Below are 139,140 nucleotides of genomic sequence, written 5' to 3'. Positions count from 1 at the left end.
CTGTGGGATGGAAATAACTTTTACATACAAAGAAATTACATATGGAAGTAGGCCAAGCCAAGTAATCAAACAAACAGTACAAAGGCATGGTAATGTCAAGGACAGCAAGTGAACTGAAAATATACTGTGAGTGTGTGGCTGATGGAATACAGGTGAATTCACTCAGTAGCTGTGAGGAGTGTTCTGAGGAGTGAAGTCCATGGTACCCATGTTTGTAGGTCATGGTGCATGTTTTAAAATGGATCGTGTTGTGGAGCTTGTGGGTTGTCTTGTCCAATATCCAATATCCAAAAATAGAAATCCATCTCAAATAGCCAGATTCCTACAGTACAAGCACTGTTGGACTGTCTGGAACAATTCCTGATCCAACTCACCAATTAATTACCAGAGACCAGTTTTCCAAAAGTAATGCAAAATTAAGACTGTCCTTCTGGCACAGAATGTTCAACGATTGAAGTTTATTCTTCCATTTAACAATGATTTTGCACAGTGATTTGTTTTGGAAACTCAACCAAGGATAGCATGAGTATTGCAGCAGTGAAATCAACAAATTCAGCCTTTCAAGCCTGAAGTAACTCTAGACATAACATTCTAGATGCTTCTTAAAGGAATAATGTGTTTCGGGTTTATTCTGAACAGAATTCATAGTATAATTATAAATGGTGGTGTGCCACCATCTGAGTAGGTGTAGTAGGAGTAATGCATGTGTGGGTTGTGTGAGTTCGGATGCAATGTGCTCTTTTATTTTTTTCAATGAGGCACAGCCCCTGAAAATGCCTCAGTACAAGCTTGTCACTATACACTTTCACTCAATCAGGCTCTTGTGTGGTGCCATTTGTAGCAATTATCAGAAGTAAGCTAATGGCACTGTTTTTGTTCCAGTCTTACACGATGGCTTACAACATTCAGCTCTTCCAAACAAGCTCTTCAGATCTTAAATAAAATTCAAATAAGAAACCATAACTATACAGCCTTTTTAATGAGTGGCAGTATCAGTGTTTGCAGCGGGTGCTGTCACGGTGGGGAGGATACAGTACGAAAATGAGATTGAGAGTAAAATTGTGATGGGCCCATAATAAGAGTTCTATTCAAACATTGGTAATGTCACAAAATGCTGAGCAGAATAAGAAAAAAGGCAGTGGAACCCAAACATGGCACAATTTCACTGGAGACAAACTGCTTCAGAGCTGTAATGATCTACTAACTCTGCCTTTCAAGTGCACACTCTGCTGTGTTCAATGCTAAAAACATTACTAGTTCATATTTTGTAGAACCTTGTTTTTTGCCTTTCTGTACACAAAACACAACACACACACACACACACACACACACACACACTACAGTACTGTAGCTTTCATGTTTTCATGACCCTCTCTCGAGGGAGAGGATGATTGTTTTACTGCTGAATGTGCTTAACAAATCTGAGCCAATGAGTCACCCATACTTTTATCCTCAGACCCACAGGCCACATAAAAGTGATTACAGCCTTTCATTTGCATTTGACAAACACAGCATATTATGATACACTGACTACAGACAAATTTGGGACATACTGTACTCCCAGTTTTTTCATCACTTGCCCATCTTTGGAATCCCATTTTCTCAAGCTTGAATTGTTTATACAAATTTCACAAGCAGACAGTTTGACAGTTTGAGATACAAAAAAAAAAGAGTGAGGTTTTTTAATGAGAAATGAGAGACTGTCTTGAAAGCCTTTTCTTCTCATTAGAAAAGGGATGTTAACAGAAGAGGGGATTTCCTACCCATCCACTAGATAATCATTCACTCTTTGACAATTCACTGACTGAGAATCTCTCTTTAAGGACACAGTGCCACCATGTGGCTGGGTTACATTTGTCCTTGTAATAAATGTCACAGTTATTTGAACAACAATTAATTAATCAAGGCATGTCAATTTTAAACGTCCAGTCCAACTAATCACTAAAAATGATTAATACTAATTCAGGTACATTTCCTTTATTATCATTAATAAAGAAAAAAATACATGCTGTAAATATTTTTCGTCAAACTAAAATCAGATCATCAATAGGCTCAATAGGCGGTCTGTTAGGAGACTTTGAATTAGTTTTAAACATCATAACAGAGGTTTATGGTTGTTAAGTTCATGGCAAAAGGCTCTTTGATTACATTTATCATATGCTATTGAAAGATAGATAAGTTGAGGTATTCTTGAAAATCAGAGGCTGTAAGCTGGTACAAGACTAAATAGCTAGTTTTAGGAGTGTCTAAAGACCTTAGTCTTACTGAATTACTTAAACTAGCACTTACATATTTTCCTTTCCTGCTATTTTCCTCTCAACAGAGTTTTTAGACTGATGGACCGATGGTCTAAAAACTGACCCATAAAAGTTATTTAATGTAAGCAACATATTCCAACAATTTACCACAAGTAAGTACAGTATTCTACATATAGTAAGGAAATAGTTTAATAATGTAACTTGTCATTCAAATCATTTCAAATCTGAGACTCCAACTCACAGAATCCTCAGCCTACTTCATCCCTTTAAATAACTTCTCATTGCTACTGCACCAGTGCGTCTATGATCATTCCAGTTATTAATTATCTGTCTCTCTTGATGAGTGTTTGAACTGTAGCCTACTTAATTTTTACTAATTTATTCTTGTTTAGTTTGTACCTCTTTGCAGATTGCCTGGCCATTTGCCTGCCACATGTTTAGGAATATTGCCTAAACCTTTGTTTACTTCATTGGTTTTAACCACACCATAAAACCTGCATTTGTTTTCCTGCTGCACGACAGAAGACTTCACCGAAAATACACTGTAGATGTAACAAACTTCAACAAATTCCACAAAACCCTTTCTCCTCAAGGCCATGTAGCTGTATAACAGTATTACATTCGGAGACACTAAAAAGTGTCCAGCTAGCTACAAAAACAGACATATACCAGCAACCTTCTGACAACATCCATGTAACGTAACTGGCTTCTCATAAACTAAACTGGCAAGTATGATGATTCTTTCAAGCGCCAAAGTTCCTCACTATAATGAACACTCTATTCTTCTTCACAAGAGATCAAGTTTGAAAAAGAAAGTTCTCCAGCTGATCTCAGTGCTCAGTGAAAGGCACTTGAAGGGCTACTGAGGTCTAGTTGAACAATGTTCACACTGTGCAGTCATATGACTGTTTCACTACATGTTCCATCTTCCTGCCAATGACAAATTAACTGGTGAGCTCTTCATGTTCCTAAAACAAAGTTCAAGGTCTACATTTGAATATGCCCTAGAATTTTGAGCTGAGAGCAGATGCAACAAGCCCACACTCATCACTGCATTCCATCAAGGGCTAAAAAGGGATGTGATTACAGAGTTGGTTTGCTACGACTGTGAGTTGTAACTAGATGCACTCATTGGTTTGGCCATTTGCCTAGACAAACTTCTGGATAAAGGGTGAACTGGGTCTTCATTTTGTCCTTCCCACCACTGAGAAAGAGTCATTAAGTCTCAAATCACACCAAATTAACTGTCAAAAAATGTTATCTGGAGCAAGGTCTCTGCTGCTAACTGTGGAGAGACAACCCACTGCATCACAGTGTCTATTTCATCCAGACTGTTGATGGTCGAACATTCAGACACCTATCCTTTTTCAACCAACACTGGAGAGGCCAGAAACTTCAAAGAGTCCATGGAATGCCCTAACAACTCCATTTTGTGTCACGACCCAAGAATCATGGACTGAATGCCAAATCACAGCCTGCTCCCCTCACTGTCATGTGAACTGTCTGTCTCATGACCGTGTGTGTGTACGGAGAAACCACCCACTAAATTATGAATGAATTGAATGCTAAGTTAAAGGAGGTGCCTGATTATGCCTGAACGCTATGCTGTGTTAAAGGTTGTGTAGTATACACCCTATGTTCACACAGACCCTATGAGTCTGATCGACCTAAAAGTCCCTATTGTGGACCTTTTCATCACCATCAATAACCTCAGAGACCACAAATGTCTAGATGAATTCTGATGATCTTTCCTGATTATAGAAATGGCTCAAATTTAATGTAAAATAACAGTTATTCTCACATTTGTTTACTGTATGTCCACACAGTAAAAGCAAAAGGTTTCTGGAAGATATCTTGTAAGATCTTTAGATTTTCTCACCGACAGGAGCATTAAAAGTGGCTCCAGAATCTGAATTGAAAGAGGAATGTTAACAAGAACCTCCTAAAACCCTATAATAATGCAGTCTCCAGGATTCTTCATAGTTAAATTTTGAGTCTAGTTTCTCCATTTATTCTGTTATGGTCTTAAAACACTTACTTGGCTTTGCTATATTTTTTTGTATGGTAATGAAGTCTTTAGATTTTGATATTAGACTAGGCACTCTATCACTTCTTCAATCCAGCCTTAGTCCATATTGATTTATGTATTGTTTGAATTATTTCAAATAATAAATCAGATAAAGTACATTGTATAATTCCACCTTCAGATGTTTGGATTTCTTGTAAGTCACTCTGGATCAATGCTTCTAGCAAATAAATAAAAACAAATTTCATATTTATAAGCAATTCAGTTTTACATATAAAATACTTTCCACATTGTGCATGTATGAGTCTATATCTGTATCTCTGAGTATGAGTGTCTATGTCTGTTTTCCTTTTTCCAACATCTCCTGCAATAATTGAACTTTGAGGATTGACACACACACACACACACACACACACACACACACACACACACACACACACACACATGCATCCTTGAGGACTCTCTGACATGTTGTACCTGACATAAAAATTACCACAGCCTCAGACCACACCAACAGCATTTACCAAACCTGTACATTTGCCAAAATAGATTCATTCAGTTCTTATCTAGTAATGCAGTTGTTTTCTGAAACATGCCTTCTGTCAAGGCTTTATGTTGATTAACTTTAATAGGCACTAATGCTACCACTTACCCATGAGCTAATAGGAGTACTTTGAATTCAAAAGGAAAACACTCTCAGTGAATTTATACTGTGTCCACTGATGCCTGATCTGTAATAAGCAGCTTTCACTGTGTAGTGATGACCTCCAGAGCACCATGGCCCTCTTTTCTCTAATGCACCAAGTGCAATATTACACCAATTTACTCCATTTATCCAGAGAAAAAAACAATACAGCAGGTAGAGGTGAAATATACCGTAAAGACAAAAAATACTAGGTAACTTCCTCAATACCAAAAACAAGAGTCAATTTTAGTTCCAATTCTTTCTGCAGTATTTTTGTGGAAAATTTCCCTACAGTCCTTTCTTATATTATTTTACTCAGACTGCACCCGAGCTAAAGAGCTGCCTACAATCAAACACACCCCCCAGGAAGGGAAACACTAATTATGCCCAAATAGAAATTGAAGTAAAATCCCCCAGAAAGGCAGCATTCAAGGATGCTTATTCCATGCATAATTAAACTCAGGCCTGGAGATCGTTATCACGTTAACATAAAAGGAGCAGCTCGTTACGGAGCAGACAATTAGACCCCTGGGAGGAGTGTAGCATACACCAGACAGGGTTAATGCATTCAGATTCACCACGTACCATTAGGTACTACCTAGGGATGAAGGATGTTGGAAACCAAGACAGAATCCCCTCAAAATGCATAATGAGTAAATCTATATCCCCATGCAGAAAGATAACAACATTGTTACCGCAGGAGATTCTCTTTAAGTTTAAGTGAAGGTTTTAATCTTAGCTTAGAAAAGTTAGTTCTTCAAGCTAACCAATCTGAAAAACTTTACATTTATGGCATTTGGCAGATGCCCTTATCCAGAGCGACGTACAAAAGTGCTTTTAAGTCTCTGTCGATGAATACATTAACACTGGTTCAATAGGTTACAGACTTAGGATACCATCAACCTAAAACTCTGTTCAGTTTTTTTTTTCTTCTTCTTCTATCATACACATAAAAAAAACAAGAGAAAAGTGCTAGTTCAACTGTTTCAGGAAGTGGTAGGTCTTTAGCCATCGTTTGAAAATAGCCAGTGACTGAGCTGTTTGGACATCCAGGGAAAGTTTATTCCACCACCTCGGTGCCAGAACAGAAAAGAGTACTGCTGTACACTTACCTCTTACCCTGAGAGATGGTGAGACCAGTCGAGCAGTGCTGGTATATCTGAGGGAGCAAGGTGCAGTGTGAGGAGTGATAAGAGCTTTTAGGTAAGAGGGAGCTGGTCCATTTTTGGCTTTAAAGGCAAGCATCAGTGTTTTGAATCTGATGCGTGCAGCTACCAGTGGAGGGACTTCATAAGGTTAATAGTGTCAGTCATAACCACTTCTGCCTTTTAATCACTTTAATAGTTCTTCTGAAAATAGTCATGATTCACATATTAGCAAATATTCACCCTGATGTTTGAGAGAGAACTGTGTTAATTTAACTGTGTTAAAAATTGAGTAGAGATGTGGCAAAACAAATATCTGAGGATATATCACAGTATTTCTATGTCTATTTAACGTAAACAGAAAAGCACACAACATTGAGAATGTCAAAAAATGAAATAATTATGTATTCTTGCATTATAAATATCTATAAGTTAACTGTATGTACTGTATTTTATAATCTGTAGATTATTGTGGATTTGTGTTAACCTGGAAAATGGTTTCATTGTTAATGAAGTGGAGCACTTGTTCAAGCGAGTATTAGTATCTAGTTTGTCATGTTATCAATCGTTGCCTCTGCAAATGCATTTGTTTGCACATTTTCCTCGCTCCGGATTAAAGTGTCATCCTAAATCAGTTTAAACGTATTGTTAAATGCTTGTATAATTACTCTGTATTTACAGTATATTGCAGTATATAGCATTTCCTTCTCTCTTATGAGGTACTGTTCTGATACAAGCAGTTCAGACTAAGATAGTTCTGAATATTTTCTTATCTATTTATGAGACAGCGAGGCTCATGGTGGAGGTATTTTTGGACTGATGATGCTGATACATTACTGACACTCTGCATCTCCCAAAACTGGCATGCTACTGCTTCTCTCTTCATATGCCCCAAGAACACCATCCTGCTCTGTTCCCCGATTCTTTTATAGAGCTTATTTGCATTTTATCTCCTGCATTTGAGCACTGCGCATATGGAGTTTATTTGAGAGATTGTGTGTGTGTGTGTGTGTGTGTGTGTGTGTGTGTAGATTGTCAGCATCCATCTTCATTCCTGTCAAATTTTGTACGATCAAAGCAGGTCCCTCTATCTCACTGCAGCAAAAGTCTGCAAACTGGCACAGCAAGACAGGCAACCTATTTTCCTTCCACTGGGTTGTGCAAGCAGTTGCAGCTGAATATAGTTACTGTGTGTTCCTGCAAGCAACAATATCATGCATGCATGTGGAGAGTGATATAAATGGTTTTACATTATGCTCCAACAGAATACACTTCCTGGGCTTTGAGAGAGTGGCCTTGGTTAAGGATCTGTGTACAGTAGAGATCATATTATATTAAAGCCATTACTGACTGTCTCTTTAATCATTTGTGAGATTTATATTGGTTTGTATTTGAATGTACACGTATACACTTTTTATTTTAAAATGCATGCATAGTAGTTTTAATTAACTATCACATATTTAATCTGTTTGTTTTACTCTCTCTTTTACAGTATGTACATCCTGTGAAACATAACACGGATATAGTACTAATTATAGTACCCTCCAGGCATAAAGCAGAATATAGTGTTGGACCCTGGTTTTATTCCTTAGGGTAAAATTGACTTTCAAAGGCTTTTCCACACCCTTTACAACATGAAACAATCATCTATTTGTGTTCATTTTGGCCACAGCTTTTGAAAAAGAATACATAGTAAACCTTGTAGCATTTTCAGCCACAGACTAACCTATGGGAAAAGAGTCTATCCCTGCGGATACAGCATAGTAGCATACCGGGCACTTGTATAATAAAATCATGTCAGTGCTGCAGAGTAGGGTGTAAATAACAGTTTTCCCCAGCCACCTACACACTCCTAACTCCCACGCAGCAATGGTACAGGCAAAGACACTGCAGCCTTGCTCAACTCCAGAAAATACTGCATACAGATTTCACTGAATATAGCAGGCCTGTTGTTTTACACTTTCTGGGACTTTCTAACACTTATGAGATCACTTATTTGCAAGCTATTATCTAATAATAATAATAATAATAATAATAATAATAATAATAATAATTATATATATATATATATATATATATATATATATATATATATATATATATATATATATATATATATATATATATATATAAACAAAAACAACAACAATAATAACAGCAAATATTTACTGACATTTGGCTAACAAATCAATTCGCACCCAAAATTCATAGCCAATATCTGGGTGTGGGTATGAATATATATATATATATGTGTGTGTGTGTGTGTGTGTGTGTGTGTGTGTGTGTGTGTGTGTGTGTAAACCCTGAGCCTTTCATGAACAGATTTACATAAGTGCGTGTATGCACCCAGGATGCTGTATATAAATAAACTGAAATGTGAAATTTATCAACTGGCTGCTGTAGGATCTTAACAGGTCTCGAAACGAGTGTTTGCTTATAAGCAGGCATACATTGAAGGTACCTGTTTAGCATGTAGATTCAAAAATCTAAATTATAGATATTAAGGTTTTTAATTTTTCTCAGGTAGATCCAGATGCAATAAACTAGTTATTTTTTATATTTCTCAATTAAAATTTTTTAATCACAAACCATTTACAGTTAATTATTTCTTAATTTACTAGTATCCATTGAATTAGGTAAAGAAATATTAAAATTTATGGTGTTCAAATAAATTTGACCAGTAATGTACAGGGTGTTTATAGCTACCTTTTATGTCTCTATCTAGACAAGGCCAAGCTGTTAAATTATGTATTGAATATCTGGTTTTGTTGATGCACTGAATCTCAGCCTGGAAATCATCGGAAAAGGCAAATATTGTATTCACTGTGTGCTTCTCAACTCAAGGCAAAACGAAAGACTAATCTGGATAAAGGACTTAAAGACTGATGTTGATATCTCATGATGTCGAGATCATGTTGATATCAGTGATAGTGGAAAATGTTAAACTTTGGGTTAAAATTCACAGCAATGATGTAGCATGTGCGAATGTTTGTATATAAACATAATGAAGGTTATTGAAATGCAGTTTGTCATATATGATTCAAATGAATAAAAGTCATTAGAACAGAGCATTTGTGTTCACTCCATTTAGTTTACAGGTACAAATTTACTTCTAATTTACTTTCAGCTCAGAAATACTATGGGGGTTTTAGCTTTGCTACTTTCTCAAGAAAGGAATCAGCCAGTGTTAGCAATGTTTAGGACGCCATTAGTGAGAGTGCCTTGGTGCTTGCAGTTCTTTTTGGACCTTCAGAGACAGCTCTGATCCCAGCAGGAGGCATGACCGGCTAACGGAATCGCAACAGGGAGCCTGATTGGATGCTCTGATCTCTATGGGAAGCTTGATTGGTTGCTGGGGGCAGTTAATTATGGGCCTAATTTACTGTTTCACTCACTGATGCCCTTTGCCCAGCTCTTGATGTGATATATCACCTTGGTTTATGCTTAGTAATGAAATGTGGAAGGCACATTTATTATAAGTGTAGGACATTGAAATGTGAATTGCATGGCAGTGCATACTTTATTATAATGAAGTTAAATATAAGCTTTGTCCTAAAGAATTAGCATGCATATGTAAAAAAAAAAATCGTGGTATAATTAGTAGACAGCACCATCTAGTGGTCTGACAGGGAACTTGTGTGACGTGTACTGAATTTTAGTATATATTTAAGGGGCAAGGAGCAGCAGCCTTTTGTGAAAAGATCCTTTTGCATATAATGATACATTACACAATTCCCAGACTGTGTATTTATATATTTATAATCTCACCCTGTACTGTCACATGAATGAGGATGGGTTCCCCTTTGAGTCTGGCTCCTCTCAAGGTTTCTCCCTCTTCCATCTAAGTGAGTTTTTCCTCGCCACAGTCACCTCAGTCACCTCAGGCTTGCTCATTAGGGATAAATACAAACACGATTACATATAAGTCTAATATTAATTGTTGTGTTATATTGATTTATGTATAATATTATATTGAATATTATGTTTCTTGTGTTCTGTAAAGCTGCTTTGAGACAATGTTCATTGTTAAAAGCACTATATAACACTACCACAACAGGCCAAGCTAGTCAAGTGGCAGACCATCTTTACAAACTGGTAGGTTATTTTCCATTTTGACTACATACATATTTGACTACAATTATCACTATATGTGTACTTTATTACTATTGTGTTATTTCTGACTTGTATAATATGCAGTATTAATTGCAATAATTTACACCTGTATTGGCAAAGATGCATGTCTACATTATGCTAAATCTAATGATGTAGACACAAAATCCTTATTCAAGCTTTTATATAACATTGGCCTGAAAATAAAGAGGGAGATGTATATCTGATGCCCAGAGAGAAGGAGAATGTGTGAAAAATAGAAAAACATTTAGATCAAGAGAAAGAGAGCTCCAGACATAAAGAATAGCAGTCAACAACATCCAGGAAGAAAAAATAAAGGATCTCAGGAATGGGCAAGAGAAGATGTTTCTCTTTTCTTAATAAGAAGATACATAAGGTAATTCCTTTTAATCATTTTTAATATTTATAGATATTATAAGATACACTTTAATGACAATGGAGAAACTCCATCAGTATTTCTTTTTAATGTTGTTATACCAATCATCATTCATAACTCATAAAAGAACAAATCACTCTAAATATCAACAGTATATCTCTGTATACCTGTCATATAGAAATCATCTTATAATAATAATTCATACATATTTATATCTATAGGGTCACAGCCCATTAATATACTGAAGCCTATTCCAGGGAACTTGTGGCACAAGGTGTGGGACTCCCTGGTTATGGTACCAACCCATTGCAGGATACATTCACAAAGACAACCCGCAAAAATGATTTTCATACTGCTATTAATTTATAGATGCTAATCAGCCAACAATTCATGTCTTTGGACTGGTACCAGAGTACCTGGAGGAAACCATCAAAGCATATGGCAAAGCCTTAACCATGCTAACCACCGAGCCCCACAAATAATATTATTACAAAATCTTATAACCATGTAAGATGACTCCTCAGTGTGTCAACCTTGTTACCTCCCTGATGTTGACTGAGTAGTTAGTACTCTTATGGCACATCATTTAATTAACAGAAATGGATTTTTTATCATTTTATGTTTACATTTAATGCTGTGGAACATCTACAAGACAAGACTGTTATCACATACACTATCAACTAGCAACAGCATGCCATGAAGACCGTCCCAAGGTGGAAAATGTCACAAACTTCCTGTTACAAAATTCTGACACAGATCTTTTTCAGTAAATGTTCAGAACAGCACAACATCACAATTTCACTACACAAATATTTTTCTTTTGAAATATTCTGATTATATCTTGGCACACTCTGCCCTGGGCTGACTGTGATACTATTTGTGTATGACCTCATCTTGTGCTCAGGCTTCTTCTCTGAGTAAACCCGAAAATTCTAACATCTTTGTAATAATTTATTAGTATTATATTACACGGACTGCCCACCGAAGTCCTTTTCAATGAGCTGTCACCATAAAATGTGTGATTTGCTTTACATCCAGTCCCTGTTTCTGTCAGATCAGATTTGAGCAGCACTCTGGTATCGTTCTACCTATGTGTACTGTATTTGAATGCATTAATGTATTTACCCCTTGCCTACATGTAAGTAAGTATATGCCTAAGACATGGTATGGAAAAAAAATCATTATCTTTAAACTCTTGAAGGAAAAAAATGGCTCAAGTGTACATTACTTCTGTACATGTTCTAGAATTTTAAAGGCTTTTCACAGTTAGTTGTTGGGCTTTACAAAAGGTTCCTCTAAAGGTGTCCCTCTGAAGAACACTTTATGGTAGTGCTCAGAGTACAGGCAGTGTACTGTGTAAATCATGATAGCGTTAGAATAAGTGGCAAGATATGTAATCAACAATAAATAAATAAAAATTTTGGGAACATTGTGTGTTCTTGTATCTTTAACAATGAAGGGAAAAATGCTTTTCTGTCTATTACCTCTCTTCCTTCAGAGGCTACTTAACATAAATCTTATCTACTCTTTCTTTTCTTCTTCTCTCTCTCTTTATGCCACTTTCTTTCTTTGCATGCCAACTGTTTAACCTAATTTCTCTTATTCATTTAATTCCAATTTTTGTGGAGATGGACAATTTCCTGTGTTACTCAATAAACAGGCATCTTCTTTTGGACAGACAGGACTAATGTTCCAAGACAGGATGTTAAAAGATATACGTGTGTGTGTGTGTGTGTGTGTGTGTGTGTGTGTGTGTGTGTGTGTGTGTGTGTGTGTGTGTGTGTGTCTTTCTGAAGTCACATGCGCATACGATATGGGAAATACCATACATGTAGTGCCTGTTTAAGTGTATATTTAAATGAAACACATTATTAAATGCTGGTCTACAAACTGTTGGAGACTATGTGTGCATATGAGGTCACAGGATGTTAACAGTCATAAGAGCTAAGCAGATAAAAGTCACATGCACTCAGTATTTGCTGGAACTCATGTGTTCTTCCTGAACTGAAATGTGGGAAACCTGCACAAAGCTGCTTTGTTTGGTGTATGACCTAGCCTTAGATGTTTATAGCTGCACTAGATTTATACAAAGTACCTTCTTATAATAGCATAGTAATAGTTATGACATCACATGGCATGAATTGTGTATTATACAATTCACAATGTGTCTATATTAAACTCTGCTAAAACCAAAATGTAGAACAACGTGGACTTGGAGATAGTTGTAATGATTAAAAATAACAGTAATGTAACAGGGACATGTCTGTTACAGCACCAAGATCTCTTATTGACATATGTGTGGTGTGCAGTCTCACTGGCAGGTGGCAGTATAATCTTAGAATACAGACTACAGTCTTGTAAATTTATGTCATTGTTTACTGCTTAGAAGCAAATCATTGATTGACCCTGCTTGATCCTGTAATAAGATGCATGCCAGGATTTTTCTGACCTAAGTTTAAACACAAGACGTTGAATTTCAGTGGCCACTAAAACACTACTGAAATTGTTTTTAGACAGTATGTTAGATAACATTATGTAAGGAATACAACACTATAGAAAAATATTGAAAAAATAATGGCGCGTAGTGTGGTGTGGCCCAAAGTGAGTTACTGTGACTAACCTGAAGTTTTTTTTTTATAGAAACGCATGTGTTTATTTCTCTTTTGCCATATCAGGTTGGCACCAATAATATTTAGTACTGTTTATACCTTTATGCTTGCATTTAATGTTGTGGAACATCTATGAGCAGTTCCTGTAATCACTTACATTCTAATATTTACTTCACGCACATCTTATTTTCTCTCTTTCAAAAATGAATATCAATAAACTTAAAAAAAAAAAACAAAAAAAACACACACAGCTTGTTGTATTACAAAAACAATTTAAAAAGTCTTTAAAAAAAAAAAAAAAAAGAAAGTGTAAAGTTCTTTGTCCTCAAGGGTGTCTTTTGGAAGAAAAAAAATGTAGTATACAGAAATTAGTAGGAAATCTAGAAATATATAAGATTACATATAGATTATAAAATGTATGTTTAGTTTATTGTAACCTTATAATAGGAAATACTAACAGAGCTGACAGTATTCAAGATGTTTTAATTGTAGGTTTGTAGGTTTGAATCTCTGTTTTTCAAATATGGATACTTTTATAATTTTTACTGTGAACTCGGACATAAAGGTTTGAATCATCTGGCACAGAGACCAGAATAACAAGGCGATTCATAACAGGGTTAGTAAAGAAAGAGATACAAATAAACATATCTTTAGGTACACATGCAAGCTGAATGGGGCAAGGGGTTGATTTGGTACCACTTAAATATTGTCTCAACACCCCCCACCCCCCAACACACACACACACACACACACACACACACACACACACACACACACACACACAATATTTCTTTTTTTCTATAATCTTGTGTTTCTATCTGGTCTTGACAAGCTGCAGTGTAATTACCAATGATTACCAGTGATTTTGTGTTTTAGCATGCCCTAGACATTTAACTCATGGCTTGAAGCTGTGGTCTTAATTTTTGTGGTCATGGTGAGCTGTAAAGTTTGTATTCATGTGTTCATGCAGCTATATTCTGTGGGGTCTTTTGGTATGCTCAAAAAGTTATGGAATGTAAGTTACAATCACTACAGGGATAATGTACTTTAGATTTGGGCAACATTTACGCAGGTGTCCATTACATGTCCATGCTTATTAAAGGCTTGTATATTATAAAGTATATAATTTGATATGATTTACTGTTTCTTCCAGCTGTAAAACTGCTATTGGAATGTTCTGCCTTAAAGCATTTTTGATAAGAAATGTAAAAAGGTAAAAAAAAAGGTAAAAAAAAATAAATTTCCACATTTACACAATCAAATCACATATACATCAACTGTAGAAAGGTGTTCAGAAAGACAAGCAAACATGCAACAAAAAAAAAAAAGAAAAGAAAGAATGAAACACGGCAACAGCAACACACAATGCTGTTATAATCATGATTGGATCCACGAAGATTATATCTGGGTGTGACTATGTTGGAAATACACAGTCGCCTATTAACTTAATAACAAAAAAAATTAAAATGATACAAAATCCAAGTTCAATGTGACTCATTTATATTGACTTTATACAGACAGTAGTCTGTAGTTTTTATTTTATGTGCCAGTGTACAATAAGAGCAAAAACAGTTCGGATTTTAATGGTCCATATGCTGTATCATGTCACCAACTTGACGTTAACACCTTTATAAAACACTTTCACAGCAATGACAAGCTGAAAATGGAATTTATTTTATTAATAACTTTTTTTATGATTTCTAAAGCACGTTCTGTCTCTTGACGCATCTTTTCCACGTTATTTTTTTTCATTTTTAGATGGCAAAAATCCTCTAATACACCCTCCCCTTTTGCTCCACCGTGTGATTGACAGATGGGCTTGTTAATGATTATTCCATGTTGCTGTGGTGCACCTTTGTTAGGTGCAGGCAGTCTGCGACGGGAACGTGCCGGAGGAATAAGGCCCGTCAGTTCTCTTCGAGCTAATCCTCGGAGAGAAGAGAGTTCCGCTTCACTGTACTCTTTCCCCTCCTTTCTTCCCTTCAGCACCTAAGGTGGCATGAGCGAACACATCCTACCAGCTGCCCATGCTTGCACGACTTTAGATATGTCAGACACCTCCCTTTTCTCTTCCTCAACATACAAAAGCATGGGCAGGCTCCTTCCATTCTGTCCTCATGTTCTGTCCTATCCCTAACCTATCCCTGTTTTTTCTGCAGTGTGGAAATGCTTATTCATCAAAAAACTTATTCACACCCCATGACCCCTGCCCCTTCCTTGGGATGCACTTCTATTACATTGCTCATACAAATTCCTGACAATTCTGCGTTGATGATTCTTCTTCTGTCTCCTCAACTCCTTCTTTTTGACACTCTGTTTCATCCTGTCACTCCTCAACAAGCCATAGCAAGGTCAGGGGTCAGCAGTTCACTCCTTGTAAGGAAGTAAAACAAAGAGAAAGAAGGAAGATGTTACAAATCAATTGAGACATCACATACAAAGCCATCACTTCATGCGTCCATGTATTATAACGCAGAAATATGATGAGACGTGTACTGATACAGCAAGGACCAATCATGATCATACGCAGGCACTGTTTTTCATTGCAAACTATTAGCATCAGATTTCATAGGTTAATATCTAAAATAGTAAAATTTGCTAAATATTCCAATATGTCCTTAGGTTATGACAAATAACACCATCTAGTTTTTTAATTAGTTGTAACAATAAATTCAGTGTGTTTTTCATTATGGAGAAAAGTAGCTTGAGGTTCTTTTGCTTAGCTCAATGCAAGTGTATGCATGCTCCTTAGAAACTAAAAGCAGTTGACTTTGATTAAGGACGATCCCTCCTTTACAAAGTCATTCCTTTTGGGATTATCATTGCTGTAGCTCGATTGTATAAAGAATGTTAGGCAGGCATGGGCAGGCAGTCTGACCCCTTACTGACTTGTGGGCACACACAGGTGTGACGGCAAATAGGAAACCTCCCCAGGCTTGAACAAAAGATTTCAATTCTATCCCCAGGGTACAAAACATTCAGGCATTATTCGGAAGACGGTCATAGATAAGTCTAAATAGATTCTCTAAATCGAATATAAGACATGTTCTCTAAATCGAATTATACCACATTGCTGTTGAATTCTGATTGGTCAGAACCTGTTAATTAATTTTCTATAACACAGTTTTAATACAGAAATTTGATAATAATTATTACTGTGGATAGTTTTATATTAATGCATTCATTTAAATAGTTTATTATTTCTATAGTAAATAGTAACAACTCATTTACAGAGCTGTATAGGGCGGACAATCTAAATACAGTAATCTTCGAGTAATAAATGTGTTTAAAGATGAAAAATAATCTTTGTTATGTTTTTAGTAAGGAGACGTTTGTTTCTGTTTGTTTAACATTTATGGAAGGAGTCTTTAGTGTTTACTAAATGTTTTCTGTCACTGAAAAGTCCTGTCTGTGGGACAGGTCTTTTTCTTTTTCCAGTTTCTTAGTAACATGATAAGTTGCAGTATTTGTGCTCTGATGGAAAAAAAAGAGAGCTGCTGTGGAGAGAATTTTTAAAGCTGCTATATTGTGATAGAAGGGACAAACTTATGTCTCATTGACATTCTACTATATATATAGTTTTTGTGTTGGGCTGCTATCACATCGTATAACAGCACAACTTGTTGCGTTTTATTACTTATATGCATTTTTTTTTTTATAAAAAATGTATATTGAATAAACAACATATATTAAAATGTGCGGCCCATTGTCCTTGCCCTGCTACATGTTACTTTCCTAGAACATAATATTGCAAACAATACAACAATGAAGAATGCTAGCCAATGACAGAATTATTTGATTTCTAAAGGATGACAGCAGCCATTTTTCTAGAACATAAGCAACATTGCCATGGGAAACGATCAAACATGTTGAGTGTTTTTTAATACCCTGCTCTTTGTTGACACTTCCTTCTGGCCACCCAGCCCTAGCATTGGGCTGTGTTTGCCTAGAGCGCCACCCTTATCAGGGATGGCGTACCGTGCTGGCAGCTGACAGCAGGGGCATGTACAGTTGAGATCAGATAATGGTATCCCTGTTTAAATAAAGCACGGACGGCTGTAAAGTGGGCTCAGAGGAAGGCTGCATTCTGCTTCCATCACAATGGAGTCATTCTTTAGGCCTGGGGGCAGAATAATATTGCCCTTCTGAAGCGGGTGGCACAGGAAGAGAGAGAGCTCCAGAGGGAGTTATCCAAAACCCCTGGCCTTTATTTATGGCCATTCAAGCAGTGGCATACTGTATGCACCCATGGGAGATCTCGGGAATCACAGCCTGACCAAATGGCCTGACTTGTAGAAAAGACCTTGGCCACATTGTGCTTTTATCAAGGCCTTGTGACTGCGGCCATCCAGACTGGTGGATTGTTGCAGTATTGGCATCTAAAGAAGGTTTCTGTGCCGCTATACCAAAGGAATTATTCCTGGGAATTATTGAAAAAACAATAGAGGTGTTGGAATTTGTAGAGCAAATAACAGATTGGTGTGTGATCACAAGATTTTGCAAAGGTTTTTGTTAAAGGAGAACATCAACACAGAGCAGAAAAATAGTCATCATAGATCACCCTTTTAGCTTTTTTTCTTGAGTTCTTCATAAGTCTCAACTGTCAACTTGGCAAAATGGCACGGTTTCCTCTTTAGTACTGAGAGACTGGGATTTACTGTAAATTCCTGGAATGACTGACCAAACATCAGGGTTTTTTTTAATGACTTGTTGCTTTATAAGTATTATTCCTCAAAACCAAAAGAACAACTGAAAATGAACATAATTCACTATGAATAAAAAAAAAAAACAATGTTTCCAGATGAATTCAATTCAAAAGACTGTGGCATCCACAATGGTCCCATTTGAGATATGTATAGCATGACAAGCTAATTTGTGTTTATCAATTTTATATACACATATATGTATGTATGTATACACGTATACACATGTGTGTGTGTTTTTTTAATTCCATTTTTAGCCTATATAGATATTTCATAAAGCTCAAGGGGATGCTTCTCTCTCTGAGCTAAAGGCGAAAATGAAAGCAGAAAGATCAACTAAGGTGTGAACCTCTTCTTTCACACTACTAATGAATCTAACTCCTTAGTGATTAACAGTAGATCTGTTACCTAGATTATCCCTGTGTCTTTAAAAACTTGTTTGATTAATGAACATGACAATCTAAAACTGCTTTGGTCCCCAGGTAGAGAAGAAACAACTGGCAGGTGGAAGAGGATGAGGCCTGTCCTAGATGGAGCCCAAGAGTAGAATCTCAAACTGTTGTCTTAAAGCGGCCGTGTCCAATCTTATCCGGAAAGGGCCGGTGTGGGTGCAGGTTTTCATTCAAACTAAGCAGAAGCCACACCAGAGTCTACTAAAAGCCAAGAACAACTGATTAAACAGGTGGAATCAGGTGTGGCTTATGTTTGGTTTGGAATGAAAACCTGCACCCACACCGGTCCTTTGTGGGTAAGACTGGACACCGTTGTCTTAAGGTGACCTCTTTGGCAAGATTCACTGCAAGCTGATGACAATTGTGCAGCACCTGTGCTGACTTTGTGCATGTAGAACTCTTCATCTGCAGTCGATCACATGACTGTGGTAGAGTGTGTCATTAACATACCACCGCCTTGACAAAAGCAGTAATTACTATTCCTAGGCTGCAGTTAATGAGACCAGCTGCAAGTGAGGCCCCTGTGTCATTGTCCCCAATCCCCTTCATATACAGCACTATTCACCAACCCTTTATATGATTACATTTCTACAAAACTCTCTCAACCCCCCACCCTCCCCTCAAACCTAACTTGGGCACATAATGGACTCTGGAACTGGAGACAGGTCTCACATGACTCTGTCATTCCTCTACGCTTGAACAGTTGGTTTAGCATGTCACATAGCCTACTATACACTACGCTTCTATTGCAGGTCCTCTTTTCCTCTCTCATCTTCCTCCACCTCCTCCTCCTCCTCCATCTCCTCCTCATTATACCTCTTCCCACCCTGTATGCATGCTGCACCCTCCATGGAGGAGCTCAGCTTTTAGAGATTGGGTTACGTGTCATTAACAGTGTCTCTGTAGACCCATTCAAGCAAGTAATTAGCAGGGGAACGTGCATTCCCATGGAGATGCAGGACACAAGCCACCAGTCAACACACATACACACTTTAACGTATGAAGCCTACCATCCATTTATGCCCTGACCTAACTGTGCCAGCAGTTTGAGTGACCATGGCTGCATATCTATGTAGGGTCACGTGCAGAAAAAAACAAAATAAGACTTTCAATGCAGTCAAAATAGTGGCTCGCTATAGCAGAAAGAAAGGGCAGCTGTCTCATAGTAAACTTAGAGTGAGATCAAAGTTCAATGGGATTGTTAGCTCAGGGGATCTTTAATCCCATTGACTTCGGTCACTTCTGTCTCTCTTTCACCAAAAATATCATGTATGCCCTTATGAGCCTGCACTTGCAATAATCTTTTCTTGGTTTCTAACTGCACTCTATCTAATTTCTATTTTGTTCTTGGTGAATTGAATGGGAGTCAGTACCTTGAGACAGAACAGGCCCTGGGTGGAGTAGTAACCATTCTTGTTCCCAATAAAGAGGCGAAAGTAAGAATTTCTACCCTTGTCTAGGTAACACATCCGCGACTGGGAGAACAATAATAGCTCTGCCTGAAAATGTGAGGAGGAAAAAATAACAGCAGAGGTTTCCATTACAAAGGCCTTGGATGGACAACAGGCCTGCTGCTTTGAAGGCCTATTCACAAGAGGTGAGTTCCACATGGATCAGGTTGCCATTATTTAGGCCCTACCTGGAAACAGAGGAGGGATCGGACCTCATTTGATGTGACAGGCAATCGCACTTCTTATCCACAACCCACACCTGCCTGCATCGTATAATATAGATAGGATCAATTTAAACTTAATTCTTTGAAAACTTGTTTACTATAGCCTACATAACTACAAATGAAATATTTATTTCTCTGTGCCAAGCTGATGCCAACATAATGCTGGTGTATGGGATCAAAAGTCAACATTGTCCCATAGGGTACTGTAATATTTGAAATACTTGGTAGATTGACAATAGTTATAAAGTGCTCTAATAAATGTTGCATTTCTTGCATATATATACTTACTGAAAATGTTTCACTGAGAGTCACCAGCATTGCACTTAACATCTGCAAACTTGTAAATTTGAGGTCAATCCGTCTTTCTTGAATCATTGCCGCTATAAAACTCAGCTTTATGCAAACACTGCATGGAGACAGTTAAGTGTCTGAAAGTTGTATGATATTTTTTGACCTCATTTGCTCACATCTTGACATGGCGACTGGCTGACGAGACCTTGGTTTTCTAAGGATGTCATGTCAAGTTGGACACTATGTGAGCGCTAACAGAAACACAGCAGGCACCTCAGCTAAGTGCATTCCCAGAGGCCTGCTTTCTCTTATCCATGGACGTGGCCAAATCCCTGCTTGACCCTGACTGATAAGCTCATGGTGAGTAAACTACTATGAGAGACAGGGAAAAAGACAGGACTACAAAAAATCTGAGAAGACAGGGGAATGTCTTATTGACCCTGGGATGTGGAAAGACCTTCTATGGTCTGGCTTGCATTGTAGCACCGTGGAGGCTAATATGGAATGACAGGATGGGTAGATGGACAATATCGCCTTGGGGTGCTCACATGAGTCCAAGCTTAGCATTCTGCTGGGATCCCATAACTAAAATAATGTTTAAGATAAGATTTGGGAGGTCTTATGAGGAGGCCTGCAGATAATTGGCCACCAGATCTCATGGCTATTTTTCATTCACCCATAAATATGGGAGACCAAGGACAATCTCTGACTCAGCCTTTGATCCAAAAGAGTCAGTATAATGTCAGAAAGATTACACATGCATAGTAAGGGGTAGTGTACAAGGTAGTGTAACACAGTGAATGAGTTTGCATTAAACACAAACATTTGCACAGTCATTTAATTTAGAGTCAATATACCAGCAGGTATTTGGGCAGTAAAAGATAGAGAAGGATTGAGTACCATGGGCATCACAACAAGCTGTTACACTGTAAGTTGGATCACTGTATTAATACTTGATATGGGTTTCCCTAAAGATAGTAGCCAGTAGTCAGGAGTCAGGTGTGATACCCTCTTGATTACTAATTACTAAACAATAATCAACAGTTCTAAATGCAGTACACTGGTGTCAGAGGGTTGACCTGTCCATGTTGCTAGACATGCTACAACACACATATTTTGGGTCCTCCTGCTTTATTTCTTATTTTTCCTTGACCTCTGTGAGTACAACCTGGACCACTCTTTATGTCCAGAACTATTCAGCCTTCAAGGTCAGTGTTCCCCTCCCATAGTGCTTATCGGAGCGTACAGTCTGGGCTAATCGGGCCAATATCAATTGACCGGGTGGAGAAGAAAAGCCAGTGTTCCCTTCCAGATGCACATTGTTTCATTCTGTAATGTTTATTTAGATGTAAATCAGTGGGCAAAAGTGTTACATCCTGCTTGTGTATGGAGGGTGGGAGTCTCAGCCCCAAAAGGAAACTGGTCAAAGAAGATTGTGGCCTAGGGAATGTTTTGGGCAGAATGCTATACTGCAGTCTGAGTGACATCATCTCTTTTCCCCCAAGGCTGGGCATCCTGGCAGCGCCAAGCCTTCCCCTCCACTCAACACCTCTATATGTCCTCAGTTCATGCTGCTGAATGTTGAGACTGGTGTAATTAGTATAATTATAGGCAAACCCAAAAACCCATATTGCGTGTGCCACGCAATATTATGTCAGCTCTAATATGTGTGGAAAGTGGCACACCCAAGGGTCCCTACCAAGTTAATTTCCTTCCTTAACAAGCCATTTTCATTCAGTGATCGTCAAAAAATCTCATTTGGATTAAATGAGTTCTTGCTTGCAGCTGAGAGAATCGTGTTGGAGGATGGGTGGATCAGTTTTTGTGGGAAAGAAAGTCTTCAGACTTAAAACTGGGAGCTGGCCATTATTAAGTGAACAGGATAGGGAGTGTAATGTTTAGACCTGAAGTATTATACTCTGTTTGTTTTAAAGTGTACTGATTTAAAGAATGATATCCTAAAACAGCACTTAACATGGTCAAAAATATAGCACACAAATTTAGTCAATAAAAGAGAATTTTACGACCCATTTGGTAAAAAAGATATGGGTATAAATACAGTAGGCACAACAAATCAATGCAGTCACGAGGAACAGCACAGAATCCATGTGCTGTTGCATTGAGGTACTAGGTGGATAGATATTCACTTGCCAATTTATTAGGAACTACTGTACACATGCACATTCATATAGTTAACTAATCAGCCAGTCATGAGGCAGCAGTGCAATAAAATCATGCAGATACAAGAGCTTCAGTTAATGTTCACATAAAACAACAGAATGAAAAAAATTGATCTCTGTGACTTTAACAGTGGCATGGTTGTTGATACCAGACGGGCTGCTTTAAGTATTTCAGAAACTGCAGGTTTTCTCAAACAGAAATGACAATTCAAAGGACAATTCAAAAACAAACATTGCATGAGCAACAGCTCTATGGGAGAACATTCACTGCCGATAAGAGAGGTCATAGGAAAATGGTTAGAATGGTTTGACCAGTCTCTCTCATAAACAAGGTGTTTCAGCCCACAGACACTCTGCTCGCAGGATGTGATTTGTTTTTTTTTTTTCACCATTCTGTGTAAATGCTAGAGAGTGTTGTATGTGAAAATGACAACAGAGTGGAAATCAACTATCTGCAAATGATGGATGGAAAAGATTTCTTAGGAAGCGTGAAACATCATCATCATCCTACCCTTTTATATTAGAGCTGTAGAGCTCATATGCTGGGGTTTCATACAATTCCACCTTCAGGCTAAAAAGTGTACCAAATGCATCATTAATTTCATTTTGATTTCTACCTTGAATGTTCTCTGGCAGAAACTGGGCCAGTTAAACCTATTTTCAGCTCTTCCTTGAAGGGACAAGAAGATGAAGTGTCTTGGTGTGGCATAACAGCTAAATTCATTTCTACATACATAATCCATAGTGTGCTGCACTTCAGAGGAAGACTGCTTTTAACATGTAGAAACCAAAACATGTGTTTGGTCAGGCAATGTTCAGAGACACTGAGCAGGAATAAGGGAGAAAACTTAAAAGGTGAATGAATTAGAGACTCCTCAGAACGCAGACTAAGAATGGCTAAGCTTCTTCAGCTGGTTTTGATGTAGTGTAGGGCATATGGCCAGATAAGAATCCTGGATTCACCGTGACAGCTTATCTCTACTCTTTTAGGAAAGCCAGAGCTGCCTAAACAAACTAAATACATTACATTCACCATCATACTTTATATTTTGTATTTTTTAGGCTGATGATAGACAAATGTATAAATCAAAATAAGGATAATTTATAATAAGAATATAATTTATTATGTATTTCATGAGTCTGAAGAAATACCATTTCTATCCCAATAAACAGTGGATTTATGGAGTCTATAAAAAACAGAAATTCTAACAAACATAAAAGTGTCAGTAACAAAAAATTTAACACAAGAATTTTGTTGGCCAAGTTTCATAATGACAACTTGTGACTTTGCTCAAAAATAAAACTTAAACTGTAATTATTATACAGCTGGCATCGGAAAAATAATTTTGATTAATCTGCTTTCTTTGCATGATTTTTCTTGACATCTTGTTTTCATCTGACTGCTGTAGCCATGTTCCATAAACAGCTAATAAAGCATGTATAGTATCTCGCTGGTGAAATGGATCAATAGAGCTATAAAACAATACAAAACAGTAGAGGTACAATAGAACACCATAAAGCCATAATCAACAAAAAAAATAGGACTCCACACTGACATCAAGGTAAAACTAATTAGGAAGCTGCTTGGTGACCGTCTTGCAGTTTGGAAAATCTGGAATTAAATTTCCAAATTAGGTTGGCAATTTGGATGAAGGATAGGTGAAGGATGGATGGATGAAGGCTGGATGGCTGGATGGATGGATGATGGATGGGCGAAGGATGAAGGATGGTTGGATGGATGGATGGATGGATGGATGGATGGATGGATGGATGGATAGCTGAAGGATGAATGATAGATACAGTATGTGGAAGGATGGATGCATGGACAGATGGATGAACAGATGGATGGACAGATGGATGGGTGGATGGATGAATGGATGGATGGATGGATGGGCAGATGGATGGATGGATGTGTATATGAATGGAAACCCTGATTGTCAACACAGAACACGTGGATAAATTGAAGAGCTGCAGGTTCACCACCTTCTCATCTTCTCCTTTAAAGACCCTGATCTTCACTCTGATCCTCACCATCAAGGTAAAACTAATCAGGACGCTGCTAGGGGACCGTCTTGTAGTTTGGAAAATCTGGAATTCAATTCACAAATTAGGTTGGCAATTTGGATGAAGGATGGATGAAGGATGGGCGAAAGATGGATGGATGAAGGATGGGTGAAGGATGGATGGATGAAGGATGGGTGAGGGATGGATGGATAAATGATGGATAGCTGAAGGATGGATGAATGATGGATGCATGGACAGATGGATGAACAGATGGATGGACAGATGGGTGGATGGATGGATGGGTGGATATTAAATTGCCAAATTATGTTGTAGACAGGTAGACAGGTAGGCTTTAACAGTGTTAGTTAAGGAGTCTTAAGAATATTCTAAACAAAACTCAAACAGGCTCGAAATCCATTTGCATGTTTGGATTTGTTTTCACATAAATCACATTATACTCAACTCTTTACTAATCAGTACCAAGGTTCGCCAGCACTGACATGTAAAGATTATGTGACTAAGAAATAAGATAGGTTAGAAAAAATTGTGAGCATGCATTAACATCAATCAGAGGGTTTGTGTGATCTTGTTATGTGACACCTAAAAGAAGTGTATTAATGTTGGCGGGAAAGAGGGCGGGGCGCTGAAGGCACGAGCCGCCAAATTTACCTCAGGTCGCGTTAAGAGGCGGGAAAAAACCTGCTTCGCTTTTTTCAACTCATTTTACTGAACCGATGAAAGAAAAGTTTACAATTACACCGTTTTTTTTGTTCGGTTTGCAAATCTTCGGTCTCAGCGTCGAACCCTTTTACACCGTAAAAGCTTCCATGAGCACGACACACGCTAAAGCAAATAACAGCGTTGTTATTATTATGATGTACTTCACAGGCTTCCGTAGATGTTACATTTAGCCAGAGTAGCTTGTGCTGCGGTTTGTGCTGTCAGGACGTTTGCGTGTGTGTGTATGTGTGTATGTATGTGTGTGTATGTATGTGTGTGTGAATCATGGAGCAGATTAATAATATTCAGGTGGTTCCTTGCACCAGCTCGAATTATCTGAAACCTTTCACGGTGCATTATAACCAGGTGAGTCGGAAATAAAGCATCTGTCAGACTCCACTCATTTTCCTGCTAACAGCTCAGCCTCACATTCTCATGTCACTGCTGTTTTATGTGGGGGGAAAAAAACGTGTCTTTATGCTTCACAGTCATATTTAGTCTAACTCGGGTCAGGGGTTTGATTTTGTGCGGTGTCTGTGTGGTAAATACGTGGCTGGAGATAAAAACCCTTGAGCTTTAGCTTGGTTAGCAGCGTGCTAACCAGCTCCAGGGGAATCCCTTTCTCTCTTGTTCTGTAATATTCATGCTAGCTAGTTAGCATCTATATTCCTCAAAGCACAGAATGATCAGAACACGACTGTATAATCAAATAATCATCATAATGCATAATGTGTTTGTTTTGTTTTTAAAACCAAGACGTGTTTATTACTGAACTTTTACTCCAAAACATTGTAGTTTTGATATATCAGAATCAGAATCAGAAACAGGTTTATTGGACGAGTGTGTTTACACACAAGGAATTCGGTTCCAGCTGTTTGTGACTCTCAAAAGTACAGACATAATTAGCTTGGGTTATACAATACAATACAGATTATACAAGACAATACAGACATAACACTATACTATACATTTAGCTTGGGTTATACAAGACAATACAAATTATACAATACAGACATACATAATACTATACATTAAGCTTGGGTTATACAATACAATACAGATTATACAATACAATACAGACATAACACTATACTATACATTAAGCTTGGGTTATACAAGACAATACAAATTATACAATACAGACATACATAATACTATACATTAAGCTTGGGTTATACAAGACAAAACAATACAGATTATACAAGACAATACAGACATAACACTATACTATACATTAAGCTTGGGTTATACAAGACAATACAAATTATACAATACAGACATACATAATACTATACATTAAGCTTCGGTTATACAATACAATACAGATTATACAAGACAATACAGACATAACACTATACTATACATTAAGCTTGGGTTATACAAGACAATACAGACATAACACTATACTATACATTTAGCTTGTATTATACAAGACAATACAAATTATACAATACAGACATACATAATACTATACATTAAGCTTGGGTTATACAAGACAAAACAATACAGATTATACAAGACAATACAGACATAACGCTATACTATACATTTAGCTTGGGTTATACAAGACAATACAGATTATACAATACAGACATACATAACACTATACTATACATTTAGCTTGGACTATACAAGACAAGATAATACAGATTACACATGACAATACAGACGATGTGAGACAATATAGACAGTACGAGTATTAAATATGAATATAGAATATATGACCAATCAGTAATGTACATAAAGTTTGAGAAGTGCATGGTAGTGCAGATAACAGTATTGTGCTTTTTGTACAATATACAGCAGCAGTGTTTTTATTTTGAATGCTTGTTTTTAAGGTTTCTGTTAAACCCATTTAATTCAAGTGATGAGACATTTAAGCTTATATTAGATAAATAATATCTATTGCAGCAATGGAAACTTTGGTGGTGGTTGATCTTGATCTCTACTGCTCTGAATTTTACAAAAGGAAAGAAAAATGCACACAGAAATCTATACACATGCTCCAGGTGTTGTGGACACGATAAATCTAAAAATAGCATGAGAAAAATTAATTAAATGATTCAAACACTACTCTTATACAGATAAAATTTTGTAAATCCAAAGCCCATATGTTTGTTTGTCCCAAAAGAAGTTCCCAAAGATGTTTGCTATTACAAACTAGACCTTATTTTACAAATAACCTGTCATCTAAACATGAATACATTACTGTGATCACATTTATTCCTGCTACTTAGTTCTATGGGATGTCAGAGCTGTTGTAAACTTTTCAGCAAATTCATCAACGTTTCCTGGTATAACATCGCTTTTCCTCCTGTTGTCCTGAAATGCATTAAGTGCTTGGTTTTTGTGGGGCACCTGTACTCGCTTCCTCAATGTGATTGTGTTGTACACCATCTGTGCTTGGCACTATGTGCATTTTTTACCATGTAGTAATCCTTCCTCTATAGTTGAAGCGGCAATCCCCAGGTCTAGGCCTATTGTTCTTAGTCAGCCGCATCCGGTGCTCTGGGCCAGCGCTGATGGAATTCATGGCGCAATCACACTCCGTGCTCATGAGACTCTCACTCATTTTAGTAATGCAGAGTTGATGAGGTGATGCATGTTGTGTAGGCAAATCATTTTCTGGAAGGCCAAAATATCAGACTGATGTCATTTAGTATGATGTTGGGTAATCTGATAATGATATGATGAGCGTACTTTCAAAAATGGTAAGCTTGTGAAAGATTGAAGATGAGGAAGTTTAAAGTATAGTGATGTGTAAATATGTTTCTCAATAAGAGTTTTGAAAGTGCATGTTAAACTTTGACTTGGCCACATGACAGAGTAAAAAGCCATTTTAACAATGAAAATAAGACCTTGGTCATTTAGAATTAGAAAAGGTCATTTCATTGACCTTCTTTTCTCTAGTTAGTAGCAGTTGCTTTAGTTTAGTAGATTTAGTAGTTCTATAGGACATTCAAATTTGTCCATGAAGTCGGTAATTTTAGCTACAGTATAAAAGTTCAGAGTGGAATGTTGTTCTTAATATTATATATGGAGGTGAGACAGCTAGCCTTGCTGTCTCATAGCTACAGGGTACCCAGTTTGATCCTGAGCTCAAATCATGTGTGGAGTTTGTATATTCTTTCTGTCCACATGGGTGTCCACCTCCAATTTCCTCCCAGGTCTGTAGGCCTGATTTGAGTGTGTGAATGTGTTCACAGTACCCAGAAACCTACAGGAGCGTCATCCATGCCGCGTTCCCACCTCACGCCCAGTGTTTCAGGGATAGGCTTAAGATTCGTTGTGACCTTGATTAGAACCAAGTGCTTATATATACATTTTATACTTGATAAGTGCTATGACTTTGGTGATGATGTAGGCATGAGTGGCACCCTCAAAACCCATTAGATTGGTATGTTAAAGTGCATTCTGTGATGCTTGCAAATTGCAATTAATCTCTTGGCTTGTACAAAAATGATCCACTTAGTTCAGTTATTTTGCCTTCGCCTTTGTCACTTATACTACAGGCACAGCTTAAAAGGAGGCTTAAAAGCTAAAATTAAATAGCCTCACATTTTTTTTTCTTTTGTTCAAAAGCTGCATTGGATAAGTGGCAGCTCCCCCTCCTCTTAGATTTTGCAGCAGCCACATCAGCCGCAGCACTGAGTCAGTGTGCTGTTCCACCCACATGTCCCTACTGGCACTGTGTACCAGGAGACTGCTGCTACCAACTTCCTTACTTAATTTAGTAGTTATGAGAACTGTGGACGTGTGTCTAGTCCACATTTAGACAGCTTGATTGGCCTTTCTCTTTGAAAATCCTTTGATTAAATGTATTTGGTATTTCTGAAATTATTTGCGCTTGTGGTTAGTAGCATAACATCTCATTTACCATAATCATTAAATGCTGACCCAACAGGTAGATTAAACCCTCATTAATTAGCCAACACATTGGATAATGAAATTTGCATGGCACAGAGCTTCCAGAGTGGTTCTCGTGCAAACGTAGGATTCACTCATGTCTTGTAAGCTAGCAGCTGAGCCAACACGGTCAACTGCTCCAGCTGCCAACCTGCTGCTTTAGCCATAGGGGTCTGAGCCAGAGAGGAGGGGTATCAAAGAGAGCATGTTGTGGAAAGGTGGGAGGAGGTGGTGGATTATGACAGGGGCTGGCGGATGGACAACGGTGTGAATTGGGTAGGGAGGAACAGACGAGGAACAATGGGGGCAGGCATGCTGGACTGAGCAAAGGGTGAGGAAGACAAGGAAACATGTGTTGGTTATTGGTCAAGAACCAGCTCACTGGGTGTACTTAATGGGCAGATGTTCAAGAGAAAGAACAGGGGTGATTAAAATATCAGATGAGCAATATTTAGAGTAGACTGAGCAAGATCTTTTTCCATTCTGGAAGCATTGCGTTCCGGCCAGTTAATGCATCTTCAAAGATAAGTGGAAAAAAAAAAAAAAAAGAGTAGCATACTCCATCTAATCGTGATCTTTGAGCAGATGATCTGCTGAAACGTCAGATGGATGTTGTTAAGGTCACCCTAGAGAGCTAATGCACAGGTGGTCAGTGAGGTCACTGATGTCCTTTGACCTTTCTGATGATAGGGTGTGTGATGTTTTGTTGATTATCCACTAATCACGTGTGGTGAAGGAAAGGTGAGATGCAGACATGCTTTTCAGTACTGTTGTTTTGGCAGCCAGCTTGTTAAGGCATGGAATAATGTCTGACATTTTTTCACACCATGTGTGTTCTGCTTTATTGGCTGTAGTAGCAGCCTTTTCTGGCAGAATCTGGCCTAGTTATTACTCTGGATTTCTCATGGGATTTGCATGGGGAACGTGTCGCCAGCGATGAAGCACTACCACCCATGTTATTGGAGCAAGTGAATAAAATAGCCATGTCTATTTCCCAACATTGTGTGGCCTTCATTTGCTGGTAACCTCAAACTATTTCCTCAGCTTGTCTGATCTATGAGCTATATAATGGTGAGAGCTGGGTGGCAACTAGTTCGAGAACATTTTCCCACTGTGTGGAGTAGCTTCGGCCCTGTAGCCGGGCGTTTTCAGTCGCCACTCATGGCATTGTATTTATGTCCTGTGTATCACTTCCCTGTGAGATTATGGATTGTTCATGGGAACAATGACTTTTTGGAGCTCTGAAAGACTTCATAAATCACTCACGTGGTAATATAAAGTACAGTTGTCTTTCCTTAGATAGGCCTCTTGTAGTGTTTTTCCTGTACGTTAAAGTGTCTTTGGAAGAGAACTGATCAAATTCTGTATCAGGGTTTTTGTTTTAGTTTTTTTACTTTTATATACCTTCATGCTGGATGTAGTTGGGGCTTTAAATTGTTAGGAAGTGGTGGAGAAACAGCATGCTCATGGAAAGACCTAGTCATGGTGGCCCGGTAGAAATAAGCTGTCAGTTTGCATCATGACGTGTATGACGGCTAGAGGATAAAGGGCTAATTTGATAAAGGGCTAAATATTTACACCTGTAGGTTGGTGTAGAAGGAGAGTGGATGTGCTTAGGGGGTTGCGGTGGCAGAGACAGCAGATGGACACAGATTGAACTCCCTCTGCTCTGTTATGTTCTTTATTCTTTTATTCCTCGTTCTGTTCTCTGGTGCGCAAGACTTGAGGTTTTAAAGCCACAAAGCCCTTTTAAGCTCTTCTCAGCCTCCCTATGTAATTTACAAGCGCACACACTTATTTTGTTTCAGCAAAGAGTTGATGTTTTTCCCTCATTTGGTAACCTCCTTTCTCTTCTGTACTTTAGTGCTCATTAATTTCTACACTGACTACATGTGTTTGTGAAGCAGCTTGTGCTCAGTAAGGAGGCGTCCTCTGGTTGTTTATACAGCGAGAGGTTTGTTTGATAGCTGTCGGGTTCTGTTACACTTGTTGCTACATGATGTAATTAAAGTCCTTTTGTTTACCTTAGAGATCTGGACTGTTTGCGCTGAAGCAGTGCACAGACTGCTATTAACCTGCACACGCAAGTGAGGCAGTGTGTGATGTGGATGTCTGGAAATGTGCAGTTGCTCAGGATGAGACAAAGTCACCTGTTGGCTGTGTATCTGGATGCCCCAGGCAACACCTGTACTGGTCACTCAGCCTTGCACCCGGACACCGTCCATTATAGGGGTGGACTATCAAATACGTATAACAATATTTTTTACGATCGAAATAACATGATCTAACATAGTATAACAAAAATTGTAATAATAAGAAAAAGAAGACTACACGCACATAGACATTGTGTATGCACTTTTTATATTGCACATTTAAAAGTATTGCTCATATTTGTATGTTTGTCTGTACTGTATGTTACCCCTATATGTCTGTACACATTTACTCTAGTTGTATGCGTGTTATCCCGAGATATATATGGAATATTTTAAAATAATAATTTAATCCAAAGTTAAATTTCATATGCCTTTATTTTATTTAAAGCTCCTTGTAAGCCCATTTCACCCCAGACCTCAGTAGCAATGCATCCAACATGCTTTCATCTTAATCGCATGGCACAGTTGTGACTTCAAGCTATAAAAACGACAAAATATAAGATTCATGCTGTGTTTTGCTATTACAGTGTCTTTGTCAGTTGAAATCTACACTTTGGCTAATGCATGTTTAATAATCTGAACTATAACTGTATTAAACTATTAAATTATTCTAATCATTATGCTTCTGTGATTAATTTTCCTCGCTGATGTTTTTAAATTAATTATTTCTTTATTTAATATCATGTCATAAATTATGTAATCGTTCAGAACCTAGAAAAAGACAGACAGAAGAAACTATTAGGAAAAGACTTTTATAATTATGTGAAGTGTTTCATTTATAATGTGTTTGGTACACGTCTGTGTCGATTTCTTTTGTTCTGTTTGTCAACAAAACCCTTGAAAAAGTCGTTTGTTACCATTCTAGGTCAAAATTTGCTTGAATAAATACAGTATAGTGATTAGCTAATATTAAACAAGTACATATTTAACAAAGATAGCTAAGTCGAACGTACGTTGATGGGGTTTATTTCCGATTAATGAAACTCGTATAATTTTCCATTTACCTTGACAGAAAGTAAGGACGAGAAGGCAGGGCTAAGAGGAGAGTCTGTTAATATTGAATAGTTTAAAACCCTTCTGGATCTTCTTTTTCTTCAGTTTACTCTGCATTTATTTCCTTTTGTGTTCTAAACTAACCTAACCTAGCTCTAATTTTACCACTCATGCTACACTATCCACATTAGGTATATGTTTTATCCAGTAATAAAAATCTGCATCACCACTGTGAATAGTACATAGTTTTAACTGCATGTAAGTTTCTTCGTGCTTTCTTAAGTTTTTCACAATATCAACAATATAGTAAAAATTATAATCTGGCACTGCATCATACAAGTTTTCACTTCAATATAGAGATAACTTACAGTATAGAGATAGCTCTGGATAAGGGCATCTGCTAAATGCCATAAGTGTAAATAACCCCCAGCCTTTGTCCATTATAGATTTGCAACGAAAAAAAAAAATGCAATGCCGTTCTGAGGAACATCATCTGTTCTCATCCCTTATAGATTCTGAGGCAATTCACCAGTATTTTAGTTGGTACTTTAAACACATCAGCACCTCCATCTTTCCTCTCATGCGTGATGTCTGCAGGGGTTTAATTGCCACCTGCACTCTTCAGCCACACACTTAGTTAGCATCTCTAACCCCATGAATACTCATTTCTAATACTGGCTGTGTGATTGCCTGTTGGGAATAGGGTGTGAGGAGGGCTTTAAATCCTGAGAAGTTGTACAGCACATGGTGAGAATTAAAGGCCCTTATTGTAAACGGCAGCATGCTAGCAATTGAATTCATGACAGCTCCTGGGGTCACAGTGTTATAAACTGGGAGTTGATGGTAATTGGGCTTCAAGCGTCCTAAAGTACAAGGTCTACCTCACCACCCCCTTTCACTTTTGATCCTTTATTGCAAGTAGAGCCAAGGGAAGAACATTAATTTTTGAGTCTTATCTCCCCCTCCTTTTGGCCTTCCAATCTCTTTCGTAATCACTGTCTTAGAGATTTCCCAGGGTTCCAAAGGGCTTTTCACACTTACCAAGTGAGTGGCCCTGATAATAAAGAGCCGTACCATCTGTGCATTTACCACGCATGGGCCTTGGCCTGCATGAGGATAGACAGGAAAGCCTACAAAAGAAACTGGTACTTCAGCAGGTCATTGCAGGCTAGTGTCCCTCAGCAAGGGATCATTAGGAGTGATGCAACATGGTGCAATTAAACTGATCACAGACACAAGCCAGTCTCTTCTCATGGACCATAGGCAGTGCTTTTTTATTTCAATTACAGCAGTGGTGGATTTATCCACTGTTTGTTAGTTTTTACTTTGCATAGAACTTTTGTTTTTACCAGCATTGTAAGAATTATAAAAATAACTTAAAGTTTAACGTGGAAACATAAGGTGTATTGTGATAGCAAAATAATGAGTAAGAATAATTTGGCTTGTTTCACTAATTAAAGTTTTAAATTTATCAAGCACTTTGTGGTGCACATCTCAGTTTGTTGAGTACACACACATTCATTCCTCCATATTCAAGTCATAATAATGTTTAAGGTCTATTTAAATTGCATATTGAATCATCATACATTAGAACTTTGTACCATACCGAAAAGATATATGGGACCTTGATGGAAACATTCACTTCACTGTTGTGTTTTCTTCTTAGCTTTCATAGAATATATTAATATTGGCTGATTCTGGACTCTGTTTAGCTGGACAGTGTTTATGGTGTCTGACTTGGTACCTGGTTATTGGAAGAGAACATTTTTTTTATTTATTTATTTTAATCATTACTGGAAGTGACATATGTGGGATTCTTCCTATAGCTGCCTGTCACTTTGCTCTCATTGCTTGTCTAATACGCATCTCTAAAAAAGCCCTTGGCTTTTACTGTATGCTGTTCTTTATATAGACTATATGCTTTTATTACATACAGTTATGTTGAACAATAGCACAGTTTTCAAGTAAACAAACCTTCTTACTTATATCTTTATTTTTTCTTATTTATACTCTAAGCACTTATTTCTAGTCAAATATATATGTTAATAATAAACTGTGGTCTTAACGTGATGTCCTGTTACATTGTGCTTGATTGTACAACATACATCATTTGTTATTTTGTAAGTAATTTCCAAGAGATCAGAATAAAGGTAGGTTTAGCACAATCTCAAATGGGTTGATGAGGGCTTAGAACGAAAGTACTTGTTTGACACTGGCCCAAGGCGAAAGTACTTGGAAACGGCTCTGGCATTGTTTGATGATGCAGCAAGATCTTATGGCAGTAATTACAGAGGAGCTCTGTAAACCTAAGGTTCCACTTTAAAATTGTTTTCTCAGTCAGTTTGTGCTTTTCTTGTAAGAGCATGCGGCTGGATGACGGCCTGCGCATCACTTGCACTTTCCGGGCATGTCGAGTCAGCACAGCGCCTTCACGCTACTAGCGTACCAGCTTTGTATGAACTTGCATCTCTTTCCATCTTGTGAGTCTGCTCTGGTCAGCTGTCACGATCATCAGGGTTAGACGGAGGTAATAGTTTAGTTTTCTGTGGAATTTGATCCCACATGCTCATGAAAAGCAGGCATGAATGCATCACAGTTTATGTATGCCAGGGTTCCCGCGGGGTCTTAAAAGTTCTTAAAAGCATTGAATTTATTAATTTGGAAATAATACCTTAAAAAGTCTTTAAAAAGTCTTGAATTTTGATGTTTGGGTCTTAAAAATTGTGCTGTATGTAACTTCTCCATACTGTAATTTTCCTCAAAAGTTTCATTTGTCGATTATTTTGATTAAATGACGTAGTATAAAAGAGTGGCGGAACCAATAATTGAGAACGCAACGCAGCCCCGGGTCACCGTACAAAATACTGCGAACACGTGATGCCTTCAGTAAAGAAAGGTCACGCGCTATGACACCACAGCCATAGACTACAACACAACACAACAAGCAAAGGAGAAGCACGAGAAATCAATGAAAATCTCAGCATTGCACAGGAAAGGTTGACTGACGTAGTGTTAATTTCGTCAGACGAGACGAAATATGTTCGTCAACAACCTTTTTTTTCCTGACTAAGACGAGACGATGACAAGACTGCACCACTGTCCAAAAACGCTGACTAAGACTAAATTAACATGCATTTTTGTTGACGAAAAAAGACGAGACGAAAATGTTTTGTATAAAATAAAAACTAAGATAAAATCTCTCTTCATTTTCGTCTGCAATTGTCTCTGCTTTTTCATCAGCTGTTACGCCTTTAAAATATTCACAACGAGTTCGCGGCTTCGCTGTTGCTCAAGTTACAGGTCCGCGAAGCGGATCCCGCTTATTATATTGCTACCTACAAATAAATCAATAATTTGACACAAAATGCTGATTTTAAAAAGGAGTTTATTGATTTAAAAACAATTGTATTGTTTCCGCTAAAGAAAACAGTGCGCTCCGTCTCTACGGTTAGAATCCTGTGTGTCCATGGCAACGCTCTGTTTTTCATGGCAACGGTGTGTTATAGTTTGCAGCGGTCTGTTATCAAGAAATAAAATAGTGTGTGCGTAGAAAAAATTCGTCCATAAATAAATAAATAAAAAAAATCTCCTGAGCGCAAGTCCGCAAGTCCATATATATATATATATATATATATATATACACACCTACAGTTTTAATCTTAGGCTTTTCATTAAGTTATTTATTTCCACTATAACACTTGTGTTCCTGATATTATTGCATTTAATGAGGCCTCGTTGTATTTATTCTTACAATAGATTCCAGATGTGGTCAAGCTACAATTTTTTGACTAAAACTAGACTAAAATTAAAAGACTTTTATTCTACTACAACTTGACTAAGATACCTTGAGTTTTCTTTTGACTAAAACTAGACTAAAATGACGGGACTTTTAGTCGACTAAAACTTGACTAACAAAAAAGATATGTGAATGACTAAATATGACTAAAACTAACAAGGACATTTGGCACAAGACTAAGACTAAATTAAAAATAGGTGACGAAATTAACACTAGATTGACGCACGCAGTTATATTTTTAAAGTTTTACGTTAGCTAGCTACCAATTTCATTCTGAGGTTATGGGGAAATGTAAATTTAATGAAGCGTGGCTGGATAAAAACTCTTTTCGTCATTGGATAAAACCAGTGGACAACAACGTTTTTGAGGCGTTTTGCCCCATATGCAAAAAAAGGATTCAGCTAGGTACAATGGGAATGAAGGCATTAGAGTCTTATGCCAAGTCGTCCAAGCACATTAACGCTCTAAATAACAAACTCCTGACAAAAACAAACTCCTTCCATCGCCTGCGTGTTTCAACCAACTGTTAGCCAGCTATCTGCTAATGTGCCTTAAGTGGCAACAGGAGCTAATATTAGTCAGCTTGCTGCTAGCGCTGCAGAACCTCCAACTATGGCCGCAACTAGAGTGGATCTGCGCACAGCTTTTGGGTCCACACCAACGCTGACCTGATCTCCTGGTCCAACCTCTTGCAGAGAGGCCATAAGGAGAAGTTGACGGAACTGCCTGACCTTGATAAAGACATTGCTGCCCTGAGTGAAGAGCTAAGGAGTTGACTGTGTTTCTTAATTTAATTTAATTTATTGTTGAGTTTTGATTTTCGATGTTTATTGTTCAGGGGTCTCTCAGTTCCCCATATTCCCAGCATGGAATAAGTAGCTAGCTCATGTTAAAAAACAACTTAACATTGTTCGGCAAACTTTCTTGTGGCCTACTGAAATGTTTTTATTTTTCACACTGCTTGGCTTATCTTTTACCCATTCCACATTTGAAAAATAATTGAACACAAGTTCAAGGATTTTGTTTTTCTTTGCTGGTAGGGACGTGAAATAGGTATTAATTTTTTATATAAATGGTCTTAAAAAGGTCTTAAAAAGACTTGAATTTAACTTGAAGAAACCTGTAGGAACCCTGGTATGCATTTCAAGGTACAAACTGAAGTTTGAGTAAATGCCCAAATAAATTACACAAGCGCACTTCTTTGTATGCACATGTACCTAGAGAATGTCGGTCAGGTGTCATGTGGACTGTGGACTGGAGATGCCCATGTGGAAGCTTACCAGCTATCTTGTATTATTATCCCCTATCTAAACATGCCTACTCCCACCTCCACAACTATGCGCTCAAGTACGCACTTGCCATCGATGGGTCGTTTTTATCCCTACTCACCTTGCCGAATGGGAAGTAATGATGGATTTCTCGCCTACACAAATATGTGTGGCTCACTTTGAGGTGCTAAGGAAGAGGGTAAACACCTCTGCCCTGGCGTGCATGCTAGCAGGCATTTATTATACTTCTGGATTCCTTACAGCCTCTGAAGCGCATGGAAATGAGCTCAAGTAAAAAGGTGTGCATGCTATTTTTAAATGTGTGTTGCGATTTAAGATTTAACGCCTTAAAAAAAGAAGAAAAAAGACACCGCATAATCCTGTTACAGAAATGTGTTTTAATTAAGAATTTCACAGGTTTTAGGTATAAATGAACATTTGAATTGAAAGTTTTTCCCTCAAGTTTTCCTCCACAATTAAAAGCGGTCTCGTGAAGCTCTCTTTGAGGTATTTTGGTCATGTCCATCTTAAATTAGACTATTTTCGAACATCTGACTGACCTATGCAAATTTTCCCTCCACAAGCGCAAGCTTTGGAGCCAAAACTTGTCGCATACAGCAGCAGCAGTGACCCCATGGGCCCCTTTTGCCACGCTTTGCTTACTAAAGCTGCATGCAGAGTCACACTCCCTGCATTGTTGTTTTAGGCCAGTGCTCTGGGTTAAGCATGAACATTTCCGTTAATGGAGATTTGCTATTTATTAACCGAGCCCTCCTGCCACTTTGATTGAGTGGGTCATGCTCAGGGTTTTGGAGGAGGTATTTAAATGGTTTTTCATGTCATAGACAGAACTGCTTCTCTTAAGTTCTGACTTAAAATGACTTTTTTTTTTTTTTTGGTTTGAGGGAATTTAAACTAAATGCAATCGTTTAAAGCCTATAGAATAAACAACCAAATTATAGCCGCAAGTCTGTTAGCTTTCAGCGTGAGACATGTTTAACTTACTCTAAATTTTAGTGGTTAAAAATAAGATTCGTATTTTATGGACAAGAGAGCAGAAATCGGTTTGATATCACCATTTACTTTGAAGATATAAACGTGAAAGTGGAAAAAAAATACTAATCATTTTGGTAAAAATTATAAATACAACAACAAAAGATTTTTAATTCAGAAAAAATTGGGAATGGTCATTACCTTCTGTTAACAGAAATACATAAAAAAAAAAAATGTACTGACTTGCAGTACAGAACATACCATTTGTGTGCTGTATTCATGCCATTTATACTAATACCCAAGATAAAATCTCCAAGAATTTTACACCTAGTGTTCATGTTTTCTATGTAAAGAGTGCAGGCATCAACTGGTTATGAAAAATCTGCACAGACGGTTGTGAATTATGGGTTGGAAAAATGTTGAGTCCACGAAAAAAAAAGTGTTTAAACTACAGTTGTGTCTCTGAAGTCTTCCTACATAGGGGAAATGACATTTTAGCACAATGTAACTTTATTTACAAAACATTTTCTACATGATTGCCATTTCCTTGGAAGTACGTGCCGAGACGTCGCTCCCGTAAACGACGAACTCCTGTTGGTGTGCGTGTAATTGCAGCAGCTTCCCGATCCAGCTGTGAGAACGATTTCAATACTACCTTCTTATCTCAAAGGCATTCTTAAAAAAATCTGAAAAATATCTATAAACTAAACTAATTATAAAAATTGTGGAAGTCTATTTTGCTATTAAAATCTTAATTTAAGTGCAAAAATGAACGATTTCTTCCAACATTATTTAATTAGTGTAGTGGGAATGTTACACTTCTATTCAGCTGTATCATTTGCAACGGCTACACAGAAAACTACGCGGTCTTGTTTTTTTTATTTATTTTTTTTAATTAAAACTGCGGTAAGATCGAACGCAAATAACATTCCCATGGAGGAAAAGCCAATTTACTGAAGGAGAAGGGAAACTTTCACCTAGCTGAACTTTGAACTGTGGTCTGTGGACATTGTGTGGTTGCTTGTGTTCCTGTTGCTCGGTGCACATCCAGTCCACCAGCAAGCAAAATTATGTTTTTACCACCCAAAGTAAACGCAACACGGAGTTGACATTCAGGTTTATTTATTCAGGTTTAAGTTTAGTTCTCAATAAACTTCCAGTTTTAAAACACCAGCATTTATCGTCATGCTTATTTACTTTGTTTCCACGCTTAATTTCAGTAAAATGTCTTGACATACAAACCCAATTCTCACGAGTGCTTTTTATCATGATGCAGCTGTATTTTAATTATTGTATCATATTTTATTAACTCACTTTCTAAATGGTAGAAAGGCATTTTCATAAACTTTTGGACATGTAATTGACCGTCTTAGTCTTGTGCTTAGACGTAGTTTTGTCTCATTTTCTTTAGCTACTATAGACATTCAGTAAGGTCGACCCCTCCAGACATGCTCTGAATTTTGGGAGTCTTGAGTTCATTTGGAGTATTCACATATGGCTCAGATGAAGGGGGAGGACGCACAGGCCACACTTAAATAGGCTGAAACGAACCGAGTGTGAAAACACTCTCCATGTTCTAAGTGGTCTCACATCAATGACTCAGATAAACCCAGACCCCTTCAAAATGACCCACAGCTGAACGTTTGGAGTTCATTTTGTGGTCCACTTTATTTGTGTATTGTGTTTTTTTTTTTCCTTTTTGGATAAAGAACTTACAGCTGGGGGGGCCCGGTGGCTTAGTGGTTAGCATGTTCGCCTCACACCTCCAGGGTCGGGGTTCGATTCCCGCCTCCACCTTGTGTGTGTGGAGTTTGCATGTTCTCCCCGTGCCTCGGGGGTTTCCTCCGGGTACTCCGGTTTCCTCCCCCGGTCCAAAGACATGCATGGTAGGTTGATTGGCATCTCTGGAAAATTGTCCCTAGTGTGTGATTTCGTGAGTGAATGAGTGTGTGTGTGCCCTGCGATGGATTGGCACTCCATCCAGGGTGTATCCTGCCTTGATGCCCGATGACGCCTGAGATAGGCACAGGCTCCCCGTGACCCGAGGTAGTTCGGATAAGCGGTAGAAAATGAATGAATGAATGAACTTACAGCTGGCTGTACATCTGTAACTCTTGCTTTATTTTACCAAACAGAAATTAAAAAAGGCCTTCAGTCCATCAGCGAAGTCCGCAGTGTTGGGTAGAAACATGACAAATAGCCTAACAGAGGCACTGTGGCACTAAAACTTACACTATAGGGCTTAAGTATGCAGAAGTAACATTATCAATGTGTCAGTGACCACAATCATTGTTCATAGTGTATATTACTGTTGTGTTACATCTATCGCCTGAAGCATGCATTGGTTTTTTTTATGGTTCACTACATCTACAGCAAAATGTACAGCAATCATTTTATATGACACTATAGATAATTCAGTGTTACAGCTATAATGCACTATGGTACAGGAGTGAACAAAGAATGGTCTGAGATCTCATCGGTGCTAAAATAATCCAGAAAGAGAAGATGATACCAACGAGAACGGAGTTATAAGTGACGACACGTTCTTAAAAAGCATGACAATTATTTAAAGTAAACAATATTTCTCTTAACATTCTTTTAGAAATAGTTTTAATCACAATATTTAGGGAATGGTAAAACAGCAGTATTATCCATTTGTTCATATTGGGCAGCTGATATGATAACTAACCTTTTTAAAATATTATAAAATAATACTTGTTACTTTTTTTTACACATATAAATGTTCACATTATGGCTTTTTTTTCCCCCCTTTACAGAATGGAACAAAGAAGTCGTGGGATTTTATGCGAACCCATGACAGGTAAGGGTTCATCTCGAAGTCCATTTGCGTGCTTCACTGACTGAAGTGTGTCAGAAGCCTCCATTTAAAGCATCTCAGCCAAATGGCATATTTCCATATCTTTTTAACATTATTGCCTTTTATTCCTAAAAGCTTATCTCCACAACAGTCACACAAGTGTCTGGGCCTCGCCCTGCTTTCTCTTTGTCTAGCCTTAAACATTTTTCTTTTTAAATGAGTCCGTTTACCATTGAGGACAGATGCAGGACTGATAACGTGCCATCGCAGCCTCTTGGTCTTTGGTCAATAGGAAATGAGGGTTTTGGTTGGCTCAACTAACCACTTTAATATTATTTGATTTATAGAGCTGCTGCGTTTACTGTTGCAAATATAAATCAAGGCATTTTATGTAAACCGTTCTATCTGTTATAAAACAAGAGATAAGAAGCAGCAGCAGAGGCCTGGAATCTCTCACCTCGGTGCTAGAAGAGGAAGTCGGCTATTGCACTATTGCACTGGATTGAGCTACCTTTGAGTCATCCAGATGAAATAAACCGTTCAGCAGTAAAATGGAGATCCTGGTTCCCACAAAACAAGTACCCTGCATAGCATACGTCCTTAGGCTATTGCACTTACGAGCCTCCCAGTGCTACCAGATATCACGACTAACCTCTCTTATAAGGGCTTTTTTTCATCCCTCTACGGACAGTATATATATTCAACCTGATAGACTTTCATATGAAAAGGTGTGAACGAGGAGGACCAGACTAAAGTATGGGAGAGAAGAGACTGATTGATTGTATATAGTGATTAATCACTTTTTCAGGTGTAGACGTTGAAGGTTAATTTAATGAAAACACAGGCACCAGCTGTGAGAGAAGGCTGAACGAACCAAATGAGAGATGCAGGACTGACTGAGTAGATATACTGCAGTGTTATTTTAATAGCACTGATAAAACTCAGTATGCCAATGAATCTAGTAGTTTTATGTGGTAGTGTCTAGTGTTGGTGTGGTATCTTTTAGCATATTATATTTCATGAAGATTGTAAATAAAAAGAATGTGACAGTTTTCTGACTGCTGCAGTGTGCTGTTTGGGTATTTAATTTGGGTATTTAATGCATTGTTTTGCTGCACTGTTTGGTCTGAGTTTGTTTTGGTTAGTACGAGTAGTGGATTTGTAAGAAAGACATAGTGTGGAGGGGTGGAAGAGGGAATGCTGCAATTGAAAGGTAAAGCCATTAAGAGGAGCATCTGTTCAGGTCATTAGTGCCCCTGCTGCAGTCCTTTGTGAACACTCTGCTGGTCCTTAGAGGTAAGAAGCCCAGAGAATCGGTGTCAATTGTCCTTGAGCCTTAGGGGTGAGAGAGAGGAGATCTTCAGATCTACTTGCTTATGTAAATGCAAGGGCACTCGGCAGATCAGATAACCCTAATATGAGCACAGCTCAAACTGTCACTCTACTTCATGTCTCTTCTCCTCTCCATTCATCTCGTGCCACAAAAGTGAAATAGTGCTAACAGAGGACAGGTTTAATGATGTGTGAAATCTTCTGCGTGCCTCCGTGGCAGCATTTCTCTCTTCTGCCAAGTGTAGCAGCGTGGTGTGGGATGCTGGGACATGCCAGGACGCGCCAGTGCACTGACCCAGCAGATGCACAGTCACTGCGGTTCAGCTGAGCCCAAGCTCCCTCAAGAGACAGAGGGAGGGGGTCATGGGTGCTGGGAACAACAGTTCTTCCTGCTTAGAGCAGGGGATAGGAGGTTGAAGATGTGGTCAAGAGAGATAGAGGCTCTCAAAAGGAACCTGGCCCTCTTAATAAGGAACACAGGCACAAATGATTCATGGTGTCTTCAGATAATAGGCTTTCCTCCCAGACTCTTTAATTGTGCATGTCTGCATGCATGTATCAGCTTGTTCTTGGGTAGCCTACATATTACAAACTGTTGGTTCTGGCCTTCAGAGAGCACATATTCAAGGGTGAAGTCCCCCTGCTTGTCTGTGTGCTTCCTCGAAGGAGCCAGGTGGAATGGTAATATACAGATTTCACTATGGGAAAATCAGGATAAGGCTTCCTGTTTCTATAGACATTTATCCGGTTTCCCAACAGGGTGGACAGGATTCGGTCTGCACAGCCTTCAAAACAAATGCGCACACACATGACCCGGTCAGTCATGGCTCACCTAACTTCTCAACAACCTTCTCAAGAAGACAAGTGGCTTTTGGGTCTATCCTCAAGCAGCTGGAGGTCCTGGATGGGCAGAATAAATGGTGCCTGTGGGAGAGTACTTGCTCTGGATGGATGGATGGCTTGACCTCTTGCTCCACAGAGTGATTAGTTTGCTCTCAGTTCGCCAACAAATGCTTGGCTGTCCCGGCATGCTTTGCTGGATTTCCTTTCTTAGCTTGCCGAAATCCTATTATACTGAGATTCCTTAGATGCAGGTATTTATTCTCTTCTTCCTAAAGTATTAGCCTCTATCTTAAGACCTAGGCTGAGGAGGCAGGACAATAGGCAGGGTGTTAATCCTGTGTGAACGTGGGAGCTTGATGGAGAAAGGTTTGGGCCCATGCATGCTGTTTTTGTGTGATAGATGTTTATATAGAAACAATATTGGTGAGAGCTTTAGCCTTCATGAATGAAATATTTTTACTTATATCTGGCCTTTTCATAACGAACATATGATACATACATGATTTCTCCTAGTAAGATTTCCATGCTTTTTTTTTGCTTCTAATAAGGTTCACTCTTGATACCTGGGTAAGTGTCAGTAGAGCCTGATGTCAGGTGCTGAACGTACCTTTGCCTTGAGACATGTTTGATTTGCTTTCTAGAACAACTGATCATTGTTGCTTTCATTATAGTTGTTCATCACTTAAGACATTTAATAATAAGCTGTGCTCTGTTTTATTTTTCTTTTCCCTCCTTCCTCTCTGTCTCTGTTCAGTGTCTCTGTGCTGATCTTCAATACCACCTCTCATTGCTTCATCCTGGTCAAGCAATTCCGCCCAGGTAAAAAAAATAATAATAATAAATAAATAAAAAGTCATTTTTTAAAAAAGATTTCAAAAATATCACTCGGAAATCTCACGTCAGAACTTAATCAGTCCAAAACATTCTGCCTTAAATCATGTTTATTACATTTAAGTGTTTCATTCATAGACTGATCAGTTCTTCAGTGTAAAATGTCAGACAAAGGTCAGGATAATAAAGCCATCTGTGAAGGATCGGTTCTACATTTGGATGCAGAAGGGGAGACTCTAGTCATCTATGCTGCACTTCTCCCTCTTTTTAAAGAGGCAGAATCAGCAGAGAATCGTGTCAGAACTGCTGCTTAAGGTCTACCGCACCTACCACATGTATTTGGTCACTAACGTGTGTAGCTGCGTCTGCATTTGTCGCAGCCACGGCATGCAGCTTTTTCTCTACACCCTTTCCAAACCTGAATAGGTTTGTTGCTTTATGTCTTGCATAACAGTCAGCTTTAGAATTACTGGCACCCTTCATGAACCTAAATATTTACATTTACAGCATTTAGCAAACACTCTTATCCAGAGTGACTTACGTTTTTTTATTTATTTCAGTTTATACACCTGAGCAATTGAGGGTTAAGGGCCTTGCTCAGGGGCCCTGCAGTGGCAACTTGGTGGACCTGGGATTCGAACCAATGACCTTCTGATCAGTAGTCGAACACCCTAACCACTGAGCTCCCACATCCCACATTGCGAAATAGAGTATTTAGAGAATTTTGCTTTTGCCCCTTTTTTTTGAATTAGGAGAATGATTCATTTTGAACACATACTATAGGTGTTCATGTATTTTGCCTATTTTTTTAAAGGGTGTCATTAAATCTTATACCAGAGTTGACTGTGCAACCTAAAAAAAAACAGTATTCTTTACAGACTAGACTTCCACCCAAATCCACCATGCTGTGTTCATTACTAAGCATGTCAGAGTTCAGTTCATAAGGAGCCACCTGGCAGCATCAGTTATCTTTTTATAACTGTTTGCAGAAGCTGGTGCTATGCAGCAAACGTTATGGTCTATATTGTATGTTTTGCACAACAAAACAAAAATGACCGTTACTGTAGATTAAATTTATATGAATTTCACATGATAATTAAATATTTACAACATACAGCAGGCCCTGATACATAGTGTTTATAGTGCTCTCTGGCCTGTATTAAAGGTCTTTGGAAACATCGGTTATCTAGTAATGGAGTATTTTTCAAGTCAAAAGCTTGTCATGCAAGTGAAGGGTTTGTGCTCTGTAGTACGTGAGGCCCGTCCCCACACCGTGCCGCTGCACTATTGTTCTTCACATGCTAACCAGAGACGGTGCCTTTCTCCTCAGAATGGAAGGAAGGTCTTGCATTGAATAGGACTTCTCCTTTTCCCCCTCTTTTCTCCTCATGTATTGAACAATACATGGAGAGAAGGCTAGTTTTTGTGTGAGGTAATGGTGTTACAAAAAAGCCTTTCGGACACGATCGTGTGTACGGCTTTTCCAGGAGTCAAACTGTTTGAAAGGATTTGGGTTGGTTTAAGGAGGCAGTCATACGGGATTAAACATGTTACCTCTGTAAAAGCGTTTTCCTCTTTTTTCTTTGTTTCACACCTTGTAGAAACGTTTCACTTATTCACTCCATTCAAACAGTGTAGTTATAAGCATGGTTACTCCTCAGGTCCACTTGTTATCTTCCCAACCTTCAGAGCACTACCTGTGGATATGCACGTGACCATGTTATGTGCTTGCTCTACAGCCGTGTACATGTGTGAGTGGGAGAAAATGAAACCTGCAAACGCCGACCCAGAAGGAGAGCAGGGAGGCGAGGGCCGTACCACGGCTGCCACAGAGGTGGAACAGGAGGGAAGCGAGGAGGCCAGTCGCCTTCACCAGCCCCCGGCTTCAGCAGGGGTGACGTACGAGCTCTGCGCTGGCATCGTAGACAAACCAGATCTCTCCCTGGAGGAGATCGCCTGCCAGGAAGTGCTGGAGGAGTGTGGCTATGAAGTTCCTGTTTCCAAGCTAAGGAGGATCACGTCATACAGGTCCGAATACACATCTTTGACACATGCATGTGGTAACATTTTATCTAAATCTTGACAGTCAGTTGTGTGGAAGCAGCACAGGAAGTTGTAGCTGAAGGTCAAATCTTAAGCAACGGTCAAAATAAGGCATTTACAGGTCAAGTATTGACGACGTCTGTGGTGTCATGATTACAGAGTAATAACAGCTAATGAATATATTCAATGTAATTACATTAATTTTAATTACATTGAATATTAAATTACATTTCATTACAAAACATGAAATTATTTGAAACATTAATAAAAACAGTGAGTCAAATGTCAGGTGTGAGTTAATGAATAGGGATTTTTACAGAATTATCACCACCGCTTTGTTCCCTATGGGCTCACACTTTTCAGTTTTTTCAATTTGCAGATCAAAGTTCACGTTGATGACCTCAATCAAAGTGAAATGAACCTGTACGAGAAATTGTGTCAATTCTCATTTGTGGGAACTGGCGTTTTTGCTAGGCAAATTTTGTGCTTGGTTTCAGCACGGCAAAACACAAGCCAATCATCAAGTAATTGACAGTTTTGAAAAAAAAAAAACAGAAGTTTTGTACATTCACATTACCCATCAAACGTTTAAACACATACTCACTATAACTACTTACTCATTTAGCTTTATAGTGAAGACATTGAAGTGAAATAACATGTACAAAAGTATACAGTGAACAAGCAAGACAAATCACAAGATAAATTTAAGATTCTTTTAAATAGCCTCTGCACTTTGTCATCAAGTGCAATATAGCCACCCAGCATGCTTCTCCAGCTGTCTTAAAGATGTTCCAACAAATACTGTACAGATTATTGCCTGCTTTTCTTTTTTATGTAGTAGACCTCAACTTCAATATTTGTCTCTGAAGCAAATTTTCCTTTAAGTCCTAATATCATTAGGATTGTTAAAAAGTATACAAACATTTGGCTGAAACTAGATTACTTAAGATATGTAGAGAGAATCAGTGACATGACAGTAGGTGCTGTTTTGGGAAAACAATCAACGAGGAAAGATGTTTTATTCCTCTTGTACCATGTCTTTTTTGTTATTTTATTCATACACTTTTTGTCTATTTATAGCTACATTCAATGCTGCTGTCAACATCAGGACATCACATTCTCTTGAAGTTAACCTGAAGCAAAGCGGTTACTACAATGCACAATGCAGTTTGTTAGAAAACACAGACTACAGCATCCTGCATCCTTAGACTTTCCTTAGACTGTCCTTGGGTGAAACAAATCACAACTTTAACTCTGCACGTCTTTTTTAAATGTTAAATAAACGTGCCTTCAAAGCAAAGTTGAACATTTCAGCTTCTTTCTTTGTTAAATAACATGTTGGTAATCCGTTTATTAGCTACATTTCCAGCATTTGGCAGCCACCATTTTCCAGAGCGACTTATATATATTTTTTTTTTATCTCACTTTATACAACTGAATGATTAAAGGGTTAAGGGCCTTGCTCAGGGGCCCAGCTGTGGTATCTTGGTGGTCCTGGGATCGGACGCACAACCTAACCATCGGTAGCCCAATACCTTATCCACAAGGCTACCACATCCATTTAGATTATAGATTTATTATGCCTTAGATAAAGTGAAGAATTCAACATAGAAGTACTGTAGAGTTAATTGAATGCCAGAACACGTGCAATATTTAATATAAACCTTGCAGCTGGAACTGCAGAGGTGTCAGAGGTGCTGTTCCACAAAATAAACAACAAATTCAGCACCTGACTAATCAGATTTGTGAAGTCAACAGTGCTGTGCTGTGAAAAACAATTATACTTTGCCTGCAGTACACCTCTATTGTTTATAATTATATGTGTGGGGAGAAATAAAAGTAGGGTAACTTATCATTGCAGGCACACACCCATGCACTCACCCGACTGAGATAAAGATCTAATACAACCTGTAATCACACAAGACCCATTTATTCTTTTTTTTTTTTGTGATCCATTGTTTCTGAAAATTTGACGTAAACGTTTGGCATCAAACAACAAAACGGATGTCTTTGGCTTAACAGTGTTCAAAGACCTCAGTTGCTTGTACTTGATGTTCTGCACACTTAGTAATCCTTTAGTATTAGTACTTCACAGAGCTATTATATGAACGCATATAAGTGAAGTGTGGGGTTAAACACACCTCTCTAACACTGTCTAGAGCAGCAGGAAGAGACATTGTTCTTATCAGACTTGGATGAGGAGACGGTCATAAACCTTCAACGTCTCGTGTGTTTGTGTGTGAGAGAGAAGGAACATACACACCTGCTTATTGCTTCTGATGATTAACCTCACCCACCCAGTTCTAATCCAGTGTGTCATTACATGGAGTCACAAACACTCCCTCAAACCAACATGCTGTCATAAACACACTCTAGCAAAGATATATATATACACACACACACACACACACACTAAGGCTCAACACCTGCTGTTTAGGCCATTATAAACACCTGCAGGCCTGATTGTAGCACCTGCCTTGTGTATTCAGGGGCAATTTAGATGATATGATGCTATACTGGATAATGTCTGTGAAGCGCAGGTAGGTATTGGAATTCTTGGTGAAGATGTGACCTACTCATGTGATGATTGCTCATAGAAGGGATTTTTTAACATAATCAGTGTTTTGAAACCGTGTTGTTAAAGTAGGGTATTCATCATTGATTCCAATGATGAGAAAATGAAATGGGGAAAAACAGTTTAATGCAAGTTTCTTGAAACACCTTATGGTGCAACTTGGATACATCATCAGTGAAAAACCCAAGGTCATAGGGTAGGGTGTTTGGGTCTTCGATCATAACACACCCTTATCTTGCTTACTCTCCAGTTTGTGTCCTACTGGCACACTACACCATGGCTCACGCCTCTTGATCCACAGCCACCTCTGTGTTTTTTTTTTTTTTTTTTGTACATCTTCACTGATGTTCTTGATGGTTCTTCTTTCCTGAAACCCTCTGATGACAAGAAAACTGCAGAGCTCACATCAGTAGACTCACAGCAGATCTTCCACCAATGTCCTCTACAGATATCTTGTACCACGACCATAAGAAGGCCAGTTTAAGATATCTGGCCTTCTTATGGTCGTGGTACAAATCAAAATAGAGTTGTACCACGACCATAAGAAGGCCAGATATCTTAAACTGGCCTTCTTATGGTCGTGGTACAACTCTATTTTGATTTTTTTATTCCTCCGATTCCCTCTGAAACCCTTGCAAATAATGCATGGGAATCTGCAGTATTTATATAATCTTGTTTTGCATTTTTGTTTTCTCAGTAGGTGAGTTTCACCATAACCATCATACCCTCATGTAACAGTACCCAGCATGTGCTTTTAAACAGTACCATGGACATGGTAAGCTTATGAAACATAAGTGCAGGTTATGTGCAGGCTCTTAGAAAGACACTTCAATTCTTCAGTACTTATCCAAACCTCATCTTTAAAATATACACCCACTATTAGCAAAACAATTTTCAGAAAAGCACATATGGGCATTTTTGTATGCAATCTTGTATGCAGTGTCTGGATTGGCTGCTCTGAGCAAGCTGTGAAATTCTATTGGAATGTTAATACATTCAGTATTGTTTTTTGTAACCTCAACCCACGCATTCTGGTTAGATTTAACTTGGATAAAACGGAGTGTTCTTGTGTGAGCGCGTTAAGACCGACCTTTTTTTTTTTTTTTTTTACTCTTCAAACAACTAATACAAGAGCAATAAAATAATATTAACGGGTTCGGGCACCATAATACATCTAAAAATTCATTAAAACAGCTTGACACCGCTTTAACTTGGCACGAAGATCTGGAAAAACTGTGCCCAGCATCAAAATAAAGTCTGCAATGATGTGCCCGAAGGCACGGGTTGAAGACCCAGGCAGTGACGTCACGATATGCTAATTTATTTAAATTCATACCTACGTAATCACCATCACCAAAATTGTACTTTTTTTTTTTTTTACATTGAAACTTGAAAAAAAAAAATATATATATATAGACGTACCTACCGACCCCCCTTTTTTATATATTTATTTATTTATTTATTTATTACTGTTACTGCAAACCAAAATATTTTTAAGGATGGCCTCATGATTAGATTTTTTTTTAAAAAATGTTACTCTTTCATGTTTTCTAAGCTTATATCTCAATTAAGGAACTATTTCAGAAAGAGGAAGCATTAAGGAAGTGTTTTTCCATTTCCAACATTTCTAAAATACCTTTGGGTTCCATCTGAAAGCCCTATGGGAGATCTCCATAGTGATATCTCCTTGACGGCATCTCAGGTGAAGCACTGATTCAGGCACAGCCTTGCTTATCAAAGTTTATTTGAAGGCCTGAATTACTGTCAGGGTTCAAGCCCGTCCATACATAAAAGTCTGCTATACACTCGAAAGAGCTGGTGGTGTAGAAGCGTTCTTACTGGCTGTTGACTCCAGTTGGTTGTAGAGTTACAAAAATGACCGTTTCTGTTCTGTAAGGAGAGCTTCATGACTTTGCACCTCAATAGAAAATATTTAACACCAGCTCTTCTTTAAGAGATTGAATACTATCCTGAAAGCCTTCCATATTTGCTTGCTCAAGGCTTTTATAAACACATTTTATTATGTAACACTAGTCCTAAGGAGGGTGGTACAGTGGCATAGGAGGTAGTGTTGGTGTCCCATAGCTCAAGGTTACTGTCTCCCCAAGGGTTTCCTCCTTGTTCCTTCTAGTCTAAAATATCCCCAGAGTGTTTTTATGCCTTCTTCCATGTGTTCCTAGGATAGGGTCTGGATCCACTGAAATCATAACCAGTATAAAAAGGTTATTAAATGAATTAATTGTGAAACGATCAGCAGTCTTCTGTTTGTTATCCATTACTTCCTTTCATTACATCACTTAGCAATTACGTATTGCTGCTTACCTTACAGGTCAGGAGTAGGAGTTACGGGAGCCAGGCAGACCATGTTCTATGCAGAGGTGTCCGAAGAGAACCGCGTTGGCGAGGGTGGTGGACAACCTCAAGAAGGCGAGCTGATTGAGGTGGTCAAAGTGCCCCTGCATGAGGCCATGACTTTCGCCTATGACGAGAGCATCTCCAAAACCATGGGTGTCATTTTCAGCTTCATGTGGTTTCATAGCAACATGGCACCCAAGTATAAAATCTCCACTAATGTGTAACGGATGACAGCTATTGTTTCTTCCAACCTTCTAAAGCACCCTGTATGTAAACTTTGTATTACTTTGTGTTTCTATTGAATTGAATACTGTGTTCTTATTTGCTTTCCTCTTTTCTTACTCTAATTATTGTCTTATTTCAGACTTTGCCTCAAACTAATGTTAGCCATAATTCCTCCTTGGTATTAAACAAGACTTAAAAACACAATAATAGTAATTGTGAGTTTGTTTCATAAAATGGTATATATCCTTTGCTTTAATAAGTCTGTTATTTAAATGTATTTATTTATTTATAATTGCTCTTTTGAAATCTTTTCATGGCAAGTAAAAATATAGGTGTTTGAAGATGAGGTTAGAAGAGGAAGTAGTTCAAATCGCCATATTGGGTAAGTACGATGAGCAAATCCAGGTTAATCAGAAAAGTTAGCCAGATATTTGTTACATTAGTACTGTGTTACATAGCATAACTAATGCGCAGCTACCAACCTTGTCTATTAATTGTGCAAAGAATAGCCAAGCACTTGCAGACATCTCAGGTCTAACACAAGCAAAGCATTCAGGGTTCGAGGCGATGCTCTTTTATCGATACTTAACATCTAACCTGCATGTCTTTTCAAGAGTCTTTATTTCGAACTGAAAACAAAATAGGGTTGTTGTTTTTTTCCATTTGTGCTCTGCTACTGTTAATACAAGCACAAAACAAAATCAGTGTAAAATTCAAACAACCCCATATTTATCTTTACAGAAATCGTTGCTGGAGCTCTGTAATAAATGTAATAAAATATAATCATATAGTAGAGCAAGTCATTAAGTATGGTTAACATTTATAGCATAATATCAGCTGTATTGTTTTTCTAGTACTGAAAACGATTGAGCTCTTCTGGGGAATACTTTCTATACAACATACAGTATAAATGAATTATAAACCATGCTGATGTTAGAGTAATAATAATGATGTATTCTGAGCACAGTATACAACTTGCAATGACGTTATATAACCGTCTCTTCAGTCATGACACCTAACGTTGTAACTATCTTTACCAATTAATACTTGAAGGCCATACGTAGTGTTTACGTCTGTAAAAGGGGTTCTCTTTCAGTCTAATCTTATTAGGTATTTTAATGTTTATATTGTTATTGCCTCATCTGTGATGATATTTATACTATGCTATGCCTATTTGGTACGTTTTCCAAGTCGAAAAAGGTCATAAGCCATTTGACACTACAAACGTCTCTTTGACTGTTTTCGGCTATTTAGGATTTTAAGATAATTTTAAGTTAAAAACAAGATAAAGGTTAAAAACTTCACCTTCATTCTACTCAATGGGTGTGCATTATTTCATTATATCTAAACAGTCAGTGTTTTGTTGTTTATGTGGCAACAAATCCAAGTAAGCCATTGAACATGACTCTAATTAAAAAGTACATTCCTTTATTTAATGTTATGCTATGTAAGATTTTGTTAAGGTTTTGTATATTTTAAAAATACATTTTTATCAATAATTTTGCTTATTGGTTGAATTTGTCTGCAATACAAATTATTAAAATGTACAAAATAAACGATAAAATTGCATAATGTAAGAATGCATAGTGTACCTTTAATGAAGCTTCTGGATGGTATTATTTATGATCGCATCATGGTTTTAGCGTTAGTGCCTAAATATTATATGCTCAAAAAAACACCAAATGCATGTGGATGAAAAGCTCATGTTGTGTTCTGGAAAGCATCGTTATATCTTTTTAAGCTTCTGATCCTATCCTGGTTTTACGTGATTGTTGATCGTTTCCTACATTATTTTATGTAATAAATATTTTTTTTTTAATTAAATTCTACTAATATTGTAAAGCAGTGGTCGACTTGATTTTAATGTTAATGTCATCAAAAAGAAGCGTGTACATGAAAATTGAATTTGATTCCTTTTTCCTCTATTAAATGTATTCTATGCATTGGAATTATATATTGTATTGTGATGTCTTGCTTTTGCTCCGTGTTTATATTAATCTGGATTGAGTGTACATAAATAAAGTTGAATAAGTGTACTCATTTGTGTAAAACTTTAATGCATTAATGCACCTGTACGAAAGGTATCTTTTTGAGTCCCTGTTTTGTGTTGTATTTATTTACTAATCACCCAGAATCTTGCTTGCAGTGTACAAAGAGGACATGATGACAGTGCAAGTAAAGATTTGCTGACATGTGACTTACCCGTGTGCATCTCTACTATGCTCTCTTAATTTAAACAGGGCCAATTTGTCAGGTCCCCATCCTCTAGCATAGTTGTTCTGGGGCTTGGAGGAAGCTTGATGTTACCGAATGTAGGACCTATGAGAGCGGGCGAGTCGTCAAGGTGATGTTTGTGTTCAGCCCTTTTCTATTAGGCACAGTGGTAATCATTAGACTGTGTTACTGATGGATGTCCACAGCAAAGGATTGTGGGGGTGGGACAGGTGGTTGGGGAGAAGGAACACAAATAATAGCATCGAGTATCTAAGTACAAGTACTACGGCTTCGCTATAGCAACAGCACGGCACAAAACAAGTCACACAATGAGTGTGCATGAGGGAGGGCAAAGGAGCACTTAACCATGTCTCCTATGCCTGCTTTTTTATTTTCCACTTTACCAAGTGTCCTTGATCTTTAACTTTCACTATTATTTCACTATGTATATTTTACTTTTGCCAAGCCAATCTATTCATCGTTGTTTGTTTCGAAATTTGAGTTTCAGTACATTGGATGTGATGCTGATGTAAACTTCAGTCCTGATTAGCTTAATTAGTTTAAGTGTTTAGGGAAATAAACCTAATATCTTTCTATAAACCTTTCCCATATTTGAGTAGCTTGTTTTTCATTTCATAAGGATGTATGAATGCATGTAATCCCCATTCATTGTTTTGTTTTTTTTATTGCCATTTGAATATTAGATGCTTAAAATTGTACATTTTCTAGCATTGAGGATCGATCTGCCATTAGCAGGATTTATAAAAAAAAAAAAAAAAGAAGACCCTTGTAACTGCTGTCATGAAGTACTTATTTTGCCCAGGTATTTCACTTCTCGCTTATTTCCTGCTAAATATTTGCTGTTTTTTTCTATGACCTTTTTCAGTAATCATAGGATGAGCTACAGCTCTTAAGTAGTAGTATATGTTGTTGGCCTCAAATGATAGTGGCATGTCAATAACTGTGGAAACTTGCGACTTGTGTTCATTTTTAATAAGAGGCTCTGAAGTCAATGATGATGACTTTGCATTTCAGGTTTCCGTCCCTGTGTTTGGACAGGCTATGTCTGAAAACCTTGACTGAACATTACAGCCCATCAGCTCTGCTTTGGAAAACTTCTGATGTTCAATTGCACACATTTCTTCTTGGTCTTAAAGCCTGACAATATAGTCTTCAGCCTCTGGATAAGTAAATCAAGCTATTTGTTTGCACAATCCAGTTAGTCTCCAGAAAGACCTCCACTGTAATAGCCAGCTATCCTTAGGGAGTCGTGTAACAGCAGGAGACTGGTTGTGTACTTTAGCCTTTTTCCTACTAACCATTTTTTCTGTTTCTTTCAAGTAGAAAACTTTTCAATGGATACAATGCTTTATATGTATGCCAAAGAAAGTCAATGTCTGGTAGTGCTTCATTTGATTTTCATCTTAGCAACTGGCACACCATAGCACCATTATTATTCCTTACTGCATGGTTGCCAGCTTTGTTTGGAACTGCTGAATAAATGAGTTCCTTGATACTTCAGCTGGCTGCTTTGTTGTCAGTATGAATATACCTCTACTTCAGATGAAGCTGGGCATATAACCTATAATACTCCTGCTGACGGATGAGTAAATAATACAGACATAGATCCAGATGCAATTAGAAGAAGCTTGTAATTGTAAGGTAAGATGTTGTGAAGGTGAAATCTTGACAGAAGGAGGAGGAGCGAGTTTGTTCCAGCGAAACTCAATGCTGACAGGATGTCAGTCCGTGCTGCCAGAAATGAATTCTTTTAAACTGCATAATACCACAGAAGTGTCAAGAGACTGTTCTGTCTGCTTATTATTTTCTCATCTTATAAACAGAGAATGGCTTATCATCTGCCAATCACTGCTGAGTTTTTAACTGATATAAAACTTGTGCTTACTCATCATTCATGGCCTTAAGTACTTTCCTCATTTGGCCATGCATACCATACGTAGTCACTGCTTGTATGCTAACTCCTTGTGGTGAAGTCTTTCAGACTGACTAATACACAGATGCTCTCAGAAGGATGCATTTCTTTCAGTTAATACAGCAGATGCAGAGGGAAGATTCCTTGGAAGATATTGGCATTATCGGTTTTATCCGTCTCATCTGATTTATAACCACCTACTGCATTCCACAAAAAATTCTAAACCCCAAATAGTGCTGCTTGAAGGACTTGTTGCCAGGGAACAAGATGGCAGCAGGTCATAACACACCTCCTCACAATGTTCAATATTCCTGGCTGCCTCTGTGTGAGTAAAAGCATATGCTAACCTCCAGCCACCTTAAGGACAAATGCTTTGGTCTCATCATGGTGCCCAGGTACAGGTACAGGTCTAAATCCAGGAGCAAGGTTTATAAATGGATAGCCTTATATTCTCATTCACTCAGACATACACGATGTGAAAAGATGTTACCATGCTATCATCCATAATCTCACTCTGTAACTCACTCTGTAATCTACAGAAACAGAACTATCCCTCAAGAAACACAGTCTTAATATGCTTTCAAGTTATTGAGACGGTTCACTCTCAGTTGTGTAATCCAAACCAGTCACAGAAGATGAACCAATTTCATTCCTTCTTCAAGATAAAATGCAATGAAATTTAGAAAGTGAGTTCTATCTTAATGTTAATCCTTTTAGTGTGCTGGACATCTGTGAGCTCATGTACACAGAATAGGGCAAACGGCACATCTTTCGAAGTCTGTTCCACTGCCCTGTGATGCATCAGGTGCAGCAGTTGGAAAAGATTTGGTTGGTTGGTTTCACTTGTCTCGGAATAAGTATGTGTTAGATTTTACCTTCTTCAGCTGTTGGTAGGCAGCTGTTGTTAAGATATGGGTGGGAGTTTGCAGATGAACAAATTGTGGAGAAATATCATTGTCCTTGTGTAGCATTTGTTGAATAATCAGGATGACATAAGGAGGTGGTCAGTGTGGAAACTAAAAATGCATAGAATGTTAAATAGGAGGAATGCAGAGCTTCAGAGACGGCCTTTTTCTCTCCCTTTCACTCTATTACCTAAATTGAGATGAACAATTGACTATTCTTGTTGCTTATGGTTGTGACTTTCTCATCTTTCTCAAAGACACAATATATTGTATAATATACGTCAGTCAAGAAGCTAATTGTAAAGTCTGGAGGCTGAAGGCCAGGGCTTCAAAAAGTGTTTTTGTGCTTGTGCCAGCTTAAGTGATCTTACAAGTTTTTTTTTTTTTTAAAACTTAAATTGACTTAAACATTGAAACAAATGTCAATTCCACAAATAACCATGGGAATGAAATGATTATGAAATAGTTATGAGACATACATACATGGCCTGGAGCACAAATTCTACCGGAGGTTGCTGAGGAGCTTTATGTGTAATCTGACACGTGGACCACTTACAGCTCGGCTATTGTGCACGAGCGTGAGAGGCCATCTGTGCGGCTGGCTACGGGCGGTCGCCCCCTTTCTCCCGGCACTCCCAGGTGTGACCGACCCTTTGAAGTGCACTGAGCATTATGCCCACCACTGGAGTTGTGACCAGCAGACAAAAAGAGGGAGGACACCTAATATGATTCCACCACACTGTCCATCTGTATGCAAATGAGAGCATGGTGCCTACATGGGGATGGAGGAACCTGAGCCAACTGCCCATTCGCTGTCCTGCAGGCCTTTTGCAGTGGAAACAAGGGTCTATATAAGTGGCTGCACTACTAATCATGGTCAGATGGTGAATATGAGCTGGGATGTGATCTGTGGGCAGGTTCTTCTTATACAGAAGAATGAAAGAAAGGATCTTCTAGTTTTCTATCACAGCACAGTCCCTCCACAATTGATTGCTCGATTCCATTTGTTCAGTCTCAAAGATAAAAATACAAACATCAAAAGTGATAACTCTGAACTCTCTTGTAGAAATACTACAGAAGATTATCCAGGTTTTGATTTAGAGTGGGATAAAGATCCTGCTATGAAAACGCAGGCTTTTCTCTGCTTATCTACAGATATTTATGAGATTCACAAACCACTCTTCCCTGCATCAGTGCCTCACTTCTCCACAGGGGCCACCTCTCTCTTTTACTCTTAGTCTTTGCAATAAGAGCAAAAAGAGCTGATTTTCTGGTGTTCTTCATGTGCCCTTATACACTTTGACTTACTGAACTCTCTCTGAACCACAAGACGGATGTCAACTTTGGAATGAGGATAAAAACATGCACAGCAGACAGGACAGTCACCGTCGTGGTTCTGTAGTAGGATATCCTGGATGAGTGCATGGGATTGCTGTGGGACAGCCAAAACATATGGTGATACAAACACAGTTCAGAAGAGTGAACGATGTGCCTCCTTTAGGATGGAGTGTGATGTCATCCACAGGACGGACATCCTCTCTTACTAAAATTAGCTGTGGTTTGTGTGTGGCAGTAAAAATACCATCTTGTTTAGACAAGTGTAGATGCTATGATTGTGTTTTGTGTATGCAACATATTTAACATATACAAATACTCCATTTCGCAAGAAGCACATTATTTTGTAATTCAATAGTACAAAGACGGATTCTTATTATCATATTAATAAACCATTCACCGATGAATGCAAACGTTTACAACTTTGTGGTAAAAATTTTGATATCCATCTACAAAAATGATCTCATGTCAAGTCAAGAAGCTTTTATTGTAATTTCAACCACATATATTTTTGTTGTGGTATAAGTGGAATAATATATATGTTATTGAAGAATAAACGTCCGGATAATAACACATCACACAACCGTTCATTGATTATTTTCTTATAACATCGTGCCCCATAATATATTATTCCACACTTGCCTTTAGAACTTGCCTTATGTGTCAACAGAATCAGAACAGAAATCAACAGAAAACTGTGCATAAAAACAAAACAAAAAGTAAATACTTTTATTATTAACAGATGCCAAATGTAAGAATTTTAGCTAAAGATTTGCCAAGCAATCTGTCAAAAAAAAAAATTAGGACGGTGCAAAAGGAAGAACACAGGGTGCAGTCTGAATACAAAAAGTAATCCTCCATATGCTCAGAGAATATGCAGAGAGCTTGGACACAGTTCTAAAGGAAAGCATGTAATAATACTGTATATCATAGAGCATGCTGTTATAGGAAAATAATCAATGAATGGATTGTGTGATGTGTTATTATCCTGAAGTTTATTTTTCAATAACATATATATATATATAATTCCACTTATACCATAGTAAAAAAATATATATCAATAATTGCATTTGTTTAATGAAAACAAATTAAAGGCTGTACTTTTTAATCGGTTTATAGTTAGGTTGTGGAAGCTTAAAACATCTGTTTCTTCACAATTCTTTTAACCCACTCAAGTTGTAATGAGGGGGCACGGTGGCTTAGTGGTTAGCACGTTCGCCTCACACCTCCAGGGTCGGGGTTCGATTCCCGCCTCCACCTTGTGTGTGTGGAGTTTGCATGTTCTCCCCGTGCCTCGGGGGTTTCCTCCGGGTACTCCGGTTTCCTCCCCCGGTCCAAAGACATGCATGGTAGGTTGATTGGCATCTCTGGAAAAATTGTCCCTAGTGTGTGATTGCGTGAGTGAATGAGTGTGTGTGTGTTCCCTGCGATGGGTTGGCACTCCGTCCAGGGTGTATCCTGCCTTGATGCCCGATGACGCCTGAGATAGGCACAGGCTCCCCGTGACCCGAGGTAGTTCGGATAAGCGGTAGAAAATGAATGAATGAATGAAGTTGTAATGATTAAAACAAAAAATAAATGCAGCTTGATATTAATATTAATCATCTTCATTAAGCCTTTTATCCTGGTCAAGGTCATGGTGGATTCAGAGAAGGTGTGGACAGGCCTGGAGAAGGACACCACTCCATGGCAGGGTATTAAGGAAACACACTGATTCACTAGTGGTAATGCCTACAGCATGTCAGTTTACCAAGCAACTGCATCACCTTCCATCCTAAAGATGCTCCAATGCTTCAAAGGGATTAACCTTTGAATGTTATAAAGCACTGGCATTGGAGACTCATTCCACAAAGATCTTATGGAAAACACTGTACCTGATCTTTCAGTTTGTTCATGTTCAATGTTTGCCATACAACTCTGTGTAGGATGTTACTGTAGAACTGATAAGGTAGTAGGAAGAGTACATTAATTGGAAGAGCTACTCTCAGAGCAGTGATTTTATTTACTAATTGTTCTTTTTACTTTTGCTGAACCTATGTGACAGTAATGTCTTCTGGTAATCTACATTTCTTCGTCTTTGTTATTTTGTATGAAGGTTATGCAGACTTTTGCATTCAAATTCATGAGAACATTACTATATGACAGCTAATCACTTTGTAAATAACTTAATAAGAAGTTAGGATAACATATTTCTCTCATAAGAAATGCTCTCTCATATGCTCTTCTGAATTGTGGAATGACCCTTCATTGGCCCTGGAGTCAAGGTTGATTGGGCCCATTGTAAAAGCTCTAATTGTCCAGATTATTGTGTGGCGCGAGCTGCACCTGCTCCTGTGGAGAGAAGAACTGAGGGAAAGGCCATCAGTGTGTCACATTGTACTGCCGTTGCCTCAGTGTTAGTCAGGATAATTTAACCTAATTCAGCTCTCAGAGCACTCCACCAACTAACCAGAAAATTACCCAAACAACATGTTTATTTACTTGTTTCTTATCATTACCATATTCTTCAATAAGAGTGAAAGTGAAGGATTCCAGTTCATTTCTGTGACTGTCCACACAGAAACAATGGCACAGTCCTGTCATCTAGAACTGCCTCGCTTAATGTTCAGGGCACTAAGGTTGACTTCTTCTGTGTTTGTCAGTCTTCAGTATACTGCACATACACGCTCTTTGCCACACACCTTCCTAAGATATATTTATTTGTGATCTTCGAGGCAGGAGGAAGCAATGTTTCCGCAAAGATAAGGATGCACAGGCAAAGATGAGGGTATGAGCAGCCATAGCGTGGTCAGGTGTTGGGTGCCCTCATGTTCTGCTTCAGTACAAATATGCACAGTTAGAGTGTAGGGAGTAATGGAGAGACACACATGCAATCCATCATTTTCACATTTTAATAAACAGGGACACAAGTTGAATTTAAGGTGTAAATCCAAATCAGAATTCATGACTGAGACTTCGGAATTTAGCAAATGTATTCCTTGACCTTATAGGAAAATGCATAATTGTAGATGATCATGTACCACGGGTGGAACATGAAGAGTCAGATTCTTCTTTTGCTATGTCACTTCCTCATATTTACCTTTGATTGTAAACGTGGGTGCTGAACAAATGTTTTGTTTCTTTAGGTTAATTAAAATCTACACACCCCTCTAAATATACAGCACAGTATATTCATTAAGGGCCTGTATTTTTAAAAACCATTAGCATTTGGAGCAAACATTACACTTAATGCCACGAGCCAAGCATGTGCAGATTAGTCAGAGATAGATGTAGTAAAGTGTCATAGTAAAAGGTGCTACACATTCTGGATGCATTGCTGAATTGTGAAAGTGTCAATCACACTGGCATTGTGCGAAATGCCTTAGGCTGGGTGCCAAGGAACCAAACTGGATTTGTCAATTCCTCTGGTTTAGCCAGAAAGACAACACAAAATGAAGCAGAAACAATGACATTAATACTACTGTGATCTGTCCTTGCACACACACACACACACACACACACACACACACACACACACACACACACTGTAGAGACTGATATTTTCGTGTTGACGAATTTGCAACTGAAGATTGAAATTTCAGTTGTAAGCATTTTGCCTACTTTTCTTTCAATCTGTCAAGCTTAGACTCATGCACAGAGTCGTTTAGCATTAAATCACAATGATTGATGAATGTCTATTGCTCCTGGTGGGATTAACGCCAGTAATTTTTAGAGCTGAGCTACTGGCGTGCCATGTTTAACAGGGGCACCATATACAGTAATTTCTGTGCAGTTTTCCCAAAATCCATGTCAATTCAAAAGACTCCCTGTGCAATAGAGTATAATTATGAAGTTGGCAAAATCATTTTTCAACCAGAGAGAAGGAGCGCGACAAACAATTATGATCGTAACATTATAAGGGCTTTGTGTGGGTGAAGACAGAATGGCAGACAGAAACCTACTGGGCTCATGTAATGACAGTGTCTGTGAACCAGGAGTCCAGGATTTATTGGTGTAACTTTGTTTTGAAAAATGCTGGAAACAAGGATGGCTGTACGAAAAAAAGCCCAAAGCTTTCAGGAAACAGGTAACACATAGCCAAACTTGTGGAAATTTACTTACATAGTTACAACCATAATACACTACTAACTCTTTCTAAATTTGGAAAAAACTTAACTCACAAGCAGGAACCGAGACAACATATTTCATTCTGGGTCCATAATTATAGTAGTCTACCATATGTTTTAGGTATATTATTTAAAATATACATAATATATTTAAATAAAAAAATATTTAGTCATTTAGTTTAGATTACTAAATGTAATAAGGGTTTATGAGACTTGAATGGTGCAAAAGAGACTATTATAGGAAATGTTCTTCAATATACAAATGCTTAAAGCTTAAAAACAACCCAACCTGAACAGTCAACTAAAACATTCACAATCATACATCAAAATTAAATCAAATTACAACGCTTTTGGTCAACCTTCTGGATAAGGTTACCTGATATATTTTCCCCTTTGAGCAAACAAGCTTGTGAATCAACTGCAACCAATGACAAGGGGAAAAAAACCTAACATATTTATTGTTTTCTTCCTTTGAATTACAACTTACATAACTCATATTTCAAACTCACCCCCTTCCCACACCACTTCTGCCATTTCCGCCCACCATTCAAATGTAAAATGATGGAGGCTAGTACAGTAAACCTGTAATCTACTGAAAAACATATTGCTTATTTGTTTATTTTATTAACTGTTTGGAGATTTTACCCTAAGCTTTTTATAAGATTTTCAACAGACTACAAGAATATTTCAAGGATAAATCCAGGTCAAATTACACCTGTACCAAGATGGCACATGCACCAGCTGTAGAACTGAAGGTGTCAGATAATATTTGCAGTAAAAATTGTCATCATTGAGAGGCCTTATCATATCACTATTAATTTCCTGTGAGCTTGGTTTACAGTAGAGACAAACACAGAGTCATCGCTATGGAAACCAGACTCCCCTGCAGCAAATATAGTGGTGCCATACAACAGAGAGTGTAGCAGAGAATATATACAAGGCAACAGATCCTAGGAATTGATTAGCCTGCTGTTTGGTAAGGTGATATTTTATGCCATACGTTTTTTGTTTTTTGTTTTTTTTTGCATATGCTGCAAAGTTCCTAATCAGCACCTTTTTAATAACATTGTCATGGCTGACCTTATCATTAACTGTCTTGGCTGATGTCAGCAATGAGTGTGAGGTGCTAAAGTGGGTCAAGGTGATGATTAGGGATGATAAGGAAAGACTTGGTTGCCTATATGTTTTTGTGTGAGGACTCTAATGGAAAAGCATGAAATATGGATGAGGAAAGGCATCCACATTACCTTTTCTGAAAACCACCTCCCCCACCATGCCCACCCATGTCCCTGACCAACACTCCCCCACCATTTCTTGCTATGTGTACCCAGAAACTCTTTTAACCCAGCTTTCCTCCTGTCATCAGGCTGAAAGTAGGCTGCTATGACAGCATCCAAGGTTTTAGACTTAAATAAGGCTGTTACCTGCTTTAGCCATGAGCTTATTTATGCCATGTCTAGTGATGGGAAAGAAAATGTCAGGCTGGATTACCTCTATTTCTCCATAATTTAAATACATACCTTCAGCCTCTTAAAGGAATTGCTAATGGTCTCGACTATTCCAGCCATCACACGGACTGGTTCACTGCTGGAAAGGGTTTATCCTTTAAAGAGATATAGTTGAATTTCTTTGAAATAAATGGCATACAAGAGGTAATTAATGCTGTGAAAAGTACCAACACGGAAAATAATGTTGTGTTTGGTGAATCATGAGATGCAAATGACAAATGATGTAAGGTGTAAACAAACAAATGATTATGTAAACCCACCCTATATCTGCAGATACACAATTACTGAACCTATCCCATCTGTTACTATGTGCATTTTGTTAACAACTCTCCTGATCCTTCTACCATAGAAAAAAAGGCCACCACAGGATTACCACTGGCCAGATATTATTTGGGTGTTGGATCTTTAATAGCTTTGCAAAGAAATTGACACAATAATGTGTGGTGCTGGTAGGGGTGTATGAAGAAAAGCAGAACTTGAAACTGGATTTAAAAGCCTCAGTATTCATTCATTCATTCATCTTCTACCGCTTATCCGAACTACCTCGGGTCACGGGGAGCCTGTGCCTATCTCAGGCGTCATCAGGCATCAAGGCAGGATACACCCTGGACAGAGTGCCAACCTATCGCAGGGCACACACACACACTCATTCACTCACACAATCACACACTACGGACAATTTTCCAGAGATGCCAATCAACCTACCATGTATGTCTTTGGACCAGGGGAGGAAACCAGAGTACCCGGAGGAAACCCCCGAGGCACAGGGAGAACATGCAAACTCCACACACACAAGGTGGAGGCGGGAATCTAACCCTGACCCTGGAGGTGTGAGGCGAACGTGCTAACCACTAAGCCACCATGCCCCCCAGCCTCAGTATTATTTATGGATTTAGATGGTACACCAACCAAAGTTTCTCAGCTAACAGTGGTCATGTGGTCAGAAACTGACCTTGATTAACAATTGCAGGGAAATTAGCACACATTGTAAATGGAAAAACATGAGCTATCATGTGGAGCAATGATATTCCATTTGTTACACTCCGACAACCACCATACACTGCAGCAAGGGGTCCCTTTAAATGTAAATTCCAGGGAGTCACAATTTTTAATGACCACACACTATATGGATAGAAGCGTGTGGAAACCTGACCATCACACCCACAATTAGGCCTTCCCAAAACTGTTGCCACTAAGTTTGAAACACAATTGTATTGAGTGTTTCTGTATGCTGTAGCATTAAGCTTTCCTTTAATGGTACAAAGAGGCCTAAACATTCTCTAGCATGACAATGCCCCTGTGCACAAAGCGAGCGTCATGAAGTCATGGTGTGTCAAGGCTGGTGTAAGAACTAAAGTGTGAAGGATGTCCTGACCTCAACCCCAATGAACACCTATGTGATAAAATAGAACAGACCTAGACCCTAGACCTCCTCACTCAATATCAGTCCCTGACTTCACTAATGCTCTTGTGAGTCATTGGACAAATCTTCACACTCACTCACCAAAATCATGTGCAAAACCTTCCCAGAATATTGAGGTTCATTCTAACCACAAAAGTTGATATGATCTGATATGGAACGTTTAACAAACACATATGTATATGTTGCTGAGGTGTCTATATACTCTGGGGCATACAGTGTAGTATAATCCAGTCCAATCGTTGGTATATTAGACTTTTTATTTCATTGTATATAATATAATATATACTATATATAATATAAATAATAATAATAATAATATAATAATATATTAGCTGTTTATTAGAGTTGTGTTTTCTCTTCATGAACTTTCCACTGACAAAACACATCAGGTCCAAGGTAACAGGTTTGGATTGGTCTGTACTATGACACAACAACTCTGTCCTGTCTCTTACATAGTGTTGCTGTGTTTCTAATGTACTGGAGAGAACAGTGTGAAAAACATAAATACTATAATATATTAATAGTGAATTTCCACTACTGTAACAGAATTTTAAACAGTACCACTGGACTATGATACAACTGTCAAGGTTTCTGCTCATTTACATTTATAGCATTTGGCAGACGCCCTTATCCAGAGCGACGTACAAAAGTGCTTAAGTCTCTATCATTGGATACATTAATGCTGGTTCACTAGGTTACATACTTAAGATACCATGAGTCTAAAACACTGTTCAAAGTTTTTATTTTTTTTTTATATACATACATACAACAAATAGGGAAGGAAGTGCTAGTTGAGGTTTTTCATGAATAAGTAGGTCTTCAACCGTCGTTTGAACTCAGCCAGTGACTCAGCTGTCTGGACCACTAGGGGAAGTTCATTCCACCACCTTGGTGCCAGAACAGAAAAGAGTCTTGTAGTATACTTACATCTTACCCTGAGAGATGGTGGAACCAGTCGAGCAGTGCTGGTAGCTCTGAGGGTGCAAGGTGCAGTGTGAGGAGTGATAAGGGCTTTGAGGGAGGAGGTAGCTGGTCCATTTTTGGCTTTGTAGGCAAGCATCAGTGTTTTGAATCTGCCAGTGGAGGTATCACAGCAGAGGAGTGGTATGTGAGATCTTAGGCAGGTTGAAAACAACACAGTAGTGGTGGGTCTATGGTGGCTTGGTAGGTATACAAATACTACCAAGTATTTGGTCCCAGTAAGACCCAGTATTTGTATACCTACCAAGTACACCACATTCACCTAATAAAAGGGTCAGTAAGTATGACTACATTTAAGGTGTATTTGATGAATGTAGTCATACTTATTGACCCCATTGTCAGGTGAACGTGGTGTACGTTTTAGGTATATAAATACTGGGTTTTACTGTGAAAAGAGCCACCATAGACCATAGAATCACTACTGTAACAGAATTTTAACCAGGACCACTAGACTATGATACAACTGTCAATGTTTCTGCTCGGTGGTGGTGGGTCTACGGTCTACTTTCCCAGTAATTGTGCACCACATTCACCTAATAAAAGGGTCAGTAAGTATGACTACATTTAAGGTGTATTTAATATTTAATGAAGTCGTTATGAAGGCAAATCCTCTCCTGAAATCTGTGCAGAGACACATCTCCTCTCACTGCTCTTCAGCCCTTGTGTCATGGAGCAGGTCTGAATGTCCGAAAGAGGGCGACCTCAGCTGCGTCACTACAGACTCTGAAGCGTCTAACGGGAAAAAGAACATATTACAGGACTTGTCTTCTCTTGTTGATGTCAAGACAATCACCAGGAATAAACAAAACCACGGAACATTATATAAACATATGAAGAGTTTTGTTTGTTTCTTTTCCAACCGTGAAGACGTTTTACCTTTCGGCTGTTTACCTCTGGTTAGTCTGTGGGTTTCGTTCCAGCGTTTGTTTTTGTTTTTGAGACACTTTAATTAATAATGTATTCTGAGGGAAAAAAACAAACAAGAAAATCATCCGTCGGTTAGACTTTACGGACCGCGACGTGAACATAAGATGTGTGTATTTGGTAATAATTGTGAAATATTGCACCTCTGTGGTGGCACAGCCAGCATTTTCCCCCATTTTTCCTTTTTTTTATTTATTTATTTATTTATTTTTTTTTAGTATTTGAAAAGCCCCGCCCCTTTAGTGCGTGGTTGGCTTAGAGACGACGCACTAGCAAACGTAAGCACGCTGATTGGTGAGTGGTTTATCCGGCTGCCAATCAGTCGAGGCTGCCCCAGGCGTGCAGTAGCTGGGAAACATAATCATTTGCCGTGGAGTGATCTGACGGAGGGAGAGGGAGTATGTGCGCGCGCGTGCGTGCGAGCGTGAGTGAGTGAGTGAGTGAGTGAGTGAGTGAGTGCGTGTGTTTGCTGTAGCTGGACTGTCGCCGCACTGAACAGCACGCGTGCGAATTTTTGCATGTCAGGAGCGGATGAGGATCCTGTCGCCGGTCATCGGCCGCTGCCCATCTTTCGTCTCTCTCTCCGCTTGTTCCTAATTAATCAGAGGCATGTGGAATTGTGCGAGGATTTCCAACTGGCTCTGCGTAGCGTGCCTGCTGCTGTTCACGACGTGCACCGAGGTGAGGATGCAATTTCGGATCAATTCTCAGATCCTGACCAAAAGTTGACAGGCACGAGCTACTTAATTCGGTCCGGTTTGTGGTTGCTGATTGAATTACGCATGCTCGGACCATGTGATCGTGCGATTCTGATCGTCAAGGTTTCAGATGTGTGAAATTTCGTCTTAACTTAAAAAAAATCTCGAAGGCACCGACGAGCAGTAACGCACGCGGTGGCGGTGGCGCACGAGCCCGAATCCTTGTTAACGATAATAAATAATAATAATAATAAATAATAAAATAAAGCATCTGAAACACAATAAGATGAACAGCAAATGAGTGCGTTTGCCGCTGGAAGGCCTTTTGTTTTTAATGCATGTGATCGTTTTTGATGTTATTTTTAGGTGTCCTGGGCTTCGGGCTATTTCGAGCTGCAGCTGATGAGTGTGGAGAACGTGAACGGGGAGCTGTGGGACGGTGAATGCTGCGACGGCGCGCGCAACACGCGGGACCAGCGGTGCACACGCGACGAGTGCGACACGTACTTTAAAGTGTGTTTAAAGGAGTATCAGAGCGAGGTGACCCCCACCGGCCAATGCAACTTCGGCAGCGGATCTACCGGCGTGTTGGGTGGAAATATATTCTCTTTTAAAAACACTAAGAGCAACAGCAACAAGATCAGCGACGCCGGGAAGATCGTCATCCCGTTCCAGTTTGCGTGGCCGGTAAGTGCGCGCTGTGTTCGACTGTATATAAGGGGAACAAAAAAGACATCATCCGTTCGAGCCTGGTAAAGTTGTGTTAACGTGCTTATTATGATGGGTTTTAGTCGGTCTGGGGTCCCTTCTTGAGGCCACCATGCGCAAGAAGTGTGTGTGTGTGTGTGAGAGAGAGAGAGAGAGCACTGAGATGAATGAAACCCTCGCCTCGAGGTTATCATACGAGACCAGTGACACACATGTACTAGTATGCTTCCTGGACTTCTAAGGTGACTGCATGCCATCTTGCTCAGCCAGGTGCAGCTGCGCCTTGTGTGTGTGTGTGTGAGAGAGAGAGAGAGAGCGCGCGTGTGTGTATGTGAGCTCTAGGGATCTTCTGATTCCTCAGTGAACTTCCATCATTCTGTAGCAACACACACCTGTAGTCTACACCTGAGCGTTTCCTTTTTCCCCCTCCACATTAGCTCAGCATGCATTAAGCAGTGTTGATCTATTCCTTGACTATGTGTATCTGAATCAGGAGGAGCTCGTTCACATCTCGGGTATCAGATGAAAGAGATGTCGCACCTTTTAAACGACCAAAAAAAAGCAAACACACCGTGTAGTATTGGCTGTCCGATTTGGCCGCATGCCCAGACTTTCTGAAATGCTCAGTCTCCCTGACCATGCTGACTTGAACTATCCTGTTTACAGCCACTCCAACATCTTGCCTGTAATACACCTGCTCCACTTTCCACCTGCCCCCATCCTCAAGCTTAATGTGCAAGTTAATGTGTAACTAACTATCAAACTGCTTTATGTGGGTTTTATCACAGCCCTCTTGCTTTGTGTACCTTCCCTAACTTGTGTTATGTTTAGCATGTTTCCCACGCTGGTCAGTCTCAGAAAACCAGATCTCTCTTCCTTTTGTGTGCTGTGTGAAATGTGTATTTGTATGCGGATGTATATACCCGCCTAAGTGCTTCAGTCCGCCCATGATACTTGTACAGTTCCGGCCAATCCTTAACATCCAGAAATTGAATGAGTTCTCCGGTTCTGCCGCATCCGGAAAGGCAATTGATGTGTGCCTAGTGTAACTCCATCCCCTCTTTATTGTAAAGAGATATGAAGCTCCTCTGTCAGGCTTGGATAGTGACTCTGCCACCTGTTGGAGGAGATAATTTGTTCTCACTATTTGCATTTGTGCTTTGCTTTTCCTAGGCTTAGTCTATGATGAGGGTTCAGAGTAGTTATACGCTTCCCAATAACTGGTTTGTTCCTTTAATGGAGAGCTATATTTGTAAGAGGATACTGTAACTGATACATGTAACATAAGAGGTGTGAATTTGCGTGCGCGTGTGTGCACGCATGCATGCATGCGCGCGCGTGTGTGTGTTTTTCCTAACTCCAGCACTGAGTTGTGGTATGATAGGCAAAAATCCTGCACTGATCACATATTAGATAGAAGTGGTGATTTGTAGTGTCCATTCTCATTAGTGGAATCATAATGCAAGTGACTGTTCTTATAGTTCTTATTAGTTCGTGGTTGCGCACAGCAGATACTGTCGCCTGGGCTGCCATGAATCAGGGCTAAAACGGCAGCATCGGCTAGACCTGATTGGGAGCTTGCCGGGCGGTTGCTAGGAGACAGCTACATGGGCCTTTAGTAAACAATTATATGCGGCCCTTGGTGCTCCCTTCCCCCTTAAATGGGCATTCAGTACAGCCACTTGTTCGGGCTTCACCTGGGAAAGAAGGGCTTGAGCCATACTGCTGATTAAACTATTGACCATGCAATTAGCTGGTCACAGCTGGCTACATCTTCAGTCAACAAAAAGCGATAATTGTCCATTTGAAGCAGGTGGCTCTCAAGGAAACTTGTTTAAAGGTTGTGGGTTCAGTAAGTTTTACACAACACTCACTTTCTGTGGAAACCTTTTTGTTGACCTCAACAAAATATTTGCCTTCTGAGTATTATATTTGGCCACGTTTGGTATGATAATAAGAACATGATAAAACTCTTTTATGACTTCTGACTGACTCGTTTGTTGTTTTGTAAACCTGAAAGGCATTTTAAATTCATGTTGAATTGTAATAAAATGAGAAAATGAAGAGTTAATAAAACCTCATTCTGCAATATATTAATATGTTGATTAGATTTATAATAATTTTTTTTTTTCGCCAGCAAACTCCAAATTTAAAAACAAACCTAAAATTAGTGCTTCACATGTGTTTCTAGTTTTGTACCATTTTCTGTTTTTAAAAAAGCTTTTACTTATTGTTTTCTTATGGTGATCTAATGTAGTCATTTAACAAGTCTTGGATCCGGAGGAGTCTCATACTAAAGATTTTTTTTCCTGCACTTTCTTCTCTTTCTTACCTATGAAACAAAATGGTTTTGTTCTACTACCTCACTAAACTTTTCTTGCGACCAGAGGCTATGTTGCTTTTGTGTCGTCCCATGAAATGGAGGAAAGGACAATTAATGGTAGCATTTTTCCGCCCCTGAATGCTTCAGTCATGGAAGAGATATTTTTAGGAGCTGAAAGATTGAGCCAATTAGAAATCGGTGTGCCCAACGGTGACTTACTCAACAGCCTCCAAAGTTTTTCACTTTTACCTTAGGTTTAGGGAAGGCATTTAGGGTTTTCCTGGCATCTGGTGCCTCTTCATCTTTAACTGTTAATATTAAAGGCATATGTAGTGCATCAATACTTAAGTCTGGTTTCTGGTCTCCAGCTGAAACACTCCTAATGCAGTATAGAGAGAGAGAGAGAGAGAGAGAGAGAGAAGGAATTTCTGAATATTTTGGAAGAGTACAGGCCAGCCACCTCCCACTCCACCACTCCTACATGGTGTGTGCTTTAAAACAAAGAACACACTCCTTTTAGAGACCGTCTTTGGCACGATGCTTTCCTAGTCCTTGCCAAAACATGATCAATCGATTAAGTGGTGTCTCGGTTAATTTAAGGAACAATATATATTGCAGTTAGGAGGGAAAATTCCAACATGAGATTCCTACAAGGTCATGATGTTTGAAGAACTGGAGAACGTTTATAGCATTTAGCCAGCTTACTTCACCAGAGCTACTTACAGAACTACTTTTTAGCCTCTTTCACAAAAGCATCAGATTGGATCTCCTCTCTATGACCGATACCTTCTTCAGCATTCAGAAATGCTTGTCTTGTGTTTAATTTTGGGAAATTTCCAAGCTCTTACAGTTAATTAGGAGGCTTTCAAAAACATGTGGTCAAGAAATTTGGCATTCTGTAAGCCTTTGTGGTAAGAAGGTGGGAGTGAGGACTGACCACAGGGCAACCATTGGTTTAAACTCTGATGCTACAGTGCGACAATCTCCTTCTTCACATCTAACTGGGCAAATACCTCTTTAAAAATTGCTTCTGCCTGGAATGCAGTATTTGCAGGAGCTTGCTCCGTGCAGGAGCTTGGCACTGTTCCTTGCTTTCAACTTATTGGCATGCTCTGGTTGAGTTGGATTTGTTTTGCCATGTCTGTTTTGGGGTATTTGCTGATGCAGATAGGCTACGTATGCCTGTGATTGTGCACGACTAATACAGTATACGTGTGTGGCGCTTCCTGTGGGGATATGAACCCTGAGCAGGTGCACTGCTGTAATTAAAGTGCATTAGTGCACGGCCAGTTTTTAATTCCCACTTGACCCCTGAACCTGCTGGAAATGATAATGATGATAATGGAGCTTTGGTTGGCGTCAGCATGGTTGTAACCAGGCTTCTTAAAGCTACTGTAACTAGGTCACTTGTATTTAAGACTTCTCTTAGACTGGCTTGTCGCACTAGAATTTTTACCAGGGGAGACCAGTTTAATGAAGGTGGTGTTTCTGGGCTGGTTGGAGATGCAGAAATGAGGTTAATGAGTAAAATTGTAGCTGTAACTGGTTGTCAGAACCAAGAACCTTTGCTGATCTTCAGCTAGTTCTCAGGAGCATCAGGCAGCAGCTGTGTTTGATTCCCCATTGAGTAATGATAATACTACAACTGTTTGTAAAATTATCATTGGGTTCCTGATATTAGATTTTATCAGGAGGTTAAGGGCTATTCTAAGCTGGTTGCTGGGGTTTGGTGGCGCTCAGCAACAGGTCACGCTCGCTGCAGCTGATGGGAATGCTACACGACCCTCCTCTTTCTTATCTCTATGCATCTCTATCACTTCCGTCTCCACCTATTATTCTAGCAGGTTCTGAATGTTTAGTCCTGGCTTCTGGCTCTAACACTCATTAGAATGGTGTGCTCTGTTGTTTTATACTGCACCCTTGTCTCAAGAGTGCTCCTTATCTTTGAGAACTTTGTGGCACCTTTCTGTGTACATGCATGTGTGTGGCCTTTTCTAGTTCATTAGGAGAAGGGGAGGGGAATGTTGTGTTGTTCGAGCATATGCCAGTGGTCTTGTTGGCATAGTAGCGGAATGCTAAATGGGGCGTGTGTGTATACACATACTTGAAAACACCTTAGACTGGTCACACTCTTTGCCAGTAAGTCACTTTTTCAGTTTGTTGGCATAGACTCTCACTGTTTAAAACACAAACACACTACCTTGGATGTGTGTGTGGTTAACAAAATGAATTGTATTTGGGCCTTGTGCTTCTGTATTGTTCCCAGTGGAACTCAACCCCAGTGAAGGGGCAAGCTGAAAGAAGGGTGGTTCCGATGGACGAATATCATTACCAGCTTCAGGGCCCACAGTACATGTCGGGCTGTGTGTCCCTGCCTCACAGGCACACAAAGACCCTTAACAAAGCTATTGTCTGTCTTTGTGCCCTGGAAGCCTTGCGGAAAATGGCAATTGTCAAAGTTGGAACAAGAGTCACAGCAAATGAGCTAATTTGCTGGGGCCTCTATGGCTTTTTGCTGATTTAGGCTGTGCCATGTGGATTTCCAATAGTTCCCTGGCGTTCAGGACTAATTAGAAATCGAGATGTTTACCGGGGGATTTTCATTTTATTTAAGAAGGATTGCAGAGATTTTGAAAGTGTTGACGGAGACCATGAGATTGACAACAGGAACTAAGGTATACTGTACATTGCTTTTTTTTTGGTAGTGCTGTCTGATGGGACAGAGCTTTTCTTATGGCCTGGGAGTGAAGGCCTAGTAAAGAAGGTTCTGGAACGTATGGAAAAGTGTGTAATCTATATCTGATTTTCAGATCTTGAAAAACTGACAATCTAGTATACATTTTGGAAATTCTGTATAGTCTGGTTTCAAACTAATACAGAACAATTATGTTATACCTAGACTTTATTTTCTGCACTAACGAAGCTTCTCTAATGCATTTCATTTGTTCTTTTTTTTTTTTTTTTTTTTTTTTTTAATGATGCTGTTAACACTCTTTAAAAATTAGCAAGAGAACCAAAAATAGAAAGGCAGAGACTCTTAAAAAGTTTGGATTTTTCTCACAAGGAAAGGGCGAGAAGAATGTACAGACCCCTTCTTTCCACATGGTTCCCATAGGACTGACATGAGCCATTTCTGTTTGCCATTTACTTTGATGTGGCCCCATCTGTCTACCTTTCTCTTGCCCTATTATTACCTGAGCTGTAGGAACCCTCTGAAGCAGACACAAATTAGGCTGCTCCAGTTTAATGCAGTCTTCTTGGAAAATATGTGGGGCTGTTAATGTGAAAAGGTTGAGCCTGTGCTTGTGTGTGAAAGCGGTAGAATTGGTACGTAATGGATGGTTATGAAGTTAGCCCCTTGTATTTCTTTCAAGCACCTCAGAGATGAATTTCAGTTCAACCTGTCTGCCCCTTGCATGTTTGGGACCTCGGAGTCTGAGTGTAGGAGGAGACAGCGTGATTGATTATAGCACGCTGTTTTCTTCCTTCCCTTCCCACCATTGACGACATAATGTCATCAACGTCGAACTAACCTATGACCCCGCTGACATCCTTAGCCCTTCTCTTCTTGACACAACTCAAGTTTCAACTCCACAGACACAACCATGGCCTTGTGCTGACTATAGTGGCTGACACGCCTTCTTCATGACATTCACTGAGGGCCATTGAGCGCAAATTGTACATATTAGCATATAGGCTAGGTTTTTATTTTTTTTTTCCCTGGGATACAGAGAGATCAGACTTGGTAGTCATGGTAGGCTGTTCTAGTCAAGCCCCATAAATTTCCACTAAGGGGGATGGCAGTCTGCTCCACAAAAGAGATGGGCGTACTGCCCTAAATGTGTTAAATGAACCAACTACAATACACTGAGCTCAGTACAATTAATAGCCTTGTTATAGTTTCATTCTGAACATAGAGGTACTGGAAGAATGGAACTTGTGTTTGCCCTGAGATTTTATTATGTTTGATCCGATATGGTTCTGTGTAGTTCTTAACAGCCTACACCCCTAGACTTTGGTTTAGCCAGGGTTTAGCTCTCAATGCTAAAATGCTCTACTGTGGTCCTGAGAAGCAGCCTCTAGCAATTGGTTCTGGTCCACCACACTATTTAGAAAAAGTAAAGAAAAATTCATTGCATTTCCAGAACATTATTGTAAGGACTCCTCACAATCTAATGAACAGGGAACATTCTCATCTCTGGGCACAAGACAAAAAACCTTTCAGCAGGGTGTAATTGGCATGGTGGTGTCACACATTTGGCTGTAATTGCTGTATATTGGCCACTGGATCTCTCGGCTCAGGGTGGCCCACTTAGTCTGTGTCAGTGGATAGGAAATTTGGAAAGCATGGATAGATGTCTCAGATTAATGAAGATTACATGCTGTAATTACTCAGCCTAGGATGAATAAATACCATGCTAGCCCTCAGTGGGCAATCTATCAAAAAGTGCCAGTGGAGCCAGGCAATAATAATAAAAGTGCGTAACTTCTGCCAGGTTGTAATCCACATGAGTCGCTGTCCACCAATATGGATCGGAAATAAATCACCTTTGCAAGGTTCTGAATCCCCTTAGTTCTGAATCCCCACAGTCTTTCTGGGGTGTTACAGGAAGATGCAGCCAAGTGGAGCATGAGTGGGAGGACCGTGGGATCCTGATGTGTCGACCACAGGAAGTGTGTCCATTCTCACAATTCCTCCTGTTAATAGAAGCCAGCAAATTAACCATTCTTCCTGTCTTCCTGGTAAGAGTTACTCCGGTATTAAGACATGTGCTCGTTTTCTCCCACCTGTCCTGTTAAAGATTGTCCATAGACCACTTATGCAAGTCCCCTCTCCTCTGGGTGTCTGTGGGATTGGGTTATAGGCTTGCTCTGGATAAGGCATGGGAAAGCTCTTGGGTCGCGTGACCTAACGCTCAACATGATCAGAATGACCTTTACACAATCACCATGGTGAGAAGTGCTTGACTGGATGTCACTTGGTAGTGACAGGAGTGCCAGAGGGAAAGCACCTTGCCTTTTTGCAAGTTGATGAAATGCTTCATGCTACTTTGGATGTGGTGTTTCAAATTCAGAGCAAACAATGATTTGCTTAAATCATTGTAGCCTCCACAGAAACGTCTATAGATTTGAGTGACAGCGTATGTGAGTGTGTGTGTGTGTGTGTGTGTGTGTGTGTGTGTGAGCTCACTGCAGGTTAGCCCTGCCACACAGGAGGGTTTTTGAAGCCGATGAGATCCCTGATGAGAGGTCTCAGGGGTCAGCCAGAGCCTCACTCCCTACAGCCCCCACTAATTTCAGCTTTACCCTTATATCCCACCCTCTGCAGAGCCCAACCCCCTACCGTGGGAAGCTGCACCTGTGGCTCCTTTCACCACCCACACCCACATACATCATGCATGGCTGATCAATATTATCCTTTTCCGTAGTTTCCTTCACATTTTCAGGATAATAAGGTACACCAGAGTTTGTACAGGTGCTGTTGGCTGAAGTAGTATCAGAGGTTTCGTTTGTTCAGTCGGTCTCTATCTTACAAGCAAGCTGCTGCTGTCAATCCACTGCATAGTCTTGGAATGAAAAAAAGGTTGTATTCTTATTAAACGTTAATAGCTGATGTAAATGGAATACCTTATTTCAACCCCCGTAGATTTTTCTCAGTACAGAGAGAAAATGGGTTAATAATAGGGAAGGAGGTCATGATTAGTTAAGGGTTTGATAAGGGCATGATAAGGGTTTAAATTGGAGTTCATCTATTCCAGTTAATCTCCATCAGCTTGTTCTCATTTATCAGGCTCCTTAATCAGGGATGTCATGAAATAGACAGATGTCTAAAAATACTCTGTTTTTAAGTGAGATGGCTCTTGTCTGCAAGGATGTCTATTTTGAGGTTTTGTCTGTGTTGCTATAGGAATGTGTATGGAGAGTCCAGAGACTTTGGCTGATGACTTGTCTCAGGACTGGATTTTGGATAGAAGCCTTTGTTGAATGGTCACCTCCCCCATCTCCTTTATCCTCATCCAGTCGTTTGTGGGCAGCTGTCACATAATCCAGCTAATCAGAGACATGGTGTGTGGGAACAGGACTGTCCCAAGCACCACTCGCACTCTATCAGTGTGACTTTCCCACTTTTTCTGATCGCCCCTTCCTGACACTACTGATTGTGATCTTACTAATACATTCTCATATGTTCTCGGGGATGGGCAGGGAGTGCGGAAGCTTTAGAAGACGATCTACATCCATGACAATTAATCCGTAAAACACATCAGGAAGATGCGTGGAGTCTGTATTCCCAGCCCTCCCCCAACCGCCTTGCCATTCTGACCTTTAAAAACCTATGCTGATGCTGTTAATCTTATACTGCATAATCCAGACTATCTATCTAGTGTGTCCCATATCCCATATAGGACTGGCTTCATATCTCAATGCTCATCCCATCCTACGTTCAAACAGTGTTTAAAAATCATATTACTCTAGTCACATCTAAACGACTGTTTCTTTGTACCGATACAGAACACCTTTCGTGTCAAAATTCAGAAAACATGTATATACAGGACACTCATCCTAAGCGGTTCACTAGAGCTGGCAGCCATGAAGCAGCTGTTTTGGTCCTGTGGTGGTGAGCCATTAAAGGTGCAGTGGCACTCAGTGGCTTGCTTAAAGATCATGCCAGCATTATTTAGCATCTCTTTTCTCCATCCTTACAGACAAGTGCATTACGCCAGCACTACTGTCTCATTTGGTTATGTGGGGGTTAGTTTCAATTGACATTTGAGTCTACTGAATACTGCAAGAACTTTGGAAATCATTTCACTGCACAGGAAGTGAAAGGAATCTAAAGCTCAGTGTGGGTCTGAACGAATATTGATTAAGATCTGGACTTAATTTGATTTTGGTCACTAATTGGCTTTTGTAGTTCAAGTACAGATTAGCATGACTACATTTATTGTGTGTATCAGCATGTACAATCCATCTCAGAAGAAAGTCTATATTCTCAAATTCTGATTCTCAGAGATTTTGTACAGTGTGTTATAGTGATATGTTTTACCTGTTCTCTCTCTCTCTCTCTCTCTCTCTCTCTCTCTCTCTCTCTGTGTCTCTGTCTCTGTCTCTGTCTCTCTCTCTCTGTGTGTGTGTGTAACCTGACTATTTTATTATTATCTTATGGATTTTGTCTTCCTCATTTCAGAGCAATGTAGGCGTAATCGCCCTGTGTCTCCTTCTTCGGGTTACATTTGGGACCTGACCCTTTTTTTTTTTTGCCCCACCACTGAAAGCAGTGGAGGATGTGTAATGCATCCTATATACCTCTTATATATATGCTGATGTTGACTGTATGTGTGTTTCTCTCCTCTACAGCGATCCTACACACTCATTCTGGAGGCCTGGGACTGGGACAATACCACTCAAAACAGTGAGTACAATTTCCTTCTTGTTCTGATATACAGTAGCAGGTGTATGTCATGTACAGTATAATCAGTTGGACTACTATTTTGTGAGAGTATGTTGATTTTGGGATGGTATATTTTGGTGTTAGCCTTGATGGTCTAATGGTAATTATACAAGCATGCAAGCCTAAAATCTGTCTGTGTGGATGTGTGTGTGTGTGGTGTTTTCCTTTCTTTCCTTCTTTGACGTGGTGCATGTCCATATAAAATAGGATTTCATGGTGGGAAATTTTGCGTGGCATCAGCAGCTAATTGGTTTGTGCAGTGTGGCGTTAACAAATAATTATTTGCTAGTAGTATATTTCATTAGTGGTTATGTAGCTCAATTCTATTTTAAAGTACATAAGAAAACTTTCCCATCAATTTCCCAAAACTTTCCCAACATTCCCAAAACTTTCCGTATTGAAGAGGAAGTGATGTCATTTCCAAAACTGAGTTGTCTATCACATGCTCAAAATGTCAAATAAATAAATGTAATAATTAAAAAAAAATACAGACTCAAGACTGTTACTGTTTTGTAACAGCTGAAGGAGTGTTGCCAGGAGGGAAATTTGTTGTGAACAAAAACCTGTGAGAAATCCTCTTTTTAGATGATTCATAAACAGTAATCTTCCTGTGAGCTGTACTGTAGGCCCTATGAGTGGAGAAGTGTGTGCTGTGTGGGTGGGTGTGGGATGGCACAATTTCAGGAGTCAACTTCTTGACAGGAAACATTTTTAAGACTCTAGAAGTACAAAAAAAAAATCTGTAAACATATAAATGTTCATTACTTCTGCTTAATTAGTTAGGATTTTAAAAGAAAAGCGCCGACCTGTAGGAAGGCACATAAAACACATGCATCAAGTTTAACAACCATTGCATAAGTTCATCACGGGTTGTAAACATCCGTAATAGTAACTTTCCGGGATTTATGTTCACTTCTGCTATTCTGTGTCCTCTAAATCTTTAAGCAAACTGAACGAGAACAGCAACAATAGCATTAGTAGTTTGAGTAGTTTTCGAGAAGGAGCCGTCCTATAAAACAGGACTACGCTTACCAAAGTCACTGAAGCTCACAGAGGCTCATCACGTTACTGTTCCAGTTTCTGATTACAGTGCAAGAAGTAGGTTGTCAAGCCATGAGGAATTCATGTGCTACATCATCCTCAACACTTTCAAAGAATTACTCTGCTTGTGATTAAACCCGGAACTGGAATTCTAAAATGGCTCGATCAGTTTGCTCTCAAAATGCAGCATAATGAACTGATGTTGACCCTTACTGTAGTCAGTAGAGTAAATCTAGCTGGTAATTATTTACCTGCATTGACTAAAGTCTTTACCATTAGAAGCATCTCATTGCTTATAGTGTGTATAATAGTGTGCATGTTCTGTTTGCTTTTCTAACTCCTCTCATTCTATTTAAGTTTCTGTTTCTTGTTTTTTTTTTTTTAATTTTAATAAATATTTGAATATTTGTAACAAACATGTTTTTGTCCCAGCTTATCCCATTTACCAGCGATAATTATCAGCTAATTAATGTATACAGTTGCTTCATATTGTCAATGCTTATTTTTATAGCAGAGAAATGCACATTTAAGTGAAAACGCACCATTGTGTAACGAACATGCTTGGAAACTTAGAGAGCTGTTAGCCGTGTGTCACTCTCTTTTGTCATAATGTTTATCTAGCACAAAGCTCAATGAAGGTGTAGACTAGAGTTAGGTCTTAATAGTTTTTATACATTTAAACTGGATCAATTCAAGCCTATTTATTTTGGGGAATTCTTTAAGGGGGGGCACGGTGGCTTAGTGGTTAGCACGTTCGCCTCACACCTCCAGGGTTGGGGGTTCGATTCCCGCCTCCTCCTTGTGTGTGTGGAGTTTGCATGTTCTCCCTGTGCCTCGGGGGTTTCCTCCGGGTACTCCGGTTTCCTCCCCTGGTCCAAAGACATGCATGGTAGGTTGATTGGCAGCTCTGGAAAAATTGTCCGTAGTGTGTGATTGCGTGAGTCAATGAGATTGTGTGTGTGCCCTGCGATGGGTTGGCACTCCGTCCAGGGTGTATCCTGCCTTGATGCCCGATGACGCCTGAGATAGGCACAGGCTCCCCGTGACCCGAGGTAGTTCGGATAAGCGGTAGAAGATGAATGAATGAATGAATTCTTTAAGGGAAACTTGTTACTAAACATGTACCCGTTTTCTTGTGTTCGTATCGCTTCCTTGTGCAGTGGTGCCTTGTATCAATATTTGTTGATTTGCGCCAGGCCACCATTGTAAATACGATTACAACAATATTTATGAATATATGGAAAATGAATTGCATAGCCTTAAATGAGATATATACATGATTCCAGAAACATCTGACCATCATGTCTATTTGTGCCATCCTGTGCCGGATTTAGTTCCTGTTTGCTGCTGTTATAGCCATCGCACTTCCATGAAGGGTTTCCACTATATCCTGAAGTGTGGTTCAAAGTGAGGGAGGTTAGGCGCTGATGTTAGGCCGAGGGTTCTGGGAGATCTCTGCATTCCTGTTCATTCCAAAAGTGTTCAGTGGTGTTTAGGTCAGTGCTCTCTGCAGGACACTCAAGTACTGTACTTCCACTCCATCCTTGTCAAACCATGTCTTTTGTCTCGCTTAGTTAATCTCTCGTAAATCTATAGCATACGAATGCATTTATTTGCTACATATTCTGTGGCAACAGTTTAATGAAGACCAGAATATGGGTTTGATAGCCATGTGTCCAGAAACCTTTGGCTATATCTTGTACCAATCCGTATAAAATATGTTTTTATTTTTTTTTTTGCATAACATTCTATTAGAATGTACTGCAGAACTGGTAGGTGGACTGCTAGTTACTATTCTTCTTTCTCTGTTGAGAGGCAGAAGAAACAAAAATGAGTGTTATATATATATATATATATATTATATTATATTATATTATATTATATTATATATTTTTTTTTTTTGCCAAAGAGGTAGTAAGTTTATTTCAAACATCAGAATACTCAACTGAATCTGACCGTTTTTGGTTATTTTGTGTCTTAATACTTCTTACAAATCTAGTGGGTTAGACTGAGACAAAATAGTTGCACAGTGTACAGTAGACTGAGGCTGTTTGTACTGTGCAATATGGGATCAGTTGTTGTGGTACTCCCTAGTATTGATGCTGGCCTGTGGGTTGTATTTAGTACTGGTTAGTCTAAGGGGCCTCTCTTCTGGGTTCAAGTATATGGAGATTCTAGAGTGAATCTGGGCGCCATCAGGCCGCAGCTGTATCCTGTTTTCCTTCATCCGTCCGGCTGCTGATTCCACCGCCTTTGTCTCGCTTGAGGACTTGTCGGGAGGAAGGGGGTCAAGCGAAAGAATTTAACTTATGCGAGAGAAGGTGGACGCTGGCTGGCAAGAAATGTATTGGCAGAGGGGGGCAGCCTTTGAAGTGCGGATGCGATCGGTAGGATGACTGTACATCCCGGCCTCTGGAAAATGCAAACATGCGCCTCTCCTGTAGCGTGAAGTCATTATGTCCTGTTTTTCTCTCCAGCTTCTCCCTAAGCAGAAGGCTAAGACAATGGGAGAGACTGGAGAGAGTGAGTGTCCACACAGTGTCCTGTGGGTGCTGAGAGACTATGCTGTGGCATTTAAGACCTTCATGCTGGAGGAGGTTTTTATTTTAACACAAAAAGAGTCATGTTAGTATGTTCACGTAAGATGGAGGCCAAGAAGGTGCCTGCAAACGAAGTTGTGTATATATTTCTTTTCCAGCAGCTATTGAGTAGGTGAGTAGGTCCCTAACAACGCTAAGGACATGAATGGACCAGAGGTTTTATATATAGATATTATTATATCATCTCCCACCTCTCTGTCGTGTTGTTTCTGTACTGTAGCTTTCCAGAATGTTTCTTTAACAAAGATGAGGCAGGTTAGTTGGCATTAAAGGAAAAATCCTCAATGACCTCAACATTTACAATTAATGTGACATTCGTTTGTGCAAAATATTTATTCTAAACATGAGGTTGTGTCTCTCAAGCTAAATTCTGGAACATGACCGCGGCCCATTCAGTTACGAGAGCGTTAGTTTGGTCCGGCACTATTTCCACGTGTGGTGCTGACATTGGTGTACGCAGAAATGAATTTTGGTCAGAGGTGGAAATGTTAATCTGATCTGTACGTTAATGTTGGGGACTGTGATGCGCTCAGGCAGCAGCAATGGCAGAGCTGTGACGGGACAGATTTGTTATCTAGCTTAATGATTTACGACACAATCTAGCACTAAGAATTCTTTTCCTATTAACAACCTTGGCAGTTTCATTGAAATATCATGTTAATATAAAGGGTGATGGCAATATTTATGATGTGTTCATATGAAATGTAATCAAACGTACTTCAAGGTGGGTTTTTTCCTTGAACGTCGTGATTGGCTTCTTATTAAAGGATGCTACCAAACCTCAGTACTTATTTAAATATTTGCCTACTTTTACTCTTTCTCTCACTCTAAGAGAATGGAAACCTTTAGTCTTTAAAGCAAAAGCAAGAAAAGAGCCACACACTTTATTTGGCTTATCCTGTATACTTTATTAGGCATAAGATGCATTTAAGACGTGGTGGGAAACAGATTATTTTTAATTTTTTTTTTTTTTAGCTGAATAGTGTCTAAAGTGGGTTTTCCAGTCTCTCCATGATTTTATTAGGCTGGCACTTGTATGTTTCCATATTCAAATTTTTTCCATGCACTTCTTAGATTATTTGCCTAACAGTATTTTAATGGAAATGCATTACCATTTGCTGACTTTTGTAAAAACCTGTTTATTTATGTAAACATAAATGGTGCTACAATAAAGACCTCCAAACTGCTGTAAATCCCACTGTGTTGTTTTGGGACTTCAGAGAGAACCCTTTTTGTTGCTTGTTTGAAAAGCTGAATCGTGCCAAGGAGTAATAATCTTGTCCTAGTGGGAGTCCATTGCTGCCACGTGTCCTCACTCTGTCCAGCGTCAAAAATCAGACACAGCATTGTAATGAGCTTTGTAATGTTGATTGATGGTGTGTTTAGTATGCAGTGTGAAGGGGCTGTGTTTCCTGCACATTGTGTGATGTTCTCCTTTCCTCAAACTGGATGCGTTCCAGCACATTCTTCTATGTCTCATAAATTCGATTGGAAAGATTTGTCCTCTCAGATTTGTCTTTGTTTGTATCATGTCGGTTAAGAAGGGAAAATTGCTAAAGTGTGAAAGCTTTACATAGCTAAAAGAATCCATTATCGCCCGTTGTTATTATTAAGAGAATGAGCTAAACGTACAGGAACATTTAGCGTCTTTTTTAAGAGTGAGACAATATTCAAAGCGAGTTTTTGGAACATACAGTATGTAATAGCTGTGTGCATGTTGTGGGGCCCCACAGGCCTCAGGAAAGGTCCCATTGCATTGTGTTTACAAGGCAGGAAGAGCTCTGGACAGGGTAGTGTTTAGACATTGGGCAGAGCAGCCCAGCAAAAAGCTCACTCCATTGTTCTTTATCTGGACGCGCCAGGGCTATTTCTGTTTTTGTTGCTTAATTTGTCTGACAATGTCAGTGAATGGAGAGGAAGGTGTGTGTGTGTGTGCATGTATGTGCGTGTGAGTGCGTGTACATGCATTTGCGTGAGTGCCTATGTATAAACGTGTGTTTGCGTGAGTGTGTGTGAGTGAATAGCTAAATAAAGGGGGAGGGTGGGCTTACAGTCAAAGCATCAGGCCACAGGAAATCTCAGGCCCCCTACTTCCACTGTGATTGTTTGCTGGCTCTGATCCTACCATGATAAAGATTGTTTTCTTTGTTGGATTTGGCAGCTTGGTGAAAGAAAGAGTTAATACCAGTGCCCACGGGCACTGGTGAAAATCTTGCTGAGGCTTGTGCCATCATGCATCCATGGGATGAGGTTGAATTTTCTAAAGGGAAGGTGTGGTGGAATGTATAAATCCTTCAAGGACTAAAAGCTGCAATGTGAAAGTCAGGCAGTTTGTGTGTGTTTGAGTGTGTGAGTGAGTGAGAGAGAGAGAGAGAGAGAGAGAGAGAGTATCCCCTCCTGTCTCTGTCTGCCCAGCTCTCCCTAGTAACAGCACTTGGTTATACCACTCTCTCAGCACTGATTCTTCACCAGCCCATGGAGAAATGCAGTATGACACACATTTGCTTAAAATCAGTGCAGTCCAAAAAACCCAGTTCTACTTTGGCAGTGAATTTATTAGATGATGTTATGAGGCTATATGAAACAAGTGGACTTTCTGTGCAGGGAGCTGGCAGGTTCAAGAAAGATTGAGTCACTGTAGCAGGTTGGGGTTTTATGGCTTTATGTTGGGGGTCTGCCCTGCAGTTGTTGGACATAATGATCACCCTTTTGTTCCTGCATTGTTTGTGGACTGTGTGTCTGCGTTTGTGTGTGTGTGTCTGCGTTTGTGTGTGTGTGTCTGCGTTTGTGTGTGTGTGTCTGCGTTTGTGTGTGTGTGTGTCTGCGTTTGTGTGTGTGTGTGTCTGCGTTTGTGTGTGTGTGTGTCTGCGTTTGTGTGTGTGTGTGTCTGCGTTTGTGTGTGTGTGTGTCTGCGTTTGTGTGTGTGTGTGTCTGCGTTTGTGTGCGTGTGTCTGCGTTTGTGTGCGTGTGTCTGCGTTTGTGTGCGTGTGTCTGCGTTTGTGTGCGTGTGTCTGCGTTTGTGTGCGTGTGTCTGCGTCTGCGTTTGTGTGTCTGCGTTTGTGTGTCTGCGTTTGTGTGTCTGCGTTTGTGTGTCTGCGTTTGTGTGTCTGCGTTTGTGTGTCTGCGTTTGTGTGTCTGCGTTTGTGTGTCTGCGTTTGTGTGTCTGCGTTTGTGTGTGTGTGTCTGCGTTTGTGTGTGTGTGTCTGCGTTTGTGTGTGTGTGTCTGCGTTTGTGTGTGTGTGTCTGCGTGTGTGTGTGTGTGTCTGCGTGTGTGTGTGTGTGTCTGCGTTTGCGTGTGTGTGTCTGCGTTTGTGTGTGTGTCTGCGTCTGCGTGTGTGCGTCTGCGTGTGTGCGTCTGCGTGTGTGTCTGCGTCTGCGTGTGCGCGTGTGTGTCTGCGTCTGCGTGCGTGTGTGTCTGCGTGCGTGTGTGTCTGCGTCTGCGTGCGTGTGTGTCTGCGTCTGCGTGCGTGTCTGCATGTGTCTGCGTGTCTGCGTGTGTGTGCACATGTATGGTGTCTTTAGATCTTTCTGTGTTTGGCTGTTGTGGGGGTGGTTACAATGGACTAAAAAGCATTTAATTGCATCAAGTGCTTTTTGAATAATAATGATGTTGCTGCACAGCTTGTCTGCTGTCCTGAGTCACCCTCTCTGACTCTTCAGGTGAGGAGCTGCTGATTGAACGTCATGCTCACACAGGCATGGCAAACCCTGGGGACCCATGGAAGGTCATCGTCCATTCTGGGGCCACAGCCCGTCTGGAGTACCGCGTCCGCATAAAGTGTGACGAGAACTACTACGGCATCAAGTGCAACAAGCAGTGCCGGCCACGTGATGACTACTTCGGGCATTACCGCTGCGATCCTTCTGGAAACATTGTTTGTCTTGAAGGGTGGATGGGACATGACTGTCGAACTGGTAAGACAAATCAAAATGCTTATTCAGTGGGATGCACCGTAGAATCCAATATGCCTTTGACATAACCTTGGGAATTTGTTATAGCAGGCTTTATTTCATTAGGACATGAATGTTTGAACCCAGGAAACCTCTTAAACTATGACCTTTAGCACCATGTAAAGAAGCCTGTCACTCTTTACGGTTTCACAGCCCAGTAATCTTTACTCCTCAGCCTGAAGTGAGATGTTCTGTAAATGACACCTCCACAGACCTGGAGTCACACTTTCCATTAGCCACATTAGCTCAGTTCATGCAGGAAGTGGTGTCGTTTACACCACGTCCTATAAACAATCATAGAACTGAATGGTTGTTTTTTTGTGGCTAGGGATTGAGTGTTGGAGGGTGGTGGCAGGGAGGCTGTTAAACACTAAATCACCACACCGCTATGAACAACTAGGGTATGAGGACATAGGGTGGTGGGGTGGGGTGTGTTTTTGTTTTTTTGTTGTTGTTTTTTTTATGTTATTTTATTTTACGTAGGGCCGTAAATGTGTCGTGTGCTCAAGTCAAACAGGGTGCCATAAATTCTCCCTCAATCTTTTCATGTCTTTAATGAGTCAATGTAAACAAACAAGACTGACGTTTTTTTTCCTTATCCTTTCTTTCTTCCATCCTCATCCTATATCTCTCTCTTCTTTTTCTTTCTCTCCCTGTCTTTATTTCTCTCTCTCTCTCTCTTTATTTCTCTGCAGCAATCTGTAAGCAGGGCTGTAATCTGATTCACGGAGGCTGCTCAGTGCCCGGGGAATGCACGTAAGTGACAGAGTGTGGTTTCATGCTCGCTTAGCCCAGCTGATCTGGCTGCTTAAGTTCAGCAGGCCATATGTGTGCATGCTGATAAGGGCTTTTGACCTGTTTACTTTACCATTAATTAATCAGTGCACCGGAGCCGGTATTTGTGCAAGCTGTTTTTTTCCATGTTTGTTTGTGCCACTCACTAAAGTAGACCATACTGAAAGAGATACCAGTAATTGGAGGAGGTAGTAAGGGGGACAACACAATTTTATTTAAAGCCACACTTTACGCTTTATAGCATTCCGTATTGCTTACTGATTTTGTGCATTGTTGTGTTCTGACTTCTGAAAATGTAAGAGCTGTTAGACTGTAGGATCTGAAGATATAGAAATTGAAGGTATATGTGAAATGTATGCAATGCCAAAGCTGCCTGATGTTCCTACATGTACAAATCCAAATTTTTCAAATGATCCTCTGTTAACTCTAAAGTCTTTTGTTTAATGTTTGCAAATCCTCCTTTAATTATGTACCTTTAAAGTTCAGATCTCAGATTTCCAGGCATCCCAGGATTGCTGCACATATACACATTTTCTTGTTCTGTTTTGTTAAATCTTGGTGTGTTCAAACATGAACATCTCCTAAAGCAGATCATAAAAAAAATTGATTTAGTTTATTTGTGCTTGTAGCAGAGGAAAGAGTGATGCTTCCTCTGCTGGAGCTTGCTGTGGAATCCTCTGACGTCACCATCCCCTCTGTCTCTTCCTGCCTCTTGGCCTGCGCTTGGCTAGCCATGCTTCCTAAAACCACAGGAAGAGCCTAGATCCTCCTTCAAACCTCATTCAATCTCCCTGAAACAGGCCCCAGAGTATAGCTCAGCTGTGTGATTTTCTGACGCTTGCTGCTGCAGAGCATGGAGTGTCTTGTAGATGCTTGGGTGGACCTGTCACAGAGTCAACAGACCAGGAATGTATAGTGGGGCGCTGATGGCTGGTTGTTGAATATTCTTTGACATTCAATACCAAGCCCTGAGCTATCGGGAAGCTGTAACTGCAGTGGTATATTTGGGTGACCCGTGCCCCTAGGGTTCCACTGATTGGCATGTAGTCCATGAGCCATGAGGGCTGCTTGAACAGGAGATTGTGATTTTTCATCTCAGTTGACTTAGTTTATAGATTGGGAGGCAGATTTATTGACCATGCTTGCTACCAATCAAAAGGAGGATGTTGGGAGGATGGTGGAGCCCCCATGCCTTTCAGGATGCGGTGATTTGAAGGAAAGAGCAGAGGCAGTGGCCTATTCTGAAATTGCAGCCATTCTTTTTATAAGGATACAATGGAAAAGGTGTTATCTAAAGGCAGTCAGACGCTGGGTTTTATTTGTTCCACCCAACCATAGAATTAAAGTAAAAAATAATAGAGGAATATGTATTCAGGCCTTCCGGCTGCAACGCATAAGGCTGCAAGTATCAACTTATAGGTTTTCGAGGCTTGTTCCTACCAATTGTGGACTTGTCTTAGCACATTAAACTTTATTTGCCAAGTTGTTTCTCTTTAGAGTGAACAAGCTTGCATTTGGCTGTGCTTGGCAACACCGAATGCCTCCATGAGATTTTGCTTCCTTTAGTGTGTACTGGAGAGCCTATGTAGTCTATCATGTTCTATAGTAAAGTTGTATCTGGAACAAATACACTCTAGGGCAGAATGTGGGCCAAGGTACTTTTTTTGCTGCAAAATTGTTTCATAACAGGTTAGGACCCAATTTTTGTTAATACACTTAACACACCTTGCCTGCCTATCATATAGGAGAGGCCATTCAGGTCGTATGGAAAAATATTGACACATCTGGGAAAGAAGCAGTCTGCAAATGAACCCTAAAGACTAATAGATGTAAAAGCTGTTCCGTATTAACGCTTGTTTTATTTGGTTTATTTGAGTCTACTTGTTTGTTAGATTTTTACTTATTAAATTGTGTGTGATGTGGGTTTTTTCTTTCTTGGCCCTTGGGGTAAAAGTCAAACAAAATAGCTTTTACCCATTGATTTTGACAATGTTTGAATGACTTCCCAAAGATAATATGAAAGACAGGCTGTCAAGAAGGTGCAAGTTGGCTCTAACTTTAAATGAGCTGCAGCACATTTAAGGTTGAGAATTTCCTAGGCCCTTTTTTTTTTTTTTTTGCCCTAGGGTGTTCTGAAATGACAGTGATGTTTAAGCTTAAAACGCAGTAATGCACAGGACTCTTATTAAATGAGATTAACTGGTATAAGGGTGTTAAACAGTACTGCATGACATGGTTTACTTTTTAAATGAGATTATTGTTCACTCATACAGTTGCTGTTTTAAAGTCCAATTGTTTTCCCTTAGAGTTTAGCTTGGTTTCTTTAAAGAAAAGAAAAAAAAAAAAAAAGAACTTACAATTTGAATGGTGTGTTCTTTGAGATTGTGTAAAGATGCCTGCGTTACTAGCAAACTGTCTCTGTGGCTGCTAAGCAATGAGGTACAGCTACAGGAGCCATGTCTCTGTAGGCAGCAGCCAGAGTTTGGCTGTGTTTGTCCTATAGGACTAACGTCTTAAAATAGCCCTCCCCAGAAATGACAAGACAGCTGAGACAGAACGAGAGCGAAAGAAAACCACTGGCCTTGGAATAGCATAGTGCTGCTGTAAACCAGTGATTAGCTAACTCTTCACCATTGCTCCTCCACATCCCCACTCTGGCTCCAACCAAGACACCAAACATGTGTTTATGAGCTTGGAAGTGTTCGTAGACTTTGCCACCCTGCTCACATTGGGTGTCTGGAGACACTGCTTTGAGGCACTGGCAATAAAATGCAGGCTTGTTTTGATATCCTTCATAATGCTGCTCTCATGGTTTGCAGGTGTAACTATGGCTGGCAGGGTCCATTCTGTGACGAATGTTTGCCCTACCCCGGATGCGTGCATGGGACTTGTGATATCCCATGGCACTGTAACTGTGAGAAGAACTGGGGGGGACTGCTGTGTGATAAAGGTAAGAATAATAACATCATAAAATGATTTTATTTCCAAATGTTTACATAAGTTATCACAACAATATACAGCACAAACAATGACAGGTTAAAGGGTAGTAAACTATACGAAAACAAATATGTATTTAATGAAGAAATAAAAAAAAAAAATAAAAAAAATCAGTTCAAGAATTTAACAGTCCTACAAAGATACTTGCATTGAATTTTATACATTTTTAATAGTTGCTGATATGCATACCAAGACTAAATATCAGACCATTCAATACATAACCGCACAACAAATGGAATTCCAGCCACTTCCATTTAGCTGATTTGTTGGCTGCAGTGTCAGCGTAGCTCGTAGTCATGTGACTGAGTGCACTCGCAACGTGCTGGATATTGATGTCGTGATTGGAGTGGAGCTCGGACATCTGATCCCCCAGCCGACGTGCGTCCTGGAAGGCGATTAGGAATGTGAGGCGGCTGTGAGGTCGTCAGTCCCTGCTCCCTGTGGCCCTCTCTTTATTTATTTATCAGGCTTTATGTGCTAGGCCTCACCGTATAAGGCATGCTGGGAGCATGCAGACCCCATGCCCATGGTTATGCAGCTGCCATTCCCAGAAAAAGATGTCCTCCGAATTGACAGGTTGTGTCAGAAGGGTCAGATTGGTTTTATTATTAAAACCGTGCAAGGCCAGCTTGATCAGCAACTGCAATTTTCATTTCTGGGCATTTAATGTGTTTTTATTCCTCATACAGATCTGAACTACTGTGGGACACACCATCCCTGCGTTAACGGGGGCACTTGCATAAACTCAGAGCCAAATGAGTACAACTGTGCCTGTCCTGAGGGATACTCGGGCAAGAACTGTGAGATCGGTAAGTAAATGAGTGGTGCACAGCATTTCATGTGTGAGATTGCATGGATGCTGTAACTGGTTGAAGGACTAGTGCGAGGCAGAATTAGTAACTACTGTTTTCTATGGAATTGTCTTTGCAGCTGAGCATGCCTGCGTGTCAAACCCATGTGCCAACGGTGGCACCTGCCATGAGGTTTCATCTGGCTTTGAGTGTCAGTGTCCTCCAGGCTGGGAGGGTCCTACCTGTGCTAAAAGTGGGTATTTGTATATCATTATAACTAAAGTATATGTGATTGGGGTTTGAGCTGTCACATGTTGGGTTTCCGGATGTTCAGTCAGGTCTAGCTGATGAGGGCATGTACAGTAGGTACCTGGATTACAGTGAATTATCGTGCTGATTGACAGAGAATGGAGTTCCATAATCTGATTTTGCTTGGAACCATCCTCTGCAAATTAGGAGCACTTGATCTCTCTTTCTTTATCTAAATTCTCATTCTCTCTTAGAAGAAGACGTTATGTTTTATATTCTCAATTGCCTGTTCCCTTTCCATTTAACTGCCAGGTTTCTCCAGCTCACACGCAGAGCTGTTTAAACATTACTATAGCAACAGGAGGGACATCTAGAATTTTGCCCCTATGTAGATACACCTATTTGGCATCTATGCCTTGTTTTTCTTAACTATCTAACATATCCATAAAGAAACTAGAAAAAGGTGTTGTCTTGTGCCTTTCTTCCATTGTTGTGTTTGGCTCCTGGAGGACCTGTGGTGGCCCTATACTCACTTATTAGTACCACAAGCATCACAATTGTGAGGATTGGACAGCTAATCCGCTCACTAGCTACTCTGCTAGACATTGGATTAATTGTTTTACAGTGTGAAGTCAGCAGTCTCTTACTGACACACTTTGGTTTTAGTACTGTTGTTTGTGTCTCTGTCTCTTGGTGTGTCCCTGTCTATGTTTACTCTGATTTTGCTGACCACCACCCACCACATAATCACAGCGTTTCAGTGTTTTATATGGAAAGCTACTGCTCATTTACTGTGCAGTAAAATCCTGTTCATGTGAATCCGTTTGGTTCATCGACCTCAGAAATGGTTTAATATTGAAAATGTTTTGCTTAGAGAGAACTGAGAGTTAAGAACAGCCGGCTGCAAGTTTCCAGCACATGATCACTATTATGGTTGTGAAGAAAGCCCTGTTTTGGTTTGGATTGCAGACATGGACGAGTGTGCCTCCAGTCCCTGTGCTCAGGGAGGAACGTGTATTGATCTGGATAACGCCTTTGAGTGTGTCTGTCCTCCGCAATGGGCTGGGAAGACCTGTAAGATCGGTAAGACTGCTGCATGTTTACTATTATGCATTGAATTACTTGGAATTTAATTTATGTTTCACATATTAAACAGGTATCATTCATAGCTCAAACAGCAGAGTAAAAGATTCGGCAGCAATAGGTTGTCTTATTAACACTGGATTTTTATTTAGAGCTTACAGCATATTTACATTAACGGTATTTGGCAGACGCCCCTATCGAGAGCGACGTAGAAAAGTATATGAAACCAACAGCTTGGATGTAACGTTGTAAGCAAATAATCTAAAATGAATAATGTATAGAAACGACTTTTTATAATGATTTCCGTCGGATTATAATGATTATTATTGTAGTGGTGTAGGGATTTGATGGGATTATAGGATTAGTCATTATTAGAACAGTCGGGACTCCATAGCCATAATTAAAGCTGAAGAGGAAAAAAAACTGCTCTGCATTCACTGATTTTAATAAAACATTAGTGTATCGAATTATAGTATAGTATTCCATGCAACGTCCTACTGTCTGCATCCTGTTAATTTTGGCAAACAAGCCTGTTGATGCATGATTGTCTGATGTGGACTGACTTGGTAAACATAATTGTGTTTGACTACTGAAGCTGCATGCTTAGTGGGTGACTAGCAATATATGTGTTGTGCTATAGGAGAGTAATTGCTACAGCTTTATGAGAAGCAGAGTGTAACCTGATACCAGCAAATGGAGGAAGGATAGCACATTGTACAGTTCCCACAGAACAGACCTGGAGATGACTGTTTGTTTTCTGTGATCAGTCCAGCCTTGTTACCTGCACTGAAGGGTTTGCTTGCTTTTGTTCCTCGTCATGCTCTTGTCATAGGAAGTGCAGGATGCAAGAGAGGAAGCAGAGGATGACCTGTAAACAGTGCAGAAAGGGAACCAGAGCCTGAGCGCTCATCTTACAGTTCGAACCATAGCCTTGGCTCACATTTCGTGGCCCCGCTGCAGCTAGGAGTCAGGTTTCCCAGAGGACAGGTGCCTCGCCAGGGGCCCCTGCTAAATATTTAATCAACCTAATAAGCTCGGACTCTTTCACAACAGGATCTGCGAGGGTCATGCCACCCATTTTTTTTTCTCAGGGTCAACTTTGAAAGCTAATGAATCTTTGCAGTGGAAATCGACTAAGTTATTGTTATTGCGGAGGGGATAAAATTAGGAGCAGTTTCTGATGCGACATCTAATAGTTTGTTTTGCTGATTGGTACTTTTTGTAATCTATGAGAAATTTAAAAATGCTTGATGGTGGTGGGGCTACAAAGCCAGATCTTGGGGTTTTTCCTCTCACTTTCCTGGACTTTTTTTTTTGCCCTCCCACTTTCTCATCCTTGCTCTTTTTCTCCTTAATCCACAGACGTGAATGAATGTGTGGGGAAGCCTTGCAAAAATGCTTACTCTTGCAAAAATTTGATTGGTGGATATCACTGTGACTGCTTTCAAGAATGGGCTGGACAGAACTGTGACATCAGTCAGTATCTCCTCATGTTCTCCTCTGCTCACTGTGCCACAGCTCTCTTTCCACACTCTTTAGCGTTGACCGCTCTCCTTCTTCTTTTGTCTCTCTCTGTATCTCTGATATCCGAGCACACATTCACACACACGGATGACCCATTCTGCAGCCAGGGTTTCCTCTCTATGCACTTGATACTCTGGAGGGATATGTACACCACATAGAGTGCCATAGACTTCAGCTCCTGTTGCATGCTGGGTTCTTGTTTTCTGCTTAGTGGCCTGTTAGTTTGTGCTGATTGAAGTAACGTTTCTTTATTTTGTTTACTAATGCAAGTTTTTCGTCATCTTAACTGCATGCTGTTAATTATTAACAAACCGGACCCTGTTTGGTTTTCACTTTGTTTACAGTTTGTTGTACTCGTTTCTCTTAGATGTAAATGGATGCCATGGACAATGCCAGAATGGCGCAACCTGCAAGGTAGAACTTTCTCAGTTGTACTTCTTGTTGTTCTTGACGGAAAATGTGGAAAATGCTTTTCACTGATATTTTTCACGAATTTTTAATATTTCATATTTGCCCTGAGTGATAATTTGGTTTACTTTCAGGAAGGAGCACTGGGTGGATATCACTGCCAGTGTCCACCAGGCTTTGTAGGCACACATTGTGAGATCCAAAGGAACAAATGTGCCAGCAACCCCTGTCAGAATGGTGGGCGCTGTCACGTGGTGCTGGATAGCTTTGTGTGCGAATGCATGCCTGACTTTGCTGGGATGCTGTGTGAGGTGAGTATCAAGAGTCGGTGTTTGAATTGGGTAAGGGTAGCTTATGAAGCCTGCCAGATTGCCGTCTGTTTACGATATGCTCCTAATGTAACATACACAAGACCGTGTTTTTTAGATGATGATATATATATATATATAGGTGCATATTTTTTGTGCCTTCTATAAACAAAAGTGTGTCTATAACTCAGAAAAGCCTAACAAACTTCATATGGTTTTAAAGTTTGTAATAATATTTAGTAATTATTTTAAAAATATATATTCTGTGGTGCCTTTTTATGATAGATAGATAGATAGATAGATAGATAGATAGATAGATAGATAGATAGATAGATAGATAGATAGAGAAACAAGTATTCACACTGAATGTGTGGAATGCAGACAAAGGTTTGGTTGTATTTTAGCTACAGATGAGCCTCGATGCGGGGCAGATCAGTGCTGCTATTCCAGCACAGGTAAAAGTGGGAGCAGGAAAGTATTATTCCTGCCAGATTGGTCTTGTTATTGATGGTCCGGTCTGGGGCCTGTTGCCACCCAGCGGAGAGTTTGAAGTGGATCTCTATGGAGGTGCTAGAAGCTGGTCCGGAGCCAGTCTTGGCTTACTGTACAGGCTAAAAATAAAGGACGTAGTGAATGAGGCAACTCCTTTTTTTTTTTTTTTGGGCTAACTGGCTGGCTGCCCTACAGCCCAGGAACGAGAAGACCTTGTTTTTTTTACGTTCAATTCGTGCTTGGCGTGCCATTGTGCTCCTGTTAGCCTGCAAAGAGCTCCTCGTTCATAGACGGCATGTGGGATAAAAGGTCAAATGTTTGATCTGCGATAGCCCTCTTCAAGAAACTCTGCACATGAGCCTACATTTATGGGTGAAGCCATTGGTGTGCAACAGATCTGCCCTAAGCTGAAACCCTGTGGAATAACTGTCAGCTAACATTCTAACATTTAAGATGGGGAATTGCGTGACTGAGAGTGCTGCTGAATTACACTGCACTGGACTGCATTGGACTTTTTTTCTTGAAGCAGTCTGCCGTTCTGTCATGAGCTTTTGCAGGGATAAGTGCTGTTAACAGGCCAAAAGCCTCCCGCTGTATAAACTGAACATCCGTAATAAAATAAATAAATCGACAGAGCCACAGACAGCCCAATACACGGACATGCATCAGGGGAAGAATGACCAGGCCGAAGCCCAACAAAACACCTTACATGGCAACTGGCAAGATGTCCTACTAAGAGTCTTGTTTGAATTCACTCCCAGTTCATCCCTCTTGAAAATGTTTTGTGTATAGTGGAGAATGGAAATATACTGCTAAAGTGGTGTGGAGCTAGAAGCTTGCGCAAGAGGAGCAGATTTCAATCCAAAGTACTTCTCTGCCCTGAATTTTGAAATATTATGGAGTAAATGATCATTCTAGGCACACTCGGTCTAAAGTCGCTTATGTGGCCTAGAGGTCACAGCTAATAAAAATGTAAACGTTTTTTAATCCTGCTGGACAGAAAAGTTCAGTTTTATGGTTTGTTTGGATCAGCCCCCAGTGTGAAGGTGATGTCACACTCATCTTAATCTGTAAGCTCCTGACATGCTTCCCTAGCTTACGCCACTCTGTTCATCACTATCATTTTAAAAAGCTTCTTAAGAGATTTTAAGAGCCAAGATTCCAAGTAAATCATGACTTCACTCACCTTCATTGGCTCACTGTCCTAGTCATCCTGTGTCTGTTATCTATTATGCCTTTTCCAACCCCGCATTCTCATCTGTCTGTGTTCATAGGTGCAAAGCCGTTGGAACCCGAACCTTTGTGAGCCTAACCCATGTAAGAATGAAGCAGCCTGCCACAGTATGCTGGGAGATTTTTACTGTGCATGCACTGAGGACTATGAGGGAAAGACCTGTGCGGATCGCAAGGATCACTGCAGGACTGCCCCCTGCCAGGGTAATGAAAACCAGCCCTGTGCAATAAATTTGGTTCTTTTATAAACCATTTCTCTTTTTAGCACAGTTCAGAGTAAAACACTTACTGAATGTCCTGATTATATCTAGATAGATGTGCCTGATCGGCAGATTTGCTTTTTTTCCACCCTCTGTCTCATAGTTATTGACAGCTGCACAATCACTGTAGCAAGCAACACATCAGTCGGTGGCGTGAAGCGCATCTCGTCCAATGTATGTGGATCTCATGGCCACTGCGTCAGTCAGCCCAGCGGCAACTTCACCTGCACCTGCGATCCTGGCTTTACTGGCACTTATTGTCATGAAAGTGAGTCCTCCTGCCATCTAGACTTTTTTTCTTCGTTTGCTTTTCCGTACTCAATATGTGCTTTTACTCCAGTGATCCCTTGTTTCCTCTTTCAGATGTGAATGACTGTGTGAGTAGTCCATGTCGCAATGGTGGGACCTGCATTGATGGTGTCAACTCTTTCCAGTGCTTTTGTCCTGATGGCTGGGAGGGCAAACTGTGTGATCTCAGTGAGTGCAGCTGGCATCTCTACCTTCCTTCTCAACTGTCTTGCTCCCTCTTGGTTCTTTCTCACTTTGCGTTCCTCTCTTTTAGACGTGAACGAGTGCAGCAGGAACCCATGTAAGAATGGTGGCCACTGCCAAGACCTGGTCAATGATTTCTATTGCGAGTGTGCTGATGACTGGAAGGGTAAGACATGCCACTCACGTGAGAGCCAGTGTGACTCCAGTACTTGTGCCAATGGGGGCACCTGCTATGACCATGGAGACACATTTCGCTGCGCTTGTCTGCCTGGCTGGGGTGGACACACGTGCAACACGGGTAAAGCTTGCTGACCTTTTGACGTTTATTTTAAAAGAATCTTTGAGTGAAGAAAGTAGGGCTTCTGTTTGTATTTGTAGTGTTGTGTTGATTGAGCTGAACTGAGAATACATTTGACTGGCACTTGAGACTGTTTTGGTAACCCATTCTCTGTGTGCTCCAGCAAAGAACAGCACATGTGCCTCTAGTCCATGTGTTAATGGAGGAACGTGTGTTGGAGGTGGCGACACGTTTACCTGCATTTGTAAGGACGGCTGGGAAGGACCGACCTGTTCACAAAGTCAGTTCCGAATGCCTTTTATTTTTTTAATAAATGTTCTTTAATTGCCTGATTTTAAGTATATTACTGTATGTGTTACTTATTTAATTTATTTAAGTTATGTCAATTATATGAATACAAGCATTTGATCTGATTGATTGACTGACCTTACCTTTTTCTGTTTTTTTTTTTTCTTTTTTCTCCCTTCCCAACAGACACCAATGACTGCAACCCTCACCCTTGGTAAGTGAGCTGAAGCATCCCCGCCTCCACCATATTTACTCTACTCAAATCAGGCCTGTTGCTGGTTCTGTTGTCCCTGCTGTCTGTGGTGACCCTCCCCTTCCCTGTACAACACCACCAGCTGTGAATAACCCCTCTTGCATGGCTTTCTGCCCAGTTCCACCCCCGTTCTTGCCCTCTATTCTCTGTGAACAGATATGTAGGAGGAGGCTGGGCAGGCTAAAGGATAGGAGGGGGTGTTGTAAAGCCAAGGGAAGATCTCCCTTAAGCCAACAGCATGGGAGAGCGCAGGATGGTTTTAATGGAGCACACAATAGAACCAATGGCCCTAAAAGGGTGCCCCCAGCGGTGAGGGCTTGAGGGATTGGGAGGAGGAGGCGGGTCTAACTCTTTCTCCCGCAGCCCTCGTTGCCCTGCTGCCATTCTACCCTGCTGACCCGCAAGCAGAGGATTGTGGATAGACACGGGAAAAGGGAGGAGGGGACAGGGAGGGCAGCCCGGCATGGGGCCAGCAGGGATTAGCATCTGAAAAGTGCAGTATTGATGAATGGGATGAGGCCTTTTGTAACCTTTCCTATCCTGCTCTGTATCTCTTTCGTTCTTTCTTTTTGTCTTTTTCTTTCTTTGCATCCCTTTATATTGCTACATTTCTGTCAAGAACGTCTAATCAATTAGCTGTTTCAATTAGTTCTGTGAATCAGCCTGTTTTCGCTAATTATGCATTTTTTTTCCTGTCCAGCTATAATGGAGGAATCTGTGTGGACGGTGTAAACTGGTTTCGCTGTGAGTGCGCCCCGGGCTTCGCCGGACCTGACTGCCGCATCAGTGAGTATTCACAGGGAGAAAAAGTGGGAATGATGAATGGCAGATCACAGAGCATCCTGTGTACTTTGACCTCTTTGAGGAGCAAAGGTTAACCCTTCCTTATACATAGACAGAAGAGATGAATTATTCAGGCGGTGGCAGAAATTCCTTCCCGCTGTCCAGGAGCTGTCTCTTTGTCTCATCTGACTGTTGATGCCTCTGACAGAAAATGGTCTCTTAAGGATTCCATGAATTTCCAATGGAGCTGCCTATATGACTAAATGATCAGAAATGTGGATTGTGTGTATTTTTGTTGTTGTTTCACATCAGTTTTCAAATATGCTTTACTGTATAGCTAAATGTTTACATCTTTCCTCAGACATTGACGAATGCCAGTCGTCACCCTGTGCGTATGGAGCTACGTGTGTGGATGAGATCAATGGCTTCCGCTGCATATGTCCTCTCGGGCGCTCTGGACCACGATGCCAAGAGTGTAAGTTGCTTTTCTAAGCTGCTTTCCAAATATTGCTGTATTACTCTAAACTATGATGAGAATTTTGATTAATAGATTCAGAATGAGTTGATTGTTTTGTTGTGTGATCCAGTTATCGGCATTGGGAAGACGTGTCATTATACTGGGCTGCAGTTCCCTCACGGCAGCCGCTGGGAGGAAGATTGCAACACCTGCCAGTGTATTAATGGCAAAGTAGAGTGTACAAAGGTAGATGTTACTTTCTCTCACAGTACTGTGATAAGTTAGTTATTATCTTCCTGTCTGTATATAAGAATACAGAACTGGTATTGACACCATTTCAGTGGTCAAGCAATGGCTTTGGGCTCTGTGGATTACAGTACTCAAGGCCCAGTGCAAACACATTAGGTCACAAGAAATACAGTTAAAAAAAACCTGGTGTATCAGATGTGATGCATCAGATTTTATTGACAGTGTTTTAGTTAATTTTCATATTCATTTTAATGGAATCATGGTGGCTTTTTTCACTTGTGGGAATAACCTCTGACCTGTGTACCCCTCTGTCAGGTGGTGTGTGGCAGACGGCCATGCCTATTACCAGGAGCCCCTGGGAGAGAGCATCACGCGTGTCCAGCAGGTCGCGAGTGCCTAGAGCACGGCTTTCTCACTTGCCTCTCTCCCCCATGTCACCACTGGGGCTTCTGCTCAAGTCCTGACACCCCACCAGCATTTCACACCAAGTGTGAACCAAACACCGGCTACCTGGGCAACAGCTGTGCAAGAATTACACTCATATTCAACCGGGACAAGCTACCCTCAGTAAGTTTGGGATATATATATAAATATATATATTCATTATAGCTTGTGTGAGTTTAACAGCTGATGTACAAAAAATGTTCTGTTGTTAAGTACTGATTCTTCTGCTAGGGTACAACAGTAGAGAATGTATGCTCAGAGTTGAGGTACCTGCCTGCTACACGGGCCCTTGCCAAAGATGATGCCCTATTGGTTCTTTGTGAACTTTCCTACTCCAACCAGGATGCAGTAGAGGTGGCCATGGTAAGTGAACCACTATCATTTTTACCTAAGACCTACACCTTTACCTACACCTCCAGGGTTGGGGGTTCGATTCCCCCCTCCGCCTTGTGTGTGTGGAGTTTGCATGTTCTCCCCGTGCCTCGGGGGTTTCCTCTGGGTACTCCGGTTTCCTCCCCCGGTCCAAAGACATGCATGGTAGGTTGATTGGCATCTCTGGAAAATTGTCCGTAGTGTGTGATTGGGTGACTGAATGAGAGTGTGTGTGTGTGCCCTGCGATGGGTTGGCACTCCGTTCAGGGTGTATCCTGCCTTGATGCCTGTATCTCTGCCGGAGATAGGCACAGGCTCCCCGTGACCCGAGGTAGTTCGGATAAGCGGTAGAAAATGAGTGAGTGAGTGACAGAGTTAGTGTTAAAAAGTTTGCCAATGGCTGTGAAGTTCACACTGATGACATTTCAATTTGGTACACGATAGCCAAAACTATGTAGACATCTGACCATAATAAATAATAAACCTTTCCAAAACTAGGGTAATCAATATTGAGTTATTATTTTGTCTGCTTGGTCTGCTGTAACATCCTCCACACCTTTTAAGAAGGCTTTCCACTAGGCTTTGGAGCTTGGCTATGGAGATTTGCCTTTTTACCACAAGAGGTGGGAAACTGATGTCCTGGCATGAAGTTGGCATTCCATTTCATCCCAAAGGTGTTCAGGGGCATTGTCATGCAAGAACATGTTTGATCCACTTGGTTCTAGTGAAAGGAAATCTTACACAGTATACAGAGACAGTATAAAAAGACACTCTAAACAAACGCGTTTCCAATTTTTATGGCAATAGTTTAGGAGAAAAAGTTTGTAAGTGTGTTATGGTCATGTGTCCGCATACTTTTAGCTATATTTAGTGTATGTTTCCGCTTCAGACTCGGTCTTTAATTCAAAATTGATAAGTTTATCAATTATCTTGAGGATTCTCAGACATGCTGTTCATCCCTTTTACTTCAGTCTGCATTTTTGATGAAAAGCCTTCACAAAGCCTTCAGGTTGAGTACTTGGAGGAAATGGAAATAAAATCCACAGGTTCTGTCGTTTACATTTGTATGTCCTCTACAAGCAGGGCATGGGGTTATAGAAGCTCATGCTGCCCCTTTTTTGTTTTACATTTATTTCACTGACCATTTGCAGTTCCATAAGATTATCCAAATAGTTATATCTAATAGGTTTATTTAATTTTCTTGTTCAGTCATGTGCTTCTGCTGGTGTGTGTGTGTGTGTGTGAGTTGTTTTGTTCTTTTACACATAAAGCTTTGCATTTCAGCCATTTTATGAGTCATTGAGTCTTATGTGGATAGCTAAGTGCCTGTACTTGTGTATGGATTTGTATGATGCACACATTATAACAAGCTGACTCACAGCTTCAGGAACTGCTGGGGTATGCCGAGCTGCAGGTCTTTGCATGTTGCAGATTTCATAAAAATCAATGGTATGGAGGCATGAAATGAGAGAATGATCATAAATGTACGTTTTGTGTGGAAATTAGGGAGCAACAAATGCATTTCCCAGAAAACATTTCTGAACAATGTTTAGATGGCTGTAATTCCATGAGTTTAATCATGGTCACTCGTTCTCATGTTCTCCATCAGGATCCCCTGCAATGTGTGTGTTTTCCTACTTCCTCCACCATGCACACTTGTACACACGCAGAACATGTTTAACATATCCAATGTTGGCTCTGTGTAGTCCTTCCAGCAGGATGAGCAGCCTGACCACAGCCGGATCCAGGAGGCAGCCAGCACCATCGTCAGCACGCTGTCCAAGCGCCACAACAGCACCATCATGCTGGCTATCATCGAGGTCAAAGTGGAGACGAGGGTTGTGCCTCAGTCTGTGGGTGAGTATCCACCAATTCACACAGTTTAAACGGCTATGACAAGAGGACGCCTGGAGACCAGAGGCTATAAAGCCGGCGTGATTCATCCTTTTTTCTCTCACTGTAGCTGACGCTGCATGAGAACAGCATGACTAAGATGAAGTCACTGTCTGCATGCTTTCAGGCAGTAATGACTCCTAAAAGTCCTAAATGACAAGGCCTCCTCTGATGGAAGTGCAGTAATTTTTTTTAGGAGCCAAAAGGTTAAAAGGTGCCTCATATGTTGAGAAGCTTTGAAGTAGAAGAGGGTGGATTCTCTATGGAGTCTGGTTCCTCTGATGGTTTCTTCCTCACATCGTTCTCATTAGGGATCTAGAGCTACACCTGTATTTCTGGAAAAGTATATACAACTGTCTATAGTTAAAACTGTGATACAAAAAAATGTATTCAATTTATTTGGAAAGCTTTGTGTAAAAAGTGATTGATTCAGTAAGATGAAAATTATGTTCTAATTTGGTTCAAAGCATTAATAGAATTACAAGGAATACTTAATTGTATTTTCAGTTAATCATAACGAACAAATGATTCTTTTCATCTTATTCCGACTATTATTATCTTCCGATTATTTTCCAAGCTGTTTTTTTTTATTTGTTTGTTTTTTTTTAAACGAATAATGAAAAAAAATTGTGTTTTTGTTTCTATGCAGATTACCTAGTGCCTGTGCTGTGTGTGGTCTTTTGTGCTCTCTGGGTGTTCTGCGTTATCGTGTGCGTGTGGTGGACACGTAAGAGACGTAAAGAGCGTGAGAGGCATGAGCGTGCACCTGTGGAGGAGAGCGTCAACAACCAGTGGGAGCCACTGCGACCAGTGAACCGGCAGCAGCACAAGGACAACCGCGATGCTGAATACGAGCGCGCCAAGCTAATGGGAGACACCGAGCAGGTGTGCAAAGGCAGCGAAGAAGACCAGCTAGAGGAAGATGATGTGGAGGAAGAGGAACTAGAGCTGTGTGAGGAGTGGTGTGGGACAGAGGGTGGCAAGAGGCCCATCCAAAAATACTCGAAAGCAGTGGTGCATGTGAACAGCGAGCTGATCTGCACCACTCGCAGCAGCAATGCACCCCTCAAAGCACCTCACCGGACAGCCCACAGCCACAAAGACAACCGCTGGAAAAGCACTGGCCAAGACCCCAAAGAGCTGTATGTATAGACGTTATTGCACAGACCCGGGCATAGAGAGAGGCTCTTTTTCTGACAAAGAAAACATCAGACTGTTGAGTTAGAGAGAGAGAGAGAGATGGAGAACTTTGTTTATTTTCCCCCTTTCATTTTCATTTCCTTATATTTATAAGTGCTGAGATATTTTGAGTCAGAGATTTTTTTTCCTCTTGAAATATTTTTTATTTCTAATGTACAGATGAAGTGAAATTTGTTTTACTTTATAAGAAAAGTGCTGGAATGGCCCAGCACTTTTTTTTTTTTTCTTTTTTTTTTTCAAAATGTACTGCTGAAAGAAATTACGCAGGAAATCAAGGATAAATATAAAAATGTAAAGACTTTTTCGTTGCTGTTTACAGATAATTCTGGTTTTGTTCTATTGTGAGTGGCCTGTATTTTGGATGAGTCTGCCAGTGAAGTGCACTGGTCGTGTGGACAGAAGTAAGAACTTCTCGTGATTTATTTTCTCCTTCATTCATCTCATCACCTCTCCTCACTCCATGCTTGCCTTACTCAGCTCGCAGGTCTTGTGCCTGCGAAGTGGCCTTGTTTTTTTTTTTTTTCTCTTGTGTCTGTTGTCTTGGCTGAACACTCCTTAAACGATAAAGGATTGCAGTATTTTGAGTTGGTAGCAAGTGCCTTCTGACAAGCCTGTTGCATCTCTCGCTGCCGAGGTCAACCCCAATAGATCACAAGGGGAGCTCGTTTCCCCATTTTGTACCACCGAGGTATTTGATCAAAGAAAGAAAGAAATGTGTATATATTTGTACATAGTAAAGGAGTCGCTGTGTATATTTGAATTTAGTAAATTAAGACAAGTCACACTTTTTTTATTACTATTATAATTATGATTGAAATTATTATTATTATTATTATTATTATTAATATTGATTTTTTTTTTTTTTTTTTTTTTACAATGCCATTCCTTTTATTTATGCCAGTTGACATAGGCAGGTTTTATACAAGTATACAGCATCCCACAGTCAGAACAGTAATGTAATCAAAGTTCACTTTTTTATGTTGTTGATTTGTTTTCACACTAACGCAAGAAATTCTTTACATTTAGGTGGTATATCGTGGCGTGTTTTTTGCTTCCGGGGGAAAAAAAAATCCTCTGTGCTCTTTTCAGCATCTGCCCTTCCTTGCTGTCCTAGAATTCTGGAAACCTGCAGAAATACCTGATAAGTGTCGAGGCCATTGGGCCAAACATGCCTCGGTTACGGCGCTGCCTCTCTTTCTACGATGTGAAACTGTGTTCTTACTCCATCTGCTTGCTCCTGCTTGTGTTTTTTTTTTTTTTTTTTTTTTATTGTTGTTTTTTTTTTCCAATGAAGGGAACAAATTTTGTTGTAAAGCAATTTGTGTTTGAGGTACCAACTCCAAACAAAAAATGGATTACCTCAGAAGTGGCTGATTTTTATTTTATTTTTTTTCTTCTCCCCTTTCATTTTCATGTTGAATAATACTCTTTTGGGTGGCTTCTTGCTGTCACATATGAGAGGATTCAAAATAAAAGAATTGAAATATTATGCTGAATTAAGCTGGTAAAATAAGACACTCACAGAAAAACTGGATGTGCGTTATGGGACGGAATGGGTCGGGGTCTGACGAAGATTGGAAAACAAAAAAATGTAATTTTTTTTTGTACAGAAGAATTGCTCTGCAAATGTTTTGGTTCATTTAGTCAAATTTATGTTTGTTCTTAGAAATAAATCAAACTATTTATTAAAGCATTTTATAACAATATGCTCAAGAAAACCAAAGTGTTCTGGTATTTAGTGTGACATTTTCACTCCACATCCATTAACTCACCTATGAGGAGGAGAAGGAATCCTTATTAATGTTCATCGTCATATCTCTTCTCTGCTAATTTCTAGTTTCTACCTTTTGCTAAGGTTATAGTGTTGGAACAAAATAATAAAACTCTGGGCTGAGTTTTATAATAAATCAACCGTATAAATAGCCCTACTTGCCCTTGCTGCAGTCAGAGGTGAGCAGCAAGACGATCAATACAGGAACTGGCTTCTTCTTCCAGTCAGGACGGCCCTGAGAGGATACAACCAATAGCAACAGCTCTCCTGTTCTCGGCTGACTACGCGCAGACCAATGAGCTCTTCTGAATTCTTGTGGCTTCATCCATGCTGAATGTTTCATGAGGATGTGTATGATGATGCTGAGAGTTTGTTATGGTTTTGTCTCATGAGCTGCCACTAATGGGATGCTTCACTGGTGGAATAATGGGGTCAGGTTTCACGTCTAGGAGGGGAGGGTTGAAGCTGCGTAGGTGATTCTAATACTGTAATTTGCTTCACTTATGGTAGTGCATCTAAACGAAGAGCTGGGGGAGTTAATATAGAATACAGCAGGGTAATAACATCAGTGAACAGACATCAGATGAATTGGTGTACTAGTGTATGGGAGTTATGAGTGTTATGGGCTTGTGTGGAGCATATAATAAGCAGACAGCATCATTTTCAATGCCCTGCAGAATAATTTGCACCTTTCATAAATATATGTTTAAAAAATATGTAGCTTTTAGAGACAGTAGGAGAAAGTATTACAAAAATAGGTTCTATATAATTGTAAATTCTCTCAAACTTATATGAGGCCCCTGAGGAATATTTACTATATACATGCAAACAAATAGTTTATTTGTGAAAAATTCTTATTTTTTTATTAGCTCATTCAGCAGGAACGATTTTAACCATGTCTTGTTTCCCTGAGGTGTAAATGAGTTTTCACACAAGTATAATAGTAAAATCCCTTTGTCATTCATTACTGTATGGGGGAAAAACCAAAGAATTTTCAACACAAAATAGATGGTGGTTGTTGACCTGCACAAGCCAGGTAAAGAGTTTTTTTTTAATACATAAGCAGTTCAAAATACCTTTAAAGCACAGTTATGGAGGTAAAAAAAAAATACCTAAAAGGGTTGAAAATTTGTTACTTAGAAATTAGAGTTTTAAAATGTCTTGAATCTTAATTCTTTGAAACTCTTATTTCAAAAGTTTTGAAAATAACTTTTACTATATTTAGAACGGCAAAAAAGAAGGCAAAGAAATTCACCAAGTGTCATTAGAACTAGAAATGACCTAGTGTCTTCTGGTCAGATAAGACCAAAATCAACCTTTTTGCCCATTCACAGCATGTCTGGTGACAGACAAGGGCAGTATAAATGGTGATGGTTTATCTTTGGACTGTTTAATGACAGGTAATTCAGTGGCTCTAGACTGATAGATTCTAGATGCTGCTGGTTCCCTCTTCTAGACCTAGTTTTAGATAACACTTTCCATAAGCACACATTTCCAAGCACACATTTTAAATAATTGAAACTAACATTTAAATATATTTAAATAATTTTTAAACCAACAAAATCATTCTTTTAAAATCCTTCTGAAAACCTACAGATATAAAGAACCTGTAATGTAAAGAAGCTCGAAATGCATGAGGAGTCCCTCAGATTCCGTGTACAAGTGTCTTCTGTCTTATTTAGACATTACACGAAGGATTGTACTCAGTGCTGTCATTCTCTCTAGGGCAAAACTGGACCATTTAAACAAATGTGTTTAAAAAACGTGAAAACATGTTTAAATAAAACTATACAAAGCCCATGTATGTTTAAGCTTAAAATATCACTTATTGTATGTGTTATTCTTTTAATAAAATCATTTCTGTCATGAAGAGTGCCAGTAATTCTGGAGACATCGTCGTATTATCATTCACAATCACCACTTGTTATCACAGATACGACACATCGGGAAATGCTGCACAGAAGTGAAAATTTCCTGCTTTGCTTTTAATCAAATCGAGTCATTCACTCAATTCAGAATTGTAGTCACTACTACTATCCCACATGTGCTGAGAGCCATAAAGCAGCTCCATGTCTCACTGTGTGAGACTGCAGCATGTGGCTGAAAGCTGACACCAGATTCCTGGAGCGTCTCCCAGCAGTCAAGGACGTCTGACCCTCACACATTTATAAACACTGTGTGTGTCTATGATGACCTGAAATGCCAGGTACGCCTGCCTGTCTGCTGTCAGATCCTTTGGTTGCTACAGCCACTCCTTCTTCACAAGCCTGCTTACACTATTTTCCGTTTCAAAGCAGGCCCAAAATTGGTTATTTGACTGATTACAGTCTTCCCAGGCAAACTGGCAAGTTGGTGCAGGAAAAAGGCTGTCAGGAGTGCAGAGATGAGAGTTTGTTTGAGAGTCAAATCCATTTAGGTTGACTCAGGCTTTGGTGAGTCTTTGATGCAACACTGACTCTAAATCTCGGGGTTGATCAAACAGCCACACTTCTCCTATTTATGATCCACCATTTTAAATCATACCTGATTAACTAGACTAGTGTTCTCTACGTCACATTTGTGACACTAGACCAGCTAGAACATTACATGGAAATAGGTCCTATTCAGGACTGTGTCTTTTTTATTTATACAAACTTAAATTTTCTTTATTGAAAATGTAGTGTTGCTACACAGGTTTAGATCATTTATCCTAGTAAATCTTATTATGCAAATGAGGTCTAGACAGCTTAAGTTAGAGGTTACAGTGTTTTTCCTGCTTCATATTCAGTTTCTTAATCACACCACATGAAACAAAAGCTGTCCATTTATGAAATTCCCAGGCTAACAATTTCTCTACTATAGCTCATACACTTTGCACAATGTCACTTTGCAGCATCAAATGTGGTCAGATTTTGCGGCCCGATATCATGTGATTCGGTTCAGCAGTTCCTCAGTTATAAGGCTACAAACCTTTTAATGTGTTTATTGCTGTTGTATGTATTACAATTATTGAAGGTCACTTCTCTCATTCAGTGACTGTATGCTGGACATCAATATATTTGACCCCTAGACATTTTATGCACATTTGAGTTAAAACATCCAACATACATTTTTTATCAAGAATTATGCCGTCACCTTTTGTCTGCTGTGACCTTCTGCTACAAAGTGGAGTTAAGGCTACAGCTATTTGTTTGTCAATTTTTTTTTTCAGTAAAATCTTTCAATAAGCATAAACTTGTTTAAAATGAGGCATCTCCTCATATGAAGCCTAAATAAAGGCATGCAATATTTACCTAACATGGCCTTTTCCAGGCTAGGCTAGCCTCAATTCCTTTAGCTAGCATAACTGGCTAAACTTTAAGTCGTGTGATGGTAAATTTAAGCTACAGTGATACCTTGAGATACGAGGGCTTTGACATACGAATTTTTTGAGATACGAGCTGTGATTCGACCATGTTTTTGGCTTGAGATACGAGCATCCGAGCCGCCGCCGGAACAAAGATCCCCAACAACCACGTGTGCTCTGTTTCCCCGCCTCAGCTTCCCGCGTCTCACTCGGTTAAAGCCCCCTTTCCACTGCACACGACAAACGACGGTCGAATAAACCGGAAGTCATTCATTTCCTATGTAGAGTCGCAAAGGCGCTGCGTGAGGTGCCGACCATCTGTGAATCCGTTTTTGCGTTGGATCCGTTAAAACATTTGACCGCATCTGATATGCCGACCGGACAGGTTTTTATTAAAACGACTGGCAAATGTTAGGGAAAGAGTGACAAAAAAGGCAAAAAAAAGTGAAGAGAAAAGTGATGAAGAAAATTAAGCAAAATTAATGTAAAGAAAACAGAAATTGTAGCAATTCAGTTAAGTTAAGAGAATTTCAGTTCTGCCAGGACCACTTTGTCAAAAGAGAATTTATTAGATGATATGCATACAGTTAGTGTTGGCGGTATGGTTCTGTTCTGGGCAAGAATCCACGCGCCCGTCCGTGCGCATGCGTGGACAGAGCGCGGAGAGCAGCGACTACAAAATAGATCCCCGTATAACAGAACCACTAATCATGCATAGTATTAGATATGCTCGCTTACGCGTTTTTGGAAAGTAATAAATGAATGAATGGATAAATAAATAATTGGAGAGAGAAAAATATGTGTAGATTTATGACATAAACTGGTACAATAAACACAGGTTCCGGCATAGTGAAGTCGGGGTTGGAGGAGGGAGTTTAGATCGAAGCAGCAGCAAAGCGCTAGAAAGCGGCTCAATGAATGGGAATTTAAATGGTCGGGTAATATGGACCGGGTCGTAACCGAATTGGTGCGCGTCGTGGACAGCTGATTAACAGCTGATGCACGCTTGACGACGTGGCCTGCCAGAACAAAGCGATGCTTGATTTAAGTTCGTTAATTTTAGTGAAGTTTAGTTAAGTTCCATTTAAGTGTAAAGTAGCATTAAGAGTGTACAGTAGTGATAAAGTGATCGAAAGTGAAAGTGTAATTCCTCCTAACTCCTTCGCCTGTTTACTCCTCCCTCAACACCTCCGTGCGCATCTTCCGTAAAGTAAAACCAGTTTATTTTTTAACATTCTCTTTTATTACTGTATGTTTTTATACAATATTTGTCATTTATAAATACAGGTACTGTACATTTTTCATATTCAAAACACAAACAAAACAACTGGAGTGGAATTTTGCGAGCTGGAACGGATTAATGGGATTTCAATTCATTTAAATGGGGAAAATGGCTTTGAGATACGAGCAATTTGAGATACGAGCAAAGTCACGGAACGAATTAAACTCGTATCTCGAGGTATTACTGTAATGGTAAATACTCATATTCATGGGATAATTTACTTCCTAGGGATTCATTAGCAGACTGTATAGAATTAGTTATGTATAGAATAACAAACTGTTTACTAGTCACCAGCAAACATGGGGACTGAGGAAAAACAGCATAGCTGCTTTAAAGTGACAGTTTTATAAAAGTAATAAAAGTGACTTGTTTGTATAAAAATGTCACAGTATTAATTTTCACAAGTTAATGGTTACTTTTGGGGGGCACGGTGGCTTAGTGGTTAGCACGTTCGCCTTACACCTCCAGGGTTGGGGGTTCAATTCCCGCCTCCGCCTTGTGTGTGTGGAGTTTGCATGTTCTCCCCGTGTCTCGGGGGTTTCCTCCGGGTGCTCCGGCTTCCTCCCCCGGTCCAAAGACATGCATGGTATGTTGATTGGCATCTCTGGAAAATTGTCCATAGTGTGTGATTGCATGAGTGAATGAGAGTGTGTATGTGCCCTGCGATGGGTTGGCACTCCGTCCAGGGTGTATCCTGCCTTGAAGCCCGATGACGCCTGAGATAGGCACAGGCTCCCCGTGACCCGAGGTAGTTCGGATAAGCGGTAGAAAATGAGTGAGTGAGTGAGTAATGGTCACTTTGACTCGAGTCTGTTGACAATATCAACTTTTGTCTTTCACATTTTCATTCCCATTTCTTTCAATAGAATATGATTTTCACAATCCTGTACTTTCAGGAAAGTAAACGTTACAAAATGAACAGAAAAACGACATGATATCGAAATTGGTATTTGTTTGTCTGAAATTTGGTCTCTTATGTAACATTGGTGGCTTGTAAAATTCCTTTTTTGAAAAACAAATATTTAGATTTTTCTTTGTTTTTTACTGAAATGCTAATGCAGAAGAGATCAAAAGTTCTTTTGCACAGTACTACTCTTTGTATTGCTCATAGCTCACATTACCCTTGGTGGAGTCCATCATTTTGGAGTCCAAGATATTTTTTCAGTGAGTAAATACATATTCTGCTGCAAGTGTTTATGGCTACATCTGATTAAAACTGTACATCTGTTAAACAACCCTATTCCTGTCTCCCAAATTTGCCATGGATTTGTAAGATTTGTAAGAACATAACACGCTTCTACTGCCCACATAAAAGCTAAGAGCAAATACTACACTAGACTACATTCCTAATGAGTTGTAGTTCCAGGCAGTAAGGCACAAATGATCATGCAGAGATATTTGAACCAGAGTCTTTGAACTCATGTTACATGCACATTAACACTACAATGATTACATAACTGGTTTTGGTGTGATCTGCTGAGTAAATGACCTGTTCGACCAGTTAGTATAGAAGCTTCCGGTGTTGGAAATGTGTGCAGTCTGTGGAATGAACAATGATGGCAGTGGAAAATAGATAGCCCACGGGGTTAGAGAGCAGAATGCATAAACCGACAGATTTATTGGCTTCCCAAACCTATATAGATTATTAGTTCAAAAGAAAAGAAGAACTTAAGATAAAGATCACTTACCTTATGGAGTTCATCAGAGCTAAATGTATTTGATTACGCTGCTGAAATAAACATTAGAAATGCTAAGGTGGCTGAATGGACTTCTCATGTGCTCGCTGTGTCATCACAGGCATCCCATCCAGCCTCTATAGCCCCCAGTCCTTGACCAGGATGAAGTGATTATTTAAAAAGAATGAATGAAATATCACAGTATCAGCAGGCGACCATGTCATGTTTCACTACTCTCAACTAAGAACTGGACAGTTAAGACTGGACTTTATCTTCATAACTTTTGCTGACTTTCTTCCTGTATCTCACTTTTATATTTCTTCTTTACATTTTCTTTTAAATGTTTTTTAAATTTTATGTTTCTTTTACTTAAATTCCCCCACTCTTTTTGCAGCATTTTCATTCTCCCTCCTTTATTTTTCATTTTTACTTTATTTGTTTATTGTTACCCTCTTCATGTAATTAATGGTGCTTGCAAAGCAACATTATTACTGTTGTGCCTGACAAACTTCGGCGCGTAACTTGTCCAGCAGCTTTTGTCCTAGACCCATGCATGAATGTCAAATCGACCAGCTCATTGAGGAGAGGTGTGCTATGACTTTAGCGATCTTAGCGAGATAAGCGATCTGAGTACCGGTACTTCCGGTACCGGGTCTCAAAGTGGCCTTTTTTCCCATAGACTCCCATTATAAACTTTGGAGGTTTATAACTCGGCAAGCTTTTGAACTATCTACACCAAACACGGCCAGCTCCTTTAGGGTGATACTCTGAACAAACTTTTAAATTGGTGTACCGACTGGCCCTCCGGTTGTGCCACAGCCCCGCCCCCAAAATATGCAAAATCAAAAAACTTTTTACAACATGGACATGTGACATATCAAAACACACAACAATAAGGGGAACTTCCTCACGTGTATTCAGATGACATCACATGCTCGTCTCAACTAGCCTCCGGGATTTGCCACGTGCAAGCACCATTCACATTTTCTTCAGGAAATGTACATTCTAGTTGTTACCTACTCTACTAGGGCTCACTGAATGGTTTCATGAACCTCTCTCTCTCTCTCTCTCTCTCTCTCTCTCTCTCCCTCCCTTTATTTGCTACAGTTTCTTTGAATCTTTGCAAGTGCTGGCATAGTGTGGGTGGCATAGTGCTTGTCCCCTTAAAAGCAATCATCGCAGCAAATTCGTATTTAAACCCTTTTGAATGATCACTTTTGTTCTCAGAGGAAACATTTTTATAAAATTGTAAACAATCTATTACAGGATGACAGTAGGACACAATAACTCACTACATTTAATGGTTTGATGGATATAAAAATTATGTTAATCAACCCTACTAAACCCTACCTAATAGAGATTATAGGCGTGGGACCAACCTTTATCCAAACACCAACAGAGGGAATAACAAAATCAGAATCAGGGGCACGGTGGCTTAGTGGTTAGCACGTTCGCCTCACACCTCCAGGGTTGGGGGTTCGATTCCCGCCTCCGCCTTGTGTGTGTGGAGTTTGCATGTTCTCCCCGTGCCTCGGGGGTTTCCTCCGGGTACTCCGGTTTCCTCCCCCGGTCCAAAGTCATGCATGGTAGGTTGATTGGCATCACTGGAAAATTGTCCCTAGTGTGTGATTGCATGAGTGAATGAGAGTGTGTGTGTGTGCCCTGCGATGGGTTGGCACTCCGTCCAGGGTGTATCCTGCCTTGATGCCCGATGACGCCTGAGAGGCACAGGCTCCCCGTGACCCGAGGTAGTTCGGATAAACGGTAGAAAATGAGTGAGAGTGAGTGAGTGAGTGAGAATCAGAATCATAAATACCTTTTTAATCCCTGAGGAGAAATTGGGTTTTATGGCGGCTCAAAGTCACCAAACTAAAAATACTAAATAGAATTCAAAATAGAATAATACATATATGCACTATCCTCTAAATATTGTTAATTAAGTGTTTCCATGGGATTGTTTTCATGATTTTACATCATACAGGTATGTCCCATTGAGTTTTTAATTTGATTAATATTGTTATAAATTGATGACTTTCTTATGTTAATAGGTAGCTTAAAGCAGGCTCATTACAGATGTAAATGCTTTGAATCCTGTTAGAAATCCACCAACCATTCTGAATCAGTCACATGCTGCCATAAGAATTTGATCATAACAAAAATGCTGCTGATTATTTAATTAAAAAAAAAAAAATAATAAAAAAAAACATTTATAAAACCTCCAGTGACTAATTAAACCTATAATAATTTCCATGGAATCATTTAGATTTTTTTTGTTTGTTTGTTTCAGGATTTCAGGTTTTTTTCTCTGGAATATAACAAACCAAATGAACTGAAAATGACACTGCTGATCACTTGGTTGCCAGGCCTCATATTACACTAGTACAATATATTATGCTGGTGACCCAGTTACTCATATGTCCACCATTTATGTTGAAGATGTTTACACTAACAGAAGCTACATTATTGTTATGTGAATTAAAACTTTGTATGCTACGCAGGTATAATATTTATTAGCTACCGAAAGACAATATTGTCTATATACAATCCTACAGTACAGTCTGTCCTACTACAGTAATAAATTATTCTAGTTGCCTTATTAAGGCAAACGCACAGACAGCATACAGTTTTGGAATAAATTGTTGACAAATTTTTTACATATTAAATTCTGTTACCTTTAAGACACACTGACAAAATCTGTTCTGAACTGGGGCTGTCAGGGCTTAACAACCATCAAACGTGCTGGCCCACAGCCAGGAGTGAGATGATTGCCTACAGGGGTGGTCACTGACAACATGTTTAGATACCCCTTTTGGTGTTTAACCTCTCCCCATGTTCTACAATCCATCATAGTAGTGGATGTTTGTCTACGTAACCCAGCTGCTATGCCCGCTGCAGTGATATCAATCTTGATGTAGTGTGCAGAATAATAGCTTGAAATATCTTGAACAGTTTTTTTGATAGTTATTACATGCTGACTCCACTATAATATGGGCCAGAGCAGATGAACCCCGCCTAGGGGCCTCTGTTCCAGAGATTAGGCATGGATTATGTAGCTCATCCTCATGGGTTCTGTTTTTGGCAACATGAAAAAGGTCATGAGCCCCAAGATTGTCACCTCCAAAATAAAAGTTCAAAAATGTATCTACACACACACACACACACAAAACAAAACACAACCATAAATTATGGACCTTAAGTTTTGCAACTTAAAAAAAGTGAAAAAGCCAACAGTGCATCCAGTTTGATTAGAAACAGAATATTGGTTAGAATAAGATAAGATTCCAGCAACTAGCAGTGCCAAGAACCTGTAGAGATGTTATTGTTCCAGCTGAAGAGATAAATAAAAAAGAAAGAAGAACAGAAAGGCCAGTGTTAAAGCCCTTGTCCACTCGCACACCACACTGAGCTGTTGACTTTGGTCTGCTTTGCTTCCTCCTCATCAGGCCAGATCTACCCATTTTATGACCAGCTGACATTCAGATCTCATGCTTTTCTCAAACTCCAAATAGAACGATTGGGGACCAATGTCTCGATATATGGAAATAGTCCAACAGGACATCAAAGAGAGGAGTTTCCAAAATATACACTCTGTGGCAGATTCAGCTCTCAAATATCCACAGGTTCTCTCTTCCCCTGGACATCAAAAAGAACTTGAAAGAGATTGGGTGATCCTGATGTAACGTATTCAGTAACTGTTCCAGATACTTTTTTATGATTAAATGCATTTTAACAACCATATGTGAGCTTTGTTCAGTTGCGCTTGTCTGATTAGACTTTTTATGGGAGCTCAACAAGGTCAAACTGAGAATATAGAAATGACAATGTCAGTCTACCTAGATTCTTTACACAGCATTTGTTGTTACACAGCCATTTTTTGTAAATATGTTCCTTCACATTTGCATTTAATTTCAATTTATATAGCAATAAATACACTGATCTACTAGATTCATAGCACACACATAAAGACATTGATATTTTTAAGCATGTGCAACTGCACAACACACTGGGCCTAAAAATAGGAATTCATTTTCCCTGTTTCTGTTAATATGTCTGTAGGAGTCCACAATTAACTCGGTTGTGATGAGCTAATGGTAATCTTATCTCTATTTGTAGTCACAACATATTTACTTTGAATAGAACTCATGGTTTTGCCTGCCAGTACAGCATTGCCCTTACCTGCTTGTGATGTATGGAGAAATGTCTAATAAAAAAAATATTAGAGAGCAAATTTATTTAGATATTGCATAATATAGACTTAATCTTGTTTATTTGGTTTTGAAACTGAATTCAGTAGAATAATGTGATGGCAGGTAAATATATTTCAAGTAGATAGGGAATTTAGGGAACTCATTTTTTTAAGCAAACATACAAAGCTGGAAATGAAATTAGCTGAGAAAATACAACAATTTATACTTGACATCTTTTGACATTTCCTCTTGTTTTTTTCCAGCCAGTATTCAGGAATCTAAATGAGGGTTTAAACAAAGAACTTTGTAAAAACACATTCCTGTATCAGTTTAGACACGTTTTCCCGTCATCCTGTGTTCCATAAAGTAAATCTCCCAAAAAGCAGAGAATAAAAGAATTGAAGTGATAAATTACATTTGTACATATTATAGGTTTGTTGTTGTCCATGAGATCTACTATTATTTTATTAATCACTCTTCTAGTACACTAGTGTGCCATGATGGATTCTAGAAACCATTTCAAAATTCAAGGAATGTGTTTGATAATAGTACACAGTACAGTGAAATTCTTTCTTCACATATCCTAACTTTTGGAGGCTGGGGTCAGAGCACAGGTTCATCCATGATACAGCGCAACTGGAGCAATGAGGGTTAAGAGCCTTGCTCAAGGGCCCAGCAGTGGCAGCGTGAACCCCGATCCTCCAATCAACAACTGCCCTCATAACCTCTCTCTCTCATCTTCTACCGCTTATCCGAACTACCTCGGGTCACGGGGAGCCTGTGCCTATCTCAGGCATCATCGGGCATCAAGGCAGGATACACCCTGGATGGATGCCAACCCATCGCAGGGCACACACATACACACACACTCTCATTCACTCAAGCAATCACACACTATGGACAATTTTCCAGAGATGCCAATCGACCTACCATGCATGTCTTTGGACCGGGGGAGGAAACCGGAGTACCCGGAGGAAACCCCCGAGGCACGGGGAGAACATGCAAACTCCACACACACAAGGTGGAGGCAGGAATCGAACCCCCAACCCTGGAGGTGTGAGGCAAACGTGCTAACCACTAAGCCACCGTGCCCCCCTGCCCTCATAACCCTCATATATAAATATAAATATCCCTCATAGAATAAATTTTGTTAATAATGTACAGTCCATCAATCTCCAATTCTTGTCATAAGGCTATTTTTCTTTCCTCTTACACCCTCTTTTCTGTTGAGAGAGAAGACTTCTGAAGAAACTTTATCAGTGTGAGATGAATTAGGATGAAGGAGTTGTTTGCATGCCAAAGCAGGGTTGGGCTTCAGCAACTCTGGACTCCTGATCTGACTCCAACAGATGTTTCGTTTTCTCAGACCTATTTCTACAAAAGATTAGGGAGTGGTATCTCTCTGAGGGAAGGAGCTCTTTTTTGTAGAAATAATCTAAATCCACCAAAGGTTACATGCCCCTCTAATACTGACTGTGATGTGCTAATGGCTTTTCATATGGATGTCCAGATGGGACTTTATGAGGTTATAATGTGTATAATGTGTATAATCGGTGTTTTTTTGTAGCATGTTTAACAAAAACCTTCCACACTAGTACACTGGTTGTGATGTAAAAGATTAGTCTTGCTCTCAAAAGAAACAAAATCACAGTGGCACTAATATGTCCTCATGTACATGTGGGCTTTTCCCCTGTCCAGCTGCCAGAGGTGCAGAACTTTGATCATTGCCACCAAATTTGGACCTTGCTGCTGTCTAAATGCTATCTTTGTTGGGCTCAGTAGGAAGGTGTGCTTCTCCACCTGGCACAAGATCAGCTCCCTGATTCCCCATCTCTTCTGCTGTCTGCTTTCATTTTAGTTTGCCTCTCATATGCTTTAGATTTCTCTCACATCTGATATGCCTCTCAGTTCTTTACCCCATTTGAGAAGTGGTATGCTTTCCATTTATTGATTCCAACTGAGTAAGTGTCATCATCTTACTCTCTGAAACACTGTCCAGCTTGTATGAACTTGAGCTTGAACCTTGTATGAGTAGATAGGAAAGGGGTGAATATTATACTTTCAAAGAGGCCACAGCAAGACAGCAGTTTGTACTATTGCCATGTGTTCCCACTGATTATGCAAAAGAGATAGCTGGGAAGTAAGGACTGTATAAAAATTTAGAAAAAGGCAATAAGCCGCTTTTTCAGATTATCTCTCTGTAATGCTAAATCCCACCAGTTTAGAGCTGACCACATACAATTTTATAAGAAACGATCCTGTCACCTAACAGACATTCCGGGATGCATTGGCCTTAGGCAACACCTGATTCCTGATTGAAATTGGGCTTACATTTTCTCGTCCAGACAATTTGACAGTCATACCCCTGACGTTTTCCAACCCAGAGACACATCTCATTCAGGTACATCATACATCATAGTACGAACATTCAAAAAAATTCACAAAAGGACAAAAAAAAAAAACATGTAGTAGCAATTAACATAAATTAAAATATTAGGAAACAAACATTCAGAATGTTAATTTAAAGTCAGACTAAATTAGATGTTCTAAATTAGATGACTAGGTTAGATGTTCTAATAACTAACTACTGTATGAAGAGAAAAATAATACATCAGTAAAGCAGTTAAAATCATTTACTCCCTTACACCCAAAAGAAGAAGCTAATTTCACTCATTTCCGCTTATTAATTATTAAATTGTACACTGTGTACCTTGCTTAGAATGGATATAAAAAGTCTAACAAAGGTAAATCATTTCCACATTTAATCTAAAATTGTGACCTATACAGTACAATGCCACTGAAAACCAATGTGACACATAAAACTCAAAACAACACTCTTTTATAAATGGGTATGTACAGTAGTTGTATTCAGAATGAAACAACCAACAAGAATCAACCAATCAACCAATCACCAATCAGTAAAACATTTTAATGACACGTGCTGCCTGTATCAGCAGAGTGGTTTGCCCTGCATTGGCTTCCAGTAAAGCTTTGTGTTTATTATAAAATTCTATAAATGACATTTAACTCAATAGTTTTGTGCTGCAGTACTTGAGCCAATATTTGGTCTTTTATGATCTGACACACACTTTATATCTAGAATAATGAAGAATACATCAGGGGGCAGAGATTTTTCTTACAGACATCCATACAGACTTCCAGTCTCAGTCAGTATTCTGAAAACCTATTTTTTAGACATATCTTTTGTTAATAGATTTTCTTGTCAGAAAAACCATAGATTCCATGGGTTCTATGTGCATACAGTATAGTGTTTTAGTAAACTGTAGCTATCTGGAAACCCACCCCACACATTCAGGCTTGTTTCAGTGGAGGGTCACTTCATGCTTGTCATGCTTTGGATTGACCTTTTAATCATGCTGACATAGCCAGTCCTGTTTGCACTCTAAGTACAGTGTACATCGACTCGAAACACTAAATGATAAGAGCATACCTAATACTCTGTGTTCTCTCTCTCTCTCTCTCTCTCTCTCTCTCTCTCTAAAATCTCTTTCTTGCATAAAGTTTGCATTGAGGTTGCTGTGGATGGTAATAAATGAATACCCTTAAGATGTCCTCCCCAAAAGTTTAGGCAAATATCAAAAATACCCCTAGTAACTGTACAGGCAACTTGATATTAGATAGTAATTCCATTATTAATGTCATAATTTTATTTTGAATACATAGATACACTAAAACATTTTTTTAAATTTTACTTAAATATGCTACTACAACTTAATGGACCCTTTGAAATTAGGACAAATGTTTGGAGAACAGATTTGTGACCATGGTACACTGCACTATTGGTCTGAAAAAGGTGGAAGCTTCACAGCAAATCAGGAGGCTGGTGCCATTGATTAGTGCTAAAGATAAATCTCCTGCAGGGGCAATGGCTAATGGCAAAGTATTTTGTATCTCATTCTCTTTCTGTTTCTTCAGCTACAATACTGTCCAGCTTTCTCCACCCAGTAGTATGATAGCAATGTGTTCACTTTTCTCTGATCTGCCATCACAAACCGCAGCACTGATGGAATTATTTAATGAGTTTTCAAACCATTAAAATGTCTCCAAAGAGTTTCAGTATCAAGTAACAAGGACAAAGATGAGTGTCAAGCTTTTCTGGATCTTCAGTTTGCCTGCAGAGTTGAAGGAGGAGCTTGGAAAACGTGGGCATGATCAGTCTGCAGCCCCTCTGCAGGATGCTCTGTTCTGTGAATAACACATGAAGGCATGAGGGGAGATTTACAATGGAACTGACTAAATTCTTCAGTTTTATGTGATGTAAGCTTCTGACATTGATTCACATCCATTACAGTTCATTTGTTTAAATAACACAATTTTCTCCAAAAGTTTAATTCAACCCTAAAACAGTAGTTTTTTTGGACTTTTTGGACTTTTTCATAGTGTTTGTAACTCCAGTTTTAGGATTGTGTCTGTGTTTAAGAGAATATTTTGTGAGTGCTGTAAACAAATTACAGGGTTTTATCATGTTTATATCTGGCATGTTATTTTATTCCTCTTACCACAGCGATTTCCCAATCCTAGACATAATTATCAATTATATACAGACATTTCTATCACTTAATATTTACACAAGAAGGTTCCTGTTATCACTTAAATTCTAGCTGTTAAAACATCTCTCTTTTTCTCACTCTTGAGGTTAATGAGACATAGAAATATGGAGTTTGTAATAAATAAATAAATAAATAAATAAATAAATAAATAAATCAGAAATCATAAAACCCTCTGTCCTGAACAATTTAATTCAGAAGACTTTAATGAACAAAAGATAATAGAGTTTTTATTTTATAAATAGTACATTTGTTCATATCCTCACAACTATTTTTGCTTGTATCTTTCATGAAATCTCACTGTGATTAAGTATTTGCAAGAAAATATAGAGAAAATGTGCATGTTCATTGTATTACCTGATAATGCAGTGTTTGCCAGAATGTACACTGTTGCTTAAATACAAGTCATTCGAGTCCATTAAAAATATGAAACTCCCATTCCCTTTGCAAAACTAAATATTTTCTCTGAAATACCCCCCTAGAAATAACCCTTTTCCCTAAATAAGTTTCACAATCCAGTTGTCAGTTAGGTTATGGCTCGTGAACTAATTCACATTGCTGTGTAATAACAGTAAATAAGGATGTCACACTAAATCCTACACATCTTTAAGACAATTTTATGTTTCCTTTTTTTTCTTTTTTCTTTTCTTTTTTTTACATAATACACCTTTCAATGTGTATTTTCACAATACAAATGCCCACTGCTTATTTCCTATTTTTAATGCTAATCTTCTGAATTAGAGTCACACCATTTTGTCTGTCTGGGAAATCAGAAAACTTCTCTCAAGTTCTACATCAAACTACTTGCCCTGTGTGTAAATCCTGCATTCGTCGAACTCCAGTAATTTGATTAAGTGAAGAAAGTAAAGGATAAAGAAAACATATTATTCAGGGATGAATATGTATACTGCAGTGCACTGTTTTTCCTTATTATGGTAATTTGATCTAGGTATGATGAGATGTAATACAGTTAATAATAAAAGGAATCTTAACAACAATTATTTTCTAAAAGCCTGGTTCTGTGAGGAAAATAATTATGAAGGGAGGACATCATGAGCGTTCACGCAGGTTTGTCTTGTCCTTTACATGCCCTAAAAATGTACAAACTCACATTTCTACAGTACCAGAGGCCATTTAATGACTGTTGGTTTTGAACAGAATACATTTTGAGTTAATGTAAACAGGAGCTTTTTTCCAGCAATAACTTGCCTTATATATAGAATTGTCTCTTAAAAATGCTGCTAAATATTGCAATAATGCAATCTTTTTCATATTGTTTCATAATAAATTTTGATCGAGATTATCAAGTGTTATCGTTCGCTACCTTCATAGTTTATAATAGAATTACAGGCAGCAGAGAGCAGCATTGATTGGTTGCAGAGGTTGCATTGCTATTCTTTGTACAATATTATATAGATGAAAACACAGATGAATTAAGAGCTTAGTCTGAATGCTTATTCAGGATTTAATGATGTAGGGTTTTCCCCCTCTACCGTTTTCCAGATATGAGCCATTGTTCATTTTTGTCTTTGTTTGGTTTAGTTAAAGTACCCTCAAAGTTTATGACTGTAAACCACCCTTCTGACTGAATGGAGAAAATTCTCTCCCAGACTCATAACTGATTACAGAAAGTTCCATAATGTGTATTGTAGCAAGGGAACAATGTCATTTCCATAGAAGGAACTCTGGGTTCCTGTTGATAAGCTGTTGGCTGTTAGTAGCCAAGTGGTGTTTATGTGCATTTGGACATTGGGTGAAAACAATCTTTCAGTCAAATGGGACAACAGTGTTGGTGTATAAATAGCCAAGTGTGGATAAGCATCAAAGGGCTGAAAATTCTTTCAAGCAAACAGGATTTTAAGACGTGATCTGGGATGGATGGTTGCAAGACTCATCAGTGTGGCATTCTGTGCCTGTGTGCACTAGAAATATAAGCTTCTTATGAGCTATATTATTATATTTTCATCGCCTGAAGCAGAATAATTTGTGGTTTTATTGATTTCAAGTAGGAGTAATTCAGTGCAAATTTATGATAGTTATCTTTGGTTGTACCTTACAAATACCCCTTAATACATATATTACAGATATTTTTCAATGGTCTTGGTATAACTGCACTCACACTCTTACACACTTGGTTCTCTGAACAGTCATCAAAACAGTTATCTCTAAATCATCAAAAAACAATGGAGCTAAAAGAAACCGGACCCCTTCATGGGCTGGTCACCCCATAGCTCTCTGCAGTACTGTTTCACAGCAGACGTGTTACAGCAAATCATAGAGAAGCCAAGTAGCTTGTCTGTAGCATGCTACATGATGTTGATTCATGCATGGACCACTGAATGGCTGCTCTTGCTGTCTTGTTCATGCCTGTAATTTCTAGCTGTTACAGTATTTAGTTTTAGTTTTATGTCTGTTCCTCTGCTTAGCAAACATATTATTGCTGTGAATAGATACAGCCACATAGCTTTATAGCTATATAGCTTTTGCTTTTGTCTTTGCTGACTTGGCCATGCATCAGGCATGTAGATACTTATACTAGGCTATGGCACTAAAGATCTTAAAATCTATAGATTTTAATGGACTTTATTTGTTCTGTTTCTCCATTGAAGGTCACAACAAAAAAAATGTTACACCTGCAACTGGATGACTTCTTTGGAACTGTGAAGGCCAGTGATCTCTTTGGAGTATGTTCTTGAATGTGTTCCATGTTGACACTATAAAAATAGCCTCAGTTCCCGACTTCATGTTTACAGCACCCCCTCAACACTTGATCATATGACTTAAAGAGGGGTGGGGGGTGGTGATGATGGTAGTGGATGAGTCTGAAGGGTTGGTGGATTGAGCACTGCAGAACCACTCTTGTCATATTGCCAGGAAACTGAGTAATTCAAAATTTACAGGGAGCATGTTTAATTGTGTATATGATTTCTGCATTCTTGGGACACACATTATGCCCAATTTAAAACACTGGATGAAATCCAGAAAGTTAATAATCAACTATTTTACTCAGCTTAGGCTGAGAGTATTGATGAGAAGATTGTTTATAGTTTCCATGCTTTGGGTGGTTCTGTGTCTTGAAATATAACCACTAAACTTAGATCAATGCCACACCCAGAAAATTGAGAATATTAAAACATGTATGCCTGGTTGTATCCAGCAGCCAAGCATTAGTGAGCCTGATTGCAGTGAAACCCCTGTGACTGAGTAGCTGTGTATGAGAGTGGCTCCCAGGACAGCTGTCTGATCCCTTCACGCAATGCTGAAACCGCCCGTCAGCGTCACTCGTCATTTCCACGACAACAGGAGTACTCTTTGGGACTTGTCTGTTGGTTCACACAAACACACCCCCACCCACCACACACACTGCTAAATGTGTATGTAGTAAGCAGTCAGAATAAATGTCTGTTGTCTCAGCCATAAGCATGATTAATCCTATTTGATGAGTGTGCACTACATACAGGTTTGCATTTGTTACTAGGACTGATTGAACACATGAGTAGGCCTCATGTGACTATGTAGTGATTTATTCAGATTATTTCCCCACTGTATGGATCATCATTGTGCAAAGCAAAAATACTTCAATATTTTTTTTAATAATTAACATTTAAAAACAGGCGAGATTTCTAATATGTACCATTTTAAAGGAATAATGCAGCACCTAATTCTTACCTAAAATCTGCTTGCTTGAAACTTATAATAGATGTTTAACGGTATTTGTTAAATATAGTATATAACATTTAAAATATGTGATTGAAATTGCAAAAATACAAGTGTTATATTTTAACAAGGATGCTGTGATAAGATTCTATGATAAAACATTGGAAAATGTTAAGTAGAATTCACAATTGTTTCCTTCTGAAAAATAACACAACAAAATACAGTATATAGATTTTGAGCTAAATTGACTAAACTATGACTAAAGAATTCATTAAAGCATTCTAAAATTTTTTGTTTTTTTTCATACAAAACATGAATTTACTGCCCCAAAACTATGAAACTTTAAACCTTAAAACTTCCATTATAATTAAGTTTTGTGTAAACAGATTTTTAGTTCTCGACAGAGAAACAAATCATCCTTTAATAATTTAAAACAGTTTAATATTGGGATAGAATTTTTACTTAGTCAAATACCCATGTTATCTGCTAAATCAGTCACTTCACAAATATTTACTCCCAAACTTGCACTAAGGTAGACTGTCACATGTTTTTTTGTATAGGTCATGTTCAAGGTCTTGTTCAAGGTCTCTAAATTGTTAGGTTGCAGGATTTGATATTTGTATGCTGCTAGTGATTTCACTGGTTCGCGATCTGCTCATTGCCTCAGTAGAGGTTATGGGATAATTAAGGCAAAATTCTGGATGCTGTCCTCACCTATTATGGCTCTAGACTGACAATGGCTGGGTTATTGTCAGCTTGGTAGAATGTTGACAAGCCCCTATGGAGGGTTGCTATTAGCATGAGGTAGTGGCCCAGGTGGGGGCTGTAATGATTACTCACAGTAACACAACATTACTGTGGGTGTGTACCAGCTTCAGCACTTAAATATTACTGTGTGTGTCCCAATAATACATTTAAGCAAATAATGTGTTGCACCAAACACACAATTAAATAAGGATTTTTGAAGTCAAGAATACAGCTTTAATATTTCCACTCACCATCTGAGGGCACAGAACTCTCAAAGTGCATTAAACCTTTTTGCTCTTGTGTTATAAAGACAATAAATAAGTTTTCAACAGGATATTGTTCTGCTTTTTACTAATGCTCTCCAAATATAATAGCATTTTGTCTTTAGTGTGGTCACATCACTATGATCTGCTCTTCTTTGTGGCCTGCCTCACAGTCTAGTGGCCTTCCTGGCCTGTTATCAGTGGCTAATTGCCAGTAATGGTCAGCAGCTCAGTCCACGAAACAACCCGTCTAAGCAGTGAACAAGATCTTTGTAAGAATCCTGTGTCTCTGTTTGTTTTTCTCTCATCCTCTCTCCCTCTCTCCCCTCACCCCTGATTCACTTATGCTGTGTCCAAGGCCATAATCATGACCTATCCAACATTGCCTTTCAAGTCCCTTTCCCACGCTTGTCCAAAGCCTCACCCATCAGCATTGCAGTCTGTGACTCTCTGAGCATGTGTGGCTTCAAATCAGTGCTAGTAATTGGTGTCTGAGACATGAAAGACGTTGCAGGATTAGCTTGTTGCATGGGTTCCCCCTCTGGCTGACATGAATTACAGGAAATTAGAACATTAAAGGTTATCTCCCCATGGATCAGGTGATATAAGACTGGTTGTCAGGGAAGTTTACATGTTCCACCCATTTTTTTGTTTTTATTTATGCAATGGATCCTGGAAGAAGTGCAATTTAATGATATTTTTCACCTTGTCCTACTTGGTCTACAACCTTGTGGTTATGAATGATATGCAATTCAGTCTCAAAAAAAGGGTTCCTTGTGGGATAATCGGATAGTTAAGATTTCTTAACTTTATAAAGGTACTTATTTGAGCCTTCTATTGAGTACAAACAAGAAGGTGTTGGTATAAAGCCCTTGTTTCCCTTTACAAACTAAAACATAATGTATTGTAAATTTGACAGAGATAAAAATTATCGCATAATGGCACAGTGTTTCACAGGGTTTTTTTTTTATAGGTTCTGTGGTTTCCTCCCACTGTACAAGAACATGCAGGTAAATGGATTAGCGTCTGGATGCGCATGGCACCCTGTGATGGACTGGTGTCCTTTTTGTCCAGCTTTGCACCCAGTGTTGTCAGGATAGACTCTGGGACCACCAAGATAAAGCATTTAATAAAGATGAATAAATATTGCCTTACATGGTTGATAACTTTTCTTAAAATTTAAAAATTGATTATTATATTATATCATAGATATTGATTATCCCAATGTACAATATCAATTTGTCATTTTAGTTGAAATAATTAATTTTTTTCAGTTGCTTTTGAGATCAACATGTCTGGATCATTTTCAGTACCAGTTGTCAGAATGTACAGTGCTTCTGGTGCTGGCTGGTTGTTGTCTGTTAGGGCCAGATAGTGTCCTCCGTCTGTCCTGTTAATACAGCTGTCTTTCAGTAGCCCCTCACCCATCCACCCCCTAAATCCACTCTATCTGTATAACAGCTGCTCACGTCACTTTACTACATTACAACTCGTATGAGGCAGTAGTAGACTGTCTGCGACCAGATTTAGTAGTGAGCATTCAGATGTTGCATACAGTGTCTGTGTGTCTTCATTGAAACACTGCTTGTATGGAAAGAATGGACAATTGTGCAATGTCTCTATGAGAGACAGACGCCAACTCTTCAGCTCACACTTGATAAAGAGGTGTATGTTGGTATGTTAGTGCTGTGCTTGTAGCCTGGGACATTTGTCAGTGTCACTTTCATAGTGCAGAAATTGAATGACAGATTTGGGGGAGTATTTTGGGGTTAGGAAACCATTGTTTAACTCATAGACCCAATTCTTTGCAAACTGATCTACTCATATTACGTATAGGTAGCTATAAACATAGCACAATCACTAGGAAATGACAACAGAACTTTTTAAAACAACAGCATCATGCAGCCATTACTACACAGTCAGTATCTCATATCTCACACCTTCTGATGCTAATTTTGACCTCTTAAGCAGCAGACCTTTTGGGATGTGATGTGTGAGCAGACACCTTCCTTGATCCACTAAACCCTTATTCTATTGACAGAGTTCTTCTCTCACCCATTTGACATAGTGGACTCTCGAGGCTGCCACCTTCACATAGAGCTGTGACGGGCATGCCAGCATGAAGAGCCAAGGTGCTAAAGACTATCACAGTGCTGCGCATCCTTCTCTTACCAACTTGACAGATAACAATGCTAAGAGATTGAAACAAGTCGTGCAGCTGCATTTTGGATCATCTGCAGAGGACAAATTGGCTTCATACACTGACCTGCCAGCAGAAGTAGTCTGGTCTCAAAATGTTAATTATCCATCTTTGTTAAGGTTATAAAACTTAATTATACCTCTTAGTTACTGCCTGAGGCTCAGGTAGCAGAAAATGAAGGCCTGTTCAGCTTGTTCTAGGTCTCTTACAGACAAATAAGGGTAGGGGACATCATGCTCTCCACAGAGAATGGTCTAATGAAGCAGCTTATATGAGCTCCTTGTATTTTAAAGAGATGATTTACACCAGGAAGATATCAAGATACTGTTCCACTGTTGGGACAGTTTGATCTGAAATCGCATTCCAGTGTCACTGAGAAATATAAATATATTATAAATATACTTAATATATCTTTAACTGTACAAAACCAGTGAGAGCCCTCTCAGGACTAAGGCCAAAATGCTTCATCTTAACAAAATTGCTTTATAAATTATAGCGGAGAAATGGTTTTGTGTTCTTTCCTCTTAAAGGACATGGCACTTTATCTGTGTGCATTAAAAATCAACACATGCCAGAACTAAATTAATGAGCCTTTGGGATCAAGACACGTCTAATTGTGTACTGGTAAGATCTTGGCATGACCGAAGAAGAAGAATATCCTGTACCCACTTTAATTGCATAGCAATGCTGCCAAGAAAGGCAGGAAACATTGATAAATAAATAACAGGGTAAATAAAGTAAGGTTCCTATAAAGGGGTGGGAGAACGGTGGCCAGGGTAACAGTCCATGTATCAAATGTCCTGCAAATGACTTGGGCTGAGCTAGGAAGAGTCTAGACTTATGGGTTGTATAGGTTGACAAGAGAACGGGAAGTGGCTAGGGGTCTGGGTTTGGTGATTGGTGGGTTGCCAAAAGTGTACAATTGGGTCATGGGAGTGACAGGTATTTCTGAAAAGATAAGAATAGGATATGAACCTCCCTCACAGTACTAGTCAAGTACCAAGGAGGAAGGAGTTAGATTCAAGTTAAAGGATTATGGTCAACATAGATCCTGGTAGTTGGAACTGGCTTGGGTTAGAAATACAGACAGTATCTTCAAGGGTGATGGTTGATGGTCCTGCTCCTATTTACTCTTAAATACTAAGTAAAATCAAATCAGATAAAAATGACTTTTATCAAGTGTCAAGAATTCAGATACAGTGGTAGCTGATGCTGTGGTACGTTACTGCGTCTCCTAGTTAAGCACAGTGAGAAAGTAAAAAAAGTCATTTAAGCTCATTAAAAAGGAATATATTTTCAACGTCTACACGAGCGTCCCATCTGTAGAATCTGCTTGATGTGTGTGTGAGTGCGTTGCATTAGTGCCAGTTGTGTGCTACTGACTGTCAGGCTCACCACACATACACTGCCGCCTGCTGTCTCCCAGTGGGCCTGCAATTCATCAGCACAGTCTAGTACTACACAGCAAGAGAACGGCAATCAAAGTCAGATGAGGATTTAAAACTTCATCAGTTGAGTAATAAGAAGAATTACCCCCTAGAACTGCCTTATGGAGCAAGATGATTCAGTGTAGCAATAGAATTGGAACATTTCATGAAATATGGGTAAAGTTCTTAAAGAGACTGGAGTAAAGAATTGCTTAATGAACATGTTTGAACATGCATTGCTCAAGGCTTACCAGCAAAATTATCCAAAATATACCTGTAACATTGCCAACAGCAGAAATGTATATACATGCACAGTCGTAATGTTAGGAAAACTACTGTAAGCACCTTGATGAATTGAGGTTAGAATGGAACGATACTCCAGTAAGGCAATTCTCCATGGACAGTTTTTCTGCATCCAGGCTGAAACCCTGTCCTAAGATTGACCAAAGTAGTACATGGCACATGTTGTTAAATCATTATCAGTGCCTTTTTGCCAGGAACAGTGAACAAACTAATTAATTTGAGGTCAAACATTTACAGCCTGTACACACAAAGAATTCATTTATTGGATTGTGTTATAAATCAGCCAGTGTTGTCATCCAGTGACACTGCAGGACAATGTGGCAGTGTGATGCTCAGCTTGTAGATCACTAATGGGGACTGGGGTGGGGGGTTTCACTGGCCTCTCACACCCTGTGGTGCTGGCACCAGTGTAGGGACTTATATTGGATGTTGTGGTCAAGGCTTTCTAGCTGATTCAGCACAGTCATCAGAGATGTTGCAGAAGTTGTAGTTGGTTGTTCACATTTTCCAGTCTTTGTTTGTTTTGGGATTCACACCTCTCTGCCAGTAAAGTTTCATAGGTGATAGCAAAACAATATCTTTCAACGACAGTTACGATTAGAGTGGAAGTGAAATTGAAACTTGGTTCCTCAAAAATCATCCTTATACACTATGTACTCAAGCACAGGTTCAAACAGGACATTTTGAACTATGGTATGCTTAATGATATGCTTATCCACTTCAAAAGCTCCAGTACTAAAGGCTGGTTAGGACATGATTCAGGAAACTCAGAAATCTGAGGCATTACTTATTGCATCTGAGATCACTCGGTATAAAAGTGCATGCTCTCACGAATAAAAAAAATAAGATCAGATGTTGCTAAAGTGATGGATTTAGATGGGGTGATAAAAGGTAGCAGTAATAATTACAGGGTGGTGAGATCAAGTGTGATTGACTTATGTTTTCAATGTTATTTTTATATTGTTGTTTATATTGTGTATGTTAATGTCAGCAACAGTATCCCAAAGACAAATTTTACATGTAGGGCAGAGTCTATTCACCTTGTACAGATCAGACACAACTTAGAATTTTTCTGCATAGAGTAAATATTAGCATTAGAGTACAATGAGTATATCCTGCTTTAGGGTATTTGACAAACCAGACCATGCCGTACTTTAAGGTAGAACTAGCCATATGTTAAATAGCAGTTGTAATTTGCAATTCAAATTGAGACTTATGCATTCAGCTGTGCAGGCTACTTTCAATCAATATATTCATGATCTCGGCATATGCTATGGCAAACATTATTATTTAATACAGTATACAGCAGTACTTCACTCTTGTCACCAAATGCAACATTAAAGTCCTGAGTGATGTGCTGCGAATTCAAGTACCAAGTGCTGTCAATCCATACATTCATTTTTTTTCTGTTCTCATATTAGCAGTTTTATGTTAAAGTATTTTTACATTATATATTGTTTACATCATGACCTTATAGGTGTCATCAGAATTTCTTAAACCAACTCCTTTACTGCTCGTTGTTTCTTTAAGGTGGCTATATCATACTGATAAATTCATCTCATAAATTAAATGCTTTGCAAGGATTATAGGAGGATGACAACAGCCTCTCCTCTCTCTCTCTCTCTCTCTCTCTCTCTCTTTCTTACTTTCATTCTTCTTCTCTCCCTCCATCTCTCTTTCTCCACTCACTCTGTCTTCCCTCTCACTGTCTGACCTCTGACCTTCTTCAACATTCACTTTATCTCTGCTTCTGTCCATGGCTTCTTGTCCCTCTACATCTCCGAAACATCCCTTTCCCTGACCCCTTCTCCTCTCCTTCACAATACAAGTATCTCCACTGGCATTGTTTGTCTTTTTCTTTTTGGTTCTTGTATAAGTGTAGGACTGATTTTGGAGTGGGGAAGGGTACTGACCTGTGTATAATGTCCCCTCCCAACCCCTGCAGCCTGCTCTATAGATCAAGGTTCCACATGGCTAATGACTGACCTTTTCCTCACGGTCCAAGGCCCTTCCCTTTATCGGCTCCTACAATACCTGACATTCATCTGCCACTCTTCTTTCATCCCATCATTATCAGCCTCAGATCCACATTGTCCTCTCTCCTATTCCCAGAGCAGCTTGAGCTACCTATTAAATCACTTGAGAAGCACTGGGGGTTGGGCAGTCAAAGCATGGGTAATTTCCCAAATAATGTGCATTAAATTTTGACTTGTCGGTTTATTAGTGCTAACTGCTGACTGACATGTTCACCTTACTCATTTTCCTACTGAAAATATATAAACCATTCATTTTAAAATTTGTGGAAATCATTCATGCCATGTTTAGTGTCCAGTACTTGCTTCCTTAGTTTTGCTCTGTAGTTATGGGTTCAATATCACTAAGAAATAATGAATGTTTTTCTTCTCCAGGTCTTACAAGATTTGCTTATGAAAAGACATCATTTATTTGTTTATCAAAAAATAAAGAAGGTTATTGGCAACTGGCAACTTTAGCTTTATTTCCATTTTTATATTCAGGGTAAACCTGTATCATCATCTACATAATATCCAGCTTCCACTGCTCTATTGCAATTCTATCACAACCATAACAAACTGTGTTTAAAAAAATGTGTGTCCAATCTGGACAAAATTGTGCCTTGTACCCAATGTTACCGAGATTGGTCCCACATTCATCATGACCCTGACCAGGATAGTGTAGTTCCTCAAGGTGAATGATGATTAAATGAAAATGTGATTGTGTCTGAAATTAGGGATTGGAATATTTATTTCTTTTTTTTTTTTAAGATCACAGCAGTATAATTTAATTGTATTATATGTTTCAATGTTACTCCCACTATCAGTATTATGCCATCAAATAATGAATCAATTTTAAGCTTCTGTTTTTGTGTGCATCATTTTTGGCAGAGGGACTCATGTCTTGGTGCTATGTGTTTGTGAGTGAGCACATTGTTGGTAGGATTTGTGTCTGTGCAGTTTTCCCTGCTGGCTCGGCGCATCGTGTTGTGATTGCTGATCTCATTCCTGATCTTGGTTTCCTGTGGGCTTATAGCATTCAGACAGTTGCTTTCTACTGTCCAGATCTTTCGCCATCCAGTCACTGGTGAAACAAAAGGCTTTCTATTTGTTCAGCTCCAGCTTTCCTATACAGACAAGCCTCATCAAGTCCATGGTAGACTGAAGGGGTGGGACATGATTGCCCTCATGTATTAACTGAAGCATGTTGATTAAAACATTATCATAAATAGTCCAAATTAACATGGCCTTAAAGCATTTAAGGACAGTTTTATTCAAAACTAACACCGAAGGTTGTTCTTTTGGCTTTGTTTACAGTACATGCAAAATTTCTGATCTGTTAGATATATATACAAGCCTGCATTTTGTTTCAGTCTCACTGTGAGCTAGCAGGGTGACATGTGGTCTTTCACACTGCACAGGGCCTCTGCAGAACACTGCTGGTGTGACAGTGCAGGAAAAACAGCATGATCTCTGACCTCTCATCTTCTTTAGAGTTTTGCTCTTGTTGCTGATGATTCAACTATCTCATCTCGGAGGCACTATAGCCATCAATCTAGCAATAGGGCATTTGAAGAGGAGCACTTTTAACTTGTCAGATTGCAAAGAAGGTTACACACATGCTCAGGAATATGCCTCTTTGTCCAACAGAGTGCTAGAGGCAAAGTAAATGGACTCCTACAGACCTGACAAAATGGACATTTAGAATAAGCCAAAGCCCCTGACTGAAAGAGAAGTTAACTGACATCATACTACTGCCTCTTGTTCTGTAATTCTTTTGAGCTTAAGAGTGCAATAGGGATGTTTACCTAGTCAAAGGTGATAGTAGTTAGCAGAGATGAGCTAATGATCCTTGCATGCTGCATGCTGTCTAGCCTGGGAGATCAAGACATCTGTATGATTTTGTCTGTATGATTTGTTAATATACTGCATATAGATTATTTTGTTGCAAGGTTTGATGCCTTGTACACCGAAAGCACTTTTAGTTTTTAATGTTTTCTCTCTTTTTTTAAGATGGATCACTTCTGTCAAACATCTCCTGAAATCGAGACCTGACCCAATCAATGTGTCCATTTAGAACATCAGTGTGCAAAGCAGTTATTAGGGACATTTGAAGAGAGATCAAGAGGGGTCAAGAATTGTAATGGACGTTATTTCTGAGTGTCACAGCTGTATTTGGCAATGAAATCGTTACGTTTATGTAATAGTTTTTGTTTTTCATGGTGTTTCATGGTGGGTAGTCAAGACAAAAGGCTTGAAGGACTGAGAGGGGGACAGATGCACAATCATGCTGATGCCTGGAGTCGGAAATCTGATCTTTTTTTTCCAATACAGCCTGTGCCAGGGTCAAAGGTTGCTTTCACAGTTGTGTTGCCCTTTAGGCCTCCTTCTGCTTGGCTGCAGGACTCATTTCCTGAAAGGCTAAAGTTAGCAATAGCTTTGGTATGCTGAGTCTGTGACATCTAGTAAAATATACAGCAGTTATGATGTTTCTTAACTGTCAACTGAATCTAACCCAATTGTAGGCTCAAAAGTAATTAACCAAATGTTTTATAAAAAAAAAAAAAAAAAAGTGTTACACTATGTATTCAGTTTGAACGGTGATTTCTTTTCCTTTTTTTAATTAATTAATTTATTATTCTACTTGTAAATAATATCAATAAAATCCCACGGGCTTAGTTATTATTGCATAGTTGTGGCAGGGTAGCGGTTTTATGTCTGGAGGTGATGAATGGTTCTGTCTGCACCAACCTGCTATTGCTAAGCTCGATATCATCAGTTATGTGAAATAGTGAACCACCACTCGTCTCTAAACCAATTGCACTAGACACTTACTGACACAACCTGCACTGGCCATTTATCAAGTGATCAATCAGAGCCCAGGAACATTGCAATTTTCCTGTCTGTGCCTGACCTTACAAGATTATGGCTATTGAGTTGTTTGTGTGTGTGCCTCATTTTAATTTGATAATACTAACATCAAGTGCTTATAGCACCTCTGTATTGCCTTTACAAATCTTCAGAAGCACCATAATAAAGAAATGCTCTTGTATTTGCAGCAGATGACAGTGGTTTATTATGAATTTGTTTGCAGCCCACCCTCCACCCACACACACACTGGTTTAATTTAACAGCAACATTTGATAAAGATCTTTTCACTCTTTCTGTATTATTATCTGATAGAGTTTTAGTTGCTTCCTTTAGCAAAATGTCAGGCCAGTTTATACTCATTATCTCCGTTTAATACAAAGGCAGACTTCCTGAAAGGGGATCAGACATTGTGCAATACTCTGATGCATGTCTGTGTGATTTACCACATCTTGGTGCCATTGTGACATATGAAATCACTCTCACACTATGATGTGGGAACTTGTGGGTGATGTCATGGGGTTTTACAATATCTTGCACATGTATGATGGAGAAGCATAAAACCAAGGCTCACAAAATAGGGACATTTAGGGAATGGATGGGTGTGGGACATCATGGAGAAACCCTTGTACTTTTTATTCTCCTTGTGATAGAGGGATTTGTTTTCACAAGCTTAACTGCAACCATCAAACCTGGTTTTTATTACAAGGAGCTGTCTTATAAGGCAGCAGGGGGATTGATTGAGTGTGGGCTGTGACGTTATTCATTCTCATTGAAACTTCCTTTGAGGCCTTAGGAGATCCTGACATACAGCAAAATAAAAAAAGATACATAAATATTGTTTTACTTTTGATAACCTGAGGTTTAGCTATGTTTGTCACCCTTTTGTGCGTCTGTAGTAGAAATGTCTACTGAGGTTAAACAGACAAGAAGGCTAATTTCTATTGTCTGTCAACACGTGTGAAAGAGAAAATTACTGGTTACCAAACAGAAGCCATGTGAAAGTGTAATATGACTGACTAGAAAGCAAAACATGGCACAATATTTGGTCATTTCTATGACAACACATTTAACAAACCACCTCCAATCTGGAACGCAGTCATTGACCCAGTGAGTTGAAGACCATTCTCAATTAAGATAATTAAGGGTTGAATTTGTTCTTTTATTTGAATTGGATCGTAAATGTGTGTATTATTACTGTCTATGCTTTGTGGTCATACTCCAGTTGGTTTTGCTCCAGACTGTGAACAGTTAGACAGAATCATTTCAAACTTGACAGGACGACAGGATTACTTGACAGGATGATCTAAGAACTCAGGTTTTGCAATGTACAGTTGTTTTTGTAAACCGAACCTAGTATTAAAGTGTTAAAATAACAACGATAGGGATCTGTCCATCATTTGTAGTATTTTAAAAGATGGGCTGACTAGAACGGAACTGGCAAACACTATTTGTCTATTTGGCATTGATGACTGCAGACAAGAATTAGCCATGTAGTATACAGACTTGATCACTCACTACATTTTGTAGAAGAAGTCTTGATCACTCATTATATTTTGCCTGGCGCTAGTATTACCAGATGTGTCCAAATCTTTGCCAGGGTAAATGTCAGTTGCTGCAGATGGATAAGGAGGGTGCGGATCTCCTTCTGTTCTCTAAATTGCAGTTCAAATAAATGAAGGATTACTTGACGAAAATGGGTTTTGTACTGAGGCCCACCCATGTGTGTACTTCTTTTGTGTGCTGCTCTGGTAATAAGAATTTTGTTTATTTACTCAGCATTTTATTACTAATGGGATATACTACCACAGTTCCCACGAAAGGAAGTTCATACTGTAATTGTCATTGTAGCAACTATTACTATATATTTTGCAGCTGCAAGGATTTGTAGAAATGATGTCAGGGTAAAGATCAAACCTCTATTGTTTGCCCTGCTGTCTCAGTTCTCCTGGCCTCAGAACCAGCATAGTCCTCATCATATCATGTCCCTACATTTCATGTAACATTTTGATTGTCTAGATGCTCATTTAGGTTGGTATTTGTTAGAGAGGTACAATCTCTTATGCTAGATTTCAGCAATCTGTTTGTAACCAGCTGGAGAAAGGTATCACGCTTATGCAAGAAACTGCTGAAGCATTCAAGTTAGTTTTTGTGCCTTAGAGGACTGTTTATTCTTCTCCTGCAGAGTATGTTGTAAAACTGCTCATGTTGAAGCCATACAGTGGCAAGCCTGACCTGTGCCTGTGTTGGTACTTCTCCAAGAACGCCTCCCTCTATTGAAATGCCATGAGATTGAGAGCTCTTATTTCATCATAAGTGTCTCTAAAAAGGCCTCCAGCCAGGCGTTAAGATTCAATGTATTGTCAGGGGTGGAAGAAAATTTACTGAGGAATTATTCTTTTTTTTAAATGAGATGAAGTTCATGCCTTCTATGGAGGTAAAGAAGTGACCTTGTCATGGATCTGTTTTTGTTATTTTATTATAATAATGAAATACAATTTCTTAAATATTTTCCAAATCTGTATATTGCTCATGGTTCTTGAACCACATCAATAAAAAATTTCCATGTTGATGACTGTTAACTTGATTTTAAAATGCTTATCTTACATTACATGCCTTCAAGAGTCTGCACTTTTACGGTGTCAAGGGAGCTAGGGTACAGTGCCAGCCAGTTCAGATGAAGGGCTTGCGGTGTCATCTCCAGACTCCAGGTGAAGCAATCCGGTGTCCTCATCCAGATGCACCACAGCAAACTTGTTGCTTATGGTGCACCCTGGCATGCGGTCAGCTGCTTTCTTGAATGCCACATTGACTATGGTTTCTAGTTTGGGTGGCACTAAGGGATCCATAGATGTCATGGCATGAGCACCTTAAGTGAACCACTATTTTTCCATCTGAACTCCTTCTTCATCACTTTATCCTGTCTTATGAATCCTGGAAAAGCACAAGCAAGACGGGTGTCATCCAAACCATGGCTCCTCTGCTTATTATTCAGTCTTCTGACATCATCAGTCTGAACTTTTATGTCAAAGGAGATCTTAAGGCAATCCGTCAGCAAGCTTTGATCCCACCCAGAGGGAACATAAATGTTTCACATTATTATGTCAAATATAATGGAGAGTCTGTGGACAGTTTTGAAAGTCAGAGGCTCTGTTCTCCTTTGGAACTTAAACACTCCCAGTCTTACATGGGTGCAGCTCCTGTGGTTAAACTGACACGTGCCGGGCTTGTCTTGGGTTTGGAGGCACCCTATTGGCACACCTTTGCCTTCATGTAAGCCTAGTTTGTCTCTACAGGAAAGACAAACCCCCTACAGCTGTGTTTCAAAAAGAGGCTTGTCTTTTCTTAGCAACTCAGCTGCTGTCACGCACTAAGTAGATATTCTCACTCGCAGGGGCAGCGGTTAGTCAGACACATTCTATGAGCAAGGGCTCACACCTTCCAGCAGATACAGATACCAGGCAGATTACACAGGCACTATGCTAGTGTTTGTGTGTGTTTGTAGGTCTCTTGGTGGGTACCAAATGTCCCCTCTATGTTTCCTTTTGGTTAGGGTTATACCTAGGTTTGGGCATAGCATCAATTAGCTGCATTAGTAATCATGTCAATGGAATGTCTTTACAAGAAAAGTGTGTGTGTGTGTGTGTGTGTGTGTGTGTGTGTGTGTGTGTGTGTGTGTGTGTGTGTGTGTGTGTGTGTGTGAGAGAGAGAGAGAGAGAGAGAGAGAGAGAGAGAGAGAGAGAGAGAGAGAGAGCGCAATTTACTTGAAAACTTTATCTAATATTGTTATCTAACATTTCTTCTGTTCTCTACAGTTACTCCCAGATGAAATGTGTCCCAGATTTGCAACTCAGGCTGTAAATGAACTCAGCTCGCGAATATCCTCATTTGTAGAGAAATGTTGCCCTCTTCTGTTCATACCAGATAATACGGAATAATATATATACAGTATATGTATGTATGTATACAATATTTATATTATATGATTATTATAAGATAAAAAAAACTTTACACTCAAAAATGCACGTTTGGCACTAATGACTTTATTTAAAAAGTTATTCAAAGGATAAAATTAACAGACATAATTAACAAATTTTGATTTTACCTGTTTTTAGCATGCTTTATGATCCACTTATAGCATTTCATAAAAATAAAATAAATTAAAAATTCTTACAATATGCTTATAATTCAAATACTACTACTACTACTACTACTACTACTAATAATAATAATAATAATAATAATAATAATAATAATAATAATAATAATAATAATAATAAAACTGATAGCTCAAGTCTTTCTATATTTTTGCAAGTAAAATCAAGTTTCTAAATATATTATTATTATTATTATTATTATTATTATTAGTATTATTATTATTATAGTAATAATAATAAAGTCTCAAGTCTTTCCATATTTTTGCAAGTAAAATCCAGTTTAATATTTAGACATGCTTAGGTACTTCTGAATTTCACAAACAGCAAAATATTAACAATTTAAAATGCTAAGTCTAGTTTTTAAATAGTATCCCATACAAATCTCATACAGTATCCCGTAAAATCTCTGAAGTCCGACAGTTCAGCACAAACAAAATAATATTTTCCTTTGTGGAAATTTGTAGCAGAAGGAACGAGAGAGGGAGCTGTTGCATCACACATGTAAGTGCAAATTGTTTGAAATCACAGTAGTCCACTGCAGCCAACAAATGATTAGGATATGACTTTGGTTCTCATTAAGGTTACTGAATGTGCACTAATCTGAATTATAGCTGATGGAGTGTCCCACATCAACAACATGTTTTTTTTGTTGTTGTTTTTTTTATCATTAGTTAACCAGTATGAATGCAATAGTAATGATGATGCATTTCATTTGTGTTTCTGTTGCATTTTATTCTTGAATTCCATCATGTTCAAATTAATTGCTTAGTATGGTCCTCTATTCATCAGTTTTATACCAGAGTGCTTTTGTATTCCTGTTTCAAGTATCTCTGGCTGCGTTAATGTGCTCATTCTAATACATTATTGTTTCTATAGTAACAACCTTCACAGGGAATTATAAGGTGAATGTGCCAGACAAAATCAAATCAGATTGTTCATATGGTTAAGCTTTGTCTGAGGAGTCATTTTATTTTGGAGCTTTTCAATGTCGGTGCTTTGGAACAGATGTAAGTCTGTTTCTGTTAAGTTTTTAGACATTTTACTTTTTCTGTAACCTTTCCAGCTGCTTTTGTTTAGGAAATATTTTAAAGAACGGGAAAACAGGACAGCTAGTAAGGGATCAACTGTTTATAGCTGCAGTAATGTATGTGAGTAAGTCGTTCAGGAATTTGTTTGTAGGATTTTTCACAGCTAATACTGTACAACTGTAAACATTATATGTAGAAAGTTAACGTTATTACAGTAGAAAATGTCTTGCTTTAAGTGCATAAATATCATGTATGTATCAGCAAGTAATACATATAAGGTCTTAGATTGATTATATTTAAGAAATATAATATAATTCTATTGTCAGCTAAAAAACTTATAATTGTAATTCCTTTAAGTCTTGTACTACTTAAGCCTAAAACTTCTACTACTTATAAGAATAATAAAAATGATAATAATGATAATAATAATAATAATAATAATAATAATAATAATAATAAGAAGAAGAAGAAGAAGAAGAAGAAGAAGAAGAAGAAGAAGAAGAAAAAGAAGAAGAACAAGAAACAGTTTACATCAGTAATACTTTTCAAATAAAAAGATCATAAATATTAGCTTAATTTCACCAGTTAAAAACATTTTTAATGAAGACGAATTAATAAATGAATAAACTACAATTTGACAATATCACTCATAAGGTTCCTCATTTAATGTTGTCTCTATGCCCTATAGTATTCTTTGGCATGTTGATTTAAGAAAATATTCTTTCATATTAATAGCAATCAATGAATTTTGTCACTTTATGTATAATAGCAATGAAGAGTAATGCTTTTGACAATGTCTTTGGCACTGTCCAGCTTGGATATGTTTATTCTAGTGGCTAATATACTTGACTTGAGAGATTTGGTGAACTTCTGTCTCCTGTGCAACCATAGTAAGTTGAATATCAGCTGACAGATCACTTCAAAGGCCTCAACCATTGCCAGACCATCAATAAGGGCTTTTTTACAGGCTCTTAATCTGTCAAACTGCAGTAAAACAAAATCATTGAAATACAGGCTACTCTGACAATTCACTGCTGTTCCTTTTCATTGAATTTCCTTTTGCAGTACAGTACACACACACACACACACACACACAAAGTCACTAGGCTAGATTAAATGCTCCTGATGAATACTTTAAAAGTAGTGACTTATATTTTTTAGCACTCATTTTAATGAGTTCTCCAGCTGCACTCTGCACCTTTGTTTATGGCTTGCATTGAGGCCATTTTATTATTATCATTCCATCTGTTGTACCGGCTTATTAGCAAACGGCTTTTTATTATGTTTTTGCAAATTGGGAAATAACAAGAATTG

At 39.3% G+C, this 139,140-nt stretch overlaps 2 protein-coding genes and 1 long non-coding RNA gene across 4 annotated transcripts; 2 read left to right on the top strand and 1 right to left on the bottom strand.

Moving 5' to 3' along the window:
* The first annotated feature begins 25,440 nt into the window (after window positions 1-25,440).
* nudt14 (nudix (nucleoside diphosphate linked moiety X)-type motif 14) lies at window positions 25,441-51,584 on the top strand. Its single transcript, XM_060866540.1, has 5 exons — window positions 25,441-25,621; window positions 41,142-41,185; window positions 44,112-44,176; window positions 45,928-46,216; window positions 51,136-51,584. Exons 1-5 carry the CDS (start codon window positions 25,541-25,543, stop codon window positions 51,383-51,385), a joined length of 729 nt encoding a protein of 242 aa, XP_060722523.1. The 5' UTR covers window positions 25,441-25,540; the 3' UTR covers window positions 51,386-51,584.
* Window positions 51,585-65,541: 13,957 nt separating this feature from the next.
* LOC132842335 (uncharacterized) lies at window positions 65,542-66,909 on the bottom strand. The gene is made up of 3 exons (XR_009648018.1): window positions 66,859-66,909; window positions 66,668-66,753; window positions 65,542-66,523 (listed from the first exon to the last, which is right to left on the bottom strand). It is a non-coding gene; the product is annotated as an uncharacterized LOC132842335 (long non-coding RNA).
* Window positions 66,910-67,055: 146 nt separating this feature from the next.
* Window positions 67,056-103,413, top strand: jag2b (jagged canonical Notch ligand 2b). Of its 2 annotated transcripts, XM_060866538.1 has the most exons (25): window positions 67,056-67,396; window positions 67,780-68,100; window positions 77,801-77,855; window positions 85,196-85,450; window positions 86,182-86,242; window positions 89,101-89,231; window positions 89,968-90,087; window positions 90,209-90,322; window positions 91,288-91,401; window positions 92,764-92,877; window positions 93,293-93,339; window positions 93,468-93,644; window positions 95,408-95,570; window positions 95,730-95,894; window positions 95,990-96,103; window positions 96,189-96,416; window positions 96,580-96,696; window positions 96,891-96,918; window positions 97,658-97,743; window positions 98,102-98,215; window positions 98,328-98,443; window positions 98,762-99,013; window positions 99,122-99,253; window positions 100,969-101,119; window positions 101,805-103,413. In XM_060866538.1, exons 1-25 carry the CDS (start codon window positions 67,325-67,327, stop codon window positions 102,305-102,307), a joined length of 3,750 nt encoding a protein of 1,249 aa, XP_060722521.1. In that variant the 5' UTR covers window positions 67,056-67,324; the 3' UTR covers window positions 102,308-103,413. The 2 variants fall into 2 exon arrangements, with proteins under 2 accessions (XP_060722521.1, XP_060722522.1); XM_060866539.1 differs by lacking the exon at window positions 92,764-92,877.
* Window positions 103,414-139,140: the final 35,727 nt, after the last annotated feature.

Source organism: Tachysurus vachellii, chromosome 3, assembly GCF_030014155.1.
Source record: "Tachysurus vachellii isolate PV-2020 chromosome 3, HZAU_Pvac_v1, whole genome shotgun sequence".
In the NCBI taxonomy this organism is placed as follows: Eukaryota; Metazoa; Chordata; class Actinopteri; order Siluriformes; family Bagridae; genus Tachysurus; species Tachysurus vachellii.
This window is presented reverse-complemented; position numbering and strand designations above follow the sequence as displayed.

Coding starts and splice junctions, on each gene's coding strand:
- nudt14 (XM_060866540.1), top strand. CDS start 25,541: ATGGAGCAGATTAATAATATTCAGGTGGTTCCTTGCACCAGCTCGAAT. Junction 25,622..41,141: donor TCACGGTGCATTATAACCAG/GTGAGTCGGAAA, acceptor CCCCCTTTACAG/AATGGAACAAAGAAGTCGTG. Junction 41,186..44,111: donor TTTATGCGAACCCATGACAG/GTAAGGGTTCAT, acceptor GTCTCTGTTCAG/TGTCTCTGTGCTGATCTTCA.
- jag2b (XM_060866538.1), top strand. CDS start 67,325: ATGTGGAATTGTGCGAGGATTTCCAACTGGCTCTGCGTAGCGTGCCTG. Junction 85,451..86,181: donor GGGACATGACTGTCGAACTG/GTAAGACAAATC, acceptor ATTTCTCTGCAG/CAATCTGTAAGCAGGGCTGT. Junction 99,254..100,968: donor ATGCAGTAGAGGTGGCCATG/GTAAGTGAACCA, acceptor GGCTCTGTGTAG/TCCTTCCAGCAGGATGAGCA.